Source organism: Solea senegalensis, linkage group LG9, assembly GCF_019176455.1.
Source record: "Solea senegalensis isolate Sse05_10M linkage group LG9, IFAPA_SoseM_1, whole genome shotgun sequence".
Lineage (NCBI taxonomy): Eukaryota > Metazoa > Chordata > Actinopteri > Pleuronectiformes > Soleidae > Solea > Solea senegalensis.
Window position 1 is genome coordinate 17969706 of NC_058029.1, and position 141063 is coordinate 18110768.

The 141063-nt window shown below is 41.2% G+C and overlaps 9 protein-coding genes across 13 annotated transcripts; 5 read left to right on the forward strand and 4 right to left on the reverse strand.

The window, feature by feature from the left end:
* Window positions 1-36620: 36620 nt before the first annotated feature.
* ino80c (INO80 complex subunit C) lies at window positions 36621-39479 on the reverse strand. The gene is made up of 5 exons (XM_044033399.1): window positions 39198-39479; window positions 38571-38687; window positions 38378-38489; window positions 37386-37453; window positions 36621-37304 (listed from the first exon to the last, which is right to left on the reverse strand). The coding sequence occupies exons 1-5, from the start codon at window positions 39366-39368 to the stop codon at window positions 37173-37175; spliced, it is 600 nt and encodes a 199-aa protein (XP_043889334.1). The 5' UTR covers window positions 39369-39479; the 3' UTR covers window positions 36621-37172.
* Window positions 39480-45246: 5767 nt separating this feature from the next.
* galnt1 (UDP-N-acetyl-alpha-D-galactosamine:polypeptide N-acetylgalactosaminyltransferase 1) lies at window positions 45247-83564 on the forward strand. Its single transcript, XM_044034169.1, has 14 exons — window positions 45247-45950; window positions 62171-62284; window positions 69500-69639; window positions 69746-69914; window positions 73077-73243; window positions 74291-74418; window positions 75004-75083; window positions 75702-75872; window positions 77440-77557; window positions 78465-78645; window positions 79956-80095; window positions 80260-80358; window positions 80523-80657; window positions 81354-83564. Exons 3-14 carry the CDS (start codon window positions 69501-69503, stop codon window positions 81498-81500), a joined length of 1674 nt encoding a protein of 557 aa, XP_043890104.1. The 5' UTR covers window positions 45247-45950; window positions 62171-62284; window position 69500; the 3' UTR covers window positions 81501-83564.
* Window positions 83565-86172: 2608 nt separating this feature from the next.
* LOC122774303 (transmembrane protein 245-like) lies at window positions 86173-94196 on the reverse strand. Its single transcript, XM_044033446.1, has 15 exons — window positions 92767-94196; window positions 92099-92216; window positions 91520-91615; window positions 90468-90650; window positions 90237-90379; window positions 90011-90115; window positions 89835-89917; window positions 89650-89740; window positions 89439-89537; window positions 89230-89358; window positions 88843-88965; window positions 88228-88373; window positions 88025-88125; window positions 87770-87944; window positions 86173-87040 (listed from the first exon to the last, which is right to left on the reverse strand). Exons 1-15 carry the CDS (start codon window positions 93247-93249, stop codon window positions 86884-86886), a joined length of 2232 nt encoding a protein of 743 aa, XP_043889381.1. The 5' UTR covers window positions 93250-94196; the 3' UTR covers window positions 86173-86883.
* Window positions 94197-95136: 940 nt separating this feature from the next.
* On the forward strand, window positions 95137-108137 carry tmem245 (transmembrane protein 245). Of its 2 annotated transcripts, XM_044034271.1 has the most exons (18): window positions 95137-95916; window positions 97562-97679; window positions 98098-98193; window positions 98962-99069; window positions 99391-99594; window positions 99683-99852; window positions 100545-100568; window positions 103103-103207; window positions 103301-103383; window positions 103479-103569; window positions 103679-103777; window positions 103852-103980; window positions 104295-104417; window positions 104859-105004; window positions 105091-105191; window positions 105272-105446; window positions 105813-106007; window positions 106805-108137. In XM_044034271.1, exons 1-18 carry the CDS (start codon window positions 95314-95316, stop codon window positions 106851-106853), a joined length of 2619 nt encoding a protein of 872 aa, XP_043890206.1. In that variant the 5' UTR covers window positions 95137-95313; the 3' UTR covers window positions 106854-108137. The 2 variants fall into 2 exon arrangements, with proteins under 2 accessions (XP_043890206.1, XP_043890207.1); XM_044034272.1 differs by lacking the exon at window positions 100545-100568 and having other exon boundaries at window positions 95138-95916.
* An 824-nt stretch (window positions 108138-108961) lies between these two features.
* On the forward strand, window positions 108962-110988 carry LOC122774942 (dynein axonemal assembly factor 1-like). The gene is made up of 2 exons (XM_044034557.1): window positions 108962-109977; window positions 110065-110988. Exons 1-2 carry the CDS (start codon window positions 109092-109094, stop codon window positions 110733-110735), a joined length of 1557 nt encoding a protein of 518 aa, XP_043890492.1. The 5' UTR covers window positions 108962-109091; the 3' UTR covers window positions 110736-110988.
* A 321-nt stretch (window positions 110989-111309) lies between these two features.
* On the reverse strand, window positions 111310-114979 carry LOC122774250 (DOMON domain-containing protein FRRS1L). Of its 2 annotated transcripts, none has more exons than XM_044033354.1 (5): window positions 114416-114979; window positions 113357-113450; window positions 113043-113181; window positions 112348-112594; window positions 111310-112258 (listed from the first exon to the last, which is right to left on the reverse strand). In XM_044033354.1, exons 1-5 carry the CDS (start codon window positions 114618-114620, stop codon window positions 112086-112088), a joined length of 858 nt encoding a protein of 285 aa, XP_043889289.1. In that variant the 5' UTR covers window positions 114621-114979; the 3' UTR covers window positions 111310-112085. The 2 variants fall into 2 exon arrangements, with proteins under 2 accessions (XP_043889289.1, XP_043889290.1); XM_044033355.1 differs by having other exon boundaries at window positions 113357-113441; window positions 114416-114978.
* Window positions 114980-129800: 14821 nt separating this feature from the next.
* LOC122774822 (phospholipase A and acyltransferase 4-like) lies at window positions 129801-131139 on the forward strand. Its single transcript, XM_044034361.1, has 4 exons — window positions 129801-129917; window positions 130304-130427; window positions 130558-130853; window positions 130993-131139. The coding sequence occupies exons 1-4, from the start codon at window positions 129873-129875 to the stop codon at window positions 131074-131076; spliced, it is 549 nt and encodes a 182-aa protein (XP_043890296.1). The 5' UTR covers window positions 129801-129872; the 3' UTR covers window positions 131077-131139.
* alg2 (ALG2 alpha-1,3/1,6-mannosyltransferase) lies at window positions 130280-135773 on the reverse strand. 3 transcript variants are annotated; one of them, XM_044034358.1, is made up of 5 exons: window positions 135510-135773; window positions 134860-135031; window positions 134300-134437; window positions 133712-133879; window positions 130280-132825 (listed from the first exon to the last, which is right to left on the reverse strand). In XM_044034358.1, exons 1-5 carry the CDS (start codon window positions 135614-135616, stop codon window positions 132085-132087), a joined length of 1326 nt encoding a protein of 441 aa, XP_043890293.1. In that variant the 5' UTR covers window positions 135617-135773; the 3' UTR covers window positions 130280-132084. The 3 variants fall into 3 exon arrangements, with proteins under 3 accessions (XP_043890293.1, XP_043890295.1, XP_043890294.1); XM_044034360.1 differs by having other exon boundaries at window positions 135506-135583; XM_044034359.1 differs by having other exon boundaries at window positions 135520-135575.
* Window positions 135774-135948: 175 nt separating this feature from the next.
* sec61b (SEC61 translocon subunit beta) lies at window positions 135949-140203 on the forward strand. Its single transcript, XM_044034362.1, has 4 exons — window positions 135949-136103; window positions 136910-137007; window positions 137826-137930; window positions 139113-140203. The coding sequence occupies exons 1-4, from the start codon at window positions 136101-136103 to the stop codon at window positions 139198-139200; spliced, it is 294 nt and encodes a 97-aa protein (XP_043890297.1). The 5' UTR covers window positions 135949-136100; the 3' UTR covers window positions 139201-140203.
* Window positions 140204-141063: the final 860 nt, after the last annotated feature.

Consider the following 141063-nt stretch of genomic DNA (forward strand, 5'->3'; position numbering starts at 1 on the left):
CGTGAGTTTAAAAAAAGACTGCTCTGAAACTTTAGGTTAGCCTCTATAGAACGATTTGGAGCACTGCATAACTGGCTGTCTTCATATTACATTCCCCAGATGGAGACACCATATGTAGAGGAAGAAGTCCGTCTGTGTGTGGGGAGGCTTTTTTAATTATTATAGTCTCTTGTCCAGTCATAACATTCAGTAACTTCTCATTAAAAGCAATTTATTTCTCGCTAAAATGTTTCAAGTCTCAAGTTCACTCATAGTTTTTTTTAACAGCTAATTGTAATTGACAGTTCAATCAAAACCACAATGTCTAAATCAAGTATCTTCAAATGTCCTGAATATCCAACACTCACTTTAGCTGAGATACCTGGAAAGTCATTTCCTTTTCTTTTTTGGGGACTCAATTGTTCCTTTTGTCCTCTGAAAAAGGGCAACGTGTTCAGTCACGAGGTGAAGACGGGATGAAGCTTTTTAAGCTCATCATTTGAAAGGCAGGGGAACGTGTGCTGATATGGTCCAGATGGTCATATAGTTCCCCTCTTTCACATCTCCTCCTTTCAAGAATAAAAATGTCTGTATGTCCTGTATAGTTTACAGATTTACAGAACTTGACGAATGTCAGAGCGGGCGCTTTTACATTGTCATCGACTGCATGTGTCTGTTTACACCCGAGAAAACACAGCAATGAATCTGCGCCACATGTCTTGACACATGGTCATCGGGCTCTGCTCAGTGGTCCTATGTTGTGACTGCATGTGTAGTAATCAGCTGGTGTGTGAGGGGAACATCCATCTAACTGTCACACTGAAGTCCACAGGGAGAGACAGGCTAACACTGGGACCAGACACACACACACACACACACACACACACACACTTATCTCTGTCTGGCAGACCATTGGTTACTCATTAGATTCAGAGGGTAAAGAGGCAGACTGGAGACAAAGAACCACTATGCTAATGCTCTTTGATTTTCCTCTCCCCTCTCCTTTCTTAGCAGCTGGGAAATCCATTCTTCTCCTTTATCTGTATCACTTTCATTTTTAACACTGTGTACTTGACTTTATAGTACTGATGCAGGTAACAATTATGTCATGTGTTAATGTGCTACTCTGGCAACTGACATTTATACATATATATACATATATATATATATATATGTATATATATTGCCCTGCCAATGGACCCTCACCATTTCATCTCATCTCACTAAAATTTCATATAGTGTAGCACTTAAATAACAGACTATGAGGTCATTAGTAAATGTTCATCTACTGATACTCATCATGTGTCACATGTGGTAATTGGCTGACCTTTCAAGTGCACCCACATTTGTTAAAGCTCTAATTAAGAGTCCAATTATGATCTGGGAGCTTCCCAATTAATGAGTTCTTTAAATACAAAGATTTGGTGTGTTTATTGTCCCCTGGGGGAAAATTGTTTTCACAGTTTCTGTACATTTGCGTGTCTCACTTTGTGAAAGTCACAGCAGAAGAACATATAGGATATAAAAAGATCAGACGCAAAAGAAAACATTTAACATACATTACATATATGGGTGCTTTATTGGATTTCACACATTTGGAAATGATGATTGAGTGGGTGTGTGGTGTCCTGTGTGATGGCCTTGCTGTTTTGTAGACCAATTCTTATTTTTGTGGCAGTGTTGGTTATCTGAATGAGTTTGTTGTGGGTTTTTTACAGTGAGCATGTTAAGGAAACAGGTGGAGCTGTAGAGCAAAGATTTAGGTATTGTGTATTTATAGCAAGTCAGTCATTATGAACAGCAAATAATGTCAGCGTACAACAGAGACGATAGAAAAGTTTTTATTGCAGTACTTAACTTTTGGTGATTTATTCGTTGTTGGTCTTCATGAACAGATTTTATGTAACAATATTTGTATACTGTGTCCTGGAAACAGGCTGTGTCAATCAATGCTAATAGACTGTGGGAGTATTTGTGTGTATACAGCAGTAGTGCAAGCATGGGCAGAGGTCAGAGGCATTTGAAACTGCTGAACAACCAGGGTTTTTTTTTTTTTTAACCCTTCTGTGACCATCCTGTCGTCACCATGCGTACTTCTCATTACCATAACTCCTAGGCTGTTTGTAATGTCTCGAAAATTCAAAAACAGCAAAAAAGCAGAGAAATGGAGCTCTGCCCTCTAATAGTCAGCTCATCACCAAGCTTTGCAAAACGTCTGGTAATGACCCATTAATTTGTGTCAGGTGTCTTGGAGCAGGGAAACATCCTGGGTCACCAGGATCGAGTACCACACAAAATAAATAATACAAACACCTGGACATGTACTCCAAAAACAGGCAGAAACTTGAAAACTAAAAGTCCAGGACTGACAAAAAAATGTTTATACAGTACATATTTAAAAGAGCTCAAAGTTCAAATTGTAAATGTGTCATTTTAGAGTTACTATTTTGTTATAAACTTGAAAAATCAAAATCAATTTTTTGTCTTTTATTCCTTTAAACTGAACATTTATACTTTAGCCATAAAAATCAAACTAAATCCAAGCGGCCTGAATATCATGATGGTCATAAGAGGGTCAAGCAGTAGAATTCACTTTTGAAACTTTTTCAGTCGCACTTAAACGTGTTTGCAGTTGGCTTGTTTTTTGTTAGCACATTGTTGCTGTTGCCTCCGTTTATCTGCGGGACATTATGAGCAGCCCATGGCCATGGGAAAGGAAATTGGTCTTGTAACCTGAGGGTTGCCGGTTTAAATCTCGGGACAGGTCAAGGACTGAGGTGCCCCTAAGCAAGGTACTCAAATCCCATTGCTCCCCGGGTGCAGATATGTGCAGCCCAATACTTCTGCGCCTGGTATGTGTGTTCATGCACTGAATATGGGTTGAATGCAGTAACTAAAATACACTAGAGAAATTGCCATTTTTAGAGCTTTTAGAGCTTAATCAGCATTTTACATTTGAAAGTAATGGATATTTGTTCATGTTTCAGTTCTGCACTGCAGTTTTAACGTCTTAAACCTTTAAACATGAAGGAGAAATAAATAAATAGAAAAATAATATCTGGTCTGGATGGAAATAGCTGCCATCATCAGACCTATCACTCATCGGAAACATAAATGTGCTGTACGTACGGATTTTACGCGTGTTAGGAAATAACAAGCCTTTCACCAGACAAGTGTGAGCCACATTTTCCAGCAACGCACCGCAATAAAACACAACGTGCATTCTAAATTATGCATGTCATCTGATTAGAAAGGCTCCTCAAATCAGACTTAAATATTTTAAAAGTCCTGCGTCTTGCTCTCATCATGTCTCCACATCTCATCTTTTATCCGGCCTAATGACTCCTCCTTTCTCTTTCAGCAGTGCACATCTACCTCTTAAATCCCACAACATGTCCCCACATTCTGTTTCCAGTTTATGGTCGTCGCTAACCTCGGAGTGGGCGAGCTTAATTGACATAGCGGACAGTGAGACTGTCCAGTAATGTGTCCACGAGGAGCGTTCTGTCTCATTTAAAACTGAAAGACAAGCACAAAGCACACTATCAGTTATCACCTTCACATTATTCAGTGGTTGTTCTGTAATAAGGTCGCTGTTGAACCAAGCGACTGACTGACCTGAGTTTGAACTTGATTTGCATAAAAAGAAAAAGATTACACAAGACGATGACACTGTGAAATCTGCATACATGTGTACTGAACACCAAGAAGAGCACCATGTAATGATTTGAGTTCTATCTGAAGGCTTGTGTAGATTATTTACTTTTCAGTATTTGGACAGACAGTGGCTTGCCCCAGTGTCATTTAACTTCTAAATCACATTTCAAACAAAACATCAGATGTGTATTTAAGTTTTGATTATATGTGTAAAAGAGGAAATGGTTTGAAACCCAGTTATTTTAAAGTAAATTGGAAATCATCAACATTTAATGTACATGTGGCTGTATATAATAAAGCTTACAAAGGCTTTCTACCAGTATATGAACTACCTGGAAGAGGATAAAAAAGCTATGAAATTCAACATGAATGAAACGAGTGTATTGCCTCCAGCAGGGTCATTGCTATAATTGAAAGACAGCAAGACGTCGTCTGTACTGACACACACACTCACATCAGGAGGTTGTGTAAATAGAAATGGAGGGATTAGCATGTAAACAAACTCATAAACAAAAAAAATGTTTTGCTTATGTTTTTCTCCATTTTTTTCATGTCAAGGTCAGCGTTCATCTGCTCCTGGTAAAACAATTTTTTATATCTCTGTTAATTCACAATGTTAAGCTCATATTCCCTCTGTGACTACTCATACACTGAGGCCCGACGTCTTCTTGTCTGGCCTCCTTCTGCATGTGTCATGCCCTCATCACAGTCGTCAAAGTCATCTCTCTAATCACCATTTTGAAGTACTTTCACAACATCTGTGAAACGTCTCAGCAGCTGAACTCAGATCTGGTCTGAGGAGGTTATTTCCTGTGCTATTTAAAAAGAAATCATCCCAGCTGCAGCCCTTCCTTTTCAAACTGCTCCTGCACACGTCTCTGGGTTATATAGCAATGTCATCACTGAGTGTATTCTTATAGAAAAGTAAATAAGGGAACCCCTGCCTCTCAGCTGTGATTGGTGCGTCCTCCTGTGTTTCTCTGTGCATCCTGAAAAATCTTCTTTCAGACATAAATCACACTTTGAAGCAGCGATGAATTCTGAAGTGCTCCCATGATCAAGGTTATTGTCCTTGAGTGTGTGCGCGCTGCCTCAGACTGCATCCTTCTACAAGTTAAGCCCTCTCTTGCCTTGGGACTTTACTAAATTAAAGGCATGCTGGCATCTCTTTCAAGACACGTCTCTGTGAGCACCACCGAGTAAACTTTCTGCGTCTGTACAACTCCTGAGAATTTATTTTTCATTTTCCCCTGCACTGCATAGCATCAGACATCCCCTGACTTTGTGAGTGTCTTTGAAGGTGTTGTCAGAGGACCAGACGGTGCCTATGAATCAGTTAGAGAGTGTGAGTGGTGATCCGGCGGCTACATCTTTACTAATCATCTGCGTCCAGACCAGCTTAAACTCATATATCACGTGGCCATTCAGGTAAATGCGTATGAAAACAGGAAGTTGATTCTCTACTCTGCAGTTGTTTACTTATTTTCGGTGTATTACTAAATACAATATCGGAAAATAAGGATGGAAACTAAAATGGAAATTAGGTGTTAATCAGGAAGTGAATACAGATCACGCTTTCTGTTTGCGTCTTTACTCAACTGTAGAGTTGCCGTAGAGTTTTCAAATGAAAAAGGAGCAAGTTTTGACTCTAAAATGTCAAGGTATATGGAAAACAGCTGTATTGGTACTGTTTGGAGTGGTGTGGAGGTAGCTGGAGTGAGTTCAGTGCAGCGGTGCACCATACCTGTCTGATAGAGCTCATTATCATGACATGATGATCAATACATGGAAGCAAAGTCAATTTCACACAAAATATCATGTGCATGGCTAAAAGGCAAGCAGAGGCATAACAGTGTTAGGAGAAAATAATACAGTCAGTTATCTTGGAAGACAGAGCAGCATTTTAGAGACATGAGCCAACTGAAGAGATTTAATGCCACCTACAGTATAGTATGTTAAAACTAGGGCTGAACACTCAACTCCAATACAGATTCATCTTAGATCAATCAGTGCCAAACGTTGGTTCTTAAAGGCACATCTAAGTGAAGGGAGTAACATGAAATCTGAGTGAGGGAGAGCAGCACAGCTGCTCTGGCTTGTTGTTCCACAGAGAATCATGAAGTGCTCCACTGTAAACTGAGCTACAGCACAGCTCAGATCCATTTGTTTGGTGAAACGGAGAGTTTGGACTTCACAACATGGAATTTAAAGTGAAAGTACCAGTGCTGTGAAGGATGAGACTCAACCCTGATTAAAACAACTCCATATTTGTTTGTGCTTCTGAGACGAGACATAGATCGATAATTAGCCTTAATTGTTTCAAGGGGGACATTTGTTTCCACAGCCTGCACAGTCACATGAACACATTAAACACACAGCAATAATCCCACTGCCTGCCAAGCCCATCACTGTGAGGATTGAGGGGATGATGGGTGGCATTGGATATTGTTCATCCACAGTGCTCTTCATGTACAAACTATGACACACACACACACACACACACACTGAGGCCACACAACCCCAAGCATGTAACAGAGAAGAGAACACAGGTGTGAGATGTAGGCTGTGATTACGGCTGGTAATGAACACATAAATCCATGCGTGCGTGCGTGTGTGTGTGTGTGTGTGTGTGTGTGTGTTGTGTGTGTTTTGGAGGACCCCCCTCTGTGTTGCAACATGCTCGTGCACACACACACTCCTATACTCCAGATGGTGCAGGTGACTCCCACACACACACACGTTCAAACTGCCAGACAGACATTATTTGAGTCAGTCGCTAAGATGTAAATGATTACAGATTGATGACAGGATATGATTAATTACTCCTGAAAGAGGGTGAGTGTGTGCTGATGTACAGCTAAATGCATCACGATCCACATTATAGGCAAATATTACACTCACACAAACCAACTCAGGGTTTACTCATTAATATAAGTATGTATGTGTGCTTTGTGATGGTGGTTCATTGTATATTTGGGGCATTTGATGGGAAAAGAGGACAGAAAAGAATTGAAGGTTTGACTTAAACTAATGAGATTTATGAGACCTAAAGGTTTTTGACAGTATTTAAGCAAATAGTACAACAGTTCGTAAAAAGAAAAGTCCATGCTTCTAAACTAGGCAATTCACCATAAGTGGTAAGAGTGGAATTAAAGCATACTATCCTACTCGCCAAAATCCCATAAATATTCCTGATTCCTGATTCTTGCCCCATGTGAATGTCTTAGGTTAAAAATGCCAAGATATGCCACGTAACAAGGAAGGCGCACATCAAATAGTGCACTTCTTGTTCCAGACGGACATTTGGGGATTGATTAGGATGGAGTCACTCAAATGTCTGAACTTTAAAAAACTTCAACTCCAACTAACCGCCGTGCATTTCTCTGAACATCCAACAACATGTCCTCCAAGAAAGAATTTCTACAGCTTCCATTTGTTGGAGTGAGTGAGTAAATAGGTCCCCTAAGGCCGAGCTATGTGACCATTGAGACAATTGGGTATTTTACAACTCCCTCCAGCCATTTAGACAGCCATTTCTAAAGCAGTGGCAGCCACTTTAGCCAGGGTCCCACATGGTTTTGTGGGCGGATATAGTAGACAGGGCAATTACATTGGATTTTTCATACACAAACACACACACACATACACACATACGCACACACTCACATAGCAGTGTGATTCAAAACACCTGGGGAGGGGCCTGTGAGACCTGCTCACACACTTGCCCTTTGTCTCAGCTGTAGACCTTCCTGTGCCTTCTATTGTGTTAATGTATAGCATCATTAACTGTGGTAATTAACATATGTTACCCACAGACATCTGATACCAAAATGAACTAGTCTATCTCTGTCGCTCTCTGCCTGTTTCTCTTTTAATCATTTAAGAATTTAAGACATTAGCATCACACCCACTTCTGTGGCAGTTCAACAACTCCTCAGGAATATATAGTTTAATCTGCAAGCTCTTAAATCCTGATTTTATGTCCCTGGGTCGTGGAAGAAAATGTGAGATAGAGTGGATTGCAACTTAAAGAATTGCAGCTAAAGATAGTACTTTAGCTGGAAGGACCCGACTTGTTATGAATCAGTGGGTGGTTTAGATGCTCCTCTGGACTCCTGCTGTTATTCTGTAAAGATCCCAACAACCTGCAGTCTGATAATGGCTCCAGTGAATTGCTGCATGATTACACCTCTTTCTGAGATGCTTGTCTCTTTCCCCCCCGTTTTACATTTTTGTCTGCATTGCTCCTCTTTGTCTAATTCTCTCTTTCAGCCCTTCTTTTTATCATTTTCTCCCTTTCACTGTTGCTCCTTCCTCCTTCACTCTGTATACCAGCCCCTCTTCTTCCTTATAACCCAGGTCCAGAGTTTATTTCCTGAAACTTTACCAGATTTGTCAAATGTGTCGATTTTTATTTCTACACCATTGTCTTAAACACAGATGCTTAAGTTGAATAAGTGCCATGACTTTAATAAGAGCCACAAAACATCATGGCCAAAGTGGATGCAGCTAATTACTGATATTTTTTACAACGTTGCTTCTGTTTGTTTGTGTATGAACCCATTAAATGCTTGTTTAAATTATGAGCTTTTTCTCAGTGAGTAGCCTCATGTGGAGGATAAAACAGTAGAAGATGGATGGGTGGAGGATATTTTGCAGTAAACCTAATTGCACAAATTCCTTCGTACTTCACACAGCAGGTGGTCAGGTGTGTTAGTCCATACACTTATTTTTTACTGCTACTTGTCAGTGTTGTATCTGTAATTGGTGAGCCAAAAACACTTTTTAAAAAGGAACTGTCCCAATGCTGTTATTTGATCAACTATAACCAAATGTGTGGTCAGATCAAAATCTGAAACGGATGCACTCCTCTGGTTTGAAAAGTGAAACCTAGGAAGTAAGACAGAAGTGGCCACCAGGGGGCAACTCCACTGGTTGCAAAAAGATGGAAGTCTATGGGAAAATAAATAAACAAAATTAAGAAAACCCTTTTGCAAATCAATGTGTATATTTTGTTCTTGAGGTTTTTAGTTATTGACCTTCCTGTGGCATGTGAGAAAAGATGACCTTTTGTGTAACTATGCATATATGCGTGCACACACTCTGTTAAACCCCTCACCTGGTGCAGCCTCCATCCTCCCTTCTTCAGTGTCTTCAGTAACCTTCAACTTTCTCTCTGTGTGAATTTGTAAATGGTATCATGCATGCACTCTCTCTCTCTCTCACACACACACACACACACACACACACACACACACAGTACAGTCGTCAGACCTTAGATACTCACTCATACACAAACACGCACACACACACTCATAATGCATACTATGGCATTATTCTAACTTAATGCTAATCTTACAGCATCACATTATTAGCTGTTAATGTATTCTGGGACACTATTAGCCGCTAACACTAATGCTAGGGCACTATTAATGCTTAATGCTAATGCAGTAACAGTGAGAGTCCTGAGCCAGCCCGCCCATCCAGGATTATGGAGCTTTATAATCCCTTGTTAGCTAGCAGCGGTGGCACACATCACACCTCCAAGCTGATCTGAGAGCTGTGTGACAGCCAGACGTCTTGCCGTGTCCTCATCTACTCCCATAATCTGCTCCTTCTAGAATAGAAGCTTTGTCACCTACTTTGCTGATGATATGTACACACCACAATGGCCGGCAGGACCATATCCTATCATTCTAAAGACAATCGCTGAATGTTAGTGCAAACTGTAAAAAGAACAGTATGTGTTGGCATTTGGCAGAGAATGCCTTGGAGTAGGGTCGAACTCTCTCAGAGGCATAATATCCACTTGGCGTTCACAGAGTAATATCTGTGGAAAATGGAAGCTCAGGCAAACTCTCAGAGTCTTTTCATTCTCTTTTCATGCTGAATTCTTTTCTCTATTGTTGTCAAAGTCACTCTTACTATGAGAAATAGGGCACAAATTAAGTAACATGCACATAAAATAGCCAAACGTTCAACATTACACAGGTGGAAACCGTTCAACTAAACTACTGAACAGTGATTTTATCTCTGATAACTCGTTGATTTATCAGACGGGTTCTTTAACTGTCTCCATCCTCTCTTTCCCTTGCAGGCCTTACTCTTTGTATTGCAACTTTGATGAAACCCGTGGCTTTAGCTTTATCTCAGTTTGCATTTAACCAACTCTGGCAAAATCCAACAAGCCAGAAGGTTTCATCTGCAGTAAAGTGAGGGTAGATTTAAAAATCAATATGGAGATCCAGTCATCCATTCATTTTTTTTTGGTCTCACTTATCCTGCTCAGGGTGGAGGGGTCTGCAGCCAAATCCCACCATGTGCTGAGCAGGAGGCAGAGTACACTCCAAACCATTACAGTTTATCACAAAGACATACAGTACATACGTCTGGCAGCTGGAGATTAAGACTAAGTAAAGATGTCTCTGTCTAAAACCAATATTAAGATAAATATTTGCATGTCTGGATTCTTGTTCTTTCCCTCACCCTCTGTTTAGTCAAACACTGCTTCTGATTTGAAATCTTTTCCAATCGTACTGTATTGTGAGTGCTAAATTAAAGTTGATGTGTTCCTCTTAAGACTGACAGGCAAATAGATAACGTATACTGTATCTCGATAGCCAGGCATTCAGGTAGGCAACATACATACTTAGTAATGCTCTTTTCTCTTCTGGTTATCACGCCGTGATAAGAAAATAGAGGATGGAAAGCTGAGAGGCTTGAAAGGAGGGCAGGAAAAAGACAGGCAGTGGATGGGGAGAAACAAGAGGTGATAGAGGGCTGATAGGGATGAGAGGAAGAGCAGGAGGCAAAAAAAGAGGGGAGAGGGGGACAGCAGAGGTGTGGGGAGATAATGTACTGTTGGCTGATTAATGTCAAAGGCGCAGAGTCTTGAATACTTATGAAGCAGATGTCAGTGGAGCTCTACCCTGCAAGGTTACACAGAGGAGGGGGGGATTGGAGGGAGGAGAGGGGGTCACAATCTCAGGCAGCAAAGGGGATGAGGAAATGAAGGTGAGAATGAGAAAAACATTGAATGAGAAAGAGAGGAGAAACAAACAAAGCAATTGTGCAGGATTGTGACAAGCAGGGAGGTGATGGAGGCCATGTCCATAATTTGAAAATGCCACTCAAAAGTTTTCCATCCACACAAGCAGTTTTTAGTCTTGTTTAGGTTTTTTTCTCAGAAACTTTGTCGCTTACAATGAAATTCCAAAACAGCAGGAAACTTGTCTTTAGGTGCGTTAAGGGTCTCTTCATCCAGCCACACGTCATTTGAAGGCATGCAGCGTCCTGCAGCTTTTTGAAGCTTTGTTTGTTGTGTACAGAGCGAACATGAAGAGCAGACTGCACCAAAGAGCCATATTGGATGTGTGGCCAGGTTGTGAATCACATCACAATCAGGAAAAAAGACTTGTACGTCAGCACATTTGAAAAAGCCTGTTTCTCAGTTCACAAAAAAAAGCTAAATCAGCTTTTTCAGGTTTATTTATCTTGAGGAACATTTTCAGAACGATTTCTACTCAATTTACAAGATGCAAAAAAGAAGAACAGGGTTATTCAGTGAGAATATGGGCAGTTAAAATGGGTATTTACTCAACTCTGTGTGTGTGCCCGCCTGCATGTGTGCTTGTGTGTGCACGCTTTTGTGAACTGGTGCAAAACAAGAAACCTGTGGCTTGAGCCTGCAAAGCCTGTTTGCATGCCCTGAAAGAGCTACCACATGTGACTGAACACCACAAGGTGAACATTCATTTAATCGAATGGATTCAACACCGAAAGGGCAAAACATCGTACAGCTGCGGAGCATAATGTATTTTACATCTAAAGAGAAATGTGGCACACAAGAACAAACCGAGGCTGAGCCACACTCCTGATCCCACTGCTGTCCGTCTCCATCTCTGCCTGTCACTACTTATAGAAAACAATAGACTGTTCACCCTGTTTGTTATTGATGACAGAGCAGTGACCTTTTACCTCTGACCTCCAGGAGCAACCTTGACCTCAGCTTTCACTTCTCAGAACAGTTGATACTGGGATACGTCTAATGACCCCTTGGCAGGAGAAAGGTCACTGGTGAAAGGTCAAGAGCAGATGTCCCACAACTACTGTGACCTTAGGAGGGGACCAGATGTACTGAGTGGACAGTCAATAAAGAGACACAGGAGAAACAAAAGGAGATACAGCCTGAAAGTCTGTCACAGGTTTGATTACAGGTTAGCACCACTGGTACTGAGCCTCTTCTTGTCTCAAACAAAGATATAAAAGGTAGACGTAGTCTTCTGGATCCCCTGAAGACACCAATGTGGAAGTGAAAATATACTGAATAGCCACCAGGGGACAACAAAAAACATATATACGACCTATAACCTGCAGTACTGTAAATCATACGCCGGCTTTGCGTACCCCCTGCGTCACTTTGCGTACCCATGTGGGTACAAGTACCCCAGTTTGGGAAACACTGCACTCGACCATATGAGACACCAGTCTCCAACACTAAATTCTTTAAATGAGTCCGGACTTGTTCCTTAAAATTATCCAGGGGGCCTGTATGTGAGAACACAAACCAAAGCCGCTCCCAACACTGTCAGGCACTTCTCCTGCCAGCTCACCAGTCAAATCTCTGGAAACTGAGCCTGTGTTAGAACACAGCAGGGAAGGCTCTGGATTAAATCGCAGCATCCTGCCTCCTTCATTGTGTGGCCCAGGCTCCAAACATCACCTGCATGTTCTGGACAGTCTCCCACTCTGGTGACCCGGACAATTTGTTGTTTCTTTTGTCATACAGTATGTGCGTGGCAAGATAATGTCTGGGAGCTTTCTTTCTTTTTCTCTTTAATGTTTTTAATGTTATTTGTTCATTGTTTTGAAATTGAATTTATTAGGACATCCCTGTAGTAGCTCATTTTTAAGGGGGCGCTACTATTAACACCAGCTCATGATACTCATGTCTAGTACAACTCGATATAATTCAACTTGTTGTGTTTTTCAAGGGAGCTTTTAGGAAGTGATGGTGCAGGACCTGGGTGAAAAAAAACTACTGTGTGTGCTCAGTGACTGTGAGCAGGGTAGCTGTTTGGGGCACTCGTACAAAGATATATAAAAGTGACATACGATCAGTGGAACTTTTGCTGCTACAGGTGTGACATGGTGGAGGTTCCTTTCGTACTGAGCTCAAATGCAGAGGTAATACTGTATTTGGCTCTGCTGACATTGTTATTCCTCTCTCATCTCCTTCTTCCTCCTTTTCTCTTTCATATCTCTCCTCTACTGTCCTCTCCTCCACTCTAATCTCTCTCTCTCCCTCTCTCTCTCCTTCTCTATTAGTAGTCTATTTTCAGTCTGGAGTCTGCCAACACTTACTGCTCTCCAGAGCTTTATCAAGCCACTGATAAACTACACACACACACATTTACATAGAGGCACAAAAGCATGCACACGACTTGATGTAGAGGTTTTTATGGCCCATATGTTTATATATAGCACACGCAAAAGGGACATATGCACAAGTATATATATATATATATATATATATATATATAAACATATACGTGTGTTTCCATACGTCCCTTTTGCATGTGTCCGTGCACGTGTATATGTTATCAGCAGTGTCCCAGTGTGCTCGCCGAGGGCCAGTCTATTTAGTGTTCATAACAAAGCCTTTTACTGAGGCTCCAATCAGGATTAAACCCTTATCAGCACACACAGACCACAGGATACAGCCAGTGTGTGTGTGTGTGTGTGTGTGTGTGTGTGGGTGGGTGTGTGAGAGGGAGACAGAGACTGTGAGGTGGTGGGGTAAGGGGGATTATTTGTATATGTGTGTTGTGTATGTGTAAGTGCAGACGAGCAATGCCTGTGTGCTTGCTATATGTGCCGGTGTATACAGGTATGTTTGTTTTTACAAGCTCAGAGGTGAGTCTGTGTCTCACAGGGATCATTTTTTGTTCCACGTTTAGGATCTTTTCCAGATTAAATACTGACCTTGTCAGAACAGTGGATCTAGTAGGACAACAAAGCCTGGTCCTGATGAGGCAGAACCTCATTTCTGAGGAACTGGTTAAGTTGGGGCTAAGATTACATTGTGGTTGACTGACAGTGTAATGTGTGTTGTGATTTGTTGCTATACAAATAAAATTGTGCTCAATTTAATTGAATTAAATTAGAGCAACACTGTTGGTGTAGTGGTTAGCACTCTTGCCTTTGGAGCAAGAAGACCAGAGTTTGTGATGCGGTCAGAACAAGGGCCTTTCTGCATGGAGTTTGCATGTTCTCCCCGTGTGTGATTCCCTCATGTGGAGGATAAAGCGGTAGAAGATGAGTGAGTGAATTAAAAATAAAGGGAAAATAATGTGATGGTTCTGCCCAAATAGACCAAGGACTGCTTGGAAGGTTTGGAGTGGGGATCCAATGGCAAGGCACAGGCTGGTGCATGTCACTTACCTCAAACTGTACACCAAAGATTCTCACACAAATCATAAAGAGTACAAAAACTAAATGTTAAGTAATTATTAGTAGTTGTTGACATTGATTAGTAGTGTATTATTTATTCAAAATCGTGTGTGAGAGAGCGAAAGCGAGTGAATCACATAATTTAATTATTATTTAATTATTCTAATTAAACCCAGGACATCATGAGGTGGAGGAGAAAGAAAGAAAGAAAGAAAGAAAGAAAGAAAGAAAGAAAGAAAGAAAGATTTTTTTGATTTTTAAAATGAACATTTATTTTCAAAGTTCAACACAAATTACAATAGAACACTATTAAGCAGAGGGAAATTTACCCCATAAAAATAAAAAAAATAAATAAAAAATGACTCATATATTCAATACTAAGGAGTCATCTGTGACTGAGCAGAGAACACCATGCACTGCCCAAATGTCTCTGAATGTGTGGATATTGTCAGTCAGGCTGTAGAAACCAAACTCTACTCTTAGTCGAGCAGATAGGAGGCTGCTACAGACTCTGACTACATCCTCTGACCCCTGACCTCTGACCTTATTTCTGCGACTGATCCAAATAGCTAGCTTTGCTGTTCCTGAGATGTAGTTGACCAAGGTAAGTACTTTCTTTTTACGGGCAGAATAGTGTAGTCCGTAGATGAATAGAGAGAGTGAAAACTCTACCCCTAGACCTTGAAACCATGTTTGCAGCAGATCAAAAAGCCTCGTCAGCCTGGAACACTGGGTGAATAAATGCTCTAAGGACTCTACCTGTGGGCAGAATGGACAGCCCTCACCTGTGTTCGGAGCGAAGTGAGCCAGAAACCCGTTTGTAGCTATGGCCCCGTGTACAATCCTCCACTGGAGGTCGCCCGTTCGTTTTTCAATGGGGGCTTTGTACAGGGACCACCAACAGCCCCTCGGGGATGAGTCCACATCAAAAACCTGTGTCCACCTCGATGCTGGCACCTCTGCCAGTGAGCGAAGGTTCAAAACCTTCGCGCTCATGATGTATATCGCTTTCCTTCCAAGACCCTCGAAATCTCCAGACTGTGGGGTGTTGAGAGACAGCAGGAGGTTCTGTTGGTTCTGAAACTGCCCGACATCAGGAGACACGAGCAGAGGAGGAAATAAGTACTCGCATTCATCATCCCATTGATCGGACAGGGTGTTATCTTCAGCGAACTCTCTGAGGGCAGGGGGTAGCGACGCACAAACCTCCTCCAGGAGCCTCTTCAGGAGCCTGCTGGACCTGACTTTGAGTTTTTCAGACAGCTTGGGGACAGGTGTCTTCAGCAGGTGACCCAGTTTGACAATGCCAGCGTCCCTCAGCTTTGATTTAATTGTGCTTGATGACAGCAGTTTCGATTTTATTAGTGTGTCTGTGAAGAGTGGTTCTTCAAAAAGCCACAGTCCAGGTGTTGTTGTGGGTTTCCTGTGGATTTTAAAGACCTGCCAGGCCTCCAGTACAGAGCGATAAAAGGGAGAAAGTCCAGTTAGGTCTCTTGAGACTGGATCTAACAGGAACAAATGTTTGTCATAACCCAGCCCTCCAGCTCTTTTCAGTAGTGTGTATGCAGTGTCCAGCCAAGCCATTCCAAGACCGTATAGGAGTTTCTGGGCTGTTTGAAGTCTGAAAGCTGTCATCCGGGCTTGAATGTCCACCAAACCTTGTCCCCCCTCATGGATTGGCAGGTACAGTATCGTGGACCTCAGCCAGTGTTTTCCTGACCAGAAAAAGTCCACTAGCTCCCGTTGGATCCGGGTCACCAGGCCACCAGGAGGAGGGAGGACCATCAATTTATGCCACAGCATCGAGGCAACCAAGTTATTGACTACCAGGACTCTCCCCCTAAAGGAAAGCTAAGGTAGCAGCCATTTCCATTTGGTTAATCTGGCTTGCACTCTCTTCACCACACATTCCCAGTTCTTCTCCTGAAATCGCTCTGTTCCCAGGTAGATTTCTAGGAATTTCATGCCTTCTTTGCCCCATCTGAGGCTTCCAGGCAGAACTGGGAGCCCCCCACCTGTCCACCGGCCCACCTGCAGAGCCCCACTTTTCTCCCAGTTCACTCTGGCTGACAAGGCCCTTTGATACAATGAGATGCATTGTTGTAGTGAGTTAACATCTTCCTGACTGGTTATGAATATATTTATATCATCAGCATATGCTGAGATGACCAGTGGTGGATGACTGGAGAGACCTGGCAGAGTTATGCCTGAAAGTCTCTCTCTTAATTTAACTAAAAAGGGTTCAATTATTAATGAGTACAGTTGTCCTGAGAGTGGACATCCCTGCCTAATGCCTCTTTTCACTGGAACTGGACTGCTGAGCCCACCTCCCACCTTTACCAAGCAAAAAGCCTCCTTGTACAATAAATTGAGGTGTGAAATAAAACCCTCACCAAAACCAAAAGCCCTTAACGTTGAAAAAAGAAAAGAATGGTCTACCCTGTCGAAAGCCTTCTCTTGGTCTAAAGAAATAAAACCGGCATCGATATTTTGGTCCTTGCAGATTTGTAGGAGGTCCCTGAAAAGGAAAATATTGTCCATTATTGTTCTATCTGGTATGCAGTAAGTTTGGTCCTTGTGTACGATGTATTCCAGAAATGTTTTCAGTCTGTTGGCGAGGATTTTTGAAAATAGTTTATAGTCTGTGCAGAGCAGTGCAACCGGTCTCCAGTTCTTTAAAAGCGATAAATCGCCTTTTTTTGGCAGCAATGACAGCACGGCCATCCTGCAGGAGTTAGGCAGCACCCCCTTCCTGGAGCACTCGAGCAGGACCTCCCACAGGTCAACACCAACACTACTCCAGAAATGTTTGTAGAACTCAGCTGGCAGACCATCTACACCAGGAGTTTTTCCTGCAGCCAACTGATGTACGGCCGCGGTGAGCTCCACCAGAGAAATGCTGTGGCCCAGAACCTCCCTGTCCTCAGTGGTGAGCTGTGGAAGTCCCTGTAGTAGCTCATCCACACTATCTCCACAACAGGTCTCCGCATTGAAAAGCTTGCTGTAATAGTCCACAGCGTGGTGTTTCATTTCCACAGGGTTTGTGGTAATTCTGCCACCAGGAAGCTGCAGACAGGCCATGTGTTTGGATCCTGATGCGGACTTCTCTAACCCAAAGAAGAAGGATGTAGGAGCGTCCATGTCTTTGATGGTAGTAAACCTGGATCTTAGTAATGCTCCTTTGGCCCGTTCATTGAGGAAGTTACCTAGTTCTTGCTTTTTATGTTTAAGTCTGTCCCTGTCTGTGTTGTTGCTGTCTGTTATGTTGCTTTCTAGGTCTATGATTTCTTCCTCCAGTCTCCGAATTACAGATTTGATATTTGCTGAGGAATGGCTGCAATACTGTTGGCAGAAAACTCTAATTTGGGCCTTGCCCACCTCCCACCATTGTGAAAGGGACTGGAACTCTCCTTTTCTCTGCCTCCAAATTTCCCAAAAAAATTTAAATTTTTGACAGAAGTTGAGATCTTGTAATAATTTGGTGTTGAAGTGCCAATATGAGCTACATCTTTTTGTAGGTGACATGCAGAGTTCAAGGGTGATTAGATGATGATCGCTAAAACCAACTGGAAGGATGTTTGCTTTAGATAGTCTGTTGATGTAGGATTTGGACACATAGAAACGGTCCAACCTGGCTGCACTCACATTGCCGTCCGCCACCCTGAGCCATGTGTACTGCCTGTCCAGAGGGTGTTTAACCCTCCAGGCATCCACCATGTCTGTCTCACACACTAACTGGGACAAAGCAGTGGCAGACGGAAGGTAAGATTCACCGCCTGTTCGATCCATGGAGGCATCAGTGGTGCAGTTCCAGTCACCTCCCAGAACAACACACTCCCCTTGATCACATTGTTGTAAAAAGGTTTTAAGGTGTTGAAAGAAAACTAGTCTCGGGGGGCCCTGGTTTGGAGCATAGATGTTAATAAAGCAAAAAGGTGCACCATTAATTTGGGCTCTAACTGCTAAAGCTCTACCAGGAACTACCTCTGAACTAGAGATGATGTTTGCATTTGATCCTGCAGTGAACAGCACAGCGACGCCAGCAGACAAACGAGTACCATGAGACAGACAAATGTGAGGTCTCCACCACAGAGTCCAGTCTGTCTCATTTTGGTCGTCACTGTGCGTCTCCTGCAGGAACACTACCTGCAGATTTTTCTGATTAATCATATCAGAGATGACAGCTCTCTTCTGCTGATCTCTCCCTCCACGAATATTCAGAGAACCTACCCTCACCGAGTGCATGTCAACCAGGAGAAAGGAAACCAGTAAAATGAGAAAAAACACCCTGTGAAACACATTCATTTTCTCATCCTTCTCCCTCTGAGCTGTTCCTTACTGTTACGTCTATCTTCTATTTGTTTTCTGACTGCTGTCAAATGTTTAAGTAGTCTGAACCGTTTCTTTTCATCTAGGATATGATTTTTTGAAGTTTTCACACTTTTTACAAATTTTTCCAAATCTGGAAAATAGTCTGGCACTTTTATGGCTTTTCTGAATGTTTCATCCAAGAAAGTGTCCAGTTCTTGCAATGTGTACAGGTCTGGCTGAGAACCTGCCACAGAAACACAGTCAGTGTCATAGTCTATGTCATCATATGCCTCGCTGTCATCATTGTTGTCTATCTGACTGTCGTTGTTATCAGCCACAGAAGAAACTTTCTCAGTCTGATCAGTATTTTTTGCAGTGGTGGGGGCTGGCACCTGCCTGCTGACGTCACACTCAGCTGACACCTGCCCGCTGACGTCACAGTCAGCTGGCACCTGCCTGCTGACGTCACACTCAGCCGTGTGTGTGTCACTGTCAGCCTGGCTCATTGACCTCTTGGACTCAGGAGACTCGGAGTTAACAGTTGAATCATTCCTGTTTTTCTCCCTGCGTTTTCTGTTCTGTCCGTCTGTTTGAGCGTCGCGCCCCTCCAGCGACCCCACCCGCAGGTCCGCAGGTCCGCAGCGGCCGAGGCGCCCGAAGCGGTCGGAGCGACACGCGCAGCGGCCGGAGAGGGACCCCCCCCCAGCCACAACGGGCCCAGCTACCGGATCAGATCCCTCCCCGGTCAGTTTGCGCGGACACGCGCTCCGCTTATGACCCTCGTTGCCACACTCAAAACATCTCATCCTCCCCGTGCTGGCATAAACCATATAGTTTCCCTCACTGTGTTTTATTCTGAATGACACCTCTAGAGTCTGTGTGGGACAGGTGAGGAACATGAAAACTTGTCTCCGGAAAGACTGGACGTGTTTTAATCTTTCGTCTCTACAGCCTAGATTTATAATTTTAAACCCACTCGCTAGCTTCCCGAAACGCTGCAGTTCATGCGCCAGTGCCTCATTCGGAACGAACGGCGGCACTCCAGAGATGGTGACTCTGGTGGAGGGAACTGCGAGGGGGGAGACCTGGAGATACGAGCCGCGGACAGTGACACCACTTTCAATTAGCCCCGCAACAAACTTTTCCTCCTTGAGGAAGACGATGACACCATGGTTCATCCTGGAGGCATGGGACAGACAGGAGTGACCTACTGCGTCCCCCACCGCCAGGAGAACCTCCTCTACCGGCACCGATGGATCGGGTTGGATCCTCACCCCGTGTCTGAGCGACAATGACAGCGTCTGTGAGGACGCCATCGCCGCAGAGACACGCGGGGACCAAGCCGTTAGAAGACGATCAAGCACAATTAACAATTAACCTACTCTTCTACACTATCAATTTAGATTGAGTCACACATGCAAACCAGCAGAAAATAGAAAAAGTGGCGAAACTCACCCAAACTTTCAGTCACTCTCTCTCGAACTCTCTCACTCTCTCTCACACTCTCTCCCAGCATGCACCACGAGAAAGAAAGAAAGAAAGAAAGAAAGAAAGAAAGAAGCACATATTTCAGATAACAGATAACACATTCTGAATAATTATAATATGTCATACAATCTCTCAGTATAGATTTACTGTCATATACAGTAAATGTTCCCATTCACGTTAAAGACTGACACAGAAGTTCCGTGTCTCTCACTGCTCACTGCTGCAGATGCAAAGAGGGATCTTGTCAAAACCGTCATCTTTGTTCTTTTCCACGTCAAAGCTCAAAGATTTGATATCTGAAGTCTAGAATCCTTTTGCAGATGCAATGTACTGTAGGCCCTTATTATTATCACAACACTGCATCTAATTATGCCGATTTACTTTATTAATATTCATGAGCTATGTCGCCGCCAGGGAGGGGCCTGCAACAGACACAACAATGAGCCGGCAAAATTAGGGAAAACTGAATCTATGAATAAAAAATCTGGGGCCACAGAGGATTATTTACAACCGTCTGTCTGCTTACTGTGCCTACTGTACAATAGTGTGACCAACCGTTCTCTGCTGCTCTCTTTGCATATTTTGTCTTTTAATTTCCATTTTACTGTACCTAGAAATGTAAACAATTCATTAGAACCTTAAGATACACTTAAAGAGATCAAAGTGTGACTTTCACTTAAATGATGCTGAAAGTGCTTGAATCTATTATTGACTGAAACTTATATTATATTATATATTAAGAAAATGTTTGAGGAATTCATGAGGACAATCCCTCAATTTAAAAATTCTCTCTTTTGGTGACTGACGTATGTTTTAAAGTCCCAGTAATAATTACTTATACATCCTAATCTATGTGTTTTGTGTCGCTCTGACGTAATTGTTTAAATGGCAGATGAGTTCATAATGAAAGCATAAATAAACCAAAACACCCACCAAAAACCGAAACAACTGAAAATTACAATCCATCTCGGTGGTGGATGGAAAACATCATTATATGCAGGAGTTCAGCAAACCTCAACACATGTTTGTGTTTCCCTGCACATAAATACAGCTGTATAATAAAGTCAGAAGCCAGAATTTTAAGACGATGATGAAGATTTAATATGACACATTCTGTCTGCGCTCTGTGCCTGATATACAGTAACGCTACATCAAAACACTGTGGAAAATTAGGTGGGGCATCACAGTGCATTTGGATATGGGAAGAGGATTAGGCTGAAGTGAATCCATGAATAAATATCTTAGTCCTTAGAGGATCATTAACACCTCTCTGGCTGCTCATACCCACTACTGTATGCTAATGTGCTGTACATTTATGACCTGCTGGTAGCTTTTAAATGCAGAATAATGAAACTCAGGTGTATTGTGAAGATGCACCGACTGGATCAAAAGTCTGAAAAGTATTTCTTGTCACATCCAGTCATAAGATAATGGCCAAAAATCCTTATCACATTAAACATTGATGAGGTGAATCTATGAATAAATACACGTATCTACCTCTTTAGGGAACAGTGTTCACGTCTTACACTGTGCTCACCGTTGGTACTTCCTGTGTTATGGGACAACCTTTGTCTTGTACGCTCACAAATCCATACTGCCTGTTGTTGGACAAACTGTGGGACATTGCAGCACCAAAATTGAACATATCTTGCAAAAGAATATGAAAATAAACACAAATGTTCCTATATTTAAATCCCATTAAAATCACAGTCAAAACCAACAACTTCAGCAGGAGACGTGTCAGGGTAAAGTGTGAATCTAACGTATGAGTTAACGACGTGACAAACAAGCAACATGTGTCAAGTTAAATTAATTGTTGTCTGAGGTGTCGGTGTAAGAGTCAAAGACGTGGTTCTCCCCAACTCCCAGCCTGATTATTGGCCGTAAATTTTCTGGTAATGAGTAACATACAACGCTCTCAGAGGAAAGCAAACTAACATCAAACACACATAAATGTGACCTTTTGTCAGAAGTCATCAAATTGTATTATTTTCCGGTATATTAATCAGATTTAATTGAAATGTGTGCTCTCAGAGTGATTCTGCACTCTCACACACTCACAGACAGGAAGAGAGCGAAGCTATTCGGTTGAGGAGAACCATCAAGTTATTGGCAGAGTGTACGGTGGCTGGTTTGTCTACGTGCGTGTGTGTGTGCTTGTTTGTTCTAATGAGCATCTGTCAGTACAAACCTGATAACCATGGTAACACCCGAGGTGGTTTTCTGCCATGATCACAGCAGCAAGGTCAACATCTGTATGGGCTAAAAGAACCACCCTCACTTGCCTGCAACACATTTACTGAAGTGTTGTAACAGATGCAGCTGTAACCTTAGTGGCACTGCTTTAAGGGCAAGTGCAGGTGTTTTTACCTGCCATGTCATTGCATAAGTATGGAATTACATTTGTGTCAATATTTTCAAATAAAATATTGATATTCTATTTTATTGTTTGAAAATACACTTGTTATTTGTGCTCCCTCACTTGTTCTATGCACCATGGTTTTTGGTTTGTGGGCAGGCTTTAGGAAGCTGCCTGCTGATTGGCTACTGAGTTTTGGAGAAACAGCTCAATGGACCGGAAGTTGTCACAGGCTTGAAGTCGCTGTTTGTCTGAGACTTGGGGAACGAGTTCCAGACGAACAGCGACAGCGCAAAGGACAAGTGTATTTTCAAACAATAAAATACAATATTTTTGAACGACTAAATCTATATTTTATTTGCTTCCTATAAAGTGTTGTTTGCTTCGTGAAAAGTGTGGTTTGAAAAAGTCACAGTTTTGAGGGTCGGGTGACTACAGGAACCTGACCATGAACATGAAATCGTTGTCTTTGTTTGAACACCTGTGTGACCAGCATTAGCCCCCTTCAGATGGAAATAGATGTTATACACTCAGAGTGTGTGAGTGAGTGTGTGTTCAGTTGTGTGAACATAGTAATTCTGTGATTCTATTGGTCCATTAAAGTGAACAACACAGGATGTCTGTCACTTTGAAACATTGCAGGGTATAGAATGTGTTATCCTGAGGCTGCATAGGTGTGTGTGTGTTGGGGGGATGTGCGTGTGCATGTTCATAGAAGCGTGACTGTGCCAGAGGCAAAGGAAGGTCACCTCACGTGCACGGCTCAGTGGAACAGCGCCTGGTGACTGTGCGCAAGACGCCAAGCACCAGCAGTCTCCCAAGGACAACAAAGTGCTTATCCAGGAGAAAAAAAGGAGAAGGCTGTAGAGCTCTCTGATCTCTCTCTCCCTCACTCTCTCTCTCTCTCTCTCTCTCTCTCTCTCTGTCTCTCTTACATGCACACACACACACAGCATTATCCCTAACCTACCTTCACCATAACTAATAAATGCCTAAACCTAAGCTTAACCTACACTGCCAGCAATTGAAACACCTAAGTTACCTTAACCTTTAGTAACCCTTAACATAATCAGTTCCTCAGAAATGAAGTTCTGCCTCATTAGGACCAGGTTTTGGTATTTGGTCCACCTTTTCTGGCATAAACACTGACCTTGTCAGGTCCAGTAGTCAGTACACACGAGTGAGTGCACTCACACATGCACACACCTCAGGATTCAGTGTGTATACACTCATGCATGAACGTAAAGAGAAAGGCAAGCCTCTTAGCGTGTGCATGCACCTTGTAATTGTTAATGTCTCTTTGCCTTTAAATTGGCTCTACCACTCACACATTTACAATAATATGTCTGTCATCCTCTCACTAGGAAGACACATAATGTCTGACGAAGGTCCAAAACAGAATCACAGAGGACGTTTAGACGCATCCCAGTTGGACTCCCATTTCTGCGTCAGTTTCAGCTCGTACTCACTGAGACAGAAACAAAACACACCCATTGATAATATAATTCTTCACTGTCATTTTCATATTATGATACCTTCTTTCTCTGGGTGAGAGGCAGGGTACAGCCCTTCTGGTGTATGGAATGGCAGTCACCTCACCTGGCGTCATTTTCCCCTCCCCACCTGTGGCGCCATCATGTCCCCAATTATGGCGCTTTTCCACTACATGGTCCCAGCACGTCTCCACTCGACTTGGCGCAGCACGGTCTGGTTATTTTGCTTTGCCATTAGCGATAGTACCTGATACCTGGTACTTTTCTTAATACCTGCTCCGGTCAATTAAAATGACTTAAAAATCCTCAAAACGTGCATTACTCTCCAACATTTAGCAAGGAAATGTCTAAAATCTCAATATTTAACAGAGGAGTGGTGTATTTAGCGACAGCTCTGCCGAAAACAGCGATCTTGAGCAGTTACACTGAAAACAACTGCTTTACAGTCACTAGTGTTTTGTGTGTCACATGTAAAACAAAGTCACAGCAGTTTCATGCAGCCGTGCAGTGATGACTCCGCCCACGTTGAGGAGGTACTATATTGTAATGGCAAACCAACCAAACCGGTACCATGTAGTGGAAAAGCGCTATTAGACATAAGTATATATACCACCTCTGCCAGATTCTACATTCTTATTCTACCTGACCTGTTAAGAGTTTTTGAACACAAGCCTGTTATTTGAGATCAATTTCTGCTGTTTGTCTGTGTATTTGGACTGTCTTCCTGACACCTGACCTCTGCAAGTGACTGAACTGCTCCTTGCCTGCTCTCGCACTCTTTCCTGTTGGGTCGTTACAGAATAGTACATGTCCAGACGTAGTAGTCAAGAACTCATTAAACGTCTCACCCTCCGTACTTTTTTCAGTAGGCACTGACTCCACTGCAACTTTCATTTTCAGTGCAGAGCCTTGTTTTGTACAGTATGTGAAGCTGTCCATTGCCTACAACCGTATACACTCTCCTCTCTGCCATCGGTGGTTCAGCTGTTGTTTCTCATTATAAAAACCACCTTATTGTGTTTCTTATTATCCCAAGCTGCTCCAAGCAACCAGTATACCGTGTGTGTGTGTGTGTGTGTGTGTGTGTGTGTGTGTGTGTGTTGTGGTGTGTACACAGTAGCTGCCAAATGGAGTCTTTATTTGCCTCCAACCTTCTTTCTCTCGTTCTCTACTCAGGTGTTTGTCTCCTCTGTCCTCTCATTATACAAACCACCTCACCCCCATCCTCCCCTTCACTCCCCGACTCTTCTGTTTCTCTCATATCCTTCCCCTCGACTGCCACCCTCCTTTCCCTCCGCCCCGTCTCTCTTTACCTTTCTCACTCATTATCCAACAGCTTGAAGCAACCAGTCAGCCATATGTGAGTGAAAAGTGCCACCTCACACTGTTAGCGTGTATTATATCGAGTCCACTCATTGCCTTAAACTTTGCCCTAAACCTTTGGCTATTTCTGTTCTTATTTTTTTTTAACAGTCAAACTAATTAACCAAGCAGCTCGCAGCCAGAATCCAGCCATATGTGAATCTATCTCGCTGCTCAAGCTGGTTTTGAACTTGGCCTAAAAATACTTTCAGTTGTTTTTCTCTCACCTAACAGTAACTAATTAGTGAAGGAGCTCACCTTCGGCCATGTGTGAGGCCGGTTTGATAGCTTTACTAAAATCATGATGTCTGTATTATAACTTATAGTCATATAATTCAAATATTCTATAGTAACAACAAATATAATGTGTATGAAATGTAACTTGAAAGGGTTTTACCTATCAGTGGCTTATTTTAGGATAAATGACCCAGTTTTCCTCGTCTGCTGTCTGTTTTCTTAACATAGAGGAGCCATTACTGATTACAATAACAATACAAGGAGATGGTGGAGAGCAAAATCAGATAAAACAAGATTGACTCTGTGTTTGCAGCATCTGTAAATAATGTTTCCCATAAGAACTTTATGAGGTGGTAAAAATCAATGTTGTGTTTACAGCTTGTTGCACTACCCCTAAGTCTCCAAAAAAAATCAATCGATGCAAATTTACCAGTTCACTTAATATTACATTTATCAAGTATTACTCTATATCCTCTGCCCGTGTTTTTTTTATTTTTTTATTGCTGATTTAATGCACACACCGTGACAGCTCTCAATCAGATAGTTACACCTACACCTAATTGCAGTTTAATTCAAAGCTGTCAGTTTGTCCTCCGACAGTCACTCGAGTGAATCTGTCATTCACCTCAGGGTAACAAGACAATGCTCTGTCTTTAACAAGCAAGTCAGCAATCTTTATAAAAGTTCTCTCCACAGCGATGACAAAGCTAGAATTTCCACTTCCTGTGTCCCAGACGGTCAAGCATGACGCGATGCAGTCAGAACCGTGCCAATTAGACGCCTCGACTGCCATTTAATTACCACTCTGAAGAGGATGATGGGCCATTAATTAGCAGGACATTATCGGGAATAATTGTTCATTAACAGCAGAGCATATTAGAGGAGATAAGACCCGATCGTAATGGACTCTGGTGGAGGAGAGAAGAGCTGGAGCTGCCTCCATGACAATTAGGTGACCAGCAAGTGGCAGCTATAACGTGAACTGTTGTCTTTGAACAGGAATATTAACTTTCTCTTAATGCTGGAACATGTCAATGGGAGGGCTGAGGTTTACATTAAATGAATCCTCTATTCTCCGTAAGCACTTGGTGTGGAGGCTTATGTAGCAGAGTAAATACAACAGGCAATACAAAAACAGGGGATGACCTGAGAAGGCCTGCTGTACTCAAACCTGTACATCAGGAGCATACCCTGTAGTCCTGATACAAACTCTCAAGCTTATTTTTTAACAAAGGTAGATTTGCTAGCTTAGCAAAACAGTTTGACCTTCACTGTTACCATGGCGATGGACCCAAAGCCACAGCTGCAGGTAGCACAGGTGACTGCTGCTGTCTGTAGTTTTTCTGGATTTGATAACATCAGAGCACACATAACTCCTCCCACAATGTCTGTGGACATCACCAGCCTTTACAACAGACCTCCTCATCACTGAGTCACACACATATGCACATTATCATTTGAATGAGACAATGGACACAACTGCACCTCATCTGGTGGTCGACATTATAAACTGGGCTTTTTCCTGTGTTTTGTGTGTATTACCCCTTTAATGTGACGTGTGCAGCTGACAGTCAAGATCAGGCAATGTCCAAATTATTTGTGAGATTATTTCTGGGACAAACTGTATGTCATTTAATAGCTATGCCAGAGATACACAGTCGTGCCTGTCATTCAAACCACAAAAACATTTGAAAGCGCAGGTACGAGGACGTCAAGGACAAAAGATGCTTAAGAGTTTTTCTGACTACACGAAAGAAAGAAATTCTCTCCCTCTGTCCCTGAAGCAAATCAGACCATTGTCCGGCAGCTCGCTGTACACTTGACTACTTTAGGGGCTGTGAAAACACATGCTGACCTGAAGTTGGAGAGTGTGATGCAGGTGAACCAACAACAGGAGTCTTTCAGAGTCAGGGTCATTGACTCAGGCCATAGATATGTGGTCTCTGGAATGCATGTTGACTTTTCTGTATCTCTGCACCCTGCTCTACGTGAATACGATACAAACAGGACCACAACAGAAATTGGAGGTCAGCCACCAAACAGTGTGTTTGAAACTGGCTGCAGAACTGAATATTTTTTCCAAGAAATGCCATTTCCACTACCCCTCTTTGTACACTAAAGAAAAGTTTGAAAAAGGAACAGGAATGCTGGTAACAAGAAAGATCTGACCTCACTGGATGCCCCCGTGCATATGTGGGATCTCACCAGTGACAAAAACATTAAATTGGGATGCAGAGAGGAGAGATGTGCCAATGTTCTTGGAAGTGCTGAAAGAAATGCAGCACCTGGCTGCTGCCAGAAGGACACACACTTCTGTTGATGCAGCATCAGTTCATCAGCATGCGCTACATTATGGACTTGTAGCCCTACAGCCAGTAAGTGAGCTCCCTCCTGCATTTGAATGATGAACATCTGTGGGCAATGGAAAAACTCTGGGTAAATCACAGCGCCAGGCGCCAAGGGCCACCAACGCTGACTAGCCCCACTGTCAAGCCACGCCCCTTTGCTGCTCTGGTGGCCCGAGAGAGAAGTGTCCATAAAAGCTGGACACCAGCCACCTCAGGCTGCAGCAGCTTGACTGACATATGTGTTGTCCCACCACAGATGGAGCGAGGTTTTGTGGTGACGACTGTGATTCCAGGAGGTCACACCATGAGAGAGGAAGAGGGCCAGACCCACCTGCAGCAGGAGTCACTACCTTCATGTTGGATCTGGTGACAAGCCACAACTGGTCATGTCCTACAGACAGGACCAGGACAGAGGGACAGGTCCTCTCAGGGAGCAAAGTACAACAGTGACTACAGCACCCAAAACTATTGAAGAAATGCATAGTTAAAATAAAGAAATCATCCACACCCATGTGCAATACTAGGTTGTAAGTTAAAACAGAATTAAACAGTAACAACATATAAACCCATTTCCACCAGTAAAAGGAAAAAAGATTTAAAAAAAAAAAATAAAAATAATGAGATAAAGCTAGAATTACGATTTAAGAATTCAAAAATGAAGACCCAATTATGGAATAAAATAGCACAAGTATGAGAGTCAAAATAATGGGATGAAGGTCATAGCAATGATTTACAACGGTATAGTTAGATATAAGTTTTATTAGTAGTTCATTATGACATAAAAGTTTAAAATTGCAAGGTTTTTTTTTGGGGTTGTCCCGTAGGAGTTGCCACAGTGGATGATATGCATATTTGACTTGGCAGATATTTTTTTACACCGGATGCCCTTCCTAAAGCAACCCTCACATTTATCCAGGCCTGGGAGCGGCACAAGGAGCACATTGGATGTGGCCCCCATTCCCCAGTGAATAATAAACAGAAATTGCAAATGACCCACATGCCATAAATGTTTGGAGGGTTTTTTTTATATATAAATAAAGGTTGCGGAGTAAAGAGGGGAAATAGTCAAAGGCACAAATAGTTAGGTTTGAAAAACGTCTCTTCTCACCAGGGGACATGCTGATTCAGTGAGATTGAAGGTTTGTATTTGGCTGTCCTGATCTATCTTGGCCTGGTCTGCGTCAGTCCGCTCTACAGGTTCCCTGGGGAAGGAACGTTCTCTGACTCTTCATTTCACACTTCATTTACCTTCACACTCTCCAAAAACACTAACTGTGCATCAGAGTGGGGATGTGTGTGAATGCATTCCTGCATGTGTGCTCGTTCTTTCTATTCGTCACACACACACACACACACACACAAATCTTGCACACAGAGCACACAAATGCCTAAAAGGTAAATTATAGTGTACAAGACACCAGCTTATATCTGCTGGAGTCAATGGATGTTGTATTGTTCTCCAAGGGCAAGCAGATCATAAAGCAGAATAGGATCAGACCACAGCTCTTATACACATTGATATGGATGGATGAAAGGTTTAAACTCACACTGAACAAACAGACACACACGCACACTAAGCCTGACACTGCCGTTTGACTTCTGAAGTCAATGCAATTACCTCTTTCCTTTCTCTGAGGTCTAGCCAGTGTATGAATATGGCTTGGGAACACAGAGAATGCATGCACGCTTCCATGCATGCATTCTCTGTGTGCGTTTGAGTGAGTGAGTGAGTGTGTGTGTGAGAGAAAGAAAGAAATATTGGTGTTGCCTCTGCAGTATCAATATAGGATTCCCTGTTAGCTACAGAGTGGCGGAATTTAAAGGGAAGCATTTTTATTTTCATTTAACAACGCTACTGTTATGGAAGTATTAATAAGTACACATATTAATCTATGGAAAATAGAACATTTACAAGTTCATCCAAACTCATCCGATATTATTTTGATATTACTTTTAGTGCTGAGCTGATGATAAAACATTGCATCCAAACATAACACATAAACACACACACACAAACAAACACACACTAACACTCCTGAAAGCACACAAATCCAAACCTGACATGCAATAGCTTTTAAGAACAGCAAGGTACAGCGTTGCATCACCAGCAGCAGTAGATGAATGGACACTATCATTACACATGCACACGCACACGCACACGCACACACGCACACGCATCACGCACACACCATGGTAGATATGAATAGATAGTGTGTCTCAGACTGGTAAGATTGTATTCATCGCGCGCAGAGAAAGTTGTGCGATAGATAGATAGGTAGCATGTACTACAGTACGAAAATGGTCCCTCGCTCATGGACGGAGATGGATGGACAGACTGACAGAGGACCTATCAGTCAAAGACCAAAGCAGAGTACTAATCCTGCAGCCAACAAGGACAGAAGAGGAGCAGGTGAGGAGAGAGAAGACAGGAAAGGAGAGGAGACGGGAGATAGAAGCGGACAGGACAGGAAGCAGATGAGAGGAAGAAAGGACAGAGAGGAGACAGTAATGTGGCCCATTGAAGGACAATCATTGTCTATCAACATGAAGAATTACCTTTCTCTCTGTCCCTTATGTCTGCGTGTCAGCACACACGCACACACACACACACACACACACACACACACACACAGAGGAACAAGCTGACCTGTGAAGGAACACTGATTGAATCTTCAGTGGGATTAACAGGGATTTAGCCCAGTGTAATGATATCTGAATGAGTTGATTAGCTATCTGATGACACATCGCTTTTTGACCTCTACAGACCAAGAACAACTGGTGACTCTTCGCATCTTCTCAGGCTGCATTTGACAGAGAGAAATCCATATGTCGTGTGCTTTAGGCAGCAATCAGTGTTCTCCTGAGCTAAGTGAACCATGAAAGTGTAACACTGTGTGGGCAGTCACGGCGTGATTAATTATGGTTTGAAATCTGTGTGGTTTGTCCGTGTTTGCTGAGAGACAAATCATACAATGAAGACAGCGAAGGACAAAGTCCATCCATCCATTGTCTGCCGCTTTGTCCTCCACATGAGGGTCACGGGGGGAGCAGGAGCCAACCCCATCTGACAAAGGGGCGAAAGATATAGGGTACACCCTGGACAGGTCGCCAGTCCATCGCAGAGCAAACACACAAACAAACGAGACGGATGACCATTCACTCTCATACTCACACCTACAGTCAGTTTAGAGTGTCCAGTTAACCTTATCTGTGATGCGCACACATCAGTGTTGTAGCATCACTAAAGTACAAAATTCATGTATCTGTACTTTACTTTGTTATTTATATTTCTTGCAACTTTTACTCCACTACATTTCTTAAATACCAAATACAATCTACCAAATAAAATCAGAAGAAGAAGAGTTGGTAATGGTCTGTATTTATATAGATCTTTTCTAGTCTTGATGAGCTGCTTTACACTATAGTTTTGACATTCACCCATTCACACGCTGCAACATGAGGTTAAGTGTCTTGCTCAAGGACACAGATATAGACAAGCAGAGCCAGGAATTGAACCCAACTCGCCCTACCACTTAGCTACCATCACTCAATCCTTACTCTACACAATACTTTTACATTTAGTTTTTATATCAGAAAATGACTTTTGATACTTAAGTACAGTAAATATCAAATACTTTAAGACTTTTACTCAAGTAATATTATAAAAAGTGACTTCAGCTTCTACCAAAGTCATTTTCTGGTAAGGTACTTTTACTCAAGCATCCCTTTTAGGTACTTTATACAAGACTGGAGAACATGCACTGTTGACCCTCTTGCTGTGAGGCAGCAATGCTAGCCTCTTCATCACCATGTGCCCTCACAAGAAGTCAGATATGTAAAGACAAATATACCTTGAAGTAGCAATGATTTCTTTTTTGTTGACTGTTGACATCCATTGTGTTGCATTACTGCTTTCTTTTTCCTTGCATTTCTTAATTGTGTGCCCAAACCTTTCAAAGGGAAGTTGTTGCTTAAGAGGGGATAAATCTTTTTAAGGAATAGTTTGACATTTTAAGGCCTCAGTTTTTTGTTTATTTTCTTGCTGAGAGTTAGACCAGAAAAACATCCCTGTGCTTTTTGCAGCAACTTATTAACAATCGCTCAATATAAAGAACTGAATTTTAGCCATTTCTGGTACATTGGTTAAATTTGTTTTGGTTTATATATTTATTTATTTAAAACAAAAAGGTTTGGGATTAGTGGGACCAAAATGTTTCTTGGCACAGTTATTTCAGTTTCTTCTGCTACACTAAAATTCCATAACATGTTTTCCTATAATGGAATCAGGATAATAGATGCTATAAAACAACTTTTAACTTCATTAGCGTGGAGGGTTAAAAAAAACAATAATAAATCACATATAAACTAATATGTGTATAAAATGCTTTTAACTACCTATTATAAAACCCGGAGTATATCAAGCATTGACTATGGATTAAATCACTCTTGAACAATTGATATATGAGCAGCTAACATGGGATTAGAGATTAAGGGATTGTTCACCCTGTTAGCTCAGCCTTTACTGCTCTAAGTCTACATCCAGTGAAGAGGGAGCATAGACTTGTAGTGAGAACACAATCTATGTCAGTGAATTATGAAGCGGAAGTGACTCTTGGTACAAGAGATCTATGTAAAGACTAAATATTTATTTTACAGAGTGAGTCCACAGTTCCTATTGTTTGTTGTAGCCCACTCCATGCAGTTGAAATTCAAAACCAATCTAGTTACCGGGAGGATTCTTCTGTCATCTGTAGGCAGATTTTTCACAGCTGTTGCTCATGAAGCTGATTCTGATTATAGCTGGAGTTGTCTAAACTGTGACACAGATGTTATGTGAGGACTGTGTGTGAGAATATTGGAGAAGCCTTTGAGATCGACCTGTTTTTCACATACACCTGCACAGTGGTTTGTGCTGCAAAAAGTGTGTGACAGTTGGTTCCAGGAAGTTAACAAAATGTGTTTTCAGGGGCACGTCGCAAGTTGAGCTTGGTTTATTTAATTATCTGACCAGTCGTGATGTCACCCGTAAGAATTTGTAGCCTTGAGATTAGCGATTTGGCAGGCACCATGTTCATCTGCAACCATGCATCTACTGGACGCTACCAGCTGTCAGTCACATTGGTGTCCACTCGTGTGTGCCGTGCTTCTTTATCTAATTTCCTCTAAATGTAAAAATCCTTTACAAAATTTACATCATGTTCACTGTCGTTGCAAATCAATTGGGAAGTAGGTTCATTTTTCCATAGACTTCCATTCAAACTGCATCAAACGGAGTCGCCTCCTGGTGACCATTCATTATATTCTTACTTCCATATTGGCCTCCTCTGGCAAACTGGAAGACTTCATTAAGTTTGTGGTAATGATTGGACTATAGTGACATTAATTTCACAATATGATGGCTTGGTGTCATGTTGAAGCCTAAGTCAGACCCAAATATTGTGCTTCTACTGCTGTAGCTAAAACAAAATGACAGACTGTCTTTGTTAGCGGACAGTAAAGAAGTTCACTATGCTAGTTCTGCTCTTCCAATAGGTCAAACACATAAATATGAAAGTTCCCCTGCTGGCTCAGCAGGTACTGGAGCTGGTCTATCGATCAGTTTACCAGAGCTGGTGGTGCATTTCTCCGCCCTGACATTTTACTGTAGTTCTCATTTTTCACATATATTTTAAGGAGTAAGACAAGTCAGATTGGTAATGTAAGATGGTTTCTATCGTTTGCTTGTTGTGAGAGGAGCAGCTTCTTCCTGGCTCATGTTCAACAGTGACATGGTGGATCTGATCTGGACATTCAGCAAGAACAAATGTGCATCAAGTATGACCTGCCTGCCCAAATATGTGGAATAAGTGGAATTTGTCATATCTCAGAAAGTCCAATGACACAGGTGAAAAGTAGTGCTGGGTAAACTGCATGCACTGGGAAAGTGCAAGAAGCTATATAATTACTGTCTGTAGGCATTATACAGCACCGACGCCATTTCCATCATCACTAAAATGTGACAGTGACAAAAACCTGAGGGCAAACTGCACCTAAATGAGCTCCGAGATGACATTAGTTCACAGAGTGCATCTCCCTGGTGTAGCAGAAAGTTGCCCGGAGAAGTTCAGCAAAGTATAAACATGCAAACAAAATCGACAGAGGAGCCACTCGTTGATTGGTGTTTTCACTCGAGGAAAACACATCCTGTGCGATGCTGCAGGTGCCAAACCTTCCGTCTAAGATAGATGAGTCATTTTATACACACCCCAATCAATTTCTTAATGATGGTTATTATATGGTTGAGCTGTAGTCCTAAATTACTTACATCCATTCCCGTGCCCATGTTAGGATTAATAATGATTGTCATCAGTCTGTTGAAATCAGTGAGCTCACTCTTTTATAATGTATGAAAAGAATTCTGCAGTCAGTTTGCTCTGTCACGTTTATGAATGTGTTTGTGTTTGTTTGGCGAACCTGTAACAACTGAACTTAATATTTATGACGTTAATTACATCAATCACTGAGCATTCACTTGATACACTCGTTAGTAGTATTTAAGAATGCAAATGCCTTGTGTTAGGCGGTCAGACCTGAAATTGAACCCCTGTGTCAGTACATGTTGATAAATCATTGGCTGTGATCAAACACGGACATACTTTTTGTGTGATCAGACAGGTAGTGGCACAACACGCTCACTCAACAAGGCTGGAATGTGCAGAGCTCTGGCGCATCCAGGTGGTGACAGAGTGTGACTGCACAGACAGGTGTGAACCTGCAGGATTTTGTCAGCCGTGGGTTGGCACTGAGTGAAAAACAGCTTACATGCTGCATGAGAGACAATATTTCCATCTCTTTTTTCCATCGCTGTGGACACACACACACACACACAGATGTCCATACACACAGACGCATACAGACACTCACTATTGGATTGTGTGCTTGTGAAGCAGAAAGCACTGGCTCTGTTCATTAATCACAATGTTGAGGTTTTGATGCCACAGCAGGAATAGAAATGCTGGTCTGACTCTCACAGATATACTATACTGCCCTCATCAGCTTCAGTCCAGTCCAGAGCAGGGACAAGTCACACCCAGGCATCAGTCAGCCTGGTCATTATGTTTACGTTTGTATCAGTGGAGATCGTCACCCACTGCACCAGTGTCAGTCAATGTGTTTTCCATTGCTTTTACAAAACAAAACAATGGAGCTTATATAAGGAATGAGAAACAGCTCTGTGCAAAAGCATTATATATATAATTATCATTGATCTCTTTATTAGATTGTAACCAAAAAATATAGGAAATGTGTATGCAGTTGTAACACACAGCTTTTATGGGCTTCTACAGCACAACAAAGAGGGAGTCTTCAAGGCTGGACAAGCTGATCTGGCTCTGTGGTTGTCATGGAGTTGGACACACTGGTGGCTGGAAAGAGAACACTGAACCAACTGCTGGCTACTCTGGATGATGCCAGCCATCCTCTGGACTGCCATCACCAAACAGAGGAGTGACTAAGTAAGTAAAGTTTGTTATACCACACATAAACATCTGTAAAAGTGCTGTACAATCATCAATAAAATACTATGCACAGTTGTCACACACAAATTCAAATCAACCCTAATGTAAAAGCCTGTCTAAAAAGTTAAGCTTTAACCCTTTAAGGTCTCCTCGAGTCTTAAGAAAAGGGTAGTTTGTTCTGATGACCTCAGGAAACATGCTATGGAGTACAGAGGTTGTTCAGTGACAGGCTACTGCTCCTCAAAGTGCAGGACTGAGAGACTCAAAAAGTCCGTTGTCCCCCAAGCCATCAAACTATACAAGTCCACTCTTGCAGAGAAGGGGGGAGGACATTGATGTAGATGTGTAGGAAATCAACTCAATCACAATGATTGATGGGGGTGGAGTGGCTCAGTGGTTAAGACTATCTTGTGTACCAAAGACATCATGGTCGCAAGTTCGATTCCACCCCTGGCTAATTGTACTTGATTCCATTGTAAGTCGCTTTGGATAAAAGCGTCTGCTAAATGACATGTAATGTAATGTAATAATGCATGCATTAGTGTGTCTGTCCGTGCATTCGTCTATCTAGTGTGATCTAACCTTACATCTGAACAATAGACCCTGGCTCTCTTCAACCTGCAGTGGAACCTTAATTGTTGTCCTACTATTTCACGCTGCTGTAAAGAAATGTTTATTTAAGATATACTTGAGCATTACACACAGGCGACTCGAGCATTGTTTTTTTAAACTCATTGGAGGCTTAGTAGTATATAAGAACAACCTTCATCCAAATAGATCTGAGTCTGACAAATACAAAGATCAAAATTGTTTGGTTTTCGTAGCCTTAGACTAAGCCTTTTATATGAACTTAAGGCAAAGGCCTTAATGTCAATTTGTGCCACATTTTTTCTACAGTTAGAGCACGAGTTACATGTTTTGAAGAGGAAGCTTACTATACCAATGAAAAAGAATGGCAAGGTCACTGTGGTTCCCTGATGCCTTTGGGGAAAGGGAGAGATGAGAAGAACGGTCTCATTCTTACACACTTGACCTTTAAAAAGGGTTGCATGTTTGTCGATACTGAAGTGAGAGTGACTGTGGGAATGCTTAACATTTTCAGAATATTGATCATTTCACATGAGACACTAAACCTGATTCATCAGTTTTTTTTGAAAAATAGCATGAAACATACTATGGAAACATTCCTGTACAACTGTCACATGTGATTAATGAGATTCTGCAAGCTGCAGAGCAAATTATATATTAAATCTATCCGTGGAAGCCATGTGGAACCAAATCTACATTTACATATGACACATGTTAAATTAGGCCTGCTAAAGGGTTGTATAGCAGAGGAGGATGTTTGAAGGTGGATGGTCCCGACACAAATTTTGTACATCCCCGTTTTCCTCTAAAAAATATATAATTAAACAAAAATGACATGAAAAAAGACACATACAATTCAAGCTGTCTTTAATATATACACCTGATGGTCAAAATGACATAGATAAAGCCTTTAACAACTTTGTATACAACTTTTCTCTAAACCAATCAGACTGATAGGAATTCACATTGTGTAAAATAAAAAAAATAAAAAACTTAGACCACTGGTAACAAATGAGCATACAGCATCCTCACCAGTAATGCTTACATTTAGGACCTGAGACACAACTGTCCGTCCCACACATGCTTAAGGGATGGTACCAACATTTAATATAAAAGAATATATTAGTAGTAAAAGTCTATTTGTTTTGGTTTGGATTGTGTTTCTTTCTAAATAACAGAGAGAGTTTGATAATGTGGTAACATTTAGGACTGCAGCCTTACTAGGAGCTGATATTTTCCACTGGTCAGTCTGTGAGCAACAGTCATTTTATCATTTCAGTGGTTCCCTCCACCGGCTTGCCTCTGTCACTCGGAGTCTGCTCGCTCCCTCGACAGCGTCCCACTCTGACGTGAGCTCAGCTCTGGTTTAAACCTCTGTCACGTTTCAGGTCTCACTCTCCTGTCAGGGTACGATGCACGTTGCCTTTCTTAGGCCAAGATAGCCTGTAACGACATCAGTGGGGAGGAGGCGGATGTAGGAGAACTCCTCAGAGGATGTGAAGCGTAGTTTTGTCTGGGGGTCTGTGTAATTTGCCTTCAGAAAACATAAACATAAATATTCAGAATTGTTTTATACACCATCTGCCTAAATTACAGCTGTTGATCAATGACTCACCGGGAGTCCGGAGATGTCTGAGTACTTCTTGGCTGGCTTCAATGAGGGAGGGGCATCAATGCTGTAGTCTGTACATACAAAAGGATTGTGGATTTTAAATGCTGACCAAAACTAAAAGGTAAATGCTCAGAGAGAGCAGATCTTGGCCAAGGATAAATTAAAAAAAAAAAAATAGAATCCAGATCTGTATCACTACCAAAATCTAACCTTATGCTTATTTAGGCCATAACCTACATCCTGAGTAAATGTCACTTCACTTTTGGAGTTATGCTGCTGACAAACAGTCAACCATAACCTTCTTTGCAGACATAATGATACCATCATAAGCAATTCTACACCTGACACCTACTTATCGATGTGGTCAGATGATAAATTATCATTGAGTTTTCTTTGCCTTACAGGGAGCCCATTATATCTAAATAGTGAATTGGTTCTTTCACAGAGTCTGCCATGTTTTTACAGTTTTACACTGCATGCCATGGCAAACCAACCAGTGGCTTTAAGGAAACCCTTTAACCATGTAAAGCCTGACACATGAAAAAAAAAAAGAAAATTCTCCATTTTTGGAACAGAGATGTTTATTAAACCTTATAACACATTCCAAAAAAAGAATTGCCATATCATTTTGTTTATTAGATATTTTTTGCTTAGCATTTGATACGGTGGGGGGGGGCTGGGAGCTAACACCATTCTCCTGAAGAAGCTTGGGGCGTTCGGTTTGTTGCTGTATGCAACTTCACCACTAGATGCGACTAAACCCTACACACTGATTCTTTAACAATACGTTTATAGTTTTTACAGCAAATAATCACCAACAGAAAAAAGTTCACTCAGTCGTATTTAAAAAAAACACATCTAAAACTATTTCTTTCATTAATCTGCTATTTAAAAAAATAAAAATAAAAAAATAAATGTGGAATTGTGAGCACATATGACAAATAGACCTAACATGGTGTAACATTCAGAGGGTAAAACAAGATACAGTAACTCACAGCTGGGATCACTGAGCTTCCATGGTAAAGTCCGCTCCAAAGATAAGATCTGTTTAAGATTCTTCCAGGTACGGTTCTTTTTACCTGCTGCTGCTCCACCAATCCCAGAATGCTGTGGGAAAAAAGAGAAGGGACTGTGAGGCAGCACATATTACACATACACATTTAAATCTCTGCAGACACAGACACTCACCATGAATGCTGGGTCTTTGAATGGTGGAGGTTTTGCTGTGGACTCTGTGGCTATGGTGGGGCCACTGTCTAATGATCCCACTGCTTTTACCTCTGCCACCATCTCTACTGCTGGTATCTGATGAAACATGAAAGACAGCAGTTCTTCAGACAAACGGAAGTCACATCAGAGTTTAAACTAATTTTTAAACATGTTTATAAGGTAATGTCTTATAAACATATAATGGGCTAAATACATGTTCTGAGATATAGAGAGGTAATGGCCCAATATCATCAATCTGAGACAGACCATCACTTCAAAACTACCATAGTGCATGTGTGTGGGTATCTTTGATAGGACCATAAAACTTAAACCATAGGGAGTGAGGACATTTTGGGAAAGGGGCTTTTTAAAGGGTTAATGCTTGGTTTGAGGGTTAGAATTGTGTTTAAGTTAGGGTTAAGGGCTAGGGAATACATTTTGTCTATGAAGGTCACCACTATGAATGCTGCGCAAACATTGATATTTTAAGTACCAGCAATCCTAATTTAGGACCAAGTGAATTGTGGTAAGGTTGTTAAGCCTGTCCAAATGAATGGGAATCAATGCAATGTGTTCAGAAGAACTGGGTGTCTTAAGCATCATCACCTGAGTCTGTACTGTCGGTGTCACCGTCAGTGGGGATTTCTTCTTCTTGCTCCCGGTGGCCTGCGGAGCAGTTGACACCGCCGGACTCCCGGGACGCTTCTTACCCCGGGCAGCGACAGAGCTGGCGGCTGCAGGCTGAGCCTTGATGATTATGGGGATCTGAGATGCCATGTGTAGCGAAAACACACTAAACTTGCTGTTAAATGTGACGCACACGTTTCTATTTCACTCAAACATCAGACGTTTCTCACTCACAACGACCACGCAAATGTAAACACCGTGCTACCCGGAAATGGAATGTTTCACTTCCGGTGAAGCAATTGCAGGTCAAACTTTAAAATAGACGTACGAATTAAAAAGTTTATTAACAGCTTATACACACATTAAAATGATGATGTCTCATTAACAGTTACATTGACAATTACATTAAATTTTCTAGAATGTTATCTGATACACACGTTTCAGTAAATAGCGTGTTGCTGCCACCATGTGTTTCAGTGGGTGCCCTGCACTTTGATATCTAGTCATTGTCATACTGTAAGAAAAAGGACTTTTACCAGAGAGAAGTGTGCGGTCTTGTGCAAAATTCAAAGAAAATTAGGCATACAAATGCAGATACACAGATATAATATGGTGAAAAGAGTGATTCTAAGAGTAACCAACAACATGTCTATGAATCTGAAGGTTGTAGAGGTCAATAAAATCTAATTTTCATTCAGTTCAGTTTAGTCATTTGCAGGGTCCTATCCCACAGGTTCAGACGTACTCTGTGTTTTGTTGTGTTGTGTAGTAGAAGCAAGGTCCAGACCAAAACAGACTTTAGGATTTGGTCTTTATTTAATTTCTCACGGAAAGGGAAAAAACACCAGTAAGACATGTGTGGAGCCCCTCTTTCCTGGCATTTCCCAGTAGAAAGGGTGGACATGACAATAGAACATAAAGCATACTTGACAGACAGTACATAAACAAGGGGAAAAGACTCATGTACAAGGAGGAAACATACAACTTAGAGGAAAGTTCTACACACTTGTCAGGTTAGATAATAGACAGCAAAACACATTCTGTGTGATTAACATGAAAGATTGTAATTCCGACCAACATAATAATTTAAATCAATACAGTGCACCAAATTACTGTTTGACATGTATTGCTTTGTAAAAGTTTTAATTGATTTTTGATACCACAGTAGAAAACAAAACTATATGACCTGGCCTGTGGCTGATGTAACTTTCAAACAATTCCCCCTACAGGAAACTATAAAGTAGTTCTGGTAAAGTTAAATCAATCCTGACAGTCAGCATAACTGCAGGCTGAAGTGCCCCCGGTTATCTGCTGGTTGATTAAAGTAGTTTCCCATGCCTTGGGGTGTACATGGTAATCCTCTTGTCTCTCAGTCACAGTGATTTGCACAAACACCTTTCAGGTGAAAGTGCCTCTAGCTTATCCATCAGTCTGCACTTGCCCACTATGGAGCACCCTGTCAGCATCCACACATCCACACACACACACAGACACACACAACAAAGATATACCAAATCCAAATTCAACACAGCGCTGTCTGAGCTGAGGGATGCTTGTGTAATGTGTGGAGGGGTATATATATGACACACACACACACACTGCGACTTTTCTGTCCATGTCCTGTCTTATTGTGAGTAGAGGACCACATTTGCAGGGTGAAATGCTGATTCTTTCCAAATACTTCATTCATATTTCATCATTTGGCATTCTGCTACTGCCAGCTACATGAATAAAGTAGAGACTGTCTGTGAGCTCAATTGCAAACAGATATAAATGTTTCATAGGTGAAGTTACTCTATGAGCTCTAGCTGTTGGGCCTTGCACAACCCTTTCCTCATGAACACATCATTTACTGTATCTGGAGGACAGTAGGCTGGAGTGGCACATTCAAAAACCAGTGACATGAAAGTACACAGCTGTTCTCCACTATCTGTCACACACTTGTTGAAACTGTCCTGTTGCTTCAAAGGTCACGGAAAAACTGTTTCATCTTCAACTTGACACACACGCATATACTCGTAGCACAAAGGGATGTCATTTAAAAGAGGATTACGTAAACCAGCTGGTGGATTGTTCTGCTCCGGTGACTCTGGGTGCAGTATGCCAAACAAACATGTAAGCCATCGCCTGGAGAACAACATATTGACCTGTGTCAGCAAGTCATTGACTGGTGTTGGATATGTGTCAGTGTATGTAACGGGAATGGATACCTCATGCGTGTGGATGCACGCATGTGTATTTGAAGTCTGTGACTTACAAAAAGGGAAATGTGCATGTGATAAAGTAGTGTTTCACCTTTTGATTTAAAACACATAATGTTTATTTATGTCACACCAAAAAACTGTTAAATGAGGGCCAATGAGGTTGAACAAGGAGGTCAAAATTTGGTGCACATACTGTAGGTTTGTTTCTTCCATAGATAAAATTAGAAGCAACAAAAAAGACAGATGTTTAATGACTAATACAAGGTGTCAGGCTTGTCGAGGGAGAATGCAAATAGGCTGTGTGCATCACATATTTAATCACTCCCTGTGCTCTCTGAATACAATGTGCATGAACTGACCTAGAAGTGTAGCTATTCACATCTCATCAAGTTGAAGCAGTGTGATATTTTTGTCATAAAAGTGACACACAGCTAACCACTGAATTTATTCAGGAGATGGCGGCGACGCAGACACAAAGCAATTTGTATGTGAAACTCAGAGAAAGTGGACTGACACCACATCTTGCGCATCAGATATTGGCCACAGTGAATCTTTCTCACAATTACACTGAGAACTGCATTGCCAGTCAAAAACAGAATTTACCACCTGCGTGAATGAATGGTCAATAAATGGGTATCAACAACATTCAGGCTATCAACTCTGCCTGGGCAGGAACAATAGTCTGAGCACTCCCAAGTGGTTCTGTTATTCTGGTAATAAATTGCAACATAAAATAGGTTATACCTGCAGTGAAGACATTTAAACTCTCCCCCGATGGAACAGGTAATAGTGAGTAATACTGTCGACATCGTGTTTATAGCTTCCTGGAACTGAGAGTCTCCCATTTGCCATAAACATTTCACCTGCAGTGGAAAAGAGGAGATCATTTTCTTTGCAGCTCCATTTCTTTTTCCTATTTTAAATGTTCAGCACTGTATGTCAAAGCATTTATTGGATCTGGGGTCAGCCTGAATTGATATGTTTGGAAGCAGAAGCAAATGAATACAGTCTAAGCTCTAACATACTGAACTGGCTGATTTTATTACCTTAATGTGTTCAGTTACACAGGAATATTCTTGTTGTCAGACAGTTAACAAGGTAATGTTTTCTCTTAAATGTTAAAACATTTCCTCTGACATAAAAAACTGATTTGGTAACATGGATCTGCTTTGATTATTACAGTCTGAAGAGTTCAGGAGAAAGATTAGTAGATAACTTAAAACTAGGGCAAACATGTTGGTAATCAGAGCCACTTTTCATATTCTGTTTTTATAATCAGTGAAAGATGACTGTAAAAGATGAGCTGCAGTTCGTTCTGAGTCAAGTAGACAACTTGTCTGGCTTGTGTGGTATCACTCGATCAGCTCCACAGCAAAGTCAACGTCAGTGGTGTTTAGACTCAATACTGTCTGTGACTTCCACTGGTGAGTTGAAAATCCTGATTTCTTAATGAAAAGCAGCCCCTTCCCTGAGGTTTAAAGTGCCACCTTTTGTTGTTATGTTGGTAAACAGGATAAACTGACTCATAAAACCTTGGAGGTCTTCACTAAAACGCAACACTATAAGATCCATGTAAAAATGCGGATAGCAAGAATCTGCATAGGGCTTTATGATTTGCTGAATTTTAGCTGTATGTGTTTTTCTGATTAATAAGTAGCTCATATTGAATAATAAATCTATACGTTTTTCCTTAGTGCTTACTGTAATTCCAGTCTTGTAATTGTGAATCAGCAGGATCATGTACAGTATAATAATTCCAGTGTTTAAGGTGAATTATAATGTGTTATTTAGAATTATGGGCCTAATGCAAATACAGACTGATTGTTTCTTGTTTGACTTAAGCTGATTTTGCTTTATTTTGACACCTGATCCCTGGTGTGATTTGTGTTCACTTATTATCCCTGACAAGTGATAACACAATAGCTGTTCTCTGTGCAGTTCAACTCAATACAACTCTCTTTGTATACCTGTCAACGGAGCTTCTCATACTTCAGATATTTGAGATCCCAAGACATCCTGCAAATCTCCCATGGATAACAATGAACACTCTTAAATGATCAAAATCGCAATGATATCAGAATAACTGCAATGAACATTTTAAGTAAGAGGCCACATTGTGTTCACAGATAAACACAACATATATCATATTTTATTTGACATATATTTGTATCCTTTAATTTATATTTTTCCCACATCATAAAGAACACGTACATTCACTGACCACTTATTTAGGTAAACACATGACAGCAACTCAAAGCATTTAGTCACGAGTCATGGTCAAGAGGACCTGAAGAAGGTAATTAAAATGACTGACCATGCCATGGTTGTTGGTGCCAGACGGGCTCGTCTGAGTGTTTCAGAAAAGAGGAAACATTAACTGAGCAGCAGTTATTTAAACAAAATGCCCTGTTAATGCCTGAAGAAAGAGAATAACTTACACAGAAATGACAGAAATACATCAGTAACTTAGTAAGCACTCATGACAGGCTACAGAGCAGAAGACCTCACTGAACAATTTATTATATGTACATAACACCAAAAAAAAAGTGACCCATGAGTGTAAATCGCAATTTATTTGATAAATGGGATAATTATTGTAATGGCTCTTTCTCAAGACCACCTGCAATACCCCTAAGCTCCACCAGTGGGCCACAGGGGAGCTTCGGAAACTGACACAATACGCTCTTGTGATTGTATTATGATATTTGGTTTATGATGCAAGAATTACACACCAGTCACTACACAAAAGCCAAGTACAGGAGAGCAGGGGATTGGGTGCCTTGCTCAGGGGCACCCGGCCCACCACCCTTCCTGGGATTTAAACCGGTCACCATCCAGTTATAGGGTTACATGGTGGTGTAGTGGTTAGCACTCTCGCCTTGCAGCGAGAAGACCCGGATTCGAGCCCTGGTTGGAACAAGGGCCTTTCTGCATGGAGTTTGCATGTTCTCCCCGTCTGTGCGTGGGTTCTCTCCGGGTTCTCCGGCTTCCTCCCACAGTTCAAAAACATGCAATGTGGGGATTAGGTAAATTGGACACTCTAAATTGACCGTAGGAGCGAGTGTGAGAGTGAATGGTTGTTTGTCTCTATCTGTGTGTGGCCCTGCGATGGACTGGCGAACTGTCCAGGGTGTGCCCTGCCTATCGCCCAATGTAGCTGAGATTGGCACAGCACCCCCCGCGACCCTCTGGTGGAGGATAAAGCGGTAGATGATGACTGACTGACCATCCAGTTATAAGCACAGTTCCTTTTTTTCTTGGCCATGGGCTGCCCAGTTCTACACATATTGATTTGACAGTATTGATTTCCTTACACCAAAATCAAATGATACATTTCTTAAGACAATCACCCAAGAGTCATATTTCCAAAATCAATGCCCCCACATGTCAGTCACTCAGTTTGAAAGTTATCTCAATGACATGGGATACTGATACATACAACATAATGTTTTTGTTATGCTAACTGATACATTTAGCTATATGCAGTATAATATACTATATATATAAGTGTATATAATAAGTGTCTATAAATACACTTAGGGCATGTGGAAAATTAAGTTTTTAGCTGTGCCTACTCTGTGTTTACTGAGCTAGGACTGTCATAAGATGAAATAAAATAAGCAGAGCCTCTCAAAATATGACACAGCACAAATTTGAGCCTTTAGATGAACATACTTGAAGAGTGAAACATGTCTTTTCAAACCCTGGATAGCAGCACACTGATAAACCGACGTTTGAGATAACGGTCACTTTAACGGTTTTCTGCCTGCACCCCTACTGAAAACCACTGGGCCACAAGTGTCAAGTCGTTTTACCCTTTAATCTTGGGCGGTTTATATACCTATGAGTTTGCCTTAGTATAGTATTACCATGCGGTTTGGTATCATTTTAGAACCAAATTGCAGCGCATTGATAATGGTGAGAGGCTGCAGATGTTCACACATGTGCATGCAGCTGTAACCATGTTCTGATTATGTAAAGCGGGGTGGGCTTAGTTCGAGTATTTCTTCCGGGTTGAGGTGGCGAAGGAAGGGATGAGCCGTGATGCTGTCTGTGCTTCACACAGCCACAGCAGCAGCGGCAACAGCCGAGCTCCTCTTTCTCCCTCCTCAGTCAGTCAGAGTCACACAGAGGCAGGCAGAGGCAGCACGTCCGTCCGTAGAGAGGGGGAGCTCACATCGCACAGCTGCTGCTTCTGACCGAGCCGACATCCTCATTCACGGTCTTATCACATGGATTCATCCTCTGCTCTGAATCCGTTTTTTGATACTTAACGGTGCTCCTGGAGTCGCGGTCAGTGTGAACCAGACATCATCAGGGGCTCGGATTTTTTTTTTTTAGCTGATTTGTCTCGACGACACGCAGAGAGGACCTCACCCCCCTCAACCCCTTCTCCCTCCCTCCACCACAATCGCTAGCTCGCTAAGCTAGCTAGCCCGCTAATTTAGCTGTGACACTTACTGGCGTCAGTTTTCTGTCTGCGGTCTCTTGCGCCATAAAGGCAAATTCAAGAGCTTCGTCATTCCAGGTAAGAGAGAACTATATGTGAAGACATTGTGTCGTCTTGATTCAGTCAAGTATTATCAACTGCTGGCTGGTTTCTGGTCGCTGAGGGAGTAACGTTATCCAGTGGCAGCAGCGGGCTGACGCTGTAGCAGTTCTTGTTGACAGAAGCAGCCAAGCAACGGAGACGTGATGCGACTCGCTGTAAAACGCTCAAAATGTATTTTTACTTCGTGGTTAACTGGACGCTAACTGCTGTTACTTTTCTAGATCAATAGTACTATACCGGTTTTGTTGACAATGAAGCACCTAAATACTTTTACGGTCATGAAATGTCGGGTTATGTTGAATGGGCCACTGCCGAGTTAACGTTATATATCACTTGCCGCATATGACTGCAGTCGTGAATGTGATGAGGAAATTAACAAAGAGACCCGGGACACTTCATGTTCACAGTGGACCATAATGTATTGTGGATGTCCTCGTCCTCATCTGTTTCAAAGCTCCAGTGTTGCATCACGACCTGGACTGCACTCGGCTTTTAACCCCTGCTTGGTGCCTGTAGTGTCTCCTATATCCTAATGTAGGTCAGATGATTTAGTTTAGCTTGACGCTTGGGAAGATTCTCAGTCATTGAGGTCATGTTTTCCCATGAGAAGATGAATGAGGAACAACTAAACTTGGTTGTAGGTAATAAGAGGCACCTCTCATGTCAGAGTAATTTTTTATACTATATTATAGGTCCATTATGGTCATCATTTGTCCATATCTAAGATGGTACGTGTGAACAATATGCTGACATACATAATGTCACACATAACTCTAATTCTTATTATAATGTAATTCTAATTACTCCAATGTTTTATGACCACATGGTCCATTCGGTGGCACACTCTTGTTTCAGTGCGTGACAATATGACAATAACTTTTAGAGAGGTTTTGTGCATTGGTGCCCGCACCTGCACAACCCACCACTAAATGAATACAGAGACATACACATGGGGGTGAACTCTTACTAGAAAAAGTTGCTACTGGAATGTGAGATTTTGAATGTTTGCGTGACTTTATAGAATGCTGTGGTCCAAGGAAAGTATGGACTTATCCATGACAATGTACAGGTGCTTTTCAAGGTTTCCTATACTTGGCTTGGTGCTAATAAAGAAATAGAATATTATCTAGACACCACAGTGAATCAATTTCCCTCCATCTTGTGCTGTTGATTTTAAGGGCCCCTTCTCAATCTGCCCAAATGACTTGCTTGATCAGTATGTGGCGGTAGTCTGTATTTGTCATTGAAAGAGGGATCATGTAAAACCTATTTGGTAGCAGTGAATACTCTTTTCACCGAGTCATAATGCAGACAGATATACTTATCATCACTGCGAAGATGTCATTGATTAACAGCAATGTTGATTCAACATGCTGCAGTCTATAAAGCTGTCAGCAAGGCTCTGCAAACACTGGTGATGGTTCTGTAGAGTTAACGTAAGCTGACTTTTAGGGAAGTATGTCTCAGCCTGGCCGCAGACTTTGTCGGATACAAAATAAGGACATAAAACTAAAACTAGGAACCACAAGGATTCCTCTTACCTCCATTTTGTACTGCATATTTTGTGGACCCTTTTCTCCTCTGTTAAACTGGCTAAACCCATTTAATGTAATTCAGTAATTTAGAGATGTTTTTTATGGTTTTGGTTGAAGCTTGTGGGTGCTAAGCTTTATATGTGTAAGACTGTGCAGAGAGGAGTCTTAGAGAGAGTGACAGAATAGAGAAGGCATGAGTGAGCATTAACAGTGCTATAATTATCTTGAGAAATGAGAAAATGGTTTCAATATCTATCCTTCAGGAAGCAACAGTTGTGGAGAAGAGCAAATGAAGTTGTAGGATTGACAGGGTACCAGTTAAAGGAAAGAAGGGCATGTATTATTTATCCCCAGTGTGTGTGTGTGTGTGCTATTGATTGTGTGTTTCAGTAGGAGAATTAGCTGTTCTGCTGGAGGGAAGCTGCTGAACCTTTGGGCTACCTGTAGGATTGGTCTGTAGGTGCCCGACTGTAAGGGATGTCCTGACCTGGGTTGCATGTGTCATGCTTAGGAGCTTTTCTCAGTGTTGTGTTTCTGAACTCAGTCCTGTGTTAAGGCATGTCTGTCTAGCACAGAAAGGAAATGAATCATGTTCCTCATTTCAAGGCCGTGGAGTCGAACATGATGCGTTTCCTGCTCAGTGTGTGCATTGACCATTTTCAGTCCTCAGCAGATTGTGTGTGTCACAGGTTTTTCCATGTTTCCATTGCGAGTCACTTTGATTTTCATTTTTGCCACTCTCAAGGATCATGTTATTAGAATAAAAAAGAAGTTTTTATTTTCCATGGAGGTGGAAAATTGACAGCAAAACAACACTGTGTACACTATGAACAAGACCTAAACCCACAATAAAAACACATAGGACAGTACATTTAAAATAAGAGTAAAAAAGTGAAAAAGAGCAGTTCAAGTGAATGTCTGTTGTTTGGTCACTTTGTTGAATTGATAATTAGATTTTTGATTTGAATTACAATCAAATTAAATTCTTCTTCCAAGAAGAGAATGGCACTCACTGCTAATTAGAGGTCGACCAATATGGGTTTTTCTGTGGCCAATGTGGAGTTTCTGAAATCAGGGCAGCCAATGACCGATAAGCCAATATTACTGGCCCACATATTTGCCGGATTTTCTTTTTTCTTCCATCTGAAAAATATAACTGCTGACAAAAAGTTGTGCAGTCAGCACTGCAGTGCATTTATATACTAATTTTTGGGTCTTTCAGCTATGCTGGATGCTGGCACAAGCCTCCCATTTATACGGGCTAGTACCAGCAAAAGGAGTACACTAGATGTGGCTAGAGATTTTCCGATACCATTTTTTCCCTCCCGATACCGATACCAGTGTGTTATAAAAAAAATATATATATATCATACTACGCCTGCATGACTGTGATGTAATGGTAAGGTTTGGCTCAGGTTAAACCCTCTGTAAAACATGAACGAATACAGCAAATGGACACCATTTATTTTTACCAGTGATATGTTATTTTGTTTTTCAGCTTGAACGTTTGTTTTGACTCTGGTCCAAACAACGCAGCACTGGCAGAGCTTCATGTTTCCATGACGACTGATCTGGAAAGGACGTGCGTGACATAGGTTTTACATGACTCCAGATTGTTAAAATGAGAAGTAACGCTAAACTTTAAAAACAGAGGCATACATACGCAGGACACAGGTACGCTGGTTAGTTGTAGCTATAATAAATTACGTGGTATTGGATCGGTGCATGGACTCCAGTACTCGCAGATACCGATGCCCACATTTTTGGCAGTATCAGAGGCATTTCCGATACCGGTATCGGAATCGAAATAACTCTAGATGTGGCCCACTGTGGCTGGGGTCAATTTCAAGTGTCCAATTAACAATGAACATTGAGGCTCAGTTAGCTTACTCAGGGGTACCCCAGCCCTTGGCCTGAACACCAACTGGCAACCCTTAGGTCACAAGCCAATTTCTCTTTCCGCTTTGCTACAGGCTGCATTTATATACAGTATTATGTCTAAATTCAATATTTAACATATGAAACAGTCATCAAAAACAACAAAAAAAACATTTTGACTCCGCAACATTTATCACATTTCTGAGAACTAAAATGGACAACTTGTAATAATTGGCTGAATAATAAATAATACTGGTAATAGAGTTGTTTATAGTCATCATAATGCTTCTGATTGTAGTTGGAATAATCATTACGAAATTCCCAGTTATAAAGCATGTGCAGTGCACAAACGCAACTGAGATGCTTTATCAATTTTTGTTTTTAAGTCGGAGATCATTTATTTTTTCCTCTTGATGTTGCTACAAGGTGTATACAATTGAAAGTGAAAGTTATCCACCCAGTGTGTATATTATTATTTGGTGTGTCTGTTTGTCATCGAGGGTGACTCTGGTGCATTTATTGCTCCCTGAGCTAGTCTGGAACAATAGCTCTATTCTGGCTCATGTCTCTGGAGGGAGGCAGCAGTATTCGGCGTTCCCGGCACTCTGTATGCCAGCGAGGCTCGGTTTGGGATTGGATTTCCACAGCCACCTGGAGCTCAGAGCACAGGAATGCCATTGTTCCTTCTTCCAAACTATGACCGGATCAGATACACATGCAAACACACATCATGCACATAAACAGGCTGAATGTGCATGTACATTCAGTACACAAAATGCTAGAACAGCTCATACAAACCTTCCTGTTCCCGTAAAATCAGTAACCCTGTTTTGCTGTGCTGTCATTGCTTTTGTAAATGGACAGTAAACCATCAGGCATGTGCACCCAATGAAACTTGAGAGCAGAGCACTCTCTCAGTGTTTTTTATTTTTAGCTTCAAAGCTTGGTAAATATAAGCTGAATCTTTTGTAGTTTTACACCTGATGTTGTTAAACTTATCTGAACTTGTATAGTGAGTGAAGAATTGTTTGAAACAAATGGCACAACTGCTCAAACAATCGGTCAGTCAGTTGTAGAAAACCTGCAAAGCGAAGAAAGTGATTTAGCAAACAAACACGGGGTTTGTCAGACAAAACAAGCTAGTGGAAAAAAAAAAAGTATATTCCGTAAACATAATAGTTACTTGCAGAGCAAAATGCAGCCACACATGATGAACTCCCTGACCTTGGAATCGTTAAATCAAGAAACAAGAGATCCCACTGCTGTTACATCTCTTGTAGCTGGTGAAATGTAACATTTGCTTAGTTTACATTATACTTGTCTTTTTCATTAAAATAATGGCTGGGCTAACAGGCGGAAGATGAATCCATGTTGCAGCAGAAATGGTGCATCTTTGGTAGAAATAGAGCAGACAACTAAGAAATTAGTTGTCTGCTGATGCCAACTGCAACAGGAGGTGACTAAAAACCCGGCTGTATTATAGAATCAGTTGACCTGGGAGAGAATGCCAATTAAACACATTCCCACTAGTTAAAAAAACAACAACATTTAAATCTATGATTTAACAGGTAATTTAACCATTAGGAATGGGCTATTGAAAACACAACAATTTATTCCTGCACTTTGCATCTATTTGTATGGATAATATGTCGGTATTACTCAAAGCCCCACTTATTAATGGAGTTTTGTCAATAGGAATTTTACTCTTATATTTCTCCCTTAATTCTGTGTGATCTCCAAATTGCTTTTAATTATGTCTATATTTTCCCTTTTGTTACTCATTTTGTCATGTAAAGCACTGTAACTTTGTTTTGAAAGGTGTTGAAATGAAATAAAATGCAATGTATTTTAGGGGTAAGCAACATACTTTTACTTATTTATAGGACCCTTTTTTCTAAGTGAAGCATCTTAGGTGCGCTACTTGTTTGTTGTCTTTCTCTCATTAAACAATCAATTAATTTAAAAGTTGCCTTGTTGACCTTACAGAAAATCATTCAGGATGTTGTAGCGTGTTTAGTAAGATCAGATAGCAGTGGCCTAAATGGTTGATCTTCAGACAAAGTGAGAGAAACGGGAACAGGGGGATGAGAGCGAGAGATAGCTATCAGCGGCATTAAGCAGTTTTTTCTCTTTTGGCCTTGCAGTTACAGTTGTGCATGTGTTTGTGTGTGCATGCGTGTGTCTTCTGGCCTTCCAATGGGTCACATTAGGGATAGAGTTCCATTGAAGTGGGTCAGCCAGTGCCACCAGGGAGTCTTGCCAGTTCCCTTCTCACTCTAGGGCTGGAAACAGCCAAAGGCCAACATAAACACATAAGCCTTGTGTGTGTGTTTCATGTGTTGTTTTTGAGTATTACATTTTTGTGTGTGTGTCTGTTTATAGACATTGGTTTTTGCTGCCTGTCATTCATTGACATTACATGTGTCACAGTACTTTGACTCCCCATGGACAACTTTGCTGGTAGGAGATTGTGAAATTGTAGGTAAATTTGAAGGTAAACAGCACAGCAATTCAAAGCAAAGGAATCAGTATGTTAAGACTGTACATAGAACTGTCAGAGCCTTTCTCACAGTCAGCTGTGTCTCCGTTGGATTGGACACTGTTTCTGCTGGCTTAATGATAAGGAAATAGGATTTAGTCCAGTATTCAGCAGCTGGGGAATTAGAGTTGTGCCAGTAGGTGATGATCTCAGTGATTGATGGTAGTTAGTGTGGGCACTGACTAACAAACTAAGCCCATGGAAGGTTTCTGGAAATTTACTGGGAATTTTCCACCCCTTTGCAACCCTCATCAGGATATAATAAAGACTGCAGATGCTGAAGTGGGGATGACTGTCACCACTTTGCATGATCAGTTCTTTCAATCATTGAATGAATTAAATAATGTATATTTAAAGATAACCTTATGTAAGTCAGTATCTGAGTGCATGTCGTTGACAATAATGAAACTGTTGGAGACCCCATTAAAATCTTAGTCATACTTCGTAAGAGAGGAAGACAGGAAAAGCAATGTATGGTCCATTGTAAATACATGCTGTTACTATAGATGTTGTTTTTGAAATCATGCTTAAGGATGATTGAATTCACCACTACCAAAAGTTAAAAATGCAATTTTTATCCCTCATGCAGATATATACAATACCAATGCTGTATGTTGCAAGCCTATCAAGTTTGGTTTACTTACAAAAACAGATTATGTTCATGGATGGTGCAAAGCTTTAAAAGTCACCTTGAACATCAAGAGAAACAAGTCAGCAGCTTGCCTGGTGGCACAGAGTAACCATATACACCCTTTTGCTTAGCTCCAACAATTACCTTCTTTGTAACTGAGCGGTGTTCCATATGTTGCTCTCAGCATCTGTTTCTGTCTGAGATATGACCCAACAGGAAGAGACATAGTTTCCATGGTGACAGCCAAACTGCTTGCCCATCCCCCCTCACCCTCCATAGAAGGAAGGGGAATATGTCTAAATTCTGCTGACTCATGGAGAAACGATTGTTTGACTCACTAAAACACAGATGTCTCCCCTTACTATGACCTGGAAGAAATGTTAATACCTTTTTTTTCTTTTTTCTTTTTTGCCGTGTTTCACATTGTTTGTTGGTGAGTGTGTCTTGGCTTCTCCCTCTGGCTTGTACTGCTATTTGTTTTGTAAAATTTCACTGTCATTTGAAGTTTCTCTACCATTTTCTCTGTCTGCTTGTTTTTTATAATTTAGCCTCAAAAAGAATATGACTATTTTGCAGTTTCAGTAAAAGTAAGATATTGAGTGTGTGCATTGTGGTGTGGCCAAGTTGCACCTGATCTCTGTAGAGGGTTACTTGTTCTCTGACTTTGACTCAGCCTTACTTCCCACAAGCTGCAGGCAGCTACTGTGTTGTGCACTTGATTAACTCATGCTGTGAACCTAACTTGGTGCAGGGCAAAAGCAGGAGTACTGCCTACATTTACATAATATAAGCCATTACCCATCAGACCTACCAGTAAAGTAGTAGTAATGCTGAAACCTAGAATGTCTGTAATTTCAGACAACAATATTGTTTTCTTAGTCACTAAACCACAGAGCTGCTAAATTTCTAAAAGCCTAATAGGGATTAAATAATGTTTTCTTTTTTAATCTAAAAAGGCCATATTTCTACCTGAATGACAGACCTGTTGTTTTTGTTCTTAGTGCTGCTCCCACATGGTGGCATTTACTACATAAATCACTGTTAAAAAAAGGACTTTGACTCTTGCAAGATCTACACCCATAATCAGCTGACGAATATAACAAATATTACTTGTTACATACTCAGTCTTGGTAAGGAAGGAGGTGAAAGATCATCCAACAAAATACTTTTAAGGGGTTTATATGTAAGTGACCAATTGCAACAATCTTATTTGCTTGCTGGTTTGATTTATTACTTTTTTTTCTTTCGCTGTTAGAGATGGGAGATGTGGCGTTCTGTATGAGTAGGTATGTAACTTCTACAAACCCAAGACTAAAACAGCAGCATCCACATCTACATGTCAGCATTAAAACTGAACCAAGCCTTAAAAAAAAACATTGTCTGAAACCTTTAAATCAATATTTTAAAATTAAAGTACACTGAGTCTGAATAAGGTTGTTTATATCATTAAATGTTGCAAACATGACCTGAGACAAATGTATGTTCCTCAGTAGATAAGTGTTTGTTAAGAAGAGAAGTAGATTAGGACAGAAGAGACATTTTCCTGCTGTGACAGGTTGGTTTTAGATTTGTTACAGGGCCACCCATCTGCCCCAGGCTCACCCAGAGTGCTGAAAATACAGCACTGCCCTCTGGGCCCACAAACGTCCCTCTTTAGCGCCTATCTTCTACTGGTCAGCTCCTCTGAATGTCTCTGTGCTTGTTTGTGCTGTTGTGACTCTGCTGACACTGATAACCATATAATATCAACTGTTACTCCTTGCTGATGGACTGCAGAAGAACAGGCCCATTGTTTTCTGTGTGTGTGTGTGTGTGTGTGCAGGCAAGCACACATGCTTGTGTGCGTGTCAGTGCGTGTGTGCTGCTGTTAATCTGCCAGAGGCCTGGATGTGGGTCAGTGTGGTTGCAGCTCTACAAAGACATACAGCGTTAGGATACTACACTCTATACTTACTGTAGGTGGCCTTTTCTCATATAAATTTGCTACATAACAATTCTAAGTAAAACAGGGTGAACCAGATTGTGCTTTTGTTGTTTTAATCATTCTAGCCCAGTGGTTCTCAAACTCCACCCCTCACCTCCTACCCCCTTAAAAATATAACTTCCATTCACATCTTACCCATACATGAGTATACACGTAGAATGTTTTATTAAATGAATATTGAGCTTCTGTCTTTTTTTAAAATAAAGAAGGAAGAGCTTGTTTTTCAGAGGACCCAGAGTCCAAATAATATACATTTTAGTAATTAACAAGTTCCTTATCAATTGACAAGTTAGTCATTTTGTTAAATCTGAGGAGGCAAAATAAAAAAAATATGTCAACAATAACTAAAAACAGGCCTGCTACTGCATCCATAAATGTGTCCATGATTTGCGAGCAGTGCAACATGTCTCATTTGCATGCCTTAATGGTCTTAACCCCGCCCCACTGCTCGTTATGACTGTACACAACCCAGTATTAGAACCACTATTCCAGCCTAACAAAGGCATCTAAAATTATGTGGAACTAGCCTTATAAGAATTTGATATAGAAATAGTGTGCAGACTAGTCATGCCTGTGGCTCATAGTAGATATCACCTACAGTCAAGACAGAGTTATTGCTGAACAGTTGGTGTGTGCATGTGTGTGTTTGCAAGTCTAAATGCTATTGACTTCATGACGGAGCTGCTTAAATTAAATATTGATTGTGTTTGCTCCATGAGGAAGTGTGTGTGTGTGTTTAAATGTTACCACTTTGTGTGTTCCTGTGAGTTGAGTTGCATGTGTATATTTAGATCTTTGCTCGGTTGAGTACTATTATTATTATTATTGATTATGCGTTTTGCAGTAGCCAATAGGCTATTGAGTGCAAGTTTAAAAAATAGCCTCACATGCCAAATCGCTTCTACTGGTTAGTAGTGTTGAATATAAGGATTATGGGGGGGCAGGCTTGCAGGCTCAGGGAGGTTACATGATGCTGCTGACTGCCAGCAACTGACCAACAGATACAGAATAATAGACCAATAAAGGATATCATTATAATGTCATTTTGTGAAATGAATTCTCTGTGAAAGAATAACAGATTTACTATTTGTCTGAGGCATTATAGAGTCGATACGTTACTATAAACTTGGGATATAAAGGTAGTGTCAATTTTGAGCAAAAGTAACGTTGTGAAACTGAGACAGTATCAAAGGACATGTATTCTACGCAAAAGCAGCATCCCTGAATCATTTTCATGTAAAATATTAAATTGAAAGAATGTTGGCAAAATTTCCCTATCTCAACCTTTGGCTGTATGAAATAATTCATTCCAGAAGGATTGTTTTTTTTTTTTATTATCCTGCTCAGTAATCCAACCTTTCTGTCAGACAGTATCAGTTGGGGCATATTTTTCATAAAAGTGACACTCATTTCTTTCAAAATTAATTCAGTCCCTAAATGCAGAATGCCAATTCAGCAGTACAGCTAATGTCACTCTATAAAATTCAAATATTATCTCTGTTGGCTGGAAATTATATTAAGCATGCCTTTTAAATTGCCATTTAATGAAAGGTATTCCTGTTGAGCAATCTATTAATCTTTATCCTGCCACCTGAGTCATCATATGTAGAAGTCTAACTTCATATTAGCTTCTTTTTATCAAATTAAGTAAACTGCATGTTTTTTGCTCAGTTTTGGCTGTAAACTGACTGAAACAATTAGCACATCCATCTCCTCCACAGCAGAGAATAGTTCACTTCTCCAGTTTCCTACATTCACCATAGTGGGTGCACCTGGTTTTTAAAGGAAAAGGCAAACAAAACTGATTGGTTTAATTGATGTTATGATTTTAAACATTTCAGTTTTTCAACTTCACATTGATAGCATTTAGCTAGTGTAACACAGTTGTGTTTAATCCACATTGTGCCACTACACTGCAAGTGTAGGCCATTGAATGCTGAGTAGAATTACTAGGAAATCTGCTTTAGATTGTGAATTTTGCTGGGAGCATTTGAGCTCACAGCTGAAGGCATGCATGCACTTAAGTTTAGTCCTGTTAGTAAGGGACATGGTAGCACAGAGAATACAAACTGTAAGTCAACTGTAAGTTACCCAAGTGACTGTGGCACTCAGGACAAAAGAGGGAAGGTGGTATATATGTGTCAGTGTGTGCGTTTTCATTGCTATCGTTCCCATTAACAGTGGTCTTTGCTGCTTTCTGTACCGTTTCCTGTGCTCTCTACACCTTATAAACAGGAAGTAGATCTCTCCCATTCTCTCCGTGACTATCTCCTTTTATCTGTCTTTTTCTGTCTGTTCTTTGCTCCTTCATTCTTCCACTTCCCACCCTGCATCCCTTGGTGAGCACATACAATATATCTAGAAAGTGACAGGCTCCCAGACCACATTCTTATTATGGAAAGCAAAACAGGCTGTTATTGGAGCCGTTTCATCCAGGATAAATGTGACAAAGTTGCGTGTCAAACATTTTGGACCAGCTGCTTCTTACCTATTTTCTCCTTGCTATTCCTGGTATTCCTGTTTTTCCTCTCCTGGCTTCCTCTGGAAAGCTGTCACAAATGGTGAACTATGCCTGCAGTTGCCTGTGATACTGTTGTCATCTTTTGTTGCCTTTCCTCTAGTCTCTTTATAGCAAGGGTGTTGGTGCTAGTGCATGCATGGTGTGCAGCAGACCCCTCAGGGCCTTCCTGTCCCACACCACTGGAGACATTAGGTGTAGCAGGAGGTTGAAAAGTGTACTGGACAGAAGTGGATGAGGAGGTGCGGTTGGTACAGGATTGGCACAGCATTGTTTGTTGTTGTTAAGACTGGAAGTGTCATCTCTGGACTCCCTCTGATGTAACATGCACTACAAACAGAAATCTTGGAAAGAAACCTACATGTCCATAGCAAGCTATCACATGGGCTTTCCTAAAAGACATGTTTTTTTTAAGGAAAAGACACCTCTCTTTGTGTCTTATCCTATTTTGTCTCTCAAGTGTCTCGCTCTCTCTGGCTATCTTCAGAGAGAGAGTGGAACATTAAGGTTTAATGCTTGGCCGTGGCTGGTTGGTCACAGAGTGTTCCCCCTGAGTTTAGGAAGCTTTAAAGTACGGATTTGACTGCCTGTTAGTTTTAGCTCACCCCACATTGCGTTCTAAATTGTCCAGAACAAAGGTTGTTTGAGAGCCCCTCAACCTTATTTGGCTCCAGTCCTATTATGAAGAGTTATGTGGGTGCAGACATGCATTTATGAGTTAAGTGATTTCTACTTGCTTAAAGAGGACATGTGCTTGCTTGCTGAGATTTTGTTAATAGTCCCTCCATGAGCTCATCTTCACCTCTGCATTTGTGTGTCTGGCTCAGTGTCTGGTAGTTTGGATTCATAACAGGAATTATGGTGATAAAATCCGAATAGAAATAGGCCTCTGTGGGAGAAGAAAGAGTTAGACTGTGGATTAATCACAGGGAGTGTTCATTAGGGTCACAGATACAAGCCAGAGAGGGTGGAATGATGAGGACCCAGCCTTTTGGCTGCTGTGCTGCATTCCCTGCATTGATTCACAGCTGGAATGAAGAGAAATAGGGAGTAATGACGAGGACTGAAACTCTTTTTCTTCAGAAAATTTGCCCTAGAAAGTATTGTCTAGGGCTACTGCTGCAATATTGACCATGCAGAAGCTGTACCGAGTTTCTCTGATGTGACATTTTATGCTCACTGCTTATTTTCCCTGATTGCAGTGTAATTGACCATTAATGCATATACAGTCAGCCCTAGTATCTACTAATACAGAATACATCCATATCTCTATAATGCAGTCTTACTGCAGAGAACTGTGTCTTGACTGTGAATGTAGATGTTCACACCATACCATTGTTTGTGCATTAATAATATGCTACTAGACAATTGTATACTAGATTTTACACTTGGACATCATCAAAACTTAAGTTATACCATGTCCTGAGTTACAATGTGGTCAGACTACACCTTTTAAGCACGATTCCAGCTCTTAAGTGGTCAGCCCCCGATTGACTCGATTGTTTCATACCCTGTACTAGTGTGTCATACTGACTGGAAATTAAATACAGATCTCAGATGCCTCACGACCTCCCACTTTTTTCTGCCTGCTACGTGTTCTGTCACGTCAGTGACATTGACCAATTCGAGCACAGAGCCTTCTGCACATGCCAAAACAAAACGGTCTGTGATGGTCTGTCAACTGAGACATCACATCTTGATGTAGTGGTTGCCTGAGGTGTGTGCATATCTTTGTGTTGAAATTCAGTGTTTTTAAAATCAGGTCTGCCTTAAATCAGCATTAGCATTACAGTAGGGTTTTGTGTCTTTAACTGTATGAGATCAGCAGTTAATGCCCAGTTGTGGGAAAAGCTGAGGTAGCTGTATATGTTGGAAATCCTCCCAACTTTGCTGCACCACTGGACAAGAGCCCATTCAAACATAGATAGATAGATAGATACTTTATTCATCTCACAGAGAAATTCACATTCAAATTAACATGCATGCATTGAGTCTCTTTCGCAATCAATATTTCAAGTTTAAATTGGCTTGACAGTATGACAGTAATCAAGAACATTAATTTCAAACATGAAATATTTTGTTTCATGCTGTACAATGTCTCTCCAGAAAGGGATCGTAGGGATGCCGGGCCTTTTGTGCTCTTTGTGGTCATCCTTGGTCTTTTTCTTCTCATCATACAAACTCATGCATGCATGGACATGAGCATGAAATGAACAAAATGAGAGGTTTGTTCTGCAGACACTGACACTCAGAGACTGGTTGCTATTTGCACTGCTATGTGGTTCTGTTGGTTTATTTTGTGATTGTCAGGGGAATCTGATGAGTATTTATAGATGCTCTTGCTTGTCCTGCCTCCAATTTGCAGATGGATTGCATTCCACTCAAACATTGTGAAAAATACGTGTGTGAAAAATAAAGTGATGGAAAGAGAGCCATAGTTTGAGGCATCATGTATATGCAAGACAGATGGAGAGAGAGAAAAGCAGTGCGTAGATGAGGAATGATGACTCACTCAGGAAGAGACACACGGACACCTTTGGTGGCCAGGACCCTTCATATACCAAAGCATACCTGCACTGCGGTGCAGCCTCCTCACACTCACTAATAATAAAGAGTGTGTAGGCTGGCAGGAAGAGATTTATGGTATGGCTCCTCTTGTAATACATATTTTTAATGCACACATATTTACACACTGGCTGGAAATATGAAGTCCCAACAGACCAGAATTAAGACTTGGCTTTAAAGTAGGCCAAGGACCAGATTGAAGGACACACATACTGAGACATATTCATGTTCATCTTCATTCTCTGCAGATTAAAAAAAAAGCAGATTAATCCAGTGAAATGAGCAGTTATGGGAATCTATCAGTTGTTCATCCCTGTTAACCTACTTCTTCATCCCCCCTTTCTTATATTGCTCCAAGGCCGGCAAGTGCCTTAGGCTATGTTTAACCTCTGGGTGGGTGTGGAGGGATGGAGAATGATGGATTTACAATACAATACCCAATACAGAGATATGCCAACTATTTTGTAGTTGATGGACAGCTTTCGAATATCCGCTCTTTAGATACTTTATGTGTAATGCTACTTTTCCACTCATACCAGGAAGTGTTTGTGCAGTTGGACATGTGCCTGGTGACATTGTGACTCTGATTGTGTGATAATGTGAGAGATGAGTGTTATTATTGTGCGTGCACAGCCAGGAAGTGCGTTTCGAGGACGTTGAGTGACAGCATCTCTCTCGCCTTCCTGTGGTTGCTTTGAGGTTTTTGCTTCCCTAAGGTGCAATCGGAGTTGTCTCTTTTCCAGACTGCCTGGAAAAAACCACAGTCCCCAACTGGAATGTATGAGTGAAATTAAGTGTATTTAAAATATCTCTTTATACGACACAAGATTGCACTATTTCACTACAGATTTTATTTGATGATTATACTAATTATGAAATATAAGAATTTTGATTGCTGATGACCTTAACAATTAATGTTCTTTTTTGCATCAAGAAACATAAAAAGCCATAATAGACTCACTGTTACTCTCTCTCGACAGACGAGAAGTTCAACAGTAAATCCATCCATCTTGAGCACCAAGCATCATTGATTCCAGCACAAGAGTTCACCTCAGCTTGCTGGGTTTTTGTTCAGTCAGTGCGGAACACAGTCCACTCCACACTACTCTGTTATTGTTTGAAAACATGCACAGTCTGTAACACATACACCTGCTGTCTATGCTACCCTGGCATTTTTGAGCCCCCCATAAGGGGAAGCTTAGAATAGTTACTGGCTCTTAGCACGGACGTGTATATGTCCACTGTACCTAAATGATTACTAGGTATGAATTTTCAGATGCGTAGGTATGGACGGAGCTGTAAAGTGTTGTGTAAATATTGGTGAGAAGTATTTTAGTCAGAAATAGTCTAAGTATTTACTCAGGAGGAACATAGGCTTTAATGCTATGATTCAAAATTTGACAATAAGGCCTTAGTGTGGTACATTACAATCAAATTAAGGACACTACTATGTACACAGTAACTCATGACACCATGTAGACAATCAAAATAGGAATGAAAAAATTAAATGACATAAAACCAATGATCCTAGACTAAACTAGTCTATAAATGGCAGACCCATATGCACTAAAATAAAGAAAAAAGATTTAGAATTGAATCAAATCGTGACCTTAGATCAGGGGTCTCAAAGTGGCGGCCCGGGGGGCCACATGTGGCCCTCCAATCAATTTCATGTGACCCATGTGAGTCATTTCTATATGTTTTTATTTTTAAATGAATAGATTCATTTTACATCATAAATATGTTTCATGAGGCAATAGAGTACAAAAAATGAATTAATACGGCATATTGATGATATGAGTTTATAACGTCCAACGCAACTGTTGCTTTTCCCAAAAAAGTAGGGCTTTTTTTTTACTTGACTGGCCTTGACTGACCAGACAAGACCGTCAGTGGCCCACAGGTCATTAGTTTGAGACCCCTGCCTTAGATCAAATTCCAAATAGAATCAAGGATTTGGAGAATCGTGAAACCGTTTGCATACAGCTGCTTCTGCAGTGATGTGATAAGACGTTGCCTCACCCTTGATGTCTCAGGGTGCATAACATATTATGATTTAACAACGTAACATGGTACAGCACCATATTCATTAAACATTAAACATACATCAATAACATCATTTGAATGCAGATGGTTTTTAATCTGAAAATGATGTTTTCAAACGAAAACATAGTAGCATGGATGTAGCCTTAGTTTTAATCTGACTTAACTCTTGTCTTGGCTCTTTCTCCCCTCTTTCTGTGTTGATCGCTCTCCTTGCTGAGAGTTTATGGAAGTCTGCTGCAGTTAATCCAGTCATTGTCCTTCCTTTTTATGAGGATGATATATCCGTCGTAAGTAATTGTATGTAATATATAGGCCTCGTTAATAAAGGCATTAAATACAGAAAATGTAGCAAAAGTTGAGGGAGCAACTGATGGCCACCTCTGTGCAGTTACAGTTATTCTAGATCACACAAAAGTTCTACTTCTTAATGCAACTGCTTTGTTTACCTTTTTTTTTTTACATCTGGAACTCAAAGCTCTGTTTTTTCTTGTTTGGTAAAGGAGCATGTTTGAGTGACGAGCGAAGGAAGAAGTGGCATCTCTGTGGCTCCGCCCCCCTCTGCTGGTGGAGCATACTACATATCCGACCAGAGACCCCTATAGTCACATTGAGAGGTATGTTTGCAGAAATGATGGTGCTATATGAAATGAAATGAAAAATATGTTAGTTCAAACATCCTTTTTATTATTCTGGCTGTATCATTGCACCAACAAGAATTATTAATAACTTCTAATAACTTAGGGCAAATTCTGAACTCTGTATGTGGTGCGTGTTCTATCAAGTTGGGGGATCACTTCTCCTAGTGGAGTCCTAAGTGATGTTCAGACTCATTAGAGCAGAGCCTGGTAAATGATTAATGGTGTCTAGTTTTACTTAGTCTTATTTTAGTTCTAATTACATCTATTTTAAATCTGTTAAGTTACAGATGTCCTTTTTTCCTATTCCACGTAAACTATTATTTAGGTGATATGTGGCCTCAGCATAGTGATTGTACAGGAGCTGTATTTCCAAGATGATGATAGTGAGATGTGAAGTGCAAACCAAATCCATCAGTGGTCAATTTTGTCTTGGTCGTTGGCACATTGAGAACTGCTGATGACCAGCTGCTTGAACATTTGGCTGCTCTTTTCTTATTTAGCTACTCGGTTGGTTGAGAATTATACTGTCTGTGTCCATTTTTGATAAGATGTCAAGCTCATGGGGACAGTGGAGATGTCGATATAGCTTTGGCTTCCATGTCTCTCTGTCTGTCTTCTTTAAATTTCTTTTGTACTCTTTAACTGTCAAGGGAACACCATCTGTGACAGTGATGTGTATTGACTTTTGCCTAAAATGCCCAAGTGATTGGAGATTGAAGCATTTAATTCCACTTTGTACCACTGCCAAGATTTACATTGGTAATCAATGCCATAGGCAGTTCTGTTTTACTCTTTGTATATTTTAAACTTTGTTTTCTGTTTTTCCATCTGTTGCTCTATTTGTGTCTCTCACTCTGACAATTAAATGGTATTAGATTCTGTTGAAAGAGAACACAAGTGTATTTGAGTCTGATGGTATCATCATTATGGAAAGTAGGCTCAAAAATGTATTTTATGCAAATCAGTCAATATTCAGTTTTAGAAGCATTTTGAGGAAAATGCTGCCCATAAAACTTCAAGACTTAAAATGCATTGGAAAAAAAATAAAGTCATTTGACTAAGTGATCAGCCCAGGATGTGTCTATAAAACTCATCTGCAATTGTGAGAAATGTATTATTCATGATCTTCACGTGCAGCACGGAGCAGTTTTCCCACTCTAAACTCCTATAGCAGGGTTTTAGATGTTTAAGTGCCTTTGCTGATTAATTGTAATCATGAAATACTTCTTGTCAGTTCCACACAGAGTCTGTGTGACCTGGTCTTACTTCATTATATGGAACATATTTGTGATTAGTGTAGTAACATTGGGCAGCAATGTACTTGGATGCAGGATGTACTTGTCTTGTTTAAAAGCAGTTTCACTGAAAGTGCACAGCAGCACTCTTCTCTGTTATGCAGATTTTAAAATGTGCTTATGGTTTGTGCTGCTCTCTTCTTCTTCTTTGGTGTTTTTCTGTAGTTGCAATCCTGTTGTATTCACAATGACTCAGCTTAAAGGAAAGATAAAAGGTACTGATATTTCATTTTGACTTGGACAGTGGTTTCCTTAGTTTTTAGGGGCACCCCTACTCTGTCCTAATCTTTTGGAAAAATGTGTTAATATGTTAATAAGATGTACACTTAGTAAATTGTATATATCTTGTAATCCTAGAAAAGGATAATCCAAAATGTATTACCATTACAGACATAAAAACATTTTTCAGGGTCTCCCCCATACAAACTTGGTAAACTAAAATTATAAGCCTCACCACGTTGTAAGGCTGCACAATTTATGGTTTTTAATCACGATCACAATTTTGGCATCCCATGATTAAATCTGCTCGAGCTTATAGAAATGCGTGCTGTACTGTAACAATAACCAGTCTATTGGAAACTAACCGTAAAAATAAGGTAAATCATTGTCATGTTGCTCTGTGTTGCAATCTGTTGTTAAGGCCCCTAAATCTGCACTGACCTCCAATAACATTATCATACATGGAAGGCAACACCTTTGTAGTAAGATTAAATGCTTAAAAAATCAAGGGTTTTCCACCCGCCGAATAAGGTCACATGTCTGATGCTATAACACCCGATGGTTCAACTCCCGGCTCTGCTAGTCCCCATGCTAATGGGGACTAGCAGGGGCAAGACACTTAACCCCAGGTTGCTCCTGATGGCTGTGAATGGGTATGGGTAAGTGCTAAAGAAACTTGGAGGATGGAAGAGTTGCTTGTGTTAACGGAGTTGTTTTAACTCTTGTGGAACACAAACTATTTCCACAATGGGGATTTCAGAGAAACAGGAGGTGGTTCAAGTTCGAGTGTCAAAAATGTTATTTATGTATTTATGTATTTATTTATTTATTTATTTATTTATTTATATGTTTATTTCGGTCATGACATTTAGATCACTCACACATCAGTTTAGTTCACACAATACACATAATCGTAAGGGAAAGTGGGAGAAGCAAAAGCTTATCTAGTCCCGCCCCCATTATCATCATACATTACATAATTATACTTTTCTTATGACATTCGACAAATGTTTCAGCATCAGGTAGCATTAAGAGATGTAGTCTAACTCTAGACAGTCAAATCAGACTCCATGTGTGTCTGTTATTGTGTTGACAAGAAAACCACGGTGTGTAAGCGCATGTTATGCATGTTACTATTAGTTGGCAGCAGCTTCGGGTTAGCGTAAGGGGGTAACGTGTAGTTGTGGAACAATGGCTACAACCACAACACTATTTTTTCCCCATCTGGCACGTTACTGGGTGCGTGGTTAAATCCTCGACCGCAACTTTGCTTTTGAAGGTGAAGATTGTGACTTTGTTTTGATCAATATTTGATTTACAATCGAGATCGTGACACCCCTAGTAAATATAATGCCTTTATTTACTCACTGCTTTCGTCATGTTAACTGAGGCACCATCCACACAGAAAAGGAACAAAACGTTCATCTTTTTCTTTGTCATTTTGAGAAACTGTTTCGTAAACATGGGGTTTGTTTCAGGAAATTTATTCATCCACATGAGACCCCAAAACAACTCAAAACACTATGGAACATATGTCAGGCCTGTACGTGGCACTGTAGCTCTGCTACAGGAATACTACAAAACCATGAGATAATGTTGAGCATGAACATTCAGCATGTGCACTGTTTTACAAACTTTTTTTTTAGCTTTATTCGAATAAGTATACATTCCGTACATTCCCAGAAACAGGTACAGAATGAACACAGCCAGGGGGACTAAGAAAAGAAAAGAAATGGTATCATAAAACAAACAGACCAAACAATCTCTAAAGACAAGAAGAGGACAACAACGACAACAAAGATAAGCAACAGCCAAGGTTGTGACCTGGAAATGAAAGGACCCCAGTCATGTGTAGCTTAGCTACTCCATATAGAGCAATGGAGACAGTACTTCAGGCCATCTTGTTCTGATTCACTTTACTAATATTAGCCTGAGTCTTGTCCTGCTCTAGTTGAAGGAGCGATATTATGACTGTTAAGGAAATCAGTGTTATCTTGGAAATGGTTTATCTGAGAAAGCACATGTGACCCAAGGACACTTCACACATTTGAATATCTCTGTTTTTTCATGTTGATGATATTGATATATGAGTCAAACTGCAACATATATTTTTACATGTTTGTTTATTGTGGAGAAAGTGGTGGAAAGACATCCTATTGTACACACATGGAGCAATCATACTAGCAGCTTTAACTTTGTGTGGATCTAAGACACACAAAGGCATTGTTCTTCTGGCAGTCACTCTTTAATTGTATTTTATAGCTTTAAACATTAATCCCCAAAAGGGAGGCTCCATGCTCTTAGTCATAAATTGTAAAGCAAGTGAATCTCTGGATCCTCTTGCGCTTGCTGAGTTTTCCCAGTGGTTTTGAGAAACACTGGTTGTGCAATCTCTAAAGGGGGATTAAGCCTGTGAAGGAGGAGGAGAGAAGGAGCCATGAAGAGAGACACAGAAAAGGATGTGAAGGGGGAAATTGTGTTCTTGGAGGGAAGTAGTGATGGCAACCACTCTTGAAAGGGGACAACATCACTAAGAGACGAACCGGGGAGTTGGAGTGGGGGTGGGGTGGCTCCGAGAGACGGAGCAAGATGCCCAGGATGGAGCTATAAAAGAAAGATGGAGGGAACGTGATATGTTAATGGATTAGGTCGAGAGTGAGGAGATGTGGGGATGAAGAATTGTGCATCTGTTTAATGTCATAGGGTGCCAGGCTGTTTAAAAGAGACTTCAAAGAGACTATCAGCCAACATAAACTAAACTGACACACATGCATCACACAGAGGCAGAGCCCGGGGCGGCAGTGAACACAGAGGAGAGCTGAGGTGTCCTCTGTCAGGCCTGATTAGAAATACTCTGTGTGGAGAAGTATGGGTCAGAGACAGCACTTGAAAAGTGTGTGTTCAGTCAATGTACATCCATAGATTTTCTACTTCTGCTCGGAGCACTGCTGTCAAATTCTTCCACATTTGTAGTATTCAGATAGCGTTTGGAAGAAAAACGGCTGACATTGCTCTGACAGCACTTTGACACAACTTTGTGAGCAAGTCTGTGCGGGTGTGTCTCTAAAAGAGTGCCTCCATGCCAGTGCCTGTCGCTGTCTGAGTGCACTGTTATAGATTTGGCATATGTGCTTGTTTCTAACTTCACACTGGGAAAAGTAAAAAGATAGACATATCCCAGCTCCTGCTTTGTTATCATGTCATGTTACTGAATGGAGGTCAAGCAAGGCTTGTATAATCCTGCAGTAGTCAGAGAAACGGACAGGAAAGAGACTAGAGAGCAAGAACTGAATATCAAGCTTCCCACTGTTGCTGGAATCTCAAGAATTTTGTGAAGAATGAACCAAACAGTGAGATGAGCAATTCATTGAAGATATCCAGGAGGATCTGGGAGTCTTTCTGACGATTATCTTAGAGCAATATATATTTAAGTATGTGTTTATTTGGTTTTAGTGGTTTTGATCTGTTGATGGTTGAATGTTTTATCTTTGAATCATAAGTTTTTTTGGGATGTGGTGTGAACCAAGAGAAAAAATAGGAGAACCACTTGTGCTCTTCTGTGGCTTTCAGAGACATATAGAGGTTATAAATCATAGAAACAAGACACATAAAAGAGCAAGGATGAAAACTGAGCAGATAGAGTAACATACAGTTCAGCATGGTAATTCTTATCACATTCAGCCCTCACCCATATCTTCCTCCTTTATATACAGTAGTAGAAGTAACACCTGCGTGTGTGTGAGCCATAGCCAGCTAATGGTGTGAACATGCTGTGCTGATAACACTCATGACAACACTACAGAAGGTGGCAGCCCATTTTCACCTCCCTACAACACACACAAACAATACTAAGAGAGGAACAGAGTCAAGAAATGTTTGTCTATTAACGCAAGGATCGTCAGTCTATCAATTCATCACATAACTGTCCAGTGGGTAGCTTGACAGGTTTACTTGACATGTGACTTACTGAGGGCACCAGTGTGTGCAGTGCTGACTCAAATGTTGTTCGGATTCAAAATGCAAGGGATATAAGTAGCAATAAGTATTGCTAAAAGAGAAATTCCACTATCTATAGTCCTCACAGTACCATAATAAACACTAACAATCACTTTGTGCTGACTGAATGAATTGATTTGGCCGTGTACTTGTCACTAATAGACCATACCAGAGCATAATTACGATGTTAACTGATTTCTTTTAGTTTTGAACGTGTTTAACGAGTGTGAGAGATCACAGTTTTGCATTTAAATGTCACCAGTTTCTCTTTGTCAGCCTGGGGGAGAAACTCTTGCAAGGTTACAAAACTCATAAACAGTGTGACAGGCTTGACAGGAGATATGAAAGTATCCAGTTGGGAGTTTTTTTTAATGAAACTGAAGCAGTTAAGCATGACCTTTTTACATAATAGTATCCACTGTTATTGGTTATTTCCAGCAGCTTTTCACCTCTCATCACAGTTAGTTACCACAAGCTAATGGTATTCAATGTTATGTGTATCTATCTTTTTGACATGTCTGAGAGAGATTGTGTAACTGCATAAATGTATACTGATAGAATGGATTTTTCATGCCTTGCTGCAGAATAGTACACCGTTTTATTTTAGTACAACTCTGCACTGCTGCAATGTCAGGACGTTGAGACTTCATGAATCTGTCGGCACAAAAGTCTAAGAAAAGAAAATTTTTGAGAGAGCAGAGATCATTACTTTTCTGCTGTATATGGCACATTACGCTACCAGAATCCCATCAGGTGGACTTTACAAAATGCTGCTCTGCACTTTTCTGTCCTCTGAGGCTGCAAAGCTAACCTGAGCTAAGCTAACTGAGCTATGTATGACGTCCTTTTTTTACACCTTGGGGGCATGAAAGAAATCACCATGGTCAAATGAATTTTCTTCCTTCTGCTGCTGCAACCTGAGGGATCATTGAGGCAAAGATTCAGCTAAAGAGAGGAGAAATGGTGCTCGAGGAGAGAAGGGAAGGGGAGCAGAGGAATGTTAATGTGGCTGTGTCTGTCTCTTGCTGCCTGCCAACGAAATGCAATTACTATCACAGCTCCTCTCTCTCTGTGTGACCATGTCTGTGTCTGTGTGTGTGTACCTGTGGGGGTGAGTGTGTGACTGCATTTAAGCACACAGGAATTTGGTATGCCCAATGTAAAAAGAGTAGATTGGTTTGTCCATGACACGGCATCTGGGAAAACCGATACAGTAGATGTCTGTCTCCTCTGTTTAACTTTGCTTGAGAACTGGAAAGCAGCGAAAGCATCGCTTAGAAACATCAATGCTAAAACACAATTTTTCAGCGTGCTTATATTGGTGCCAGATACTAATCTAACAGATTCACTTTTACATATGTTCTCGTTGATGTAATCTTTTTCTATTTTGAGGCTCTCTTGCAGTGTGGAGGTGACCGTTTGGAGAGGTGCTGATAAACAGCCGACAGATAAGAGCCGGGAGTCAGATCGGCAGGCAGGCAGAAGGGCAAATAGAGGTGTTGCGAAGATACTCGGACACAGAGCTTAGAGGAGTGGAGGTTGAGGGGAGTGGGGAAATAAAGGAAGAGATGCATGAGAAGAAATGGAGAGTGATCTCTGAGCTTTGATTCTGTGTGCCGCTCAGGGCTCACCATCACGCTGCTTTAATATTTTCGTCTTTAATACTTTCTTTTCATTTTAGGATGCGGAGGTTTGCCTACTGCAAGGTGGTTTTAGCCACCTCTCTGGTGTGGGTGATGCTGGACATGTTCATTCTGCTCTACTTCAGTGAGTGCAACAAGTGTGAAGACAAGAGGGAGAGAGGACTGCCCGGCAGAGAGAGTGAGTCAATGACAAGCACACATATATGTGGTTTCAAAAAGGCACTGTCTAATCATCCAACTTCCTTTTGTATTGAATTAATATGTGTGCGTTTGTATATTTTTAGATGCTCTCACCAGGCCGCGGGACGGGCCGGGTGAAGGGGGGAAGCCTGTGGTGATCCCTAAGGAGAACCAGGAGAAGATGAAGGAGATGTTTAAGATTAACCAGTTCAACCTCATGGCCTCAGAGATGATTGCCCTCAATCGCTCACTGCCTGATGTCCGCCTGGAAGGGTAGGTAGCATCCTGCAGCCTCACTGCAGCTAATCATCTGTCTTTTTATTTAGATTAGCTCATGAAGTTCTCCTTAAAATGTCATTGGTTTTCATTTCTGAGAGAGCATTTACATATCTTATAACAGGATTCTGTTATAGCAGACATTAAACTTCACATCGACCCCTCTGCTCTCGACTAAGGTTAAATTTGAATTATTCAAGTACAGGTCTAAGTGCTATGTAAATGATGTCTAAGTATATAAAAAGAAATATATTCAATAAACTTTAAGACAAAGTTGTTTCCCTCTGCCATAGATTTTTCAACAATGCCGCCTGTCTGCCTGTCTCATCGAATCAAAATAACATCCCATTAGTTCACCCTGAAGATTGATCCGTCTTTGCCCTGTTTCCATAGTAAATTCATAACATGAAGAGAAGAAACTAAGTAATGACATGACTTTGCAGTAAACAAAATTAAGAGTAGACATATATCTACAAGTGTTGGTGTCAGTACCAGTGACTCTTCAGACAAGGAGTTTGACAGAGCAGCAGACAGACATGCATCTGGCCAAAGCGTGGACGTCATGTCACGGTTCATTCAAGCAGGTGAAAGCCAGCTGAGCCTTCCATCCACTCTTTGCTCCTTTTTTCACTGTGGTAGCAGAACATGCACAGATCAGTAATAAAGGTTTTTTTTTTTTTTTTCTGAGAGCCAGACGGGTAGAAAGACTGACTGACAAACAGACACAAGACTGACAGGCAAGGTCACTTGCACACTAGACAGGCAGGAAAGAAGGAGGACATCGATCCGTGAAATGGGTTTTAGTCTTTGAGTGAGAGTTGATTACTAGGTGTGTTTTCACTCTGCCTGCTCTCCGTCTATCTGCTTTTCCAATTAGGAGATAAGACGGAGTCGGTATTGAGCAAGGGAATGTCTGTGTGTGCAGGTACGCATGCGTGTGTGCGTGTGTCCTCAGTCCTGTGAATGAATTCATCATGGCTAAGCTGGTCGTCATCACCTGAAACTTCTGATGGTTTGTTTTCAGTGTTGTCATCAGTACAGTACTGGGTGCAAAAATAAATTGGCAGTGACTGCTCTTTCTGACATCACTGTCAAGTCTGTGCGTGTGTGTGTGTGTGGTTGGGTGGGTCTGCGGTATATGAAAACACTTTCCGTGACCACACCTTCCAGACAACTTAACATTTTCTCCCTTTTTTGGATCCCGACTGTGACACATAAATGTATACGTCTGTGTTTGTGTAATGTTGTAAGAGTGACGTTGTTTTAATCAAAACCACACCACCCAACCACCCATCGTAACTATCCCCACAATTCTCTTGGTGCATTAACAGCATGTAGCTCATTACTCTGCTATTCTGTTGCCAAATCCTGCTCCACCACTCCAAGTGGATTCACAGGACTCACAACAAGTCCTCAGTTTTTAAAATCTGCATCATGTGATACCCTGATTTGTGTGTACATGTGCGTGAGTCAACATGCTGGCTGGTGTGGAAACACAGAAGTCTTGTTTTCCCTTCAGCTGCACAGCAAAGTTCATGGCCTGAGACTGGAATGATTTGTTTGCATTTGAAGGGGAGAGAAATAATTAACTGACGTACAGAAGAGTGTATAGACTCCAAGGGTATCTCTGTTTTTACTGTGATTCATCTTATGTGCTCATCCTCTTCACTTCCTTGCTGAGTGTATGGGCATGCACAGAATCACTGTGTGTTATTGAACGTGGTCTAGAAGCAGCTGCAGGATGGAGTTAATTCTTCATCTCCTCTCCTCTGTCACCGTCAGCCATGCAGGGAGGGTGTTGAGGATGGAGGAAGAGAGATCATATTCCATTCAGCTATTGTGTGAGTTGAATCTGTCACAGGGAGGAAGTCGCAGGCCGTTTCAGTTTTGTCATCAGCAGATAACAGTTTGAGCTTCTCACTGTGGGTCTTTTAAGGAGACACCGAGTGCGAGGCAGTCAAATGTCTGACAGCTTGCATGCAGGTATCAGCATGGCAGGCTGTCTTTTCCTGAGCTAAATGTTTTCTGCCATTTTAATGTGTGAGTGGCATCTGTAGTGCATACCAATCAATCTGTAATATCTCTGGTTTTGTTTTTGGTTAAAAAAAAGCGTTTGAAGCTGTTTCCCACTAAAACAAATTGTTTTATTTGTTTGGTGAGAAGATGATGAAAGACTCACATGTCCTCTGAATAAGTGTCAAAAATGGAATGTTATTTGTTGCTTGTATGTAGTCTTTTTGAAGTAGAGGTAATGGGGCTCATTATAAATGTACCTTACTCTTGGAAATAACTGGACTGGGACTTGTACAGTATCACCATAAGACAGTGACATAACCTTTTTGGAAAAAAATAAATAAATACTATGACAGCGGAAGCAAGTTTGAACCTTCTGCAGTTGTATCTTAATGAAATTTAAAACATGGGTTCAAGCTTCAATCTTAGAAAAAAATAAAACAAATATTTCATGTAAAGTTGTATATAGGTCTCTGATCCAGTCTTCACTAATATTCTTCTACATCCACTCATGCCTTCTCTTCTCTTTTAGAAGTCCTCCTCTGTTTCTCGTTACCAGAGTTTGAGTTTGCTCTACACTACTACAATGACTCACTCTCTAATTAATATTGCTAATCAACAGTCATCATGCTGACCCAGTGTGTCTGTGTCAGTGTGTTCACTCATCATTCATCCTCACTTGCCTTTGCCTTAGGTTGATAAAATTATGACTTCTCACATAGCCACAATAATGATTTCATTAACGCAGTGATTTTGTTACTGACTAATGTGGTTTAGTTGATGTTTGAGTCCCACTTGTCGACTCTCTTGTGTAGACTCACTTCAGCAGCAGCACTGCCTGTAGCAATCTTTTACAATCTGACAGAATCTGGATTGTGATGTCTCTCTACTGGAGGGTTTTTCTCTTTTCTCCCTCTGTCTCTGTCTGTTCAGTTTAAGCCTACAACTTCACATATTGCACATGTGGTTAATACATTTTCTTTTGTCATTCTTTGTGACATTTTTTTTTCTTTTGACATTGACATCATTTCAATATTGGAATATTCAGTTTCATTTGCAGGCTTTGTTTTACTATCTATTAAAGATTGTCATGGTTTTCCTCATTAAATTTTTTTTTTTTTTCTTATTGATTTGTATTCCCTGTAGGTGCAAGAACAAGTTATACCCCGATAATCTTCCACGTACCAGTGTCGTGATTGTATTTCATAATGAGGCATGGAGCACTCTGCTGCGAACTGTCCACTCTGTCATCGACCGCTCTCCACACACGCTGTTGGAGGAGATTGTCCTGGTGGACGATGCCAGTGAGAGAGGTATGAAAACACACTGCAGATAATTCCGTCAGTGTCTCTGCTGGAGGCTTAGCCTATTTTTTGAGAACTATGTTATGATTTTGTGCGCATGCACCAGTATATGTGCCGTTTGTGCCACTCTATCCTGTGCAATGCTGTTAATCCCTGTTTGGGCGAGGTTAGGTCTTTAATTTGTCAGTCGCAGGGATTACACTCTGTTATTACCTTCAACATCTCCCTCCCCCCCAGGTGTGTGTATATATGTGTGTTGTTGAGTATAGAAGGAATGTTACACATCTGCACATAAACAAAAACACAACCACACACTTACCTTTGATCTCTGCTGGTACAAAAAGAATAGGTTGCTGGTGTTGCTTGTAATCCAGCCTCTGCTGTGTTTGTTTTCGTCTGTCCTCTGGCCAGGTAGTTTGTGTAGTCATGGTCATTCAAAAGCGGAATATGAAATATAACCTGAAGCCCTCATTGTTTATTACACTGAGCTGCAAACAGAATAGAAGTGATGAACTTGAGTTATTTGAACTTCACTTTTCCCCTCCTCATAAACAACTTGGCTGCTTAAAGAACTTTTTCATTGGGTATCTTGAGACAGGCCATTGTCTGAGTGACTAAAGCAAATGAATTCCTCCATCATTCCTCTCACATTATTATTTTTGTTTTGTTGTAAGTCTGTGAAAGAAAGACACGTTTCCTGAGTAAAGATGTCATGAGATGTTTTGAACCTTCATGAATTTATATCATATCCTCTGTGAAAGTTTGAAGTACTCATCAACTCATGTGTTGTTTTGTAGATGGACTCAAATACTGGCTTGCACAGCAACATTAGGACCTCAAACTGACCTTGATGCAATTGTCGTATTTACTTCATTAAAAAAAGAACATCTGTTCATTTTTTTAAAAGGTTTTCAGGAAAAATGACAACCATATTTTAGTGAATGGCTGCATTATTTTCCATTCATCTGGTTTAGGTGCTGTGTCTCGGTCTTTTAATGGCTGGAAAAACTCTACTATTGTATTATTTAATTAATATCCAAGCTTTTCTTGTTGCAGATTTCCTGAAGCGGCCACTTGAGCAATACGTCAGAAGGCTTGAAGTCCCTGTCAAAGTAGTGAGGATGGATCAACGGTCTGGACTTATTCGTGCTCGTCTCAAAGGAGCGTCCATCTCCACTGGCCAGGTGTGTGTGCTGCCACAACTCAGTGATCTGAGGCCTCATTTGTAAAGCATGCATACTTACCAAAGAAGGTTTACACCAGTTTGTATGCAGTTTGTATATATTTGATTTGGCTCTGATCGAGGCAAATGGAAGCTTCAGAGGGAGAGAGTTTTCAGACAACAGTCAGATCTACTGGCCAGTGATGAATGGATTGTCAGCTGGTTCCAATGCCTACATAAGTGATGGCTACTCACTCATTTTCTTTCCCTCCACAGTGAGCATAGAAGTGTTATTTGGTATTAGTGAAGATGACACTGTGTAATACCTTTTTTGCAGCTCAATTTCTGATTGTGTGAACTTCCTTTTCTCTCTGCGTTTGCCATCACTCCGTTGCCTGAAACTCAGTCCCTCATCAGGGAAACTGATGAGGGACTGGTGTGTGAGCACGGTTTTATAAATCAGAACATTTATGTACGTAAGCACTTTCTTTATTTTGTACGTACGCCAACGCTTCAGGCGCACCTATGTTTTATAAATGAGGCCCCTGGTCTCCAGATGGTGTGTGCACTGCTGGGTATGTCTAACATTTTACTTCCATGTTTCTAGGTTATAACCTTTCTTGATGCTCATTGCGAATGTACAACAGGCTGGCTCGAGCCTCTGCTCGCCCGCATCAAGCAAGACAAGTAAGACACACACATCCACGAAAACAAACATACTTGGCAAACGTAAAAAAAATTCGATAAAACTTTGTTGAGCCTGCAGGGGGGTTGTCCTTGTGTTTATTTGTTGCTTAATTACTCATTCTTTCTCTAATTTGCTGCACACATGCACGTGTGCACACACACACACACACACACACACACACAGAAAACATAAAGTTAAGAAGTTGTGATGAGTGATGTCTGGGTACGTCAAACGTCGAGGTCACTTGTCGAGGTATCATGTCTACCATAAGGAGCAGGTATTGATTTACATTTTTTGATGCAGTATCAATATTGATATCTAGTCTTTGATACCAATTCATGAGCAATGCCTTATTCAGTGGCAATTGTATTAAAACAGTTACATTACACATTGTGGTAAATGTTTTAGCTTTGTCTGACCTGGTCGCCTTCTTGCAGTCAAACATGAAACAATTTTCTCTGTAAACCATCTGGCTACAGTAATGTCACATTCAAAGTCACTCGTCACTGTTCTTTCCCATTCTGATGTTCAATGAGTAGTTGACCAAGTATGCCCAACTAAGTGTGTGTATGTGAGGGTGTTTAATTGTATGTCCACTGTGCTTCTGTTTACTGTAGGAGAACAGTTGTGTGCCCCATCATCGACGTGATAAGCGATGACACATTTGAGTACATGGCAGGATCGGACATGACGTATGGAGGCTTTAACTGGAAACTCAACTTCCGTTGGTATCCTGTACCGCAGAGAGAGATGGACCGGCGCAAAGGAGACCGCACGCTGCCCGTCAGGTAGGGGATCCAGTGGCATTGACTGTCAAGAGACTCACCAGGGTTTGACTTGCAATATTAACGATAACCAACCACACGTGATCATACATATGCTGTATATATTAAAGCCAAATATTTTTAGCTGAATGGCATTTACAGTTAATGTGCAGAGCACAGTTATATTTCACAATCAAAATTTTTAACAGTTTAGACTCATATATTGTCCCCAGGAGGGTATTACAGTAAATATAGTGATCTTTTCTCTGAAGTTAAATCAATATGCATAAAGTAAGACTGTAATTCTGTTTTATGTGCCGTTTCCCATGACTCAGACCTTGGAAGTATAATCAAGTTGAGTTAATTCCTGCCTGTCTATCATCTCTACTTCCTGCCATGCCATTATGCAAGGTCACACACACATAATATATCTTGTAACGGTCTGTGCCTCTATTTTTGTCAGTTGTTTTCCACTGCTCTGCATAATACAGTTGTCCTTGTATCGAGTAAAAATGAATTTAAGTTGTAGTGTCAGGGCAGGAAATTCAGCACTTTACTCCAAAGACATAATGTACTTAGAACTATGTCCTGTTATATACAGCATCATATCACTTGTGTTGATGTTTATTGTATTGTAGTCAAGCAAATACATGATATGCTTGTGTTTGTAAATGTGCATTTGATACTGCTGTACAAATGGTTAAAGGCAGTGCATGTCAATTTACACACTGAAGCCTCATACAGTGACGCACAGGAGGAAACCGTGACAGCTGAACTGGTTGTTACAGACTTGTCTACCTTGTAATTTGCAGTACTGTGCTCAAGACTGAGGTCATTCGAAAAGACACAGTTTACAGCAGCTATTGGACTGGAAAAGATCGGAGGTCCAAGGAAGACCTGTGAAAAATCCTCTGACCTTGAGGCCCTGCTCAGATTTTGACGCATACTTCTAGAGTGATATCACATGTCTCCATGTGGCCATTTGTGGTCAGATCTACATGCAAATAAACATGTAGAATATTTCCCTTGGCAAAGACTGAATGTGATGTCTTAAGCCCAGGCTGTGTCAACACATGCTTTATATTCTCAGTTACAAAGTACCATCATTTTATTTTTTGTCACTTTCTTTCTTTTTCTATAATAACAACAGTGTTGATGTTAAGTCCAGTGTCATAGTGTGCTTTTAGGCAGTGAACCACATTGAAGCACTAAATTAGTGTTTATATAAATGCCTTTAATTATAATTTGTTTTGCAAATTCAGTTGTTCAATAAAAATTTTGGCAGCAAGGAAAAGAAGCCTGATGTATAAAAAAGGAAACATTCTGTGAGGGAGAGAAATAGAAAGAAAGCCTAGAGGCTGTTTAACACCGACACGGGCCTCACAACATCAGAGAGGTGAGCAGAGTAACACTCACCCAAAAATGAAGATATAGAGCAAATGGCAAAGGACTGAAGGTGAGAGCACCATGGACATAAAACTGATCAGATCTGTGGCTACTGTGTGACATTTTAGAAAGTAGGCCTCAAGTGAATTAAGTGGCACTGATTCAACACAGTCTTTATTTACCCTGTTCTCTGTTCTCTCCTAAGGACTCCCACCATGGCAGGTGGCTTGTTCTCCATAGACAGAGATTATTTCCAGGAGATTGGCACGTATGACGCAGGCATGGACATCTGGGGTGGAGAGAACCTGGAAATCTCTTTCAGAGTGAGTGAACACACCCGCAGCCAGCTGACATGACAGCATTATTCCATTCACTGGCAGACATTCAGGAGTGTCTGCTCGAGTTCAGAAACTCAGATGGATACACATTACACTTGTGAATTGGACTACTCTGAATAAATTGTTGACTCGACTAACACTTTGTGAGACGTCATCCCGACCGTCATTAAGACTGTTACAAAGAGAGGACCAGTCTGCGTCATCCATCTCCCAGCACAGCTCACTGGTCAACCTCTGTTAATTAAAGCCTCTTTCACACTCAAATTAGTGAGTATTCTTGAGATTTTTGAGCTCTCAACTTTTTTTGTTCCAATGTCTGCATCACCCATGCATGAAATGTGAGCATGACTGGAACAACGTGAGTCAACATGAGGCAGAAGAAAATAATATCCCACCACCGGCAATGTTGGCAGAGGCGGCTGGGATTTTTTTTTTCCTCTCCATCGATCATTCCGTTGATCTGTAAACGTATGGAATGAAAATATTGAGTTTGGTTCAAGGCTGTAAAATTTAAGGTTTGCCGCAAACATTTTTTGGCTAATTGCTTTGCAAGACTCATGCGAAAATGATGCAGTAAATTGCATCGCTGGCAGAAATGAAGCAAAGGAAGAAGAAAAGTATGTTCACTTAGGTCTTGTGTCCCCTCCAAAGATGATTTGAGCCGATACCTTTGTACAATGGAGAGTTATTTGACCTGGGAATGAATGCTGGTCAAAAAGTTTGATCCTGGGTAACCAGTCAGTGATACATTAAGGCTATAAATCATGACACACACACACACACACACACACAACATTTATGAAAAACACAATATATGTTTTTTGTTTTGTTTTGTCATTTGTTTTGCACTCTCCCCAGTATTCTGTATGTGTGTGTTTTTGTTTTTTTGCAGATCTGGCAGTGCGGTGGGACTCTAGAAATTGTCACATGTTCACATGTGGGTCACGTGTTCAGAAAGGCGACGCCCTACACATTTCCTGGTGGAACGGGACAGATCATCAACAAAAACAACCGACGCCTGGCAGAAGTATGGATGGATGAATTTAAAAACTTCTTCTATATTATCTCTCCTGGTGAGTTGGACCGTGTGTGTGCGTGTGGGTGTGTGCGTGCGTGCGTGCATGCAGTTGTGCAATTATACGTGTGTGCATGGAGGTAAATCTCTGTGGCAGGTGTGATCTGCCCATTAACTCAGTGACAGTGTGATAATGAAGTTGCAACCCGGCAGTGCAGGACAGGGGGGGGCGGGGAGTAATTTCATGCTATGAAGCAGCTATTAACTTGCACAATCACACACTCTCACTCACACAAACACACGGCAGCAAAAGTAAAGCAAAACCACCTAATTGGAGAATGATTTTAGATGTGGATGTGGTTAGTAACACCCTTACAGTTACATACCCCTGCTGATGTTGACATATTGATATCATTGCCTTCAGGCAAACTGCCTGTACTGACTGACATTTAGTGTGATGGACTGAATTGTTGAATCTGTGTTATGCTTTTATGTGGTTTGGTAATTGCATTATCGTAGCTGTTTTCAGTCAAGCGAGTACTCTGGTTAAAGTCATTGTGTCACTTAGGGGCGATGTGATATGGCCAAAAATTAATCCGTACTGATAAATTTCATGATAAAATCTCAGAGGAATAAAGATAATGTTTTGCTCCTGACTGAATGTGAAGGAAGCTTGTTCATGTTGGTTTTTAAAATTCTTTATGGACAGAAAACAAATATTTCACATGTCTGTGGCAAAACTATTTAATTATGTGTTATGTGTTTTGCACAATGTGTAAATATTCAATACTGTGCAAAAATCTCTGAGCACCACCAGGCATGTGTCTGTGTGGATGTCTGTCAGACTCTGTGATCACTGGCAAATCTGAGATTTTTACACAGTACTGTGTGTTGTTATTGAATTATTATATGGATAGTAATAGAAAACTTAAAACTCACATTGTGTTACATGTTTATCTATGCTCTTAAAAATATTTCTACTGTAGTAACCCTTCACTAACATAATGCTTTTTCAAGCACTCGACCACCTGATTGTGTGTGTGTTTCAAATACACATCAGGTCTACTTTATTAATGATGCCTTTTCAATCATTCTTATATTAAAATGCATTTAAAAACCACTTAACAAACATGTCCTCTATCAACACTTTCATCTTTCAATGCTACAAAAACCTCATTCACTATCTAGCACCTCAATTGGAACTGGTTCTAAATATAATGCTTTCTTCCATGGATCATGCTAGTTTTATAAGCGGCTTTATGCTTTTTGTGCAATCCTGGTAACACTCAGACAGACGGTACCAAAAACATAATCTTCTTGGTGGTGGTAACAAGCCCAGACTGTATATATATGTGTGTGTGTGTCTAGGTGTGACCAAAGTGGACTACGGTGACATCACATCTCGCACTGGTCTGAGACAAAAGCTTCAGTGTAAACCCTTCAGTTGGTACTTGGAGAACGTCTACCCCGACTCCCAGATCCCCAGGCACTATTACTCCCTGGGAGAGGTACACTGTCACATGCTCATACACACATTACACAGTCTGACTCACAACATTCACTTAAAGACAGATAGATACAGAAGCATCTTAAAAAGTAGCTTTAAAAGTTTTATTGTTATGTTCCGTGAACAGTTTTGCTCACAGGGTTTATTTGTGTGCACATGGTTCAGATTCGCAATGTGGAGACGAACCAGTGCCTGGACAACATGGCCCGCAAGGAGAATGAGAAGGTCGGCATTTTCAATTGCCACGGCATGGGAGGCAACCAGGTAACATACTGTAACATATACTGACGGAAAATCTTTATTTTAAAAGTAAACTTTTATTTGCAGTTATTTTGAGACGTAATCGTGAAAGAGAAGTGCTTGTAAAAAGTACAAAGTCCATGCCAGTAAAATTTAAACAGATTTGTTTATGTCCATGTGTTTCGCAGGTTTTCTCTTACACAGCCAATAAGGAGATAAGAACTGACGACTTGTGTCTAGATGTGTCTAAGTTAAATGGCCCTGTCATGATGCTTAAGTGTCACCACCTCAAAGGCAACCAGCTCTGGGACTATGACCCTGTGGTAAGTGGAGGAAATGATGAAAACAAATGTGTTAAGATGTTTACATCATTTATGGACTTACTGGTACAAAAAAATAAACTCTATCCTAACATCATTCTTTTCCATTTGAAAACAGTACAAGAAAAGCAAAGTAAACACAGTCATAAAATAGGTTTAGTTTGGCTTATCTTATGAGCCCGCTTATAAATGCATCCCATAATACAATAATAGTAATTTAATTTTAGTTTTCTGTTATCTTTTTCCAGATATTTTGTAAATAATAAACCCAGATTATTCCCGATGCACTAACAGTATGACAACACATATTTCCGACCAGCTGTCATTTCAGTCAGTGTGATATTTATTATCTTCGTGTTTGGGGGAATATATCCTAGTTGACACATTTCCCAGCCACAGCATGCCTCACACTGACAAAACTAAACTGTGAAGTAGACATGCTGTGTTAACTGCCTTCATTTAGGCGCATGCAGGCGCACACACACACGCACGTACTGTATATATTCATGGACACAGCAGAAAACATTGCACTTCTTTAAAAATTGTTACTTTTTATTATCTTTAGCACTGTTTTGTAACTCTGCTCCTTATTTATTTGTTGTATGCAACTGATTTGAACAAAAAATAAAAGCAAAATCCACTGGGGACATTGAAAACAATCTAATCTAATCCACATTCTGTGTTTCCCCCACTTTGCAGAAGCTGACTTTGGTCCATGTTAACAGTAACCAGTGTTTGGACAAGGCCAGCGAGGAGGACAGTCAGGTGCCCAGCGTCAGAGACTGCACACACACGCGCTCTCAACAGTGGCTGCTCCGCAACGTCACACTACCAGAGGTCTTTTGACCACATTCCACACACCAAACACACACACACAGCAGCCCAGAGTAAGCAATGAGGGGAATGGATGTGTGGATTAAAATTGGGCGCCAGGAAAGGAAAGACTGCCCATAAGGGGGACTCCAGAAGGGAGGAGGATGGATTAGATGGTACTACCTCTGCGTCAAATCAGAGGGAGGAGTGTGTTTGACCCTCCTCAGAACAGCGGAGAGAGAAGAGACTCCTTTTATGTTTGTTTGTTTTGGGGTTTTTTTAAAAGAGATTTTAACCACACTGAGTGACTCACACTTATGTGATCATGAGACTGCCTGGTGGAGTTGAGGTTCTGCACTCTGAGCTTCCTTGAACAAAGCGGTCCACCCCTCAACTCATCACTTTACTGACTGGTTTACTGACTGCCTCTTTTCAGAGAGTGTGCACTTATATGTATGTGTGTGAGTGAGTGAGTGTATCTTGAGATGAATGTATGCTTTGAGAACGGGGCTGAATTCTTTGTTGAATTTTTTTTTTATTTAATTTTGTAATGGATTTTGAAAATGACCTCTGGTGAACTCTTATGAAGAAGAGTGCATGAGAACGTGTGAATGTGTGAGACTGTGGTGTGCACGTGTCAGAGCCCCTCCTGTAGTCTTGCAACAGTGTATGTCTCCCTCTGGTGTTCGTCCTTGGCATTTCATCCTACAGACTGAAGCCTTCTCATTGGAAGAATTTTTCAAGGAACTGAAAATAGGAAAAAAAACAACTTACTAAAAGCGAGACGCCTAAATATGAAAACCCTACGTCTGCTGTCAGCAGAAATCTAGTGATAGAGAAAAATGTTGTTTGTGATATCTTGAGATTTCTATGTCCAGTTTTTACATGGCTTTGTCTGTTTTTACAGTCCTGTGCCACAGAGCAGTAACTCCATCTCTGTCTGTCTTTAAAAATGTTTCACATAGAGCTAACATGCACACGTACAGAGGACTCTGCATATGCATCTGATGTTCACTGCCTAACGTAGTGTTAAACCTAGGGAAGTCCCCTTAAGGAACTGCAGTTTCTCACACATACAAACACAAACAACACACACATCATTTATACATATAGAAAAATAAGGCTCATTAGCCTGATACTTAAATTCATTTTAGCATATCCACTTCTCAACAACCTCTTCAATATACACTCCAAGGGCTTTTTTTCCTCCAATGGAGTGTCAGGGAGGATGTGACGTCAGTTTAGGTGCGAGCGCGTCTTCAGTGCTAATCAGTTCTGCAGCTTTCAGTTTACTCAAACACACAACTCTCAGAATCTACACTGTTGGAAAACCAAGAGTCCATAGCATAGGCTGACAGCAGATCAGCGTTTTCCTGCTTCTGTTGTACAAAAAGTGAGAAAAAAAAGAAAAAAAAAAGAGCTGCTTTTATTTGCTTATCAGAGTCGAGCCTCTGCGCTCCTCTGAGGACATATCTACAGTAGAAAACGATGCCTGGAAAGCATTTAGAACATCAGAGAAGTAACTCAAGTGTGTTTTTAATCAGGGACAGAGTAACAACATGAAGAGTGGATGGAGTTAGAGTGTTTGATTGTGGATTACAAAGAGCACAGCAGCAGCAAACAGCATATCTTAATCCATAACTACATATCTGACTTTACAGAGCTCACCTGCAGTATTTCACTATTTATCTACGTGAGCCGGACGGGCTCATGGTTACATCCATGTGTCCTGTCTTTCTCAATATTTTTTTGTATCACTCCTACTGCAGCAAGTCAGAGTAGGAGGTGTTCTAACCATTTCAGCTTCCTCCAGTGGAGGAAGGGTTTATACATAGGGAACACTATTGGTTCATCTTTGTCGTGGACACGTTAGTGATAAGAGGCTGTTGACTGATTTTATTTTATTAATTTGTCCCATGTCTTAGCAAGTTACTGTGGTGAAGATGTGAACGGATTTTGGTTCTGATACCAAGGGACTGGAGTGTATTGGTTGAAATTATTTTCGGGGCGGGGGGGGGTTTGCAGTTGACTGAAATGTCCAGGCTTCCACACTGAGCTGATCCAAATGTAGAAAATAAAGATGAAAAGTTTACAGAACAAGGACAATGGTGATTTCTGCCCGTGTCTACACACATCTTCATAAAACTCACGTTCACTTTTGTCAGAAACAGTAACAACGTTCCAAGGTCACTGATAATAACTGTAATCCATCCTGTAAGGGTTTTTTTTTTTGTTTTTTTCTATTTGAGTTTCCACTTACAGGTGCTTTGTAATAAAAAATAACACGTTTAGACTTAGATGAGCCTTGAGGTTTAACAAATATGTGCTTTTTCATGATAAGTCCTTTTATTCTTTGTAATTATCTGTTGTTTATATGCTTACTTTCACTGCCCTCGTTGGCCCATTTGTCATTTCAGGTGTCTTTTACCTTGAACCATTTCTGCTGTGAGTGATTGAGTTAAAAGCTCCAGAATAAGTGTGGAGCTTTATATGTTGTTTTTTTTTAACTGCTTTTTCCAAGGTCTTAAAATGAACCATGATGCTATTTTTTTTTTAAAGCCAAAATGCACAAAATACTTAAGAGTTGCCTGAGTAAGATGAGACTACATCACAGTAGAGGAAGCTGTTGAAGAGAAGTGATCTCCAAAAGCTCCAGAACCAAGTGCACCTTCAGTGGAGACTATTCTCTCTATTATTAAATGTGTTTGTTGTTTTAATCTGTGTGGTTTTAGGAAGGATGGCTGTTATTGACAGTCAAAACAAGGGCCTTTCTACAAAGAGTTTGCATGTTCTCCCTGTGTGTGCGTCAGTTTTCCCAGAGTTCTCCAGTTTCCTCCCACAGTCCAAAAACATGCAGATTTGGGGATTAGGTAAATTGGACACTTTAAATAGACCATATGTGTGAGAGTGGATGATTGTTACATGTTGTGTTTCCACTACATGTTCTCTTTGTGGTCTAGTGATGGACTGGCGACCTGTCCAGGGTGTACCCCGCCTTTTGCCCTATGTTAGCTGGCATTGGAACCAGCGACCCTCATGTGGAGGATAAAGAGTAGAAGATGAATGAATGGATGTTACTGACTGGCGGACATATGCTAATATTGATGTATGTATGTAGATCAGAAGATGCATCGACCAGGCTGATCTGATTTGTCAGCAGTATCAAAGTTTTGTGGGATATTTTAAACGTTTATTTTTTACGACGAGTGTCATTGAGCAATCACTGCGGTTTAATGTTAGCTGTCAGAATATTGAGCTTGTATAGCCACTAGGAGTCTCTCAATCAAAACAATAACAAAAGATCCATTTTAATGATGAAGTGAAGCAGCGTGGGATCATTGGAATTGTCTCGCCTCCTTTTGTTCCCCCGTGGGTTTGAGTGAGCGGTAGAACGGGCTGCATATAACGATGTGTAGTCATGATCCATTTATGACAAATATACTCCTCACGCTGGTGTTTCATGGGAGGTGTGGTGTTTATATACATTTTGGTAAACATAATCATTGTCATTTTTAGATATTATAATGCAGAAATGTCACATACTGTATATCTTTAACACATTGTTTACGTGTATATGTGAGTTTTTCCCCTGGCAGCAGCTTTTAAGGTCCAATCTGTAAGATGTGGAGACATCCAAGGGTGAGACCGTGTAGTGCAACAAACAGAGGACTCCTGTGTTCACCTCCATCTTTCCCAAGTGAGTCAGAGAGAAGAGCATTGCATAAAAGGAGCAGAGTCTGAAAAGCGCAGGTGTTACTGATCACATTACTGATGGCTCTGTTTAGATGAGAAGTGAAACTGTGGGAGCCAAATGAAGCTCAGCCATTATTAATATGATTATTTACACCTGTGATCTTCCTACTGTGACCTGTCAAAATGGCTGCAATGCAAAGGCCCCATTGGGTCTGTTTGCCTCTCCAAATCATTCACACAGAGCAGCATGATGTCAGCAGAATGTTGTGTGAAGAACTCATTGACTTGATCTGCTTAATTATTCATTTGTCAGGATTAGGCCCACTGCAAACCATCAGGCAGCCATATGAGACAACTGTGTCATACACACACACACACACACAGGCAGGCAGAAAACTCAAGATGTCACAGTTTAAATCTCCAGCATGTGAGTGTGAACCTGTTTCTTCGCTTTCATCTGGTCTTCAGTGTCGATTTCTCCGTCTACTTCTCCTTTTTTCATGTCTGTGGGTGTATTCGAGCAGTTAAGGAGATTTAGAGCTGTGCATGTTCAGGAAGACTACTCTGTTTTCTGTGCCGCAGACATCAGAAGAACCACCACGCACATACTTTGATGTGAAGAAAGAAAATCAAAGCCAAATCAGACTGCAGCCCAAGGAAAAGACAGAATATTACAGCATGTTCAGAGGAACAGAGTGAATATATCAAATTAGTTATGTGTATAGGATCACACTTGGATCCTGGTTTGATTGAGGACTTTTCGCTGTGGAGTCTGCTGTTCTCTGCATGTGGGTTTTTTCGGGGGACTCTGGCTTCCTCCCACACTCCAAAAACATGTGAAGTTGGGGTTTAAGTCATTGGGAACTCTAAATTGACTGTAGGTGTCTCTGTAATATGTTGAACCGTTGATGGACTGGTGACCTGTCCAGTGCTGTCCACTCCACCTTTTACCTCATGTCAGCTCAAGGCCCCACCCCTGCTACCCTTATGTGGAGGATAGAGCTGTCGAGAATGAGTGGAGCAAGAGTTTTAATTCACAATTTCATTTACCACCAAGTCTCAGGTGTGTGATGTATACAGTGCTTAACACATTTATTATGACCGGTCACAAAAACAAAACAAAGATTTAAGAAATCTTCCAAAAACTGGTTTAAAACTAAAAATGTTATTGTTATTTATTTAACAAACTCAATTCACCTTATACCCACTGGGTTCAGGAGTGCAAGTAAATAACTATAATTTGACATAATGTGCTTTACTATTTCTTTCTGATGTTTTTGTAAAACAGTAAAGGTGAAAATTCATGGATAACACAACATTGAATGCGTTATATACGTCATACAACAAAATAGCATAGTAGCATAGTTTCAGCACTGATACTGTGCATAAACTTTAAAAATAAAATCCTCTATTTCACCTCGATTTTAGTCTTTAGAAAAATACTTCCTCTGAACCCTGTGACTAAATCTGGGGAAACAACATGTATGTGCATGTGTCACTCACAGTGTCGTACAAATACAACACAACCACATACTGTAGCTATAAACGGAGCTACACTGGCTCCGTTTGGAAGAAAATATGGAAGGAAATATTTCCTCTCTAAATTCCAAAATAACAGAAAGAAGAACATTACTCAACATTTGTATTTTTCATACAGAATTCCGATGACGTCATCACACCATCACTGCTCATAAAGGTCAATGTGACGTGACTGCTCCATGTTTTAGGTCAGACTGCTGGAGTTCATCATCGTGGCACTGTAGATGTTGGCTGCCACCACCAGGATGCAGAGGAGCATGGGACCAATGATGGCGCCCTCAAGACCCAAATAGTAGGCTCCTCCCACTACTGCCAGTCCTGTCAGGTATGGGTGTCCACCACTGTAACAGAGAGACAAGAATGGTCTGTATTCATAAAGCGCTCTTCTAGTCTTGATGACCTCAAAGCTGCACATGCTGCCAGTGCGACCGAGCAATGTGGGGTTAAGTGTTTTTTCCCCAAAGACACATCACCAAGTAGACCACCAGAGCCAGGAATGGAACCTCCAACCTTCAAGTTGTGAGATGACTCGCTCTACCCCTGAGCTAGTATTAAAAAATGTTAAATAAATATTAATGCTGCTGAGACCCAATAATTTCATAAAACAGTAGTGCGTAACTTTTGAATATAAACCAATGGCCCTTAAAATCAAACCATTGATTAAGCCTATGAGCTCCACACAACTCTGTTTCTCAGTATATCAGTGTTAAGATGTTGTGTCACCCAGTGACATACCTGTTATGCACACAGGAAGTGATTTGTTCTATGTCAAGATAGATGGAGACAACAGCAACATTGCTCTAGTAAAGTGAGACGGCTGCAAACAGGTTGGACTGTGACTGAAAACACAAAGAAGCATCCGTAAAAACGCTCAGAGGTTATTATTATTATTGCTAAAAAAAAAAACTCTGCTTTCAGGTACGTGTGTGTGTGTGGTGTTTCTGTGTGGCACTGCTGGCAGCATCGTTGGTGGTCACGGTTCTTTGCCGCCACCTGACAGTCAGATCATCACACTGCAACACAAACACAAACGCAAACAAGGTGGGAACAACAGTGTTGCACAAACGTACCCAGAGATATCAGAGTAGATGGCCGTGTCTACAAAATACGTGGGGAGCAGATGGCAGATCAGCAGCAGCACGGCCTTGACGCCTTCGCCCTGCGCCAACCACAGGTCACACACTGCCGGCAACGCCGCCCAGTAGGTTCCCAGGAACGGCACTGCACCCAAGATGGCAGCCAGAGCTTCAGACCAGGACATTTAGAGAGATTAGAAAAGTTTGGCTTGACAAGTGCACATAAAGACTTTGAACATGCTGACTCACCAGAAGGAATGAAGACGATGTTGATGCCAAAGATGGTGTGAGTGAGCCAAGTATAGAGGCCATAGAAGCCGGCCATTTTCAGAGAGGCGCCAAAAACTCCTCTGTAATACAAACACACACCAGAGGTCAGAAATAATGTTCAAGAGATATATATATATCTATATATATATATATGTTCTGAAGCTTTTTTGCATGTGACTAACCTGATGGCCTCTTCTACAGACTGACCCAGAATACTGGAGGAGGGTCCAGTCTGGGACAGGAGGGTCAGGCTGATCACCCATTTCACAGGTTTGTAATATTCACCACTGGAGCTCAAGAGGTAGAAGAGACTGGTGAGAAAAATCACCTGCAGACAGAAAAGAGAAAGTAAACAAATAAACCAGAAGGTCACTGTGGGTCAGAATTTGTTTGTCTTTTTATAAATGTATATCTATATATATATATATATATATATTGTCAGTTCATGGTTGCTGTATATATATATATATATATGTATATATATATATACAGCAACCATGAACTGACAAAGGGGTTTTTCTTTGTCATTTTTGTTTATCTTAACTTATATAATAACTGTCTCTCTCTATGGAGAATCAAACAGTGATCACTGAATATGGAGTGTTGCAGAAGCATTTTCATCTTCTTCTTTATATATATTCGAACGTCAATAAGAAAACTTCACACTGATTAATGGACCAGTTGTATAAACTTCTCTTCTATGTTTATAAAACCTGCAGCTGGAGCTGCAATTCTTCCAATGTTGCCAATAATAATTGCCCGTGTCATTTTGATTCTCAGCAGTGACCGTTTCATACCACACTCAGGGCAAAGTTAAGCAGAGCTGTGCCGCTGTAGAACAAGACAGTGAAGAGGGTGGTGGATGTGGAGATGAGGAGGCTGATGTTCCTGCTCATGACCACCCAGAGAGACTCCAAGATCTACAAGAAACAACCAGGTGACAGTGAACACATCATCCACGAGGAAAGTTTGAGACACAGTGATTTAGGAGCTGTTGCTGCAACTGTTAGAGGACAGTTCATTCAGTGCTGACACACATTTTCTTCAGAAAACATCAACAGATTCTTGTAAATGTTAAATAGTGCAAAAATAAAACAAAGACTGTGGCATGTCGAAACAAAACATATGGAAATCCTCTACGTCATAAAAACAACATAGAGTAGTAGAGACAAATCCACACTTACAGAGAGCAGAGTCTCAATATTTTCCTGTAGGAATGAGGCAAAATCCTTCCAGTCCAGAATGTCCACTAACCAGCTGTTCTGTCTCTGAATCATCTCAAGATCATGGTGGTTTCCAGAGTGGGTCACATTCTGGAAAACACATGAAATACTTTTTCTCTCATTACCGTCAAATGGAATGGAAAAAAAAAATGGATCCGACAGGATTTTACCTTCACAAACCAGGAGTGATACAACCGGTCCCAAAGCTCCAAAACCTGTTTTTCAATCATAGCTATGTTGTTCCCTTTGTCTCCTAACATCTTTCGAAGCTGCACAGAAAGAAAGAAAGACAGAAAGATTTGTTCCATGAGTTCCTGCCATGAGTTCTTGGGTTGAGTTTTCTTTGATGCGAGATGAATCAGTGACGGTCATAATTCCCACCTTGTGTGTTATCCATTCTCTCCCATGTTGATAAACATTAGTAGCAGCTGAATTCAGAGCCTTCTGGACCACGTGAGCCTCCGGAAGCCAACTAGAAAACGATGGTGTCAAAAAGAATGAAAGGTGTTCAGATGGTGAAACGTCATAAAATCCTAAACATGAAGAAAAAGATTCAACTGTCTTACTTTGCCCATTCTGGATGGTTAGACACAGTCTCATTGATGAGATTACCAGTTACCTCGATGATTTGAACGCTCTCATGATGAACCTAGGAGGATAAAAACAAAACGGTTCCTGTTGTTATTCAAAACCATGTGCCACTCAAAGACAGCGGTGTCATTCAGCAGAGCAGAAACAGAACCATAGCAGTCAGCAGCAGCGCCATCAGCAGGGTCCCTGTGACCAGGAGGAAGATGATGAAGATGCTGATGATTTTATCCAGAGATCGCTCCAACCCCACGATGATCTGCACGGAGAAGACGGAGGAGACACAGAAGCAGAGAGGTGAGTGATCAGACACACAATCAAAGAGAGAGGAAATAACAACAGTAAGTGTATCAGCAGTAACATAAATCATCAGGGATTACCTTGGTGTCAATGCGCAGTAAGAACTGAGCTACAGCTTTGATTGGTTGAGGCAGCAGGGCCTCCTCTCGCTCATGTCCAAACGTCTCCACCACTGTCCACCACGAAGACAGAGTCGGCTCTGCCAGCTTCTTTAGCGTCCACACTGCAGTTCAACATCAACTTGTATGAAGCTGCATATGAAGCTGCATGTGCTTTCACAAATATTATTTGCATGTGTGTGTGAGTCTTACCAGCCACAAGGATAGGCAGCAGTTTCAGGATCCAGATGTTGAGCCAGAACTGAACCAGAACTATGGCCCAGACCAGTATAATAAAGTACATATCACTGGCTCTATGGCCGCTTTTCTTTTCCTGGAAAAGATCCTCAAGGGACCCAGGAGCAGCATTTTCAGAGTCCTCAGACTGAACACCATCTTGAGGTAAATGAGTGAGAGAGAAGAGAAAAATTAATATTGGATCAAAGAGTGAAGCCAATTAACATATTCATAAGCTGGGGCCTTATTTATCAATATTTCACTTGAAAGGAGTAGAATGAGGGAAAGTCTAAGATCTTGGGATACTGCAGGTCTGTAATGATGTCTGTTACCATGTTTGTGAAAAGCAGAGACATTATAGGGCTCAGACATATTCAGTCAGGTCAGTCTGCCTACTTCTGTGATATATTGCTTGATCGCCATAGATTTAAAGTGCACAGTGAACTCTGGCACCATTAAAGTCTTTTCTGAATCATGTGACGTCCAGCGATCTATGGAGACGTTTCCGCCACATTGGTTTGTAGTGTGTGGGTTTTGTCCTGTAATAAAAGCTAAACAATAACTCTGTGACGCAAGATGAACTGATGTCACTAACTGGTGACATAGTGTTGCCTCGTCATGCTTTAAGATAAAGAAGCCAGGCAAAGAAAATGGAGCCCAGATGTAGCTTAATCTATTGCCACTTCAGATTATTATTATTAATTCAATTTTCCAGTGCAGAGTTAAAAAGGTGATGGTTGTTTATAAGGTTGCTGGTCCAATCCTGGAAAGGGCCGGGGCAAAGCACCAAATCCCCCATTGCTCCCAGCTTTTGTGTGTTCACTACTGGTGTGTAACAAGGATGGTTAAATGCAGAGGACAAATTCTCTGTCACTAATTGGTGTATGTGCAAAAATTACTCATTCTCATTCAACTTCCATGTAAATCTCATTAAAGTACAGCTAAAATCAGTTTAGCTTAGCATTAAGATGGGAAACAGCTAGTCTGACTCTGTGGTATAATGCATGTGTGTGTCCATAAATCATCACCTCTGCCAGGAACAGGTGGTTTTTCTTTCGAGCCAACAATGAGGAGAATAACCACACTCACAAATATGGGCACTCTCCCTGAGCCGGTCAGAGACGCTAAAAACAGAAATGTTGACAATATTTAACATGCATGTTGGAAATGCCAACCTTTGTGTCATAAAATGTGTTAAAATAAAGGGCAAATATTTAGATGATAAGGGTTATTTGACTGTTGTTTTTTTTTATTTCTTAATCTTCTGAACAGAGCTTATTCTCTGTCATGTTTTCAACACTGACTGCCTGAAGGCCAGCACTTGTTTTCAATGTGTCTTGTGTGTGCTAAAAATATCCAAGACTTCCTCATCTTACTACATTACTCTGCATGCGCCTTGTCTAATGGACTTGTTGACCTGTAGAGGCAGTTTCCTGTTTTGTTTGAGCTACAAAACATTAGCTGCTTGTGTTTGACAAAACCATCTTGACTTTTTAAAGTTTGCTTCAAGTGTAGGTAGGCAAACAGTGAGGAAATCTCACCAGGGACAAAGTGAGAGTTTGCTTTAAGGGTCTAAGCTCCAAAGTTCTTCTCAATTATTCACTCACCTATGTAAAAGATCAGGATGACCCAAACAGGAAGAGCCAGAACCTTCAGGTGGCGCTCAGTTTGGGGACTCCACTTGAAACAAACAGTCATAGCGTAGCCAAACACCACAGTGCACACCTTAGAAGACAAAAATGTTGTTAATGCAGGTTTAATTGGTTTTAAAAAATGTAAAGCTGAAGTTGTGTCCCTGACTTACTTTTCTATATAAATAAATGTTACATTCTAACCATTATCAAATGAGTTCACACAATGCTGATTAAGCTGTTTCACACAACTCTATTTCTCAGTATAGCTGAGTTTCGATCTTGTGTCACCCGGTGACATTACCATACTACACACAGGGAGTCGTTGGTATTTGTCAAAAATTATTAAAAGCAGAACAACATGAGTTTGAAGGAGGGATTTTTGTTTGATTATTGAAACCTTTGGTAAGCTACTTGGAAAGGGACTGGGAGCAACTGGTAGCGTGCAAGCTACTTGTTGGAGACCCCTGCTCTAAAATGACTTTAGGTGTGAGAGTGGATGGTTGTTTGTCTCTATGTGGCCCTGTGATGGACTGGTGATCTGACCAGGGTGTACCCTGCCTTTTGCCTACAATTGGCACAGCGAAAAACTGATATTCTTTGCAATTTCAGACCTACTTCCAGACATAGAGGACCTCACTCACCCATATAGCGTGGAAACAGTCCTGTATGGCCTCAATGATTCCACAGACATGCCCGAGGATCATCTGTATGTCTATGACTCTCTGAAAATGATAAAGCAAAAACACCAGCGGCACCCCTGCTCCGATCGCCAAAAACACTGTGAGCTTCTCCAGCACCAGCCTGCCCATTGCCTCCACCCCGTAGTTTACGCACCACACGGGGGCCAACAGGGTCCCCACCACGATGGGTGTCCCACTTTGTTGCAGGCTGCTGAGCCATGAACGGCCAAAGTTGGCCAGGGAATGTTTGAATGGGTGGAGGAAGGTGCCACAGAGAACTGCCCAGAGCAGCGGGCGCAGGAAGGCCTCCAGGATGAAGTAGATCAGGACAGATGCTCCGCAGCAGATAGCTACAAAGATCATCGCCCCAATGTTGTAAAAAGACTTTTTGATGAATTTGTCTAGCTTTACAGCCTGGGGCGGTGTTAGCAGCTGGTTTACCATCTTGGCGGCTGGTGTAAGGTGCCCGGTTTACACACCTGTTTACACTGTGCATACACAGTGTTCTGCTTCTGTCAGCGAAGAATTAGTTAAGTTAGTGGTAGTGGTGGTGTTTTGTGGCAGTTGGCATCCATAACGTTCCTTTGTTGCCTTCTCCTCTTGGTTGGTAGTGAATTTTGTGGCAGTCGGCATCCAAAAAGTTGCTTATCAGCCTTCTCATTGATTCTACTCTACTTTTATTTCCTCTGCCTCTTCTTCTCCCTCTTTCCCTAGAGTTCCTGAAATCTCTACCTCGGCTTTGATCTCTGGTTACCTCAGCTTTGATCTGGAATACCTATGATGTAAAAAAAAATAGAAAAGATGGGGGGAAAATGACTGAGTGAAAGAGATTAAAGAGAGAACTTTAAAATGTGTTAGAGCTTTGGACTGGGATACAGGATGCATCATATGAGCAGTCAGGGGTTACTATCACAGCTGGTATAAGACAAAGACATGAATGGGATGGGAATATTTTCATCGCTGGCTGCAAACAAGACAGGAATCTGGATGCAAAATGCTGTAGGTGCTTCTTTGAGTCTCCAATTTCTTTGTGGTTGCTTGCGTTACTAGTGCAATGTTGCTACTGCCTCCATCTGTACTGACTTAAAAGGAAGCACTTCCTGCTATTTTTGAGGTTGTTGCAGCTGGAGAGTATCTCAATGCTATTAGAGCAAACCTTTTGCGGCCTACGCCATAGCCAGGAGATTTGTTTAACTCAAATGGAAGACGGCTTGTTCTCCTACTTTTCCAAATTGGATTAGAGAAGTTATGCAGTCTAAATCTGATAGACCTTAAAAGGGTCCATCATTTCCAAATTCTACTTGACAGGGAAGACTTTTTCTATGTGAATCCAGTGTTAGCTAAAAGAGATTAACTTACAATGTCACTTCAATTCTCTCTCTTCTACTCTTACTCTCTTTAGTTTGTTTTTTTTAATTTCCCATCATTTATTTTTTTTTAAATATTTTATTGGTTTATTATTATTGTTATTATCATCATATTTGCTCACGTGTATAGTCTAACCCAATGTAAAAAAAAAAATTGCAATAACAAATAAAACCATAGGTTCGGGTGGCCGTGTATGTTCAGTAGGATGTTTGAATATTACCCCGTCAAGCCAGCCGCGGCTTTGAATCTGTTGCGCATCTATTCCTGCTCTTACGGTACCTCAAAATCGCTCCTACTAAGTGCATACTGACGAATGGTTCATTTCCTCAATTTCAGAAATTCATTAAAATTATTCCATAAGAAGTGCGTTAATATTTTGAATGGACCCTTATTCAAAGAGACCTGACTATTGTTATAGAAAATACAAAGTCATTTTAATGTATGGCTTTTGAATAAAGTCACCTCTACATCCCTCCCCCTCCAAGTGCATACTGGCAATAAAATACTTTCCTCACATTCAAAAAATCTTCAAGTTCTTTCTTGAGAGGTTAGCTAATATATATATGTATTTTTTATTATTTGAAACCCCAAGAAATCATCAGTATTTTGTAACAAATAAAATCTACTGTTATACAGTGTCAACTTCAAATGCAACAATTAAGCCTTCAAATGTTTTTTCCTTTTGTTCAAACAAATACTTTTGCCCATATGCACTAGAACAGTGGGAAGGATTTTGCAGTGACTTTATTCAAAAAACATTCAGTAAAATGACTTGATATTTTCTATAATAGTCAGGGTCACTTGCAACAATATTAGCGTACCTCTGAAGGATTCATTTAATGAATTTCTCAGGGAATGATCCATGATCCAGTATGCACTTAGACAGTGGGAGGGATTTGGGGGTACCGTAAGTGCAGGAATAGATGCGCTACAGATTCAAAGCGGCGGCTGGCATGACCGCAGTGGTAAGAGCTGTTCAGGGGAACACTGGGAGGCGCTAGTTTATTACGAGCTGTTTACCAAACGGAGCAAAAATTAAGAAGAAGGTCTCCATGGTTTCGTCACTGCTGCGTCATATGTTGTTTGTTCACGCGGTACATTCCCGGGGAAGAGACACTGGTACCGACAGAGACTCAGGACATGGCAGACGAAGAGGACTCGGCGGCGGCGGAGTCTGCCGCTGCGTTCCCGCCGGAGACTCCTCGCATTGCGCGGCCACACTCTGTCTCTTTCTCCGAGAGCGTGCAGCCGGCCGTTGGGATGATGAGCCAGCTACTGACACAGCCTTCGTCCCTAAAGTTTGACAAAAACATCAAACAGGCTTTTTACAACACGGGGGCGATGATCTTTGTAGCTATCTGCTGCGGGGCAGCTGTGCTGGTCTACTTCATCCTGGAGGCCTTCCTGCGCCCGCTGCTCTGGGCAGTTCTCTGTGGAACCTTCCTCCACCCGTTCAAACACTCCCTAGCCAGAATTGGGCGCTCGTGGCTCAGCGGCCTGCAGGACAGTGGGACACCCATCGTGTTGGGGACACTGTTAATCCCGGTGTGGTGTGTGAACTATGGGGTGGAGGCGATGGGCAGGCTAGTGCTGGAGAGGCTCACTGTGCTGCTGGCGATAGGAGCAGGGGTGCCCCTGCTTTACTTCCTCTATTATTTCTGGAGCGTCATCGGCATGCAGGTGATCCTCGGGCACGTCTGTGGGATCATCGGGGCCGCGCTCGACTGTTTCCACGCCGCGTGGGTGAGTGAATGGAGTTGGACAGTGACAGTAGGTCCTCTGTGTGTCTGTCAGACAGTGTCAGTGAGGTCAGCTGGAGCTGCCTCTCAACTCAGATTGTCGATATGTATTTACAGAGAGAGGGGTCACACATGATGGTCAACAACAGTGGCGGGTACACACATTTCAGCGACAGGAGCTCAAGTGAAAAAAGTCACCATTCTTAATTATTAATTGAAGAAAACCTTTTCTTTGACATTGATTCATTTTCATGACCATGCACTCGTGCAGCTATGCCTACTCAACAACTTAACTACATGTTTTCTGTATAGAACATATCATTGTTTGGGGCATTACACACTTTAACTGAGAACTTAAGCTATGGGCCAAATAAAAAATGAAATAAAAACACTCAGTGCTCAGTAGGGCTGAAACAATTACTCTATTAATTGATTATTAAATGAATAGTCAGCTATTGATAATCATAAATGTGAATATTTTCTGGTTTCTTAGCTCCTGGTCAGAACAAGGGCCTTTCTGCATGGAGTTTGCATGTTCTCCCTGTGTGTCCCTGGGTTTGCTCCAGGTTCTATGGTTTCCTCCCACAGTACAAAAACATGCAATATGGAATTAATTATTATTATTAAAGTGACAGATTAATCAATTATGAAGATAATCATGAGTTGCAGCCTTAGCACTTGTGCCCTAAAAATAGAAAAAGAAGATACGTTTTGTAAATGTAAGAAGTACTAGTGCTTTTAAAAGCAGGGATTAATGTTTGATGTACATGACTGTAATACTCTTATTATGATTCACAGTGGCAAATCAAAAAGGAAATAAAGCCTTGGTATAGATCTGTTTACAAGACTCTTGGTGCAGCTCATGTACAGTCTATCCTAGGGTTCAATGCCAGTTTGAGTTTAGACCATGAGGGAGTAAAACATGTCGTGTTTATATGACAGGATGACATCTCCTAACTCTAAACATATAACATCCTTGAATCACATCCCAAAACCTTAGTGTGGCAAATTATAATTTATACGCAACATTAGGGATGTAAACATATGGATTTTGCCACATATTTCTATGACAGTCTGACATGGACCAAATGTATAATGGCAGGTTTAAACAAGTTTTATGGTACAAACCCATAAAAGCCTTTCTTACAGTGTCAAGTTTTTGCTCCTTGAAATCATCAACAGAGTCTAATTTGTTTAAACTCAAAGCAGAAAGTTTGTGTATGTGCCAAAACTTTTCACAGAACCTAATCTATTTTCCTGCACTTTCAATACCTTTATTATTCTAAAATATCACGAGGGGCCTGAGCTCAGCGTCTCCTTGACTCGATACAAATTGTATTAAATGTTCCTCCTCCTCAGGAAGTGTGTGTGTCGTTTTTACTGAATACGGAAGGAGCCCGACACAGGGACTCTGTCTATGAATGGGGACATGATAAGAGATTACAATGAAAGGTGGTTTTTATGTGGTTTTATCAAACTAAATTCTTCTTCAGTAGGGGTGTAAGGAATTCTCTACATTCACCTCAGTTCAGATCTCAAAAGCTTGGCCTAATTATCATTTTTATAGCAACTCCTTTCACCTAGAATTTAAATGTAGAAAGCAAAACCTGCAATAACAATTTTTTTTGGTTGTTTTTTTGTGTTGTAAGGTGTGCACTGCAGTGTTTGGCTACTTGTTGGCGGTTTGTTTCAAGTGGAGTCCTCAAACCGAGCGCTACCTGAAGGCTCTGGCTCTTCCTGTCTGGGTCATCTTCCTCTTCTACATAGGTGAGGGCAGAGATGAGATACTTTCGTGCTTGAGATGATTTCCTCACAGTTAGACTTACTTGCACGACGCAGCTTAAAGAAACTAAGATGGATTTCTGTAAACAAGTACAAGTAGCTGATTCTGTTTTTTAGCTGAAAAAGAGAGCGCGGCAGCGCACAGGACTTTGGCACAAGGCACATGCAAAGTGAATTTGTAAGTTGTGGAAGTCATAGATATTTTTAGCACACACAAAACTTCTTGTTCTGCAGGCAGGCAGTGTTAAAAAAGTGACTCAGAAGAAAAAAAGATCATTATTGTCTTAGTAAATATTTGCCACAATGTCAGCATCATCTCCAAGTGATAACCGGTATGTCAGCAAAGCATCATGCATGTCAAAGAGACACAGGGTTACTGTATAACACTGAGTTCTGTTTTCAGTGTCTCTGACCGGCTCATGGAGAGTGCCCATATTTGTGAGCGTGGTTATTCTCCTCATCGTGGGATCCCAGGAGAAACCACCTGTTCCTGGCAGAGGTGATGATTTATGGACACAAAACTGATTGTATTAAGTATGGAGTACAGATAGTTGGTGTTTGTTAAATTTGAGTTAAGTTACCCGTTTCCCTTGTTTCTAGTCTTTATGTCAAGTCAAGTGAACTGTCTTGAATTTAATGATCCATTGCAGTTTTCCTGTTTCCCTGCCACTGAAACCAGAGTAATGTCAGTCTTTATATGATCAAGTTCTATCAAGGTTAACATTAGAACATTAGAAGGCATGGATGCAGCACCCTCTACTGGGCTTTACTTAGTAATTACTTCAAACGCTCTGATGCACTTCTTGTTTGTTTATTTTGAACTGAATGTGCATTAATGTAACTACTTAAATGTAATGTTAATATGTTTAATAATGCATGGGGATATGAGATTTCCAAATTGTGTACAACCTGCACAATTAATTCCTTGAAAAATCACTTTCACAACCAAGTAAATTTGGTATAAAACTGAAATATAGAATTGGAATCAAATTGATATAGTATTGACACCCAGCCCTTCTCTGAACCTCAAATTGCTCAACATTCATACTAACATAGGCTGTTAAGTCATCACTTTAAACCTTTGAACCTTCTGTGTGACTTTTTATTATTTCTTATCCCTGATGCTCAATAGATTCAGCTTCATCTGGTCTCTATTTTTATTTGACCATATTTGTTCTAAAACAAAAGTGACCTGCAACACTTTGTGTCCTGTTAGGAACATCAGATCACACCCTTAATATTTCTTTGTCTCTCTTCGTCTGCTCAGGTGAGCTGTCGGGCCAGGTGTTGTCATTTGCTGCTAATACCATTTACATGGCCATCTCCTGTAGCAACATTCATCTGAAAACTGAGTCCAGTGAAAACTGTAGCACAGGTAAGACACTTTCAGTTCACCCTGAAACATCACTGATATTTTTACTGCTGGCACCACCACTCATACATATGCTACAACACCATAACTAATCTAGAGGAAACATCTCTGTGACTGTGGATATTTGGCTGTCACTGTCAGTCAATAACAACTGTGGCTAACCAAGCAACATTTCTTCTGGATTAAGTGGACATTAAACCCAAAGTCATGATAAGAAGTGAAGTTAAATATTCATTAATAAGACCAACACTTAATAGCTAAAACATCCTCTTCTTTTGCTTCACTATTTGGCCACAGTCTTTTATGTCTCTCATTTATCCCAAGATGGTGTGCAGTCTGTGGGCCCTGAACCTGCCACCCCTGGGTTTCTGCAGGGCTCTCGTTCATTTTCTGCCGGCTTCTTCCAGAAAAAGAAAAACCCCCACAGAGCCAGTGATATCTACTTTATAATACTGGTCTGGGCCATAGTTCTGGTTCAGGTCTGGCTCAACCTCTGGATCCTCAAACTCCTGCCTATCCCTGTGGCTGGTAACACACACACACACACACACACACGTGTGCAGTACATATGACATATTTGTTTATATGTTATACTGAGGCTGGTGTTGCATTGCAGTGTGGGTGCTGAAGAAGCTGGTGGTCCATTTTGGCCTCATGGGCTTTGCAGAGCGGACTCTGTATTCATGGTGGACAGTGCTGGAGAAGTTCGGAGGTGAGCGGGAGGAGGCCCTGCTGCCTGGACCAATCAAAGGCCTAGTACAGTTCCTGCTTCGTATCGACACCAAGGTAAGGCCTCTGACTGCTGTGCCGCCAGTGCAGTTTCTTTTTTTTCTCTGTCTTTGATTTCACTAGAAAGAGGGCTCACAGACCCTGCAGTTCCTCTTTGCCCCACAGTGCATTTCAGCTTCAGTGAAATGATTTAAATTCTAGGCCCTTTCTTGACCTTGACTTGTTGATTCTGTTCAGTTTCACTCGTCTCCTCCAACAACGTTTCCTCATAAACTCTGATAAACATGTGTTACCACGCGTTACCCAGCACCACACTGCACACAGACACAGGAAGGACCAGAGGTAAGCAGAGTAATAATGGTTCTCCATATCTGCTGGTTGTATCGTTTAGGACCATAACAAATGAACGGAGTGAGGATTATTTCTTCTTTTACCACCCTTACTGGCCAATATCAAATCATTTTCTTATTCCAATAACATTAGTGTTTGAATAGAGTGATTGAACTCTAAAAGATATCTTTGTTCTGTTGATTCTGGGATGCAGTTGTGTTTTTAATCACAGTGATGTGCACCGGACACTCTATGACACGTATGGTCAGTAAATCAGTCTTACCTGCCACTTCCTGACCCCTCACTTCCTGTACCCAAACAGAAGATGTGGTCTTGTTGCATGGGTACATGTGATTGACTGCTGCACACTTTCTTTTTCGGGTAATAATCTTCCAAATGTCTCTTTGTCTCCTTCCAAGCTCTGGCCTTGGCTTAACAAGCAGGTAATGACTCTGAGAAGAAGGGTGGTGAGAGAACTATTGACTGACAGTAAGAGTGTTTGGTTTAAGAGGAAATGAGAGATGAGGATAAAGAATGAACTTGCCTATACAGTATATGTGAGTGTGTGTGTGTGAAGGTGTGAACACACCTTGTAGTAGCTTGGACTGGCGCATTACCACTGTGTTGTCACTGTTATCACCCTCTCACCCGGCCTCTATGTCTGCCCTCTTGCTGCTTCCCCCCCTCCCGCTTCTTGCTTTGACATTTCACAGGAAGCTACAGTTGTGGGAAGTGGGACTGTTTGGTCCTTCATCCTCGTCTGTAGCTTCCCTGCTTTGATCTAACTTGCTGGTTTGGCTTGAGAGTGTCTGAGCTCAGAGAGGAGACTGGCAGACAGAGCAGAGCAGAGTGGGAGAGTTGGGCAGTGTTTCTGAAAACTGCTGATGAGAAAGGATGATTTTAAGTCTCATGTTAGTCAAAGACTATATGAAAATGGACTTAGACTTCTGGTTTGAAAAGGGAAGCCCGAAGTAGCCTGGACAGAAGTAGCAGTTAGTTACCAGTGGGCAACTCCTCCGGTTACAAACCACTCCATTTGAATAGAAGTCTCTGGGACAGACACCTGAGTGATCGTCCAATATATGTCTGATATGGCAAACCTGGAGGCTTTAAAATGTGAGTTTTGCAATCAGAAGTCTGTGTTCATTTTTACATACAGTCCATGGTTTTAATGGTCACTACCTGTGGCTGTACAGTTAATTTCAAACCTTTTATTGTTATGTATACAGGTTAAAAATCATTGACTTTGGAACCTCCTAGCAACAACACACATCACCAAATATAGAACCAGAGAGATAACAGGTGTCTGTGCAAGACGCTGTAAACATGACGACTGTAGAGGTGCAGTTCTGTGACTTCTGTCTATGTCCACGTGTCTGTTTCCTCCTGATGCTTCAGTTTTCCGGTTTTGCTTTGCTTCAAGGTCCAGTTTGTAACGTTTAGGAGGGTTTATTAGCAGAAGTTATCACAAATAAAATGGTGTGATTTTGTAGCCTTAGAATAAGCCTTTTATATAAACCTTTATGGAGGCCTCCATCTTGTGTCGCCTTTTTTCTACAGCAGCCCGAACAAACTAACCAGCCAAAATATGTGTTTCGCGTTACTATGCAAACAAAGAAGAGAGACTATCCTTCTGGTACGTGAAGACCATTGCCATTCACGGACAAAGCTTTTGTTGCATTCTGTTTTCTCCCCACTAGATGTCACTAATTCTTACACACTGGACCTTTTTAAATTATAAAAATACAGAAATCATTTTTTTTACTATCCCTTGAAAAGACCCAAAGCTTTAATTGACTGATTCCACTATTTCCTGTGTTGCATAATTTTTTAAATAATGTTTTCAGTAAACCATAAGATTACAGAGGATGATGGAGGCACTGAGTTTTATTTCGAGTCGGTCCCACATGAACTGTCCTGCTGTTATAAATACTACTTAATCTGTGTCTGACGGTCTCCAGTCAATGCATCATTTATCCCTGAGTGAGTCATGTTAACTATTGATGAGTACTTTCCTTTTAAAAGAAACTAAACTTGTGATCTGTTTTTTAGTTTTATTTCCTCGGTTATGGGTGGTGCGTGTTGTAGACAAGCACATTGATATTATTTTGTCTTTTCAGTGTAGAGAAAAAAGGTTCTGTTAAGATTTTGAACCCTGGTCTAAGCCTGGAAAACCTTTGACTTGAACTGTGGTATAAAAGGGCGTCATAATGTCACATGGCTGTTTCAGCAATGTAGTTATTGCAGGCATTTGACCTTATCATTTGTACACTATGACTGTTGTGGGTTGACCACAATATTAAAACAGCCAGAAGCAGAGGTTTTTTCCTTATTCAGGACTTATAACATAACATAAAATTGCTATTTCATTCATGTGACCTTGAAAGTTATTTTACAAAGGTGATTTTTGTTGAGATCATGGAAGCAGTGGTTTAACTCAGAGATTTATTTCGACTTACATAAGTTTTTGTGTTTTACTTTTGTGTGGCCTGTCAATAACTTCATTAGTGATCTCTTGTGTTTAGGTAATATGTGGTTAGGAGCGTTAACACAGCCTCTTCCTCTAACTTTATTTTCACTCATGGTCACAAACTCATACAAACGATGATTAATAGCAGTTATGAGTTTGCTGTTGATACAGTTTTGGATCATTGAGAAACCTGAGTTAAGAACTGAAGAAGGTGACAACAGAACGTACGCAATAAAAGAGGCACAAAGGTCACACAGCCCAAGTGTTTCAGTCGCATGTTTTCTGCCCTGAAATGCAACGTTGTGTGAGTGTAAGTATGTGTAGAGGTCAACTATGGCAGAAAAGAGCAGCCTTTAGATCCAAAATGGCCTCTTCACATGGGAAGAACACAGGTTTCTCCATGTGTCTGATCACTGTATGTTTTCATCCACTTCAGAGCATCACTGACTTTGTGCCTGTACTCTACCACCTCTCTGCTTCTGTGTCTCCTCCGTCTTCTCCGTGCAGATCATCGTGGGGTTGGAGCGATCTCTGGATAAAATCATCAGCATCTTCATCATCTTCCTCCTGGTCACAGGGACCCTGCTGATGGCGCTGCTGCTGACTGCTATGGTTCTGTTTCTGCTCTGCTGAATGACACCGCTGTCTTTGAGTGGCACATGGTTTTGAATAACAACAGGAACCGTTTTGTTTTTATCCTCCTAGGTTCATCATGAGAGCGTTCAAATCATCGAGGTAACTGGTAATCTCATCAATGAGACTGTGTCTAACCATCCAGAATGGGCAAAGTAAGACAGTTAAATCTTTTTCTTCATGTTTTGGATTTTATGACGTTTCACCATCTGAACACCTTTCATTCTTTTTGACACCATCGTTTTTCTAGTTGGCTTCCGGAGGCTCGTGTGGTCCAGAAGGCTCTGAATTCAGCTGCTACTAATGTTTATCAACATGGGAGAGAATGGATAACACACAAGGTGGGAATTATGACTGTCACTGATTCATCTCGCATCAAATGGGAAGAAAATCAAACCACAACCTCCAGACGTGGAACAAATCTTTCTGTGTTTCTTTTCCCATGTGCAGCTTCAAAAGATGTTAGGAGACAAAGTGAACAACACAGCAGTAATTGAGAAACAGGTTTTGGAGCTTTGGGACCGGTTGTACCACTCCTGGTTTGTGAAGGTAAGCTAAAGAGAGAACATTTTTTACTGTGGCTTGAAATGTCAAAGTCATGACGTATTTCATGTGTTTTCCAGAATGTGACCCACTCTGGACGCCACCGTGGACACAAGATCATTCAGAGACAGAACAGCTGGTTAGTGGACATTCTGGACTGGAAGGACATTGCCTCATTCCTACAGGACAATATTGAGACTCTGCTCTCTGTAAGTGTGGATTTGTCTGGATTACTACTGTATGTTTGTTTTTATGACATAGAGGATTTGCATATGTTTTGTTTCCATTGATTTAGCAGTCTGTCTAATACTATATTACTGTGAAAACACTGGCTAAAGTCTAAATTCTAGGTCAATTCTGAGTTGATATTTATATTAGTAAATGCTTTTTAGCTGCACGCTGTGCTGCATGTCAGCACTGAATGAACTGTCCTCTAACAGTTGCAGCAACAGCTCCTAAATCACTGTGTCTCAAACTTTCCTCGTGGATGATGTGTTCACTGTCACCTGGTTGTTTCTTGTAGATCCTGGAGTCTCTCTGGGTGGTCATGAGCAGGAACCTCAGCCTCCTCATCTCCACAGCCACCACCCTCTTCACTGTCTTGTTCTACAGCGGCACAGCTCTGCTTAACTTTGCCCTGAGTCTGGTATGAAACAGTCACTGCTATAAACCATAACACTGGCTTGTTTGGTTCAGCTGTGTTTGTGTAGTGCGGTAAATACAGCAGGCTTTCTGGAGGTTTTATTACACAGGAGAGAAAGAAGCACAGTTAATACAACTGCTCCCTGGATCTGTTTGCAGGTTTTTGACAATTATGTTCTACTGTTAATAAAAGATTAATAGTTAAGTCTATTAAATATCACATTTTGAACTTTGTAGGTCACAACACATTCTGTTTTCAGAATACAATTAACCAGTTATCAAGGATTAGTTTTCTTGCAGTAACAGAAAGAGGCCTTTCTGTTACTGCACAAGCTTCTGACCCTCAGTGACCTTCTGATTTATTTGTTTGTGACTAAATATCTTTTAAAAAAAATTTTACCTTCATTTTAACCTTAATCTTCTCCTTTCTCTTTTCTGTCTGCAGGTGATTTTTCTCACCACCCTCTTCTACCTCCTGAGCTCCAGTGGTGAATATTACAAACCTGTGAAATGGGTGATCAGCCTGACCCCGCTGTCCCAGCCTGGACCCTCCTCCAATATCATAGGCCAGTCTGTAGAAGAGGCTATCAGGTTAGTCACACGCTAAAAAAAATGATCTTGTGTTTGTTGGAGAAGCTACAGAATGTATAAATATATCTCACATGTTTGTATTACAGAGGAGTTTTTGATGCCTCTCTGAAAATGGCCGGCTTCTATGGCCTCTATACTTGGCTCACTCACACCATCTTTGGCATCAACATCGTCTTCATTCCTTCTGGTGAGTCAGCATGTTCAAAGTCTTTATGTGCACTTGTCAAGCCAAACTTTTCTAATCTCTCTAAATGTCCTGGTCTGAAGCTCTGGCTGCCATCTTGGGTGCAGTGCCGTTCCTGGGAACCTACTGGGCGGCGTTGCCGGCAGTGTGTGACCTGTGGTTGGCGCAGGGCGAAGGCGTCAAGGCCGTGCTGCTGCTGATCTGCCATCTGCTCCCCACCTATTTTGTAGACACGGCCATCTACTCTGATATCTCTGGGTACGTTTGTGCAACACTGTTGTTCCCACCTTGTTGTCGTATGTCATTGGAACATAAATCATACAAGCTGGGTGAGTATTTGGAAGCAAATCCTGCCGTTGGTGAAATCTTTAATCAGTGTTGTGTCATGTTTTATAAAATCCATCACTGTAGGTGATGCACCTAATGAAAGCAGCACAACATCAGGGTTCCGTCTGGTTTCCTTTAGAATAACATACTGCTGCTGTCTATTGCAGGGGTTTGCTCTTTGTTCAATGTAGTTCCAATATCCAGATATCATGTGACTCTATTTGTTTATTATTATTATTGTTATTATTATTATTATTAGTTATTCATGTCCTGGTGGTTTTTGTCTCTCTGTTTCAGTGGTGGACACCCATATCTGACAGGTCTGGCAGTGGCAGGAGGAGCCTACTATTTGGGTCTGGAGGGTGCCATCATTGGTCCCATCCTCCTCTGCATCCTGGTGGTGGCAGCCAACATCTACAGTGCCATGTTAATGAGCCCCAGCTCTGCAGTGCCCACACCAGTGCAGGCGACTTGGCCTCTCCACCCCATGAGGTAAGCACAGCACCTGAAATGGCCTGAGAATCACATGAGGAATCAGTGTTTGGCTAGAGAGATTTTGGGGGGCCCAAAGTCAGTTTTAGATATACTCTAAGATACATCACACAAGTGTATTTAATTCAATTATCTGTTAGGAACAGTGCCTGATACTGCTTTTCACAAGAAACGTATAGATAACTTCCACATTAAATTGATCCTCCATCTGAAACACTCAAGAATCTCTTGGAGCCTAAATAGAAAAAAATCAGCTAATGTATGTGTCTAAAAAGCTAAAAATGTCTCTCAAGAGCAATTTTAGGTTAAGTGGAGACTAGCAGAGCCAGGGATCGAATCCTCAACCTTCAGGTTGAAAGTTGACTAACTCTACTACTCGGGCACCATCCTTCTTCTTCGCTCTCTCCATCTTTGTTCCATTCTCCGTGACTCACTCTCCATTTCTCTCTCTGTTTCTCGCAGTCAAGCTCTCCCAGCTCTCTTGCTTCGATGTCTCATGGAACTTAAAAGATAAATGTTGTTGGCAAGTTTTCTGTCTCTTGTACTGAAGAGGAGCAAACTGCACATGAACCCCAAACGGGAAACACATCAACTCTCAGTAACTTAAGAAAACATAGAAGATCTTATACCCACATTTTAAAACAAATTATATACATTCATATATTAACTGTATGCTACTCACCTTACTCATTTAAAAAAAAAAAACTTAAACTCTCTGTGATTCTTACACATGGTGGACAGACGAGCTGCCACTAACCACGCTGTCATTGTCGACTTGCTTTTGTCAACACTTTCAGGCCGTTCATAGACTCCACCCCTTCTGTTCTGAAGAAGACCAGTGAGTGAGAGTTAGAAGTCGTGTCCCTGTGGATCGCTGCCTGTTAGCTGATTCCTCAGCAGAAGAGCTCTCCATCCTGAAGCTCTCCCCTGTGCTGCGGGAGTTAACTCTGACCAAGAGGTGATGGCAGCGTCATGGCTGATCCCCCATGATGCTGCCTGCTTATGTCTGCACTCATTTAAGACCCTGATACTTCCCGATCCAGAACATGGACCAATGACATGACATTGGCCTTCATGAATGGTGACAATGATGACGCAAATCACGCCATCTTTCTGAATTATGTGCCTGAATGGATTTTTTTAATTTTGAGAAATGGTTAAATGTTCATTGTGTTGAATGAAATGTTTTATGTACAAGGCCCTGGACTTCCACCCTGCACACGCCGGCTCACGCCGCGTTTATACTCCCTACCTCTCTCCTCACGGAGGCTCAAAGTAGAGTTTGTAGTGGCGGCTGATTTTGAACGCTTCTCACCTCAGTGGTGGAAGCTGTGAGTCTGCATCATCACAACCCTGCTTCTACAAAGACAAGCACTCCTGCTCTCCTGGACCAGGCTTTGTCAACACTGTCTTTTAACTCTGTGTGTGTTTTAACATTGAAAATGTTACGACTTTGATTTTCTCATGACTCCAGGTTTAGACTGACGATGACTTCAGATTGAATGACTTTCGTTTCATGGAGTCTGATCTGAGCCCAGGATCAGCTGATAACTGGAACTGGAGGAATTTATTTTATTATTATTATTACATTTTTAAATGTATTACAAGCTTAAGTTTGTGTTTTTACTAAACACTACGTGAGTGCGCACACACACACACGCTTTCCATTTTTAACCCTCTTAGCTGATTGGTCAGTATTGAAGGACGTTTACACTTGGAGGTTTTTCCTGAGCACTTTGCAACTTTTGGTATGGCTATGACTTTCATCCAAATGTTTTCTGTATACAAGTTCAGACGTTTCACACCCATCACACTGTGTTTAAGTTCTACTCTCCTCCTCCGCTCTTGCACTTCTCCACCGCATTCTTAAATTACAGTCAGGCCACTGAGAGTAAAGTAGTTTACATCACTTAAAGCTTTAATTAACAGGCTGTATGAATGTAATACAACACATCCCATCATTCAGGGTTACTATGTAAAGTACCTGAGAGTGGGAGGTTGGTGACGTTGTTCAGGTTTGGAACAAACATGGTTTAGCAATTGTTTCTTACTGTAGTCTTCATTTGGTACTGTTGCCATGTTGTTTTTGTAAAATACAGAATATGCACAATAAACATCATTTGAACTGTCGCGAGTAAAGCTTTAATTAGTGTTTCCTCTGCCAAGGAGGTTAGGATTTCATCTGCAAGTCTGCTAGATGGATCAATCTGAATGTTTTGTGATGGATAGGTGGTCACCCAAGTATGTTCCTGTTGGTAAGAATTCATCCACTGATGATGTCACAGAACGTTATCACATTTTCAAGAGCTCACAACCTCTTATTATGGACAAAACTGTATTAAAAAATCTGTCAAAACTCATGATTTGAACAGAACTTGCAATATCTGTGCAAGATCATTCTACACTCGTCAGATTAAATTTCATCCAGATTTGATCCAGATTACGGATTTGGCTGCAATGCAACATTGAAAGAATATCTCTGTGACATAAGCAGATAAAGTTACATACAGCTCCAGAGAGTCTTCTGGATCCTTGGAAGTCTTGATCTGCTCTTGTAGTTAATCTGTCAAATGTTTGGTCCACACATGTTTGCTAAATAGTTGCTGGATCCACTTTCTTAGAGGTTTCTTAGAGTCCAACCAAGAAACATGGATATATTGATGCAGTGATTATAAAAATGTATCTTTTCTGAAGTAAACTTATAAAATAATTAATTTAAGTCCTGTGTTAGTCTAACGCACAAATTCAGAATACTGTTTTATGTTTAATTCCACTTTGTCTGGACACTGTCGTAAAGGAAAGAACGCAGAGATAATTAATTGACAATTTTAGGTGTGTGTGTGCGCGGGCGCGCGCTCACTCACGTGCGGACCCTACTGGCGGCGCATTGCAACACGTAAAAATGTCCGACACGGAACAAGAAACAACATCCGGCTAACCAGACTGCTAATCGGACCAGCACGCGTTACCATGGAAACAAACACAAACGTTAGGTAGAGGAGCAGACGACTAAGGGAAGTTCGCCTCAAGCTGATTAAAAAGGGACATCGAATATTAACAAGCACTCTCCACACAGAAACAACGATGTGTGACAAAGAGGAACACGGAGGAGATGTCATAACAAAGGTTGAAGCTCAGAATAATGAGACAAATAACAAACAACTGCCTGGAGAGAAAGCAGAAAAACAGTCGGGACCACGGATGACGAAGAAATTCCTAAAAGAAAACTGTAAGCAGAACAAACTTTATGTCACACCTTACCTGAATGACACACTGTACCTGCATTTCAAAGGCTTCTCCTCCATTGAGAATTTAGAGGATTACACAGGTCTGAAGTGTCTCTGGCTGCAAAGCAACGGGCTTCAGCAGATTGAGAACCTGGACGCACAGTCTGGTCTGCGCTGCTTGTTCCTTCAGCAGAACCTCATCCACAAGCTGGAAAACCTTGAACACATGAAGAAACTCTGCACCTTGAATGTCTCCAACAACTACATCCAGAGAATAGAGAACATCTCCAGCCTTCCTGACCTGTCCACTCTGGAGATTACCCACAACAGGCTGGAGACTGTGGAGGACACGGAGCACTTGAGTGAGTGTTTGACCATCAGTGTGCTGGACATGTCCCACAACCTGTTAAATGACCCCGGGATCCTCTCCGTCCTTGAGGTCATGCCAGAGCTGCGAGTCTTAAAGCTCATGGGAAATGATGTGGTCAAAAAAATCCCCAACTACAGGAGAACTATGATTGTTCGTCTCAAGCAGCTCACCTTTCTCGACGATCGTCCTGTGTTTCCCAAAGAAAGGGCATGTGCAGAGGCGTGGGCAGTGGGCGGCCTGGAGGGGGAGCGCAAAGAAAGAGAGCAATGGGAAACACGGGAGAGGAGGAAAATTCAGGACAGCTTGGATGCCATCGCAATGATTAAGAAAGAAGCTCATGAGAGACGAGAACTTGGAGAGCTACAAGAGGAAGGTGAGCACATGAATCAGCATTTCACATGTACAGATAGAGAGTGAACATGGCTTTGCATTTAAGTCTAACCTGTCTGTTTTGTTTCAGGGGAAAATAAGGATTTCACCACTCTTTGTGAAGAACACGACACCCAGATTTTGACTTCATCCCAAGAGAAGATGCAAGCCTTTGAGCAGGACTGCATGGATGCCCATGAAGAGTTTTTGCAGAATCAAGTGACGCACAAATGCAGCCTAAGAACTGAACTCACAGAGCAGACACAGGAGCCAAGTGAAGGGTGGCTGAGAGAGCAAATAGAGAAAGAGGTCCAGGACCAGTACAAACCACAGCAGCTGCTGGTGAGAGAAGAGAAAGGCCGCGTGACTCCAGAGCAGAAACATTTTACTGAGACGCACAAAGAAGGAGACAACAAACAGCAACAAAACAAGCCAGGTGTTCTCCAGTTCACGAGGAAAGAGGCAGGGAGAATGCAGATAAACACGGGTGAGAAGAAACAGCCTCCTCTACTCATGGCAGCTCCTCCTGAAGCAGATACATCAACATATGGTCCAGGACCGTTGGTGACAGAGCTGAAAGATGTCGAGCAGCTGGAAACCATTCACCTTCCACTGCACCGCTCACTGCTTATTGATGATCTGCCTGATCTGGAGGACGTGGACTCAGAAGACTTCGCTGAAATGGTCTCTGTGCAGCAGCTGATCAGACCGCTCATAGAGGTCATATCAGGAGGCAGCAGCTGTGAGGATGAGGAAATGTAGCTGTAGTGATTGTGCTTTTCCTCAGGGAGGATAAAAGAAATAATAGGAAAGAAGGGAAGGAAACTGTCCTCAGTATGACCCACGTTTTCAAAAGCAGAGTGAAAGCAAATAAAAGTAATTATGCAACAAGTACAAATGTAACCTGTCCACCACTCACAGTTCTTTACTGTCATTAAAAACCAAAGAGAATGGATTTACTGTAGTTTAATGAATTTGAATTTTTTTGTTATTATTATTACTATGTTTGTTTAAATATCTGATAAAAAAGAAATATTCTTATTTTTCTTTTTTTAAGTATGAATGTGATATAATAAAATACATCTACAAATTTAAACAAGGTATGTGCAGATTTTTTTTCCTTTTATTCCATCTATGCCATCAGAATTTTGAATGTCTTATAATTATATATTATAAAAACAGTGGCTGTAATATAATTATGGCCATATGCGTTATTTTAAGTTCTATTTTTGTCCAGTGTGGTTACTAGTTTACAGTTATGTCTGTATTTATGGGTCGATAACAGACACACACACTATATAAGCTCAGATTTCACACTAAACAAGGACGCCTTTTATTATATTCAGTCATTTTAATAATGATCAAAAGGCTACAGTAATATGGGGGGAGTCCATGCCCAAAACAAAATACTCTTAAATCCACAATTTGTTCCTGTTTGGTGAAAAACCCAACAGTCACTGCCGGGACAAAGTTGTGCGTTAAACATGGGTCAAAAAAAACAAACAAAAACCTTTTGTATAGTAAATGCACTCAGTCTGCAGTTCCTCAGAACCATGGAAGTTATATTTTGTTTGCACCAGCCACCAAATAACCCATCTTTTCTTTTCTAAGCGTGACTGAAAGAGCAGGCAGAGTGTGTGAAATGGCCGTCCACTGTTTGCTTCCATTTATCCTCAGGAAACCTTTGTGTTGTAGCCAAGTTCGTGACGAGGCACCGCCGTCTCATCAGCAGGGAACAGGAGCAAACCAATCCCAGATTTTCCAGTGCATGCAGTATTTTTCGAAGACTTGTGAAATTTATTTCATGGCATGTGTATTCCTCATATTTTATAATACTTGAATGCTATCATAAATACTTAAAATATTCTTCCTATTTATACTTTAACACTACTCTTTTATCAGACCTCTTATAACTATTTTCTAGGAAAGTCTTCAGAGTTCAGACTGATGGATATACAGTGTCCTTCTCTGACATATTTAATGCGTTTAACACTGTGAGTAAAGTAGAATACATGACTGTGGCATCCAACAAAATGTAAACTTGTTTTTTATTGCTTCTTTATCTTCTCTAGTGTCTCTCTCTCTGTCCACGCTGTGCTCTGCTGTGCTTCATCATGGTGTCCCCATGAGCAGGTAGAAGGTAAGCGCTACAATGAGCAGTAAGCAGAGGGGAGAGTTGAAGGTCTGGTAAACTGCAGAAGGCATGAAGAGGTCCTCATATTTATAGATACTGATCATGTGGTCGCTGACCGGTGGACTGTCAATGTCGTGCCTTGTGATGGAGCCTGTCAGAACAGGTAGGACGGAGACAAATGGAATTAAAGACAGGAAACGAACGCACACAAAAACAGCTGAAATATGCTTGATGACCCACCTTGAATGGCCGGACCCCACGCAAACAGGTAATACCATGACAGGTGTAAATCCACAAGTGTTTCCTCTCTGGGGACATACAGCGGCCTTTTGAAACGGCAGGTCACCCGGTTGTTCTCAAAGACGCCCTCTTCATCTCTGGCCGGGTTCCTCTTGATCTCCTTGGCCCACTGGCCCACGTTGTAGAAGTGATGGATCCTCACGCGACCGTTGTCGTCATGAACGCAGCCCATGACGTCGTCTCCTCCCTGGAAATAACAAGGGAGAACATGTTTCACCCGGAAAGGCACGTCTGTGAAGGTTCTTCGTCGTAGTTATCTCCAGGTGTTAGCCGTAGGCAACTGGACTGTTCATCTCTCATCCAAGAGGCTTCTTCAGTTCTTCAGAACCGATGCCTACGGCTAACTCCTGGAGATTCTTGGAGTTATTCACCAACCTTCAAATAAAATGGTTGATGATGTTAAACATGAGCATTAAAGGCGAGTACCAGCACTGAAAAAAGAAACAATAACAGCAATAACTTGCAATAACGTGTGTGATTGACAGCTTGTATCGTCCCGCAGGAGCCTGGCTGCAGGTGAAGCCCTGGGTGACGTCACGACTGGTTGCCACTTGTGTTCAACACATCCATACATGTGTCTGATTATGGATTATCAGACATTTCTCAACAGTCTGAGAGCCTGAACAACTGCTCACCATTTTCTTGTCTGAGGAAAATCCTACAGCCACCCAGCCATCAGTGTCTGCACTCATTTCATACTCCACGTCTGTACCAATACGACGATAACTGAGAAAGTAGTCACACGTCTCTGCATCACAGCCGGGCTTCCCATACCTGCACGTACAAAAACAAACAAGTATCACTCAAAAATATTCAGATTATAGCAGCGACAACGTAAAGCACTTGGATATATGAATGAATTTAGTTCAGGACACAGTATGTAGGATACACACAGCTGCACTGAAGCCCTATTTTCAGCACAAGAGAGCTCCAGTTGATGTTCCCTCACCTTATGCAGCCTTTGGTTACTCCACAGTCGATGACTTTGATCTTGGCAAAGGGATCCACTGGAGGAGCCGTGGGGAACGGATAACCTGTGAAACCAGCAACACAAGACACAAAGGATGCTGATTCTAGAAATCAACAGGACCAACAAGGGAGAGACCATCTGTGTGTGTGTGTGTGTGTGTGTGTGTGTGTGTGTGTGTGTGTGTGTGTGTGTGTGTGTGTGTGTGTGTTGTGTGCGTGTGTGTGTGTGTGTGTGTGTGTGTTTTCACCTCTTTAGGAAAACCAAACCTGGTCCGAGTGAGGCAGAACCTCCTGTCTGAGAAACTGGTAAAGTTTAGCGCTAAGATTTATGGTTAGACATCAACTGGTTGTGGTTAAGGTTAGGGATAATGGCTTGCTTATACTGTTTCAATTAATGGAAGTGCAGTGTCCTACGTGTTTTTTTACATGTGTGTCTTCAGAACCTTTTCTGGTATGAACTTTTTCTGGACTAGTAATCCTCTTGTTTACCAAAGCTTGGCCCGACTGAGGCAGAAACTCCGGCTCTGGTTTAGGTTTGTTTTGGCTGGTCCTCTCATCTATAAAGGGCTTTTTCAGGGTTAAGACCTGGTTTTAGGGTTAGGGTTAGATTTGGGTTTAGGTTAGGTAAAGAGTAAAGGTTAGAGTTAGGGTTAGGCACTTAATTGTGATGGTTAAGGTTAAGGTAGGGGCTAGGGAATGTATTGTGTCTATTTGGGTCCTTATGTCGAATGCTGCACAAATGTGTGTGTGTGAGTGTGTGTGAGAGAGAGAGAGAGAAAGAGAGAGGGAGATAGAGAGAGAGAGAGAGAGCGAGAGAGAGGAGCTGGCCTGGGTCCTGAAGGCCGTGTGCAGAGGACACAGGTTGAGTGAATGTATGAAAGACAAAATAAACAACATACATTAAAATAACACGTATTTGTATCTAAATCAACCGTTTATAGTCTGTGCTTTGTTAGTTTGTCCGCATGTAAACAAACACAACACAACAAATCCACCACATCTTACATTAGTGGAAACTGCACCAGAATCAGAATCTCACCATCATCAGACAAATATCTGGACTCGAGGAACTCGGAGGCGAATGTGCTGTAAGAGTCCTTGTGTGGCTCCTGGTGTCCCGGCTCTCCGTGCTCGCCGTGCCCGGCCCTGAGTGCTCCCTCGTCGGTGGGGTTCGGCGCGACCCCCCACCATCCGCTGTGGACGAGCAGCGCCAGCAGCTGCACCAGCCTCCGCAGAAAAATCATGGCCAACGAGTTTTAAACAGGCGACGACATACGACTACAAAACCAACCTGGCAACAAATGTGATCGTCATTTTTGTTTCCACTCCGGAATCTTCGCAGGTTTCCATCGGAGCGTCACAGGAATCATCTCCGCATCCTCACTGCCTCTTCGGCGTTTCACTGGCACGGATGTTGGGGGGATTCAGCGGCGAGCACCGTGCGATTAAAAGGCTAATCCGAGCTGAAATTAGCCAGATTGTTGACTTTAACATCTAATTCAGCCACGCACACTCATAATCCTCTCCATAATCCCAATCTGGAGGCCTGTCGGTGCCCATTAATCTCAGATGTGATATATGTTAGGGGAGGTATGATAAACTGGACGAATGGTCTCGTCCGGCCTCATTCAGTCACAGTGACGTCCAATGAGCAGGCGATACGTGCTGCTATTAGGATTATTCAATTATACAGAGAAGTTCAAACAACATTAAATCTTAATATCACAGATATTGTCAAACATTTAAAATCACTAAATCAAACATTCTAAATGATAAAAACACCTGACTTTATTTTTCACGTTAAAAATGATTTGGATTTGTTGTTTGAGTGTCATTTAAAGGTGCAGTGTGTAAGATGTAAGTGCAATTATTTCCATCTTACAACAATTGTTTGTTTGGTTTTTGAGTTTACAGTCAGCCCATCAGCGAGTCTTCTCTTCCATCATGGTTTAAATGTACACTTTTGAGTTTTAATGATAAGTAAAGTGAGATGAGAGATATTGAGCTGCAAATCCTACACACTGTACCTTTAAGTTTCCCCATCTTCACTGAGTAACATTTTGCTGGAGCAAACTTCTATTTATTTATTGTTGAATCCAAAGTGGGTGCATTTATGTATAGAGGATATACATTAATGAACCACTGATGCTGCATCTCCTCACAAAACAAACCCAAACATGACACCGTCATGTCCTTGGTTTACTCATCGTTATGCTTCAGTCAGCCATGTTTTCTTTGTCAACTGTATTTTTCAGCTTTCCACAGAGAAACAAAAATACAGAGGAAACTTTTCTCTCTTTTTTTTGTAATTCTTTGTTTGTTGGACAATGACAATGTGTCACCAGCATTTCAGACACATTCTCAGGATTTCAGAAGTGTACAGACTCTGTAGCACAAACAAGCAAAATGTGTGTGTGTATGTGTGTGTATGTGTGCGTGTGTGTGCGTGTGTGTGCGGGTATTACTAATGTTATGGGGACCTAAAACTGTTTACACAGTCACATTATGGGGACTTGTCTTTCTTGTAGGGACAAAAATCAAGTCCCCATCATGTAAATGACTACATTTTAAGGTGAAGATATGTTTTAAGGTTAATGCAATGTCCCCTCAAGTTATGAATGTCCAACGTGTGTGTGTGTGTCTCTGTGTGCGTGTGCGTGGGTGCATGCAGGAATACAAGGAATCTCTTTTTCACATTTTACAAACATTTCAGAACTATTTTACACGAAAAAGTAGTGCGAGACAGCTTTTCATGTTATCTTGTCAATAAAACAAATTGAGGTAAAGGAAATCAAATAATAAACAATAACAACTTATAAAGGCACAACAAAATCCAGTGTATAACTGAAGGTTTTTCCAGTGTGTAAAATTTTGGTAAAATTATTTTGATGTGGCAGAAATTGAAGATAAAATAGTTACACTTCAATTTTTAAAAGTGTACAATGACCTGATTGTATGAAATGTTTGTATCAAGAGTCAGACCATATTACTCACCATGTTTTCACTATTGAAAATCTTCTCCCACGTTCTTGGAAGGAGAGGGTGAGGTGAGGAATATTCAGCTTCAACAGGCAACTTCACCAAAAATGTTGCTAAATTTTACACACTGTACCTGCAATAATCTATATTTCATGAAGTGCATAAAACCCTCACACATTTTACACAACTAATAATATGTACTTTTTATGCATGACCATATATAGATGCAGTTTAAAACTTTATGAGGTTCTGTGCTGTAACCTTGTGTATGTAGGTACTCTATATGGATGTATTAATATTTAAAATTCTGCAGTTTTACCTTTCTAATGTGAATTTGTGACACAATGTCTTACATCACAGCTGCTTTAGTAACACACCAGCAAGTATGCGTGTACCTGCAGCACTGGTAAATTTTTTAAAAGCTTTTGTCAGGAGACATGATTATTATTATTATTTAAAGGGTGGATATGTTCTGTTGCAGGTGTAAAATTGGTTTAGCCGACATTATGAGCTTCCTACTTCCTAAAAAAAGAGTCAGGGAGAAACTTACCACTGTTGCTGTGTCTTTATGATGATGCGTTCAATAGCAGATCAGTTCATCTTAAATTTGTTTCAATAATAACTAAATTGTTTTCGAGTGTGAGTAAATGTGTAAGTGCAGTACCCTCACTGAAACACATGGTGGCACTAACACACCAGTGACAGAAATGTTTCTGAGCACCTGGTTTATCATTATCACATTGTTTATTGCTTTGGCTCATTATTCTTTTTTAACAAAATAAATGTCTATTACATCTGAACTTACAAAATAAAGTAACTCATCCAAAACATTTAATTTACGCCTAAAATGTAGTTTTTTTGCCATGCATATTGGTTTTAATTGCACGCAAGTTAGTGTAAATATATATACATATATGTATATATATGTATATATACATATATGTATATATATATAATGTATATGAATGATAAAAACACCACCATATATAAAATAACTATTTTAAAAATCATAATTTAAGGAGTTACTTTAAATAGGTGGTGAAAGTATTTTGGACTGAATAAAGCCATGGATTGATATAATGCTGTTAATATCTGTGTCCTGCAGGTGACGCTGGAGTTTCACTGAGTGAAAGACACAGACGACGGTGACTATGTCCGAGATACTAAATCCATAATTACACATGAACACACACACACACACTTAAAACATACAAGAGTGGTGAACATGTTTGAACATCTGCACACAGTTTGATCGGAAATAACTTATAATTACAAACTTGTTAGAGAGATCACTTGTGCACCTCGACTTTTCATGCATGTTCCAGCCTGTCCGTGCTTATAAGCTCATGACGGACAACGTGCAGTTGTGAAGAACATGCGCTCATGCATTTAAAACGTGTGCTTTTTGTATCACATCTGTGCACATACGTGTCTGCACATATAAGAGCATGTGACCTTTAACCCTCCCTTTTACTCATCTCAAGTCCACCTGACCAATCACTTTTCTTATTCTCAATCTGCCCAATTATCCCTCGTTTATCCTAGTAATATTTTCATTTCAACCCCCGCCCTCCCCCCATCCCTCTCTCTCTCTCTCTCTCACCCTCTCTCTCTCTCCTCTTCCCAATTACCATTCCATGTAGGGAGCAATGCTGGCTGGGTAATGAGGGACTCTGGGCGTACCAATCTTATCTTAATAGCCTTAAAGGGCCACTCATTAACACAAACACTCAGTCTGTCTTGCACACATACACACATCTTCACACATCTGTCCACGCACATCTGTCCACGGAGAGAGAGACGGAAAGAGACAGAATGAGAGAATGAGACAGGATAGAGGAAGGGGATGGTGAGAGAGGAGCAATAAGGCGGCCGAGGCACGCCTTGAGGAGGAGGTGTGTGTGTGTGTGTGTGTGTGTGGGGGAATGTCAGTGGTGTGTCTCCTGGGCCTGAGAGACGAGTTAGTGACAGGAGAACAATGGCTGCTGGATCCATTCAGAAGCACAGCTGCTACGAGTGCATGCCTGGATCTGTTGTCGGCGTAGCCATCAAGCAGCGCTTGTAAAGGCAGAACCGAGCACATACACGCACACACACAAATACGTCTCTGGTACACACCCAGCTACACACAGTTGTGCATCTGGACACAAGAAGTAAGCCCTGGACGTTATTGAGGATCAGTAGTGATTTGGAAGCTTAGTCAAGGCTGTCAGTTAATGACAGCCCCTGCAGACTCATGTAAACCGGCCAACTCAACATATCTGCAACTCTCTTCTCTACTATACTACTTTTTCTTCTTTCTGCTCCTCCCTTAAGGTGTCACCACAGTGGATCATCTGCCTCCTTCTTGTCCTGTTGCTTGTGTCCTCTTCTGTTACACCGAGTGTCCTCGTGTCCTCCTTTACAACATCCATATATATATATATATATATGTCCAATATAATCACTATCCCTCCTCTGCATGTGAGCAAACCATCTCAACCTTGCCTCTTTTATTTAGTATCTTTCTTTGCTATACTTTTCACAATAAAGATGTAATGTCTATAAGTCCATTATTGTCAAGAACATTGATTAAAGGTAACCAAACTAAATGTTAAATTGATCTGACTAAGCATTGTAGGGAAAAAAGAACACTTTCTGGGCAGCTCAGTCAGAGAATAACTGTGAGACAGTTTGGTTTGGTTTTTAATTGAATTTGATGGGAACAATTCAAATCTTTTCATTAAACCTCATCTGCCTTATCTTTAATGAACTTATTTCATATTCTATTTTCTCCTTTTGAAAATAAGTTTAATCTTTATCCATATTTTCTTGTTACCATATTTGTTCTTCACCAAAAGTAAACTGTGCAACATCTGTATTATCCTGTTCTACATGTGGATTTCTGGGCATGTATATTTATTATATTGTATTGTATTGTATAATATATGTATGTATATGTATATATAGAATATTTATTTTATTTAGAACAATTTGAACTCTTATGTTTATTCTCCATATAGTTAATTAATATTTTCTATTTATTTATAATATATATATATTTATATAATTTATATTTTTTTATATTCTTGTAACTTCTATTTAAAAGGTGCTAAACATCACAAGCCTTCCACATTTTTTGTTTGTTTTTAATCTTTACTCTACGTTGGCTACCTCCCACCTCATTCTCTGCTGGACAGTAGCTAGATCACTTATCGACTAAACCTCTCTTAACGCCAGGCTATTACCTCTGTCTCCAACTCTCTCACACGCACAAACAGTCATAAAGCAGGTCTGTGATCTGGCAGTAGATCTCTCCTCCCTCAGGGCTTCATTTAGGAGTTGTCAGAAATCACTTTGCTCACAGTTGAAAGTAAGATCTATTGACATGTGAATTCTGTCTGCAGAGCAGCGGCACCTCCACCCCTCCTATGTTTTCTCACTCAGAAAGACACTAAAATGACGCGCATCTCTGCCGTGTGTATGCTTATAACACTTACTGGGTAATTCTCTGTGACAGTGGGTTAGTGAACAAAAGCATGTGTGTCTTTGTTGTGTTTGCGTACCTTCTTTGGTTTGTGCCGTGTTGTCTGTTGGGGTCTCTGTGTGTACCAAAGGCTGAAAGGTTCCATTGTGCTGATGAAATGTTTGCTTTAGAGATAAGAAGGTGCAGATGAGACATCGATCAGCACTCATTAAACACCTCCAACTGTGGTGACACACACATGCACACGCACATACACATACAGGCACATGCCGCCGCACATTCGCAGGCATGTGCTCGTTTACATGCACAGGCTGAGCTGACAAACAGAAAAATGTATTTAAGCTCTGAATGTACTTGATCTCATTCCAGTCCTGCGTACAGTACATCTGTCTCCTGCCATGTCAATGACTCTTCAAGTCTGTATCGACAGCTGACTTGAAATGCTTGTTGTCTGTAGTCTTATCCATAAAGCTGTAAGTCTGACACTGCTCTCTCTTTCTCCATATAGACATGCCGACTGGTCGGGGCCTTAAGCAGTGATTATGGTGTTGGGCAGTGGGAGCTGGGGGCTGCACCGTCATTAGTCTGGTTAATCAGAGCCTTGCTCCAGGTTAAGCTCCGCAGCCTCAAGAGACAGGCTGATGAGCTGAGGACCGTGCCCAGCCTACAGTTCTTAGGTCTGGGCTGAAGCGGCTCCCCTGGCCCCAGCTTGCTCCAGCCAGTAATCTATAACTCTCCCCTGGAGCACGGCACGTAGGCTCAGGCTCCTGGACAACACTGACACATGATGCATGGTAATGAGACACACACAAAGAATGACACACTGTCTCTCAAACACACACACACCTGTTTGCACATGCCCACACTTCCGACTGATGCAGTGTTAGCAAGCATCACTGAGTTTTTATGAGTTTGCTTTGCTCCCAGTGTAGCGTCTCATTCATCAATGTCATAGTTATCCAAAAAATACAAAATCAATGGCAACTGTAGTTTTCTTGAAGTCAGTTCAGTCAATTCACAGCTGAAGAAGCCTCTTGGTCTGTTAATGAAAGGTGAAATGCCTTGAAGAAAACTACAAGTTCAGTTGCTACTGATTCCATGTTTTTTGGATTCCAACAGTGGTGTATTACTCTCAAAAATACAAAAAAGGAGAAGAAAACAAGTAAGTCCTTCTGAGTCGTACCAGTTGACAGTGACCTTGACTTAACAACCAATCTCATTCAACATCTAAATGCTTAACTACCACTGTCCACGGTGCACAGTAACAACCAGCTCAGCAGAATGAGTGCATAATGACCACAGGGACTGTTGGAACTATCCAGACACACTCCGACACAAACAAACTCCCTTGGGAATACAAGGGGCCTCGGCTCAGCAGGGACCCTCCAGAGAGGTGCATGTGAGCCAGAGCTGCCATTGGCCAACATCCTCTAACCCAGCATCCCTTGTGAGCTCATTAGCCCCAATCATAACCACTTCCCTATGTCTCCTCTACACACTCCATCCATCGCCACTCTGCCACACACAAATTACACTCTCCATCAGGATCGCGTGGATAGTGCATGTGTCTGTGACAGTAGGAGTGTTTAAAGGACAAGGAAGGTCAGAGAGCCCCGTGAGTCCCCAACATTTCCCTGTGGACCGTAGTGAGCGGGAGGCAGCAGGAAAAGAGACAACTGGAGGAGAAAAGTAGGCAGAAAGAGCTTAAGAACTGTGTTTTCAGGTGATGAAGTGGGTGACCAGGTTTTAGTTCAAGGCCCCTGCACTGCTCTTCTGTGCTGTGTGACCCATATGTGTGAAAGAGGAGGAGAGGAGGGAGGCAGTGGAGGAGCAAAAAAAAGAAGAGGCTTTTCATTTAAAATAATAAAAAAAAAATGAATGCATGCTGCAGACACAGGAAGGACCCCAGAGGACTGTAGAATGAGATGAGACAACAAAGAGCCCCATCATCGGTTTAGAGAATAGATCTGTCTATCTATCCCTTTTATCTCCCGCTGCTCTTTTTATCAACATCTCTTCCTCCCTTAATCAGCTCTTCATTGTGCCATTAGCCGAACCTGTATTCTAAATCAGAAGCTTGGCACAGACATCACTGCTGTCCACTGCCTGTCTCACTCACTCACTCACTCACACACAAACAGAAAATAAACACATTTTAATGTGACACCAATCATGTCATCGACTCAATGAGTCCCCCCTCCCTCTTGTAACCCACAACCCAAACATAACACATAGGACATCCACCTCCCATCCATCAGTCAACCAACACACAGCTGTTCTACAAATGTGTGTGTGTGTGCATTGTATATATATCTTTGTGAAGACCAATAAACCACAGGACGCGAGGACAAGTGGAGACATTTTGGCTGGTTCTCACATTCTGTTACACACTGTTAGAAGGACTGTCCTCACAATTGTAGAGAGACATGTGCGTGTGTGTGTGTGTGTGTGTGTGTGTGTGTCTAGGGTATTCATGGGGAGATTTGGGATAGGACATTGAATCTTTCTCACTCCCATGGGATACACGCCAAGAAGTACACATATGTACACGCACGCGCGCGCACACACACACACACACACAAACAGTTTGTACAGCTATTATAGTGAGGTCACACACAGACATAATGCTTTCCATAAGTATCTAACCTTAATCTATCTAACTAACTAACCTAAATCTAATTCTAACCTGAACCCTAAAACTAAAACATGTCGACCCTTAATAAAAAAAAAACTTTAAGTTGTGAGCACCTGCTGGAATAATCTTTGCAATGTCAACAAGTCCTTACAATGATGGTTCTGATCCAACATTAGTCCTAATCTATTAGAGACATGCACACACATACACACACACACACACACACACACACACACAGGTTTGTGCAACTATATTCTTAGGACACAGTGTCATCTTTCATTCATTTGAACAGTCTAAACAAAGCATTATCCCTAACCAGTTAATGCCTAACCATAACCATAATCACATTTCAAATATTAGCCATAAACTTACCCAGTAGCTTGGAAATGAGGTTCTGCCTCATTCAGACCAGGTTTTGGTCTCCATAAAGACTACTGGTCCTGACAAGGTCAGTGTTTATGCCAGAAAACGTCCTAAAGAGGCAGCAAATACAAGAACACACACACATGCACAGACTCCCTCACTCTCTTTTATGCATGTCAGTGAGTGTGTATTGATAATGTCCATTAGCATATTTATGATCATTGCCAGCCTCTTATTGTTTGCTTGCCCCATTAATCTTCATCTGCTGCCTCTCAAATGACAGCTCAATCTAATGGGCCATCACTGCACACATAAAACACACACACGCACACACACACACACACACACACACACACTTATTCACAATAATGCATAGTTGTACATAAAGCATACTTGTGTCAACAATCGAAGGGCATTGTCTCACACACACACACACACACACACACACACACACACACACACACACACAGAGGTTGAGGCCGACAGCGTGATTGACATTCACCCCTGTGAGTGTAATCACTGGAGGTTATCCCACCCAGCTGTGCAAGGGTCTGCTCAGCATCTCCTGCACAGCGCTGTGGAGCTGAACCCGCAGGCCAGCGCGAACACCTTCTGGGGCACAGGTGGGTGATGGTACCCCTTGATCAGGGTTTACCATCCTCACTCTGTTCATCTGCCTGCACACACACCACACTTGTGCCACTATGTGTCTCAACCCCTCCCCCAGGCCAATATCTGTGAAGAAACAAACTCTAATCATCTGTGGGCAAAAGGCATAGAAATGAGAAAACACAGCAGGTAAGAAGAGTGCGGCACAAACACACTGTGAGATAGTGTGTGTTGTGTGTGTGTTTGAGAGAGAGAGAGAGAGAGAGAGAGAGAGTGTATGTATGTATTAAGATGTGATGACAGCGTGTATTTGTGCATGTGCTAGTGAACACTCCTGTAATATTGGCTTAAATGTTAATGTGTTTGTTTTATGTCAGGATGACTTACGAACTCCAGTGCTGGACTCTGTCCAAGTTTGATGGGAGGTCTGTTCTCCTGTTGCCTCTTCCTTTCTCCTCCCTCCTTCATCACCCTCAACACCCTGCTGCTCCAGGAAGAGCGACCTGGGAGCCAGGATATCTGTGTGTGTATGTGTGTTCTCGATACCTTTTGTCACACGGAGATGAGGGCGTTTTATCTAAACTTGGAAAACGATCGACGCAGCTTATATAAATTAATCGCCACTTAATTACATTTGATTCATCTTCACACCGTTTGTGGTTTTAATGGGAGGAATGATGTGATGGCTTGTAATCCCCAGTGTAAACAAACAAATCCGGCATAAAGGGGTATGCAAGAGAAAGTTAACAGAAATGCAAACAGGAGAGTCCCCTGTGGTGCTTCTGTGTATCTTGTAGCCACCACATCAGACAGGGAGCACCGCACTGAACAAACCACAGCCTATCCAACAGTTACAGAGATCCGAGTGATACTGAACCTACTGAAACTGACACACAATGAGCAGGTTAGAACAGACATTCCCACAGAATGGGTCGGGACCCACACATCGGACATGGTAGATTTTTCCCAGCCTTTTATTTAAGATGTATATTAGACTGAGCCTTCTTGCCACACAAGGGAGTTCATGTACTTCTAAAGATTACAGCTAAAGTTGGCCCAAGCATCATGAAACACAAACACCTAGTTAAAGAACCGGCTGCAGCTAAAGTTCGCTGAGCATCACCTGTGAGGTATGTTAGCATGATAATGGACTGTCCCATTCGGGACGTCATGTGTCCTGTTTTCAAAAATGTGTGGAACTGTTGCAGAGCGCAGGAGGTCAGAGGTCAGAGGTCTCCTTGTAGATTTGCCTGCTGGCCCTGCTCCAAAGACGAAAACTGTGTTCCTGCATTAAAGAGTGGGAGTAAAAGTTTGATTTGGTTAAACCTGTCTTCTGCACATTAGTGCAAACAACTTGAGACAGCATTCTGCTACAGAGATGCACAAGAAGAGAACACAAGCTAAAGATAGACCTGATATCAGCATGTTCTTTGCCAATGCCAAAATTTGCTGCAGCTGAGGTTTTGTCTGTATATCAAACGATTATGTGCTAGTTTACTCAGTTACGGTGGTGTTTATTTTAGTATGAAATCATGGCAAATCTGTCAGGAAGACGTGATGTGCATATCTTCATATACTGCAGCTATATTAGTGTGTAGGTGTGAAAGGAAGGACAGACAGCTGTCCCCTTTCTCTGAATGGTTGTTAGTTGTTAATACTCGGTTGGAACAGCCTCATAGAGAAAGAAGGAGCACAGTAGTGTCTGTAGTGTGTGTTTGAGAAAGCAGGTGGTGCTGTCGCTGATGCAGAAAGTAAGTGCAAGTGTAATATTCTGGCAGCTGGCTATTCTAAAAAGAGAGAGTTAGGCCTGTGAGTGGTGTTGTCATTTATTGGATGTTTAGTGGCAGTTAAAACCATGGAGATACAGTAAATAGTTGAAACACTTGCAGGCGCTACCTGTTTTTTAAACAAAGCAAAGTGAACATTTTCACAGTACATCTCAGTTTGTCTTTGTAACGCGTGTGTGTGAGAGAGAGATAAGTGATTTATGCTGTGGTCCAAAATTGAACTGAAATGAACTGAAATGTCCTCTATGTTGAGACCTAGCTGCCCCCTGTCTTGCCAACGGAACACAAAAGACTAGTTAAAGAACAAACTGCAGCTAAAGTTAGCCAAACTACATGTGAGGTAAGTTATCATGATGATGGACATGAACCGACCCCTGCTTTGCTAATGAAAGACAAAAGCACAGAAGAACAGACTGCAGCTGGAGTCAGCCAAACATTTATACAAACATAATATACACAAATCGGGCCACACGACAGTGTAGTGGTTAGCACTTTCGCTTTGCAGCGAGAAGACCCGGGTTCGAGCCCCGGTTGGAACAAGGGCCTTTCTGCATGGAGTTTGCATGTTCTCCCCGTGTGTGCGTGGGTTCTCTCCGGGTTCTCCGGCTTCCTCCCACAGTCCAAAAACATGCAGTGTGGGGATTAGGTAAATTGGACACTCTAAATTGACCGTAGGAGTGAGTGTGAGAGTGAATGGTTGTTTGTCTCTAGTTGTGTGTGTGGCCCTGCGATGGACTGGCGAACTGTCCAGGGTGTACCCCGCCTATCGCCCGATGTAGCTGAGATTGGCACAGCACCCCCCGCGACCCTCTGGTGGAGGATAAAGCGGTTAGATGATGACTGACTGACTGAATATACACAAATCTTAAAAAAAGATGGGGAAATTCTCCCACTTTTTTGAAGGACCCCAAAAGAAATACTGTATAGCATCAGAGGAATATCTAATCAAAAATAAATATGATTGTATTTTGAACACATGCATATGTAATATTAACTGCAAATTAGGTGGGTGTTCCTTACTGTGAGAATACAACATGGGGAAAGAACTCTGGTCATGGACGTTAGAATATGCTTAAATAATAAGAAATCTGCATTTGTATTCACAGCCCATCTTTAAGAGCCATTTACATGGTACATGTTAACAAATGATGTATTCCTCACTTTACTGCTTCCATAAACTATTCAAATATATTAGCTTTCACCTAATAAATGTTAACAGTGTACAACTCTTAGACTCACACTGGCAAACAGTCGTTGGAGCTGGTATCACGGGGGAAAGGAATGATTTACTAAAGATACATAAAACTCATCTCTTGTGGGAGATCACAATAAAACTTCTATAATCTCTGATAGTGGAATATTGTAGACAGCCTCTATAAAAACAGCTTTATGGTGCTGGAAAGAGTAGTATTACGACTTGCTCTACCCTGTGGTGTTTTTTTTTTTGTTTAAACCATCTTAAAGCTTTAAGATAAATGAGCCCATAGATTTCTTACAACAGGCATCATTTAAATCACGTTGGGTTTATCAATAAAAAGTCTTATTTCAGAGTTGAGGTTATGAGTACATGTCCACCATCAGTATCAGGGCACAGTCAGATAAGATCAGTTCATGATGATAATAAGAAAAAAAAATCAAATGAATGTAGGTGGCACCCTGTTATAGATATGATAAAATGATACAGTCACCAAGTTTTCCACAAATCACTGGCACGGCTCCAGTATGAACTGTTTGGCCTGAGACTTCACTCATGCATGGTCTGGTCTGTGCATATGCATTTATTCATTCACTTTTCTTTATCCCTGACAAAGATGCTGTACTGCTGCTCTCATTTACTACACAAACATACGAGTATTATACCAACATTAATACCACATAAGCACAACTCAGACCTGTTCGTACAGTTTCATAGCCTCAGGCATTGCTGTTGTATTGTAAAAAAAACAACCTTCCTCCCTACAGTTCAGTGAGGAAGATAATGTCTGTGGTCATGCGCTTAAGTCAATCAACTCACATGTTAAGGTTATTACTTATTTTTATTCTGAACTCTAAATGTTAGCTGGACTGTCAGATTGTTAGAGTCTGTCAGTTCAGCTTTCTGTATCTTTAAATTCAATTCTTATGCATATAAGGATGCTGGTGCTATGGATAAATATTCTGTTTTGTACAGGTACCCATTAAGGTCCCCCCATCTGCCCATAGAGGTACTGGGGAAACTGGTTCTTGCCTACTTTGGACCACATATCCAGTCTACCCCAGTCTAATATGGAACTGTGGTAAAGGGTGTGTTCACCCTGCGATTATCTGGTGACCTGTCCAGGGTGTCAGCTGCGATTGGCTCCAACGACCCATGACCCTCATGTGGAGGATAAAGCTGTAGACAATGAACGAGTTAAAACAATAATGACCCAGTTCACAATAAGTGTGACAAGTACAAATTTGTATTTAACACGATGTTTGTTTGTGGCTTAAACACCTAAAACAGTAATATTTTGAAAAGGTAAACCAGACATTTCCAAGTTTGATAAACAAATGACATCTCACATTTATCCATGATATATTGAAAATGCAGTGAGGAACACCGTCATCATAGTTAAACCCTTTATTGCAACAAACGCACACAGAACTGCACACCATCCAGTTCTTCCACCGTGTTTACATTTCATGTACAGTTGTGTTTTCAGGGCAATGAGTCCATGACCTGGTTACATGCGCAGCAGGAACAGTTCAGATTGATGTATTAATACTGCGTTTCTCTCATCATCAGCTCCATTTAGCCCATGATTAACTCCCAATCACATGGCGTGATTAAAAGTCTCAGCAAAAATATTCCATACATATTTTATATTCCAGCTCCCAAACTGCCAACAAAATAGATATACACCCTCAGCGCGCACACACACACACACACACACACATCCACATACATCTCCTCTCCTCGCCTGAAAACCCATACCTAAACATTTCGCTGCTATCTCCCCCACACCCCGGTGCTGGCTAGGTGAAATTAGAAAACCAACCCTGCGGTCTCATTAATTAATTAAACACCATGAGCCAGTGGCACCTGGGTACCGGTTATCACTGCCACTCAGACACACCGTGATCTCAATAACCACCACACCACAGGGCAGAGAGGGGGGTGGTGGTGATGGGTGGAGGGGCAAGAAGGAACATAACTTTGAGGTAAAGACATGACGAAAGGGAAAGAGATTTTAGACATCATCTGTCTGTGCAGGTAATGAAGAGGGACAAAATTACACTGAACTATACGCAGGAGCCTGATGAGAGCGTTAGAGTGTTTACTGCTGTGTGGGTTTTACTTTGTGTGTCTTTCCTGCAACAACAGGCTCCGCAAAGCCTTTTTATCATTTGGCCGAGCAGGGCCCCTAAATCATTCCAGGAACACCCTCCTCATCATCTCCTCTTAATATCTCTGCATGTGGAAACACACACACACGCACACTCACATACGCAGTTCTGCTCTGTTAGCATTTTTTATTCTTAAAACTGTCCATATTCATTGTATATTCTGTACTGTGGGAGCAAAGCAATGTCTTCTTCACTTGTGTTGCATGGTTTGTTTCACATACACTTTCAAATGCCAATAATATTGTAAAATTGTAATAAGGAAACATATTTTGGTTTGAAACAATGGTACATTACATTTTCTGAACATATTGTCTTCAAATCTTTATTTAGTTTTTACTTTTTTTACTTTATTTCATGGATGCAACAAACAGACATAGATATAGTTACAGTATGATGTGACAAAATGCTAACCATGTAGTATTCTTATTGATCTTACAGATACAAAAGAAAAACCTTGTCTCACATAGATTTTCTTTTTCTTTGTGTGTCCATGTCTTCAGGTAAAACAAATAGCAGGGATTTGTTGCTTTATTTTTAGGGGATTACGAGGATCAGTAAAAAATTACATATAAACTGGATGAATGTTTCTCTTTTTTAATCTCATGTATTCGTGTAACAACAACCACCTAAACAAATTGTAAATTGCAGTTCAAAGTGTGATTCTATTGATATTATAAATTAAATTGTCTTTAAATTATATGTATATCACACACTAACAAATATGTGGATCACATTATATGAATTAACATATATCTATGATATTTCAAACCACAGCCCTCGCTGTCTATTTTAAATTAAACCAAGACCGCCTACACTAATTGGACCAACCGGGACAAATAATTTGCAGTTCAGAAAAACAAGCATATTTCTGTTGATTTCTTTGCATTTCAGCTTTTCAAATCGACTACGAAGAAATGTCTGAATCAATACGAGACGTGGGAATTGATAAGTCAGAGCAGGTGAACTACACATTTGAAACAAAACGAGACAAACAGAAAATAATATTTCTGAATACGAAAGTGTCTACTCTGTGCTTTAAGTCTTTTATGACTGTTTTTATTTCGTTTTTTCTTGTAAAGCACTAAGTGTTGAGAAGTGCTCTCAAGGTAGTAGTATTATTAATTCATAGACTGAGATTTAATAGGTAACATATTAGTTGGCCATGCAGCCAACTTGATACAGCAAGGCTATCTGAGGGATGAAAGTAATTTAGTTATCAAACAACCTGGTTATAATCTCCTTATAACTGGAGAACACACGTACCTGTACACTTCAGCCGTCAGCTGCTATGGATCGTTTGGGAAAGTGGGACAGCTCTTTTTCAAGGCGACAGGTGAGATTAATATATATTCATAATACTTTGTGTTAGTACATCGGTGCTCTACTGTCCTGTTCATGAAATGACTATGTTGATTTTTGTTGACTAAGTTTTCCATTCACAGACTCTAGAGTAATTTTAGGGATAAGTGCTTAACAAATGTTATTGTCATAATGAAGCATCCCACAACAAATAGTAAGAATACTATTTTACTGCACACTCAAATCCTCTCAACCCAATAATGACAGTCACATCACAGGATGTTTTTTTTCTATATCCCCATTTTCCCCCCAGATTTCCATCTTTCATTTTTTTTTTCTTCCTCATTTGAATTCAACAAGTAAATCAGGTGAAAAGACAAATGACATTCAAACTGCTCTATCTTGATTTTCTTTATTCAGATTGAGCAGAGTGTGTTCACAGCAGAGTACGGAGACCTGATTGAGTTTGTCAACCCAAGGCTGGGATTGTCTCTCTGGGGTGTTTATGTCGGAGAAGGTCATGTTGCCCATTTTGGTGTGGGAGGTATAAGAAACATGTTTGTCCAGTTAATGTTTTCATACGTGCACATTTTTCATCTGATGATTTTATATGAACAAAACCACATCTGGATTATTGTTTGTATAGTTTATAAATAACATCTGCCCTCCTCTAGATGAGAACATGACACAGGCAGCCTGCCGCAGTTTCCTGCAACAAATGATGCCCAAGTCCAGCCGTGTTTTGAAGAAGACCAGAATCTGCGCGCAGCGCATTACGGACATCAAATTGCCTTTAGGAACTCGAATCAGGGTCAACAACAACAAACACAACCTGGTTCCCACGCCACAGGAGACGATGATGTACCGCTGTGAGACATTTCTGCAGCAGGAGTTCAAGTACAACCTGATGAGCTTCAACAGTGAGCATTTCGCCACTTTTATTCGATATGGCCAAGCTGTGTGTAACCAGGTGAGTTCAGATGACAGTGACTGAGTGCTACATTTATTTAACCCACAACCATTAAACTTTAGTAAACATTATGAGTCTTTCCAGCAAATATTTGAAAATGAATACAATCACTTAAAGTTGCAATTTACTCCTTTTTTAGATTCCATTTAAGAAAACAAATGAAGCACACGTGGAAACCACTCAGACTCTGCAAATGATAGTGCAGCAACGGATGGAGACTTGAGATATGTGCACACTAACTTTGTTGATGGGGAAAATGAAATAAAAAGAGATTCCTCCACTGCTACTTTGAGAAAGTTCCATTTAACAACCATAGGCACAATCCAATCTTTGTCCTGTATTAACAATGTTTCTGTCACTGTGCTCACCCACAAAATCCTTAGCAAACTCTATTAAAGGCCAAAAAAAACTTACCAACAAACCAGAGCCCATAAGTCAGAAAACTATTTGTCTTCTTGTTTATTAAGACTTCAGGAATGTCAATAGGAGCATTTCTATATAGTAGAAGGGCTGGGGAGACCAGTACGCAGACACAATGACCTTCTGCTATTCTCCTTGTTGATAATGACCCAGACACAGGCACACTGCCCATCAGCCAGACCTCTAATAAAGCCAAACACACTCTGTCATTTTTTAATAACCTCCACGCAGCAGCGAGAGTCATGGACCGGCCAGTGTCTTGTGAATGCGAGGGTGGGAACTACGCTCTGGATGCACAGGAAGTAGTAGAAAGCATCCTGTTTATCGATCTGGGACTGTGTGCTTGCCTGACAGCACATAGTTGTAACTGCATTCTTTTTCTTCATCCCCAAACACACAAAGACAAAGACTTCTGTAGAAAAGCCAGGAAAAAACATACACAGTGCAAAACATTTCAATCTAACAATCAAACCTTTTGGTACACTCCTTCACTAGGCTCTTGGTTGCCACGCTGCTACATTTACACACATACACATAATCAGAGGTGGTATTTTTCCAGAGTTAGGCAAACTGTGTTACTCTTTTCTTAATTAGTAGAGAGATTCCATGCTTTTCTTCCCTCTCGGCAACCACTCTAGGGAATGCTGATTAATTGTCCTCTACATTCTCATAACCTCCTCTCACCTCCCTGCACATATACACATACATGCTCCGTTAGAAGACATCCACTTCAACTCTCAGAAGGCCCTGGTCATCCAGTCAGTTTCACAGTTGATTTTCCCACCATGTCACGGGTTTTCTCCAGAAACCTTCACTGGCTCAGTCTGACAATGTAACCGTACAGCTGGTCTGAGAAGGCCTGAAGAGAGAACTTATCTTGTACCCTCCTCCTCCCAGCTTGTCCCATGTCCCTGCAGAGCTGGGGCTCCCTGACGAGCTTCTCCATAGCCTTAGAGAAAGCCTCGGCTGTAGGCTCGCACAAGAAGCCTGTTTCCCCGTCTGCCACACTCTCCAGGGGCCCCCCAGAGTTTGCGGCGATAACAGGACAGCAGCAGTACATGGCCTCTATGGGAACTATCCCAAAATGCTCTCTGCTGGGGGTGTAGAGCACGGCTGCGCTGCCCCGCAGCAGTGCCACCTTCAGTGAGTCAGAGGGGGAACGAAGGAAGGTGACACAGTCTTCCAAGTGGAGCTGTGCTGCCAGCTCTTTCAGTTCAGCATAATGTTGAACATTCTCAGTAACTCGTTCATCATAGCCTCCAGCCATCACCAGGTGAATACCTGCGCTCTGTCCTGGAGTAAGATTGCTCCTCAGGGCAGCCAGAGCCTCCAAAGCCAGACCCAGATTCTTCTTTCTCTCGTATCTGTTCAGTGAGAGAAACAGGCAGGTCGTTGTCTCGGGGAGAAGCCCTTGCAGACCCTGCGCTTCAGAGGGAGACTGGTCGAAGGTAATTGTGTTGAGGGAGGGATACAGGACATCTGTCTGCACTCTGCTTAGACTGTGAAAAGTCTCCCTGAAGATGCCTGCAGTGAACTTGCTGTTTACCAAAATCTAAAGGGGAAAATACAGAGAGGTTAGCTCCATAAGGATGTCACATAAACCACAGGCCATTATGAGTTGGACAGATTATCAGCCTGAGGTCTCTGATAATCCTGAAGTCTAGGCTTAAACTGAAATGTCATTGCATCTCTATCAAGGCCCCGGACTTTTTCCAACAGCCTGCTTGTGGAGACGAGTCTGTATTACATCCTAAAGAAGCACTTGGGTTTGTTCGACCATAAGTTAACATTTAAGTTAAGGGCTAAAAACACTTGTGCAGTTCATTTCGATGTGTAGTGTTTTCTTACAGGTAATTCAGACATCGTCAGTACCAAAGTTAGAGCTCTCTTCTTCACTCCCTTCAAGTATTTGTCAAGCAGCCCATGTTTTTGTGTGAGGACAGGGCTTTATGAGAGAGCAGATGGTAGGAGGTGGGATGAATCTGTTGCATTAGTTGCAGTGAAGCTTTTCCAGGCTCCTACTGCACCGGATTCTATCTTCTTATTTTTTGGCATATACAAATGTACTTATTGATGGCTATCTGGACATGAAGGAGATTTCAAACAAATTACATAAAGTGTTTGAGAAACTGAAAGGGGAAAAAAATCTGGATATAGTGATGATCATCTTCAACATTAGACCAGGTCATAAGTTTCACTGTTGTGACAGATCAGTGTGATTGGACTTGGTGAAGCCAAAACAACAACTGCAACTACGAAATAAGATTAAAAGCTGCTTAATTATGGTTCACAATGAATTCTTTTCAAATAGATCAAGGATACACACCAAGCTATGACATTAAACTCAAATTGTGGCCAATTAGTGTACAAGAAGTTCTGCTTTTTAAGTTTAGTCTTATTCTGTGATATACCATAATGATCTCCAGTACAATCCATACCATATCAGCCATGCCCGTAGTGCGTTCCTCCAGCCAGTCAATGGGAGCTCGGTAAAGTTTCTTCACAGCTGATGTCCTCTGGGTGAGCAGCTGGTCTGGGAAGTGACAGTAAAACAAGACCTTCTTCCTGTGACGGGACAGTCGTAGCACTGGGATACACACCGACACCTGAGGTGGGATAATCATTGCTTGAATGAAAAATACATATAGATTTATATGTACATACACAGAGCCTAATGTCATTACATACAAAACATACACTATGTACATTTGAAATAATGTGAAAAACAAACATTGTTTGAGCTCTTTGTCACCTTTGCAGGACATGCTTTGACTTTGGAAGTGTGGTAATGAGCTTTCTCTGTAAACACTGTGTGTGCAAAAGAGGAGAGTGGTACCTTTGTACATTTCAAAAGGGGGAGTGTCCAATTCCTGACATGGTGTAGTAAAAGGGTGTGACACAAACAGAAAGACCACTTTGGAACATAATGGAAGCTATTATGTGAGCAGCAGACACGGCAAACAGACAACGAGGCCTTTGACGAGCTCAATGATTTGCAACCAAACTGACTGAATGACACGACTCACCTGATCACAGAAGATGACGTCATACTCCACCCCACTGAAGAAGACCAAGTAGAGGGCCACATAGATCATCCTCAAGTAAGCACACAAGGCATGTAGGTAGCCAAACACACTAGTAGGAAGCCAGTCACCCACACATACCTAACACAAGAGCAATGGAAACAATTAAATCATAGTCATCCCAGAGTGTGATATGCAATAAATGTATTATACTATACTACAAAATGAGCATCATATGTCATCAGAGATTTTAAGGAAACACACTCAATTAAAATACTGGTTTCACTGATAACGATGGTGCAGCCAGTATATTTGCATTTTGACTTTAAATATCTCAGCTGCAAACTCTGTTAATGTTCTGGTTTGGTGGTTTGATGTTTTGGTCTGTTGCGTAAGGGCATGTGTATAAACACACTGTAACGCTGGGTCAAAGTGTGGCTTCTTATTTCTTGTTTTTGGAAACACTACACAGTAGGGACTGCAATAACATATTTTACATATATCGTCGTTATGATGTTCTATTATTTGCATTGAAAAGATTAATAAAGTGAGATTTAAAGCACCACAGGCAGGTCTGGGTCCAGGGTTTCAGAGAAGCAGTGTGTTGGGTCATGATGAGCTGTCCAGATCTGCACGCTGCATCCCTGAGATTTAAGAGCAACAGCAGCATCAACCACTAGTCGCTCAGCTCCACCTATACCCAGGTCTGGATGGAGGAACACCACCCGCGCCATTCTGCACATAAGAATAGATCAGAAATACGTTACAAACATAGAAAATGATGATATTATGTGCACAGACAGTAAACAGTTCAAATTATACTCAAACCGGCAATATAGTTTACATACATTTCAGTAATCTGCTCTGGATGGCAATATAGACAAACTTACAGAATATGTGTTCTTTTAATACTTGTACATCTTAAAGCACTGCATGTCACGACAGCTAAGAAAGTACAGACGTGTATTGTCCGTAACAAATCCGGACTGACCACAGTTTCTCCAAGTAGTACAGTATGTCATGAGAGGAGAATCCCTGACTGGCACTGAATGACAGGTCAAAGCACAGGTGAGACATCTTATTTGTTTTAAAAAGGATTGTGGATTCCGAGTACTATGTGCAACAGATAAACATATTACCTGTTTCACACAGACATTTCAGCGAGCACTCTTTTTTTGTAGCTGAACAAAAAGTCAGATAACAACTTACTTACACAGGTTTACCTTTGGATGTATTCACTTCCTTGCCTGATCTTGGAAACCTCTGATGTTGCCTTAGCTGTCCGTAACAGCGAGAACTACCGTCAGGAAACCGTAACATCAGGGTGCCATGTTGGCTCAAACCAACCGTCCAGATCAAGGTAATCAGGCTTCGTGTTTGACCCACAATGGCGCTCGTTTCCTCGACGTACCCAGGACACGTATCGTTCAGAGTCAAGGCTGTCCGTTAATGTTGCCTCGAAATTAACTTGAAAAGTACATCTTAAATCTACATTTTAGGGACATTTGTGCTTTTTTGTAGCATATAAATCAACCATTCTACAAAATAAACCCCTTAATGGGTATTTGTGCCGCTCTATTTTGTCTTTAATTTGGTCTCCCTCTCAGGCTTCTCTTCGGTCGCCCGCACTGGTCTTCCGTTTTGCAGTCGTGTCCTTTTCAGCTGAGCGTCATCGTTGTAGGATCTCTTCTCAAGTTTTCACCCCTTAACTCGCCGCCTGCTTCTCTCTCTGGTCATTTGACGTGGACATCGGCTGAAAGAAAGACTCAGGGTTTCTTATTATTATCCGGACAAGTTTAACAAAATGGTAAGAATCCCACTCACACAACATACTGTTACTGTTGACGCTACGCCGATTTGTATTGCACTCATTCAATCTACGTCTTGTGTTAGCTTGTGTTAGCTAATGGTAGCTCAACATTTGTAGACGTGGCTTCTTTTCAGCATTTCCTACTAATAAAACACATTTTAAGATGTCCCCGCACATAATCGAATACATATGTTAGTTTGGAACTAATCCATTTTCCTGTTGTTATTACTATATTATAATCTAGAAATTAGACATTGGTTTTTCTCTCTTAAGTAAAGCCCACATCAGAGGCGTCGGTGTACTCATTACTAGATGTATTTTTATTGCAGTGTAGTTTGAGTCTAATATCAACAATTTGTATGAACATAAGATTTAAATAAGTCGCCAGTTAAACAAACTAGTATTGTTTTAAAGCTCTACTCTGCCCCAGGTTTGATAGGCAGTGATTCCATTTGTGTAAATCAAAAAATAATGTCAGAGAGGAGAGAAGGTCCCACTCTACAACAGCATGTACACTATCACCTTTCAAAACACGAACTAGCCCCCAGGTGTCTTTCCCTCACTTTCAGAAGATTAAAAGCAGTGGGGCTCTGCACACTGTATTAAAAGTCCCCAAAAACTTTAATTACCAAAGCAACATTTCAAGCTTAGAGATATTTATGAAGATGCCTGATGAAGATCTGACACTGAGGTTGAGTTCTGGGAGCTTTTAATACAGTGAATAAATCCACTTTTGTCCAGCATTTGTGAAAGTGTTTCTGATGTGTACACCCTAATACCCTCCTTGTCTCTCTCACTTTCAGCCTGGACCAGCAGCAAGTGCAACCAATGTTGCGGCCTCCAGTCGCTCCCCTAGTAAGACAGTGGCTCCCCGCGCAGCAGGCTCCACAGTCAGACAAAGGTACACACACTTCCCTCATTATCCAACCTTTGAGCATTTGCAGTCATGCAAAGCATAAGGCCAGTTTGTACATTTTTTTGTCCATCCTTAACAAAAATACTGACAAATGACATGGGAAACCTTCCACAGGCCTATAGTCTGTCAACCCACCCACCTCTACGGCTTTGGACACTCATGTGTCTGGAAGCTCGTTTACACCATTGTCACAATTCAATAAATGAATTAATTCTGGTAGGAAGGAGCAGACTTGATATACTTAACTTTTTAAATGTCATTTTAAGCTGACGGCAACTAAAAGCCTATTCATGGCCAATTCACAAACAATGTTAGTTGTGCTATTGTGTTGGTCTGAACACATCCTCCATGGCCCCCCTGCTCATGTCGTCATACTGTAAAGAGTGATGGATGAATTTCAGATAGCCCTCCCCTATGTAGATTACAGAAGCAGATAGATGTTGTGCTCTCCACTTAATCAGTGTATAATCAGAGGCTCGCTGTTGCCTCATTATTCCCATTACTATCAGCCTCTTCATTAACCTCAGTTTAATCTCTTCACGTGGGTGAAGCAGACATGAATCACAACAATAGTTCCTAATCAAGTAAAGTAGTTGGAGTTAATCTCTGAACAGTTACAGTTGATGATGGCCAGTTTTCTGTGATTCCTTTTTAGAGGTTTTATTTTGACCAAGTCTTCAGGTTGAGTAAACACAAATCAGAATTTCAAAAGATTCTTAAATATGTTTTGTAATACAGTAATAAAACAAGACACAAAAAGTGGGGGGTTTATTTTTGACATGCCATGTGTGTGTGTTCCACAGGAAAGCTACTAGCAGTGGTACACGCAGTGGTGGCAGGACCACAGGATCAGCTGGCACTGGTGGCATGTGGCGCTTCTACACAGAAGACTCACCAGGCCTTAAAGTGTAAGTCCAGTGTGTTGTGTGAACACGCACAAACCCAAACACTCACTCCACAACATGCACACATTTAACCTTTAGATATTTAACAACATCCAATCAATGATATAATTTCACAGGATTTCCGACATGAACCATTAATGTAATTTATGTTCATCAGGTTAAAGTGGAGGAATATTTAATGGTAGGAAATTGGACAGACATGCCGCTGTGGCAAAATAAATAATATCTGAGCTTTGAAGCCGTTTCTTTAGGTGTGTGTGTGTGTGTCTATATACATACAATTATGTGTGTCAGTAAGGAGCATATTAAGAGAACTCTCCCCTCATAAACTTTATTCTGTTAAAGCCTCAAATATTAGAAAAAAAACATCCTGTCCTCTGGCCATAGTTGGCTGTGGTTGATCGATGGTGCTGTGGTAATTATTGAGTGTGTCTCTCCAGCAGTTGAAGGAGGGCAGACTCGCCATACAGTGCTGTATATCGAGTGCATGTTTGTTTCTGCGTTAGACGCCAGCCTCAAAGCTTCATTAAAGGATCCACTCTGAAAGGTCAACTCAATTACAGCCTTCTGACAGGGGGAGGGTAGGGGGGGTGGTTGGCATGGAAATGCTGCTACTTGGTGATGCACCTCACCACCACCACCCCCCCACACCCTCCCTCCTCGAGATGAGAGTCCTTCCCTGTTTCCGAAGCTCATCAATAAAATCAGGCACTCCATCGAGACTCTCACTCTGGTTGGGGTTACAGCAAATTATAGGACTTTGTGTGTGTTGTGTTTTCTGTGAAATGGGAGACCAGGTAGGGTCAACTGCACAGATTCTCACATTTGTATTAAGTAGTAAGTGAAAGAGAGCGATTCAGACTTCTTGTGTTCTTGTATCTGTTTATTATATAGGGGGCTGTATGTAAGATTATTCATGAATCATTTTTTAATGCCAGTGAACAGATCAATAAATGGATTATAGCATGACTTGAAAATCAGACCTTCCGCAACCTTCTCCGTTGCCTGCAATGACCTACATACTAGTGTATATGAATTCAGGTGTATGTCTCAAGTCCCCTCAAGCACGAGCATAGAGGCTACAGATCAGTTACGGCCGCATGTGTTGCTATAGAGAACTGGTTTGTGAACTTGAACATTTGTGTGATAATCTGGTTGTTAATCTGTGTCTCCTTTTTGTGACAGTGGGCCAGTGCCAGTGCTGGTAATGAGTCTGCTCTTCATCGCTTCAGTCTTCATGCTGCACATCTGGGGGAAGTACACCCGCTCCTAAATCTCACCTCTGACCCTGTGACTCAGCTTCTTAACACATTGGAACTGGACCAAACAAGAATTGAACAAAAAAAAAACCCCTCAAGCTCATAGTTCCATTCACTATTTTTGCAATACACACAAACTGGATTTTTATGCAACCCTTTCACTACATGATCTTCGTCTGAGTCTGATGTTGGTAACCACCTTATTGTTCTTAGTCCACTCATGTTTTGAACGATCGAGGACTGGGAGGAAGCCATGCTAGCCCACCTCAGATGTGCCATGATGTGTTAGTGTGTGTGTGACCCTCCCTACAAGCAGCCGCAGCAGATAAACTGCTGCATGAAGGTTCAGTGCTGTGCTCAAAGACACTGTTATTTTCAGGCCCCCAGCATCAACATTTCTCCCTGTAGCCTGGATTACATTTTTTGTTAACAGCATTTGTACAAAATATTATTGTAATATTGTACAATAAAAAAAAGTAAAATCAATACAATTGTGTTTGAAATGTAACGTTTTTGTGAACCTCGTTTTGATGTTGAAGATGTTTTGTTTTTTGTGTCTTTTGGCACAAGGGAGCCAGTGTTCTCATCTCTAATTATCTGTAATCACTACTAGACTTTACTATAAGCTGTGTATTTTTCCAAAACTTTGTTTTGACAGAACTGCACTGGAGATGGTTCTGCTCCGAGACCCACCATGGGACAATTTCAGAGCCATTGACAGTTTAAGCAGTTGAGTTGAACAAATAACTGTGTAACACTTTTTTTTTTTGCAGGACTTCACTCAACTTTTACTGTCGGTTTTCTTTTTCTTTATTTCAAACTGAACTGGCAAGTTAAGTAACTTGTTTATTCAGCAATTAATCAACTGCAGTAACATAGTCTGTATTGCTCCACAACTTAAGAAGATTACACACACTGTACAGCACTATATATGTATGAGCTGAAAAGTCCAGACTTGCCTGTGTTGCTGCCGCTGCTTCTGCTTTAAACTAAAGTTTGACTGGATAAAAGTGTTAAGCTGTCAGTGATCATGCTTCAGTCCAACTTCAAAGGCTGGCTGCCCTGGGGTAACATAAATGGAGACAGTTAAAGTTAGTTTTTAAGTCGCAAACGCCAGAGTAGCATCCAGTCTCTGCTATTAGGATTTGTATGGGTGCTTGAAGTCCTGAAAAATGAATTATGTGTTTTCAGTGTTGGAATTTTGGATTTTTGGATTAAGAGCTTGAAACTACTTGAAATAGTGAATGTCTTTTTCACTACAAATGGCCAATTGGTTGAATAGTTTGCTTATTAGATGGAGGAACAAAATAAGTTGGTGTAAATGAAAACTTTAAGTGTGGCCATGGCAATTATAAAACCCAATGTTGGTTGTTTACAGGATGTGCGTGTGTATTAATATACATTTACTACAGTTAGTTTATAATGTACTGGAAAAGTGCTTACATCTGAGCTTTGAAAATGTGTACAAATCATAAATTGTGTATTTACCATACACAATAATACCAGCAGAAACTGTAAGATTACCAAAATAATATGAGTCATTCTCAGTGTAGATTACTTTTTCCACTGGACTGTCCATAGAAATCTGGTGTTACAGTTTCCAGAGCAAGATCAGTCAGCTGATATATTCAAATCAATGAACCTGCACCAGTTGAAAGCATAGTGTGTATTTAAAATCGTTCTCTAAAAAAAATGTGAGCATACAGGTCTTCCTTGATCGTTAAAAATCTGTCCTGAACAATCATTCAGAGTGGTGTTTTTCTTTTTCTCCTGAGGGGGGCGCTGTAGACTATTTTTCTGGGAGGACATCAGGCTGCGTCTCAAGCTCTCTGAGACAGGCATGATCACATCTTCCCTGAGGTGATTATTTAACCTAG

Excerpts from the sequence above, each read along its gene's own strand:
- ino80c (XM_044033399.1), bottom strand. The coding sequence starts at position 39,368 with ATGGCATCTCAGATCCCCATAATCATCAAGGCTCAGCCTGCAGCCGCC. Across the intron at positions 38,688-39,197 it reads CACCGACAGTACAGACTCAG|ATACCAGCAGTAGAGATGGT; the intron begins GTGATGATGCTT and ends ATGTTTCATCAG. Across the intron at positions 37,454-38,377 it reads GAAGCTCAGTGATCCCAGCT|ACTACAGCATTGATGCCCCT; the intron begins GTGAGTTACTGT and ends TTGTATGTACAG.
- galnt1 (XM_044034169.1), top strand. The coding sequence starts at position 69,501 with ATGCGGAGGTTTGCCTACTGCAAGGTGGTTTTAGCCACCTCTCTGGTG. Across the intron at positions 74,419-75,003 it reads CGTCCATCTCCACTGGCCAG|GTTATAACCTTTCTTGATGC; the intron begins GTGTGTGTGCTG and ends CCATGTTTCTAG. Across the intron at positions 78,646-79,955 it reads CTTCTATATTATCTCTCCTG|GTGTGACCAAAGTGGACTAC; the intron begins GTGAGTTGGACC and ends GTGTGTGTCTAG.
- LOC122774303 (XM_044033446.1), bottom strand. The coding sequence starts at position 93,249 with ATGGTAAACCAGCTGCTAACACCGCCCCAGGCTGTAAAGCTAGACAAA. Across the intron at positions 89,538-89,649 it reads GAGAATGGATAACACACAAG|CTTCGAAAGATGTTAGGAGA; the intron begins GTGGGAATTATG and ends CTTTCTGTGCAG. Across the intron at positions 88,374-88,842 it reads TTAACTTTGCCCTGAGTGTG|GTGATTTTTCTCACCAGTCT; the intron begins GTATGAAACGGT and ends TTCTGTCTGCAG.
- tmem245 (XM_044034271.1), top strand. The coding sequence starts at position 95,314 with ATGGCAGACGAAGAGGACTCGGCGGCGGCGGAGTCTGCCGCTGCGTTC. Across the intron at positions 97,680-98,097 it reads CATCTTCCTCTTCTACATAG|TGTCTCTGACCGGCTCATGG; the intron begins GTGAGGGCAGAG and ends TTCTGTTTTCAG. Across the intron at positions 98,194-98,961 it reads ACCACCTGTTCCTGGCAGAG|GTGAGCTGTCGGGCCAGGTG; the intron begins GTGATGATTTAT and ends TCGTCTGCTCAG.
- LOC122774942 (XM_044034557.1), top strand. The coding sequence starts at position 109,092 with ATGTGTGACAAAGAGGAACACGGAGGAGATGTCATAACAAAGGTTGAA. Across the intron at positions 109,978-110,064 it reads TGGAGAGCTACAAGAGGAAG|GGGAAAATAAGGATTTCACC; the intron begins GTGAGCACATGA and ends GTTTTGTTTCAG.
- LOC122774250 (XM_044033354.1), bottom strand. The coding sequence starts at position 114,620 with ATGATTTTTCTGCGGAGGCTGGTGCAGCTGCTGGCGCTGCTCGTCCAC. Across the intron at positions 113,451-114,415 it reads CAGATATTTGTCTGATGATG|GTTTCACAGGTTATCCGTTC; the intron begins GTGAGATTCTGA and ends CTTGTGTTGCTG. Across the intron at positions 112,259-112,347 it reads GTGGGGTCCGGCCATTCAAG|GCTCCATCACAAGGCACGAC; the intron begins GTGGGTCATCAA and ends CTGTTCTGACAG.
- LOC122774822 (XM_044034361.1), top strand. The coding sequence starts at position 129,873 with ATGGATCGTTTGGGAAAGTGGGACAGCTCTTTTTCAAGGCGACAG. Across the intron at positions 130,428-130,557 it reads TGCCCATTTTGGTGTGGGAG|ATGAGAACATGACACAGGCA; the intron begins GTATAAGAAACA and ends GCCCTCCTCTAG. Across the intron at positions 130,854-130,992 it reads GCCAAGCTGTGTGTAACCAG|ATTCCATTTAAGAAAACAAA; the intron begins GTGAGTTCAGAT and ends CTCCTTTTTTAG.
- alg2 (XM_044034358.1), bottom strand. The coding sequence starts at position 135,616 with ATGTTACGGTTTCCTGACGGTAGTTCTCGCTGTTACGGACAGCTAAGG. Across the intron at positions 135,032-135,509 it reads ACATCCAAAGGTAAACCTGT|AATGGCGCGGGTGGTGTTCC; the intron begins GTAAGTAAGTTG and ends TCTTATGTGCAG. Across the intron at positions 132,826-133,711 it reads CTACGGGCATGGCTGATATG|ATTTTGGTAAACAGCAAGTT; the intron begins GTATGGATTGTA and ends TTTCCCCTTTAG.
- sec61b (XM_044034362.1), top strand. Across the intron at positions 137,008-137,825 it reads GGCTCCACAGTCAGACAAAG|GAAAGCTACTAGCAGTGGTA; the intron begins GTACACACACTT and ends TGTGTTCCACAG. Across the intron at positions 137,931-139,112 it reads GACTCACCAGGCCTTAAAGT|TGGGCCAGTGCCAGTGCTGG; the intron begins GTAAGTCCAGTG and ends TTTTTGTGACAG.